General features: G+C 36.4%; 6 protein-coding genes across 15 annotated transcripts in view; 5 read left to right on the forward strand and 1 right to left on the reverse strand.

Annotated features, from left to right (window-relative positions):
• The first annotated feature begins 18,771 nt into the window (after positions 1 to 18,771).
• LOC120326339 (E3 SUMO-protein ligase ZBED1-like) lies at positions 18,772 to 20,501 on the forward strand. The gene is made up of 2 exons (XM_078113144.1): positions 18,772 to 19,634; positions 20,087 to 20,501. The coding sequence occupies exons 1-2, from the start codon at positions 18,772 to 18,774 to the stop codon at positions 20,499 to 20,501; spliced, it is 1,278 nt and encodes a 425-aa protein (XP_077969270.1).
• Positions 20,502 to 22,210: 1,709 nt separating this feature from the next.
• On the forward strand, positions 22,211 to 22,888 carry LOC144423001 (uncharacterized). Its single transcript, XM_078113145.1, has one exon. The coding sequence runs from the start codon at positions 22,211 to 22,213 to the stop codon at positions 22,886 to 22,888; it is 678 nt and encodes a 225-aa protein (XP_077969271.1).
• Positions 22,889 to 22,930: 42 nt separating this feature from the next.
• On the forward strand, positions 22,931 to 24,403 carry LOC144423002 (uncharacterized). The gene has a single exon (XM_078113146.1). It carries the CDS (start codon positions 22,931 to 22,933, stop codon positions 24,401 to 24,403), a length of 1,473 nt encoding a protein of 490 aa, XP_077969272.1.
• A 10,116-nt stretch (positions 24,404 to 34,519) lies between these two features.
• Positions 34,520 to 36,742, forward strand: LOC120344919 (protein S100-A7-like). Its single transcript, XM_039414246.2, has 3 exons — positions 34,520 to 34,659; positions 36,019 to 36,115; positions 36,561 to 36,742. The coding sequence occupies exons 1-3, from the start codon at positions 34,592 to 34,594 to the stop codon at positions 36,714 to 36,716; spliced, it is 321 nt and encodes a 106-aa protein (XP_039270180.1). The 5' UTR covers positions 34,520 to 34,591; the 3' UTR covers positions 36,717 to 36,742.
• A 940-nt stretch (positions 36,743 to 37,682) lies between these two features.
• On the reverse strand, positions 37,683 to 115,700 carry LOC120344922 (uncharacterized). 10 transcript variants are annotated; one of them, XM_039414252.2, is made up of 23 exons: positions 115,542 to 115,700; positions 115,401 to 115,462; positions 104,683 to 104,807; positions 96,250 to 96,358; positions 69,912 to 69,997; positions 56,567 to 56,667; positions 50,536 to 50,698; positions 50,035 to 50,133; positions 49,373 to 49,515; positions 48,774 to 48,944; positions 47,499 to 47,745; positions 46,861 to 47,002; positions 46,342 to 46,489; positions 45,823 to 46,059; positions 45,311 to 45,512; positions 44,937 to 45,115; positions 44,490 to 44,655; positions 43,701 to 44,079; positions 42,729 to 43,229; positions 41,940 to 42,460; positions 41,621 to 41,860; positions 41,009 to 41,241; positions 37,683 to 40,614 (listed from the first exon to the last, which is right to left on the reverse strand). In XM_039414252.2, exons 2-23 carry the CDS (start codon positions 115,429 to 115,431, stop codon positions 40,164 to 40,166), a joined length of 4,674 nt encoding a protein of 1,557 aa, XP_039270186.2. In that variant the 5' UTR covers positions 115,432 to 115,462; positions 115,542 to 115,700; the 3' UTR covers positions 37,683 to 40,163. The 10 variants fall into 10 exon arrangements, with proteins under 10 accessions (XP_039270186.2, XP_077969062.1, XP_039270184.2 ...); XM_078112936.1 differs by lacking the exons at positions 104,683 to 104,807; positions 115,401 to 115,462; positions 115,542 to 115,700 and adding an exon at positions 97,334 to 97,507; XM_039414250.2 differs by lacking the exons at positions 96,250 to 96,358; positions 104,683 to 104,807; positions 115,401 to 115,462; positions 115,542 to 115,700 and adding an exon at positions 89,533 to 90,007.
• Positions 115,701 to 142,653: 26,953 nt separating this feature from the next.
• The window catches only part of LOC144423003 (protein FAM200C-like), a 1,675-nt gene continuing 149 nt past the window's right edge, over positions 142,654 to 144,179 (forward strand). The window contains exon 1 of the mRNA XM_078113147.1: positions 142,654 to 142,979. Coding sequence (XP_077969273.1) covers positions 142,654 to 142,979 — 326 coding nt within the window. The remainder of the gene's footprint in view (positions 142,980 to 144,179) is intronic.

The raw sequence follows: 144,179 nt of genomic DNA on the forward strand, positions 1-144,179 counted from the left end.
GGTAATACCAAAAAGACAGCAGAAATTTATAATATCATTTGGCAAGGAATCCGATGCATCAACTGAAGCTAGTTTTGTTATATTATGGAGTATTGGTCGTGTTAAACACCAATAATCTGACTGTATTTTATGAAAAAAAAAGATGTTGTCGCAGTCAATAGCCCAAACGCCGGTTTCGCGTTTCCCAAATTAGTATCTGTGTATCAGTTACAATGCAAAAGATTTAATGAGCTCTAATATTAACAATTTTGAAAATTATATGGCTCTCACATATTTCTGGCTTATCCTATGCCAAAAAAATTTGCCCACCCCTGCTATAGATGATGACGGCTCATTCGCTTCGGTGAACTGCACAAGTTTATAAACGCCGTTTTAAGTTAGGAGGTATATATATATAATAAGTTTGTACTGCGTACTATCATTGCAATATTAAGACAAGTAGGCTACTTTGGCCTGGCCTCTAGGTTACGTGTAGTAACCAGGGTTGCCATATTGGCTTTTTTAACGCCAAATTTGCCATTTTTCAAACACGTTTGGCGTCATAATTTCCGTTTGGCTTTTTTAAAGTCTATTCTAGTGTCTAGTATTAAAATCATATGAAATACAATATTTAGTGAGTAACAATAACCTATATATTACCTAACTTCTTACAAATTTAACATTTGGATTTCCCCCAGCATCAATTTCCCTGTTTATCACCTTAACCGTAAATATATACTAGCCTTAACCATACCCAATAAGAAATATTTGCAGTTTCTGCAGCCTCTCAGACAGATGTTCAAGCAGATTTGTAAACATTGCCTCGTTTTTATAGTTTTGCGTGTTATTTGTCAGTTTTTAGTTCTATTTTCAAAAAATAGTTGTATAAATTAATTTTCATAATGCCTGGTGTTGAGCTTTAGTTTTCTTGCAGTAATCAAAATTTAGTCTCACGAACGATGTGATTAACTACGTTAAAATTACTGAATTACCTATCAGTAGTCTACCTGTAAGAGGCACGTGGTTAGATAATTTTTTGATTAAATTGATGGTTTTAAATAATAAAAAAAATCAATAGTAAATGAAGATATAGGGAGAATTTTTTGAGGTATATGATATATCACTAGTTTAAGTAGAAACATGTAGGTATACCACATACTGAAGCGGCTCCCTATATTGTATATATATATTGAATGGTAAAATAATGCTGTCCACTCGATGTTTCTTTTTTATTTGTTTATTCGATTTTTTTAAACTGTTGCATATAGAGGACTTGCACGGGTCACGTGACTTTGTTTACTGGACGGCAAAAAAAACAAAAACGTTCATTTGGCTCCTGTCAGTTGCAAGTCGGATTATACGTTTCCGTTCTGTTTGGCTATTGAAAATGTTTATTTCGTATTGTTCCGTTGGCTGTACGTATAGTATAGATAGACAACGAAATAAATCTTCAGTTAAATCCTACTGTTTTTAAAAGATCCGGAACGTTGCCGGCGGTCGTGTGAACCACCCTCAGTGGGAGGAGAGCTGCAATCCTCTCGCACATAACTACCCCTGCATGGGATTGGAACCTGTGAAACTACCAGGGTGATCAGAGATGCGGTGGCGAGGGTATTCCTAGATGGCGAATTCAATTGAATTCTGGTTATTTTTTGCATGACACTGGCGTTAAACTTTAGTTATCTATTCAACTTTTCACACTTACTAATAGATAACCTGCTAACTAAGGGAACAATATCTTATGGCAATTGATGATTAATTCCTTACACAAGTCAAGTCTGCAAGTAGGCCCACGCCTAGGCCTACCAATAACAGTAGTTTGTCATCTGCTTTCCATTGAAATGAGGGAGCTTATGAATATTTAAAGAAATTGATAACGGCACATTATCATTCACCATCAACGAAGTGCTGTCCGCAAACAGTGAACAAGCGAGATGACCAAGATGTCCTGCCAATAGATGATATCCACATTGCGCGACGTTACGGATCTTTTGAAAACAGTGGAATATAACTGAAGATCCATTTCGTACTTGTACTATACGTACAGCCAACAGAACAATACGAAATACCCATTTTCAACAGCCAAACAAAACGGAAACGTATAATCCGACTTGCAACTGACACGAGCCAAATGGACGTTTTTGTTTTTTTGCCGTCCAGTAAACAAAGTCACGTGACCCGTGCAAGTCCTCTATAGATGTCAGCTGGACTGTATCGTGTCGAATGTAGATTCTGGTGCTGTCATTCAATTAATCCTTTTTACTTTTAAACCTTTCATCCCACTGAAGTGGAAATCGCCATTGATAGCAATCGAAAATACAACTTTCAGTGGGAAAAGACAGTTGTGTGACTCACTAAATGAACTGATAGCTCTACATCAGCATTGTGCCAAAGGCTTGAAATCTGAAAAATCACGGGGCTTTTGTCCTTAGTAAAATTGTTGGCTTTTTATGTCTTGATTTGGCTTTTTTTGATAGCTGGGATCTGGCAACCCTGGTAGTAATCAATATGCTGCTGACCTTGCAGGCTATAAATTTGATGTCCGACGCTCGGAGTTACGCGGGATGTGAATTCGTTGTTGTGGATATCAATTTTTACCAAAACCGCAAATGTATTTTTCCACAATTATTTTTCTGTCACGGTCCCCTACCCGGCCTACAGGCACAGCCGAACTGTGTAATAACGGCACCCGTCGCCTAGCCTAGCCTAGCAGACAACAAAATTAAACATCTGACGCCGCCCGCCCTGGATTTGACTGAGTTGAAACATTGTTCTGTTTACTATCACAGCAGAGGTAAGACAGGAACTTTCATTTGACCTGGTGGCGCTCATGGTAGAAATATCTCTGTCTTGATTACTAGCAAGCAGCCCACAAGCTCACCTACCCGAAGCCGGTGGGCCAGCCTACTACCATGACTGCCACTTTTGTCTAAATAAAACCATCAAGATTAGGGGTGGGCAAGCTACGGCCGCGGGCCAAATCCGACCCGCTGGGTACTTCAACGTCCGATGCTGCCACAACCAAAGTAAAAACACATTTCGATGTTTCCGCTAAAAATTAGGTCAAGGAATTTGTTGAGATTGCAATTGAACTTATTTTTAGCGAGGTCTATTGTTTTCCACTGTTGCTTTTGTAACACTAGAAATATTGTTCATAAAATGCAACTTTTTATGTCACACTTAAATGGCCGGCCAGGCTGAGTGGGCAAAAATTTTGGCCCGCGGTGCAAAAACCTTGCCAAACACTGGTCTAGATTGACCTCAGAAAGTATCTAGATTGTATATATATACCTGAATATAAAGTCACTAAATTCAATAAAAAAAAGAGTACAAATAGTTCATTATATTACATCATAGTAGATTTCGAAGATCAGTCATCATACTATAGTAACATTGCTGGCTCACATTGCTGTTGCCGTGTTAGTGTTCCACTTTCTGTCTCTACAAGATTGAAGTTTTATAGACGACTTTCTGCCTTGCCGATAATGTTTTTAGGATAACTATGTTTTATGACAGTTGACAGAATGTATGTTGTTGACAGAAAACAAAGACACGCTTTTTAGGACAGTCAAATTTGCAGTAGTCTCTGTTTCAGCTGTTTGTGTGAGATACCGGTACTCACGTGATTTAGGTTTTATCAACCAATATCTAGATTTTAAAACTAACATCTAGACTGCAAATTTTACATCCTAGATCTTGAACAAAACATCTAGATTTAACTATAAGACATCTGAAGAGGCAGCCTCCCTACTACTAACGCAAGTATTGGCTTCCCTGAGTTTGGTCGGATGAAAAAACTTACTATCTCGGCGACATCGGACGAATCACCCCGACAGGCCGAAGTCGGAGCAGAAAATTTGTGTTTGAAAAGTTCCATAATCAAGATTGAGAAAAATCTTTTTTAGAATATATAGCTGCAAATGAAATATATGGAGTCACTGTGACTAACACATACAGAAATACCCATAATCTTTTTCACATGTTCAACTTTTAAAATTGAGTTGAAGGCTACACCAAAGTATCTGCATTACTCAGCTTCGATGAAGGCAGTTCCAGATATTACTACACTTTTCACTGGATTAGATCGCAATACCTACCATGATTCATCCCGTCTTTGGCATTCAATCCCAAACATAATTGCCCATTTTCTCATCTTCGATTGCACAACTTGTGATATTACAGAAGATTCTCCTTCTACACCATTTCCTTCTTCTAGATCTCTTGTTAGGTCTGACGTTTCCGCCTTTAGATTAAAATTATTTTTCAACACCAAGATATGATAATAATAACGTGATGAATTTCTCACCTTGGATCTGCATGCAATCTAAGGAAGAAGAGTACCTTTGTAGCCTCTTGGACACTGGTATACATTTTCTTTAATATCTTCCGTGTGTCGCATTGCTGTGGCGCATTGCTGTGGGTGTTATATGAGAAACTACCCCATCAACAACACGCTATGCCATCCACCAGCATGATCGAGTGATTGTTTTGTGCTTATGAAAAGAAACATGTTCAGATCATTTATGTCAGAATATCTTCGGATTTTGGGGTCTGCGAGGATATCCAATGCAGAATGGACGTCAGGTGCCACACAATTGGTGCCTTTCCCACTCTGGGACATTATTTTTATTTGTATTCAGAAGTTTTTTTTTTGATCAGAGCCAGTCACAACTTGAACCCTTTGAGAGTCGACCCATTTCTCTGTTTCAGCATCACACCAAACGGGCATACGAAGTCCACATGGCCCACTTCGTCTCCGAGTGTTAAAAAAAGTGGGTCTAAAAATGTTTCTGGACTAAACCAGCCACACTGATCACTCATTATTTGTTGTAATTTATCGACAGTGTAGATTCTTTTTTCATCACAGCATCTCTCTATTTTTGTAGCAGCAAATCCCCTGCATCACCAAATATGCTGGTCCATTTGAGTTCATACGTCAACAAACTTGTCGATTAAATTTGCGCTGGAATCATCATCACCAATTAAATAGTTTTCCTTGATGACATTTGCAAACAATTTTAGCAAATTTCCAACACTTACTTAGGACTAACATTGAGTGTTTCATCTTAATGGGTGGTGATTGTTTGTATAGCCTCTTCTAAGGCACGAAAATTCTGCCTACGAAACTCTCGGTAGAGTTTTATCCTTCGTGAAAAATAGAAAATGAAAGTACAGATTAGCAAGTGTACGCAATTTCATTATAACTGCCCTTCGAGATTTAGCCAGTTTGTCCTTTTTTCGCTTATGTTTGTGGAATTGGCTTATTCCGAACAGAACTTTCCCATTTTCTGGAAAAATTTACCAGTCTTATCACTATTGAACCTCGATAACAAGTCAGTGAATAGTGAATGTAAAACATTTTGCATCGATAACATGTTTTCTGCATCTGACTTATGGTTCCACACATATCTTTCAACCGAACCACCGTAGACTGGACCTTTACCGTGTGATATAGCAAAAAAAATTCAGGATATTGATGTATTATGCAAATTTTCCAATACCGACAAATACGCTAAAACATATTTGTTTTTAAATTGGGAGCTGGTACCATCTGACCAAATTTTGACAGATGTGACAAAACTAGGTAATAGTGGCAAAATTTTGCTCAGAAATGGAATCACTGCTTATTTTGAGTGACTAACATAATCTCATACCACTGCAGTTGAATGATTTGTCTCCCATGCCACACTGCAGATGTAAAATACTTATTTGCTGTTGCTGCAATGTGCACTCTGCACTTGGTTAACACAATGTAATTTTCAGTGAAATCATTTTGAATCAATGCTTCACTAATTTTGTACATAGCCGGATTTGATAAAGTATGATTTCGATCAATCTTGTATCGGCTGCCTAATATTGAAGTGTTCCAAAAACTGTGGTAACATTTGGTATACATGCTTCAGAAGATCATTTACATCCTCTTTTTACTAAACCCATTTCATGCATCTTTACATGCGGGAAGTCACCACAAAAATTTTGATATATTTCAGCGATGCTTGATGTTAAATGGCGTATTTGTAGCTTTTACTAAACTCATTTATATTATCGATTCAACATTCTTTTTAACAGGTGCGTGCCGGCTGATATCGCCACGACTATAAAAATCTGCAACAGCACAGTCTGTAGTTTCTGATATCCCACGTTTATTTCCAGTTGATGGATTGCCCTGCTGTCCTTTTTCAAGAATTTCGAACTACTGCCCTTTGTCTATTTGGTGTACTAGGCAATGCAGTGCGTATCATTCTGTCATTCGCTTTGCTCTTGCAGAAGCCTTCGCAAATGCCAAAGCTCTCTTGAACAGGGCATGGTTTTCTTTAAGCTGTGTTTGGCATCTTTACAGCATTTGTTCTCTTTTGCCTAATACAATTTTGCTCTTTCATAAATGACTTCTGCGTTAATTAATTCTTCCATATTTTGTTTCTCTATGAAACGCCTCCGTACTTAATGTCATTGAAATTGAAAAGTATCTGGCTGACAAGCCGAATTTTGGCTCTGGCCCCCGTGGCCCGTACAGTGTCCCTTTTTCTTTTTCAGACTTGAACGTATTTTGAATTAAGTTATAATCAGATAATGAGTTGATAGGTAATTTCAGTACTTCCGTTTATCCGAGTCCATGCTACAATCAGTCGATAGTTGCATATGATGCAATATCGCTTGTAGCATTAGTGTGTTCCTCCCAAATTGCCCCGACAATTTTTCCAGGGATTGGAAGATGGCTTGATCTCAAGTTAGTGTTAACCAATGTACAGAACATGATTCTCTTTCGGGTGATAAACAATAAATCATTTTTCTTTTCATTGGTACCCTTTTTCATTATTTTCGATACTGCACGCTCCAAATTCTTCATATAAAGCTGCAGTCCAACATCAGATAGGTGAAGACGGTCGCTCCAATATTCACAATCGCTACCGACGTCAAGATCCAAGAGCGGTACTGAAGCATCCGAGGCTATCCTTCCAAGGACAACGTTGGCCATGTGAACGAAAGTGTGACGTCCGGCCTGCACGCTCCACATTCTTCATATATAGCTGCAGTCCAACATCAGATAAGGTGAAGACGGTCGCTCCAATATTCACAATTGCTACCGACGTCAAGATCCAAGAGCGGTATTGAAGCATCCGACGCTATTCTTCCAAGGACAACGTTGGCCATGTGAACGAGAGTGTGACGTCCGGCCTGCACGCTCCAAATTCTTCATATAAAGCTGCAGTCCAACATCAGATAAGGTGAAGACGGTCGCTCCAATATTCACAATTGCTACCGACGTCAAGATCCAAGAGCGGTATTGAAGCATCCGACGCTATTCTTCCAAGGACAACGTTGGCCATGTGAACGAGAGTGTGACGTCCGGCCTGCACGCTCCAAATTCTTCATATAAACCTGCAGTCCAACATCAGATAGGTGAAGACGGTCGCTCCAATATTCACAATCGGTACCGACGTCGAGATCCAAGAGCGGTACTGAAGCATCCGACGCTATCCTTCCAAGGACAGCGTTGGCCATGTGAACGAGAGTGTGACGTCCGGCCTGCACGCTCCAAATTCTTCATATAAAGCTGCAGTCCAACATCAGATAGGTGAAGACGGTCGCTCCAATATTCACAATCGCTACCGACGTAAAGATCCAAGAGCGGTACTGAAGCATCCGACGCTATCCTTACAAGAACAACGTTGGCCATGTGAACGAGAGTGTGACGTCCGGCCTGCACGCTCCAAATTCTTCATATAAAGCTGCAGTCTAACATCAGATAGGTGAAGACGGTCGCTCTAATATTCAGAATCGCTACCGACGTCAAGATCCAAGAACGGTACTGAAGCATCCGACGCTATCCTTCCAAGGACAACGTTGGCCATGTGAACGAGAGTGTGACGTCCGGCCTGGGGCAAGATTTATACCAGCGATTCTCATTTTTTTCGTTCATGCGGCGTCAAATTATTAGAGAAAAAAATTTTGTGTATAAATAAAACTCAATTTTAGAATTGTTTATGTCTACTTGTGTGTATGCATTTTGAAGTCTGTCCATTTTTCGTGGCGCACTCAGCAAATCGCCACTTCCATTTGGAAACTGCTGGCGTATACTACAGAAATATCGATTGGCAACAATTGAATCTCAAACGAAAAAAGACATTGAGAAATAGCCTATATTAAAGACAAATGGGGCCTGATTTATGACAAAATCAAACGTCAACCAAGCATAACAAAATCTGACCCAAATTATCTAACAACAATCAATGAAACTCGACAACAAACTATGAACATATTCGGACTACAAACAGGCCATTGTAAATTGAATAAACATTTTTCAAAAATTAATCGAACAATTAAAGACAAATGTACTGGAAAAATAGAAGACTTAGAGCAGGGGTTCTCAACCTGGGGTTCGCGGATTTCCATGGGTACTTGGATGACAGTCGAGTTTTCGTGTGTTGCGTTTTTTTATATCCTTCAACAAAGAAAGTAACTACAAGAGGAAAATATGTGCCAATTGAAACTCAGCGTACATTTTCCCTGATCTTGCGTTGTTGTGATTGTGACGCAAAAATGTGAAATGTACGGCTTAGCAGTCGTTGCAGCAAATTGTAAGTCAATATATCACAATTTAGTTTGATGTATGATTACTGGGGGTTCGCGTTGACTGTTTCGTGACTTTGGGGGTTCGCGTTGATTTTTTCGTGACTCGGGGGGTACTTGACAGAGAAAAGGTTGGAAACCCCTGACTTAGAGCATCATCTCATACAATGCCCAAAATATGAAACTTATAGAAAATGTACTTGAAGTAACGCATGGAAACTGCATGTGACCTTCAATGCTTTTGCAATATTGGGAGAACACAAAATGAGGTACTTTACAAATATATTTATATTACAAACAAAGAAATGACTCTCAACAAACTTTTCTATATTAAATTGTATTTACTATTTTCCCCCTTCATTGATTTGTATTCCTTATTTATTACATTAGTCTATTACATTTCAGTCATTACACATGAATATTGTATTTAATTATCATTATTTATATTTGAATGAACACAAATATTAGCATAGTTGCCGTGATATGACAGGAACTGAGTCACCAGAGCCGCAGACATAGGTCTATCATCATGATCTACATACCTTCCATACAAAGGGCCGGTTGAAACGTTTTGATTCCACATTTTGCACTGTAAATTGTTCCATGTTCGATTGCTCCCATTATTGGCAGATTGATGTGTTGCCCACATCTACCTTGGGGACAGATATGACATTTTTATGATCATACCTGGAGACTTGAGAATTTCAATAACACTGCAACGAGTTAAGTCATTGCAACTGGAAATTGTAGAATGTAGATCTGGGGTACTCAACTTTCCAGGTAAAGGGGCCACATTTTGATCACAAAAGATGCGACGGGCCACAGAATATTATTAACTTGTATTTGTACTATTTAATTCATTTATTAGTCCGGTACTGATGTTTGATATGCTTTTTGTTTTCATTTTTATGCATTTGAAAACATAGTTAATGGATAGGCCTCGTAAGTTTGCAGTTGCAACTTCTCCCCTAACGAGAACTATGACAGAATTTTACAACATATGAAAAAATATAATTATACCTAACAGCAACAATGTTTTTCAATTACAAAAACGTTTTACAATTGTTTTATTCTCAATGAGAGTTCTGAGTCGTCATTCTGTTCACAAGTGCTTTAAAATCTTTTTCCTAAGATCGCAACCAGATGGATATGCCTTTATATTACGCCGCGGATATTATGATATATGTTTGGGTTCATCAAAGATCTTTGGGGGGCCGCAAAATATGCAGCATCGGCGGGCCGCATGCGGCCCGCTGGTTGAGAACTCCTGATGTAGATAATGATATCTGGGTGTCAACACCATGCAATCCTAGTTGCAACTCACCTGTAATAAAAATTGGATTAGACTGGCCGTCAAGAAGACAGTAACATAACACTTCTTTTGAAGTGTTATCTTTGACCCGTACAGGAATAATCATGGATTGATTGACACCATCATGTTGGTCAACTATTGAACATACTTCGGAACAGAAAGATTGATTACTTTCAGTTTGTTCTGGTTTATTGTCAACATGAAAACATATCAAATGACCTTTATTGCCCTTTGTGCAAGGAGCCACGTTGTTGCATGACTTTGCTGCATTATGACCCTTGATTATTTTCATTCTGCAAGAATAACATGAACAATAATCCCAAAACAGCTTCCTTTTTTTTGCCAAGAAAATCTTTAAGTATTCATCACAATCAACAATTTTGTGTGGCCCATTACAATGTTAGCAACTATCTTATTAAACATTAGTGATTAAAGAATTTTTAATCATTATTCATTCGTTGTCGAAAACTGTCATCTCAGGACAATGGACCAATGCAAGTTTTAGATTAATTTTTGCAAACTCCTCGAAAAGGGGTTATTTGGAGCAGTTTACCTCTAAGTTATCAGAGGTTTTTACATTGAGCTTACACTTCATATATTGACTCTTTCCACCTGTTAAACAATGAAGGAGGCAAAAGTCTTTCGATTAACACACATAGTTCTGCAGGAGAATCGAGAACTTTTAAATCCTTCGACTTCAACAATTTGGTGAAGGAAATCAGAAAATGCCAACATGCCTTTTACATCATTTGGCCTAATTTTAGATCATGATGACAGTTTTTTTCTTAAGGCCACACTAATGACACTGTCATCGCCATAGCGATCTTTTAAGCTTTTTCATACAAATTCGCAGATTGTAATAAAAACAAACCTTCAACCATATTTTTGGGTTCAGCAGTTAAGTGACGTTTAAGCAGATTCATTTTATCTGCATCATCAAGCAACCTTTGCTCAACTAGCTTTTTAATTGAGCTCTCCCATTGTGGATATTGCAATGAATCCCCATCAAACACCCTAACTTTGGCTACAGGGGCCCTTTGGACTGATAAAATACTACTCACTAAATTGGATATATCAGGGGAAAGATTGCAGATCTGTGGAGAAAGTGCAGCACTATTCACTGTGGGAACAGAGATATTATTAACATTCCAATGAGAAGGCAAGCTGCCTGAATTGACAGACACAGTAGTGTATTGTGTACGATAGGTAAAAGGAGCACTAGCAAAACTGGATACATTGAAAACAGTAGGCACTGATGGACATAAATTTACATTAGGGGCTGGCAAAGAATCACAAAAACAGCCAACATTTACAATACCAGTAGAAATGGCATCTTGGGAAGCACTTCACGAAAGGCTTTGGGTCACCATTTCTTATACCTTGGCCTTCGCATCTCCAATTGCACAACTTGTGATATTGCAGAAGATTTTTCTTCTACACTATTTCTTTTCTCTAGATCTCTTGTTAGTTCTGACTTTTCCGCCTTTGGATTAAAATTATTTATCGACACCAAGATATGATAACAATAACGTAATGGATTTTCCACCTTGGACTTGCCTGCCATCTAAGGAAGCAGAGTAGCTTCCCACCTTTGTAGCCTCTTGGATGCCGAGTGGGCACTGGTATACATTTTCTCTAATATCTTCTGTGTGTCCTATGTGCTTAAAAACACTATTCGTTGATTTTCCAGTATGTCCACGCTAGCATATAAAGTGGAGGCTTGCTGGCGTATTGCTGTGGGTGTGATATGAGAATCTACCCCATCCACAACCCGCTATGCCATTCACCAGCATGATCGAGTGAAAAGAAAAGAAACATGTTCAGATCATTTATGTCAGAATCTCCTCGAATGTTTGGGTCTGCGAAGATATTTAATGCAGAATTGCAGTCAGGTACCACACAATCGTTCCGACGTTGGTACAATATTTTGAAAGTATTCAGCAGTTTTTTCTAAGCGCCAGAGAGTCAACCCATTCCTCTGTTTCAGCATTTCACCAAACGCTTATACGAAGTCTACATGGCCCACTCCCTCTTCGAGCGTTAAAAAGAGTGAGTTTTAGAAGTTGTCAGATGTGAATGGATACAAATGTTTTTGGACAATACTCATAACTGCCCTTCAAGATTCAGACAGTTTTTTCGTTTATGTTCATTGAATTGGCTTCTTCCAATCAGTTTAACTATTCCATTCTCCGGGGAGAATTTGCCAGTCTTTTCACAATTGAACCTCGATAGAAACTCTGTGAATAGCTTATGTGAAAGATTTTGCATCGATAACATGATGCTTTTTGCATCGGTCTTGGTTACACACATAACTTTTAATCGAACCACCGATAACGTCGATGTTGCCGTCTGATGTAGCGAAAAAAAATTCCGGGATATTGATATATTATGCAAATTTTCCAATGAGGAGAAAGAAACTAAAACATATCTGTTCTTAAATTGGGAGCTGGTTCTATCTGACCAAATTTTGACAGAAGTGATAAAACAAGGTAATAGTGACAAAATTTTTTCTCAGAAATTGAGGCATAGACTGCTGCCTTCTAATGTTGAAATGTTCCAAAAACTGTGGTAACATTTGGTATACGTGCTTCAGAAGATCATTTACACCCCCCTCCTGAACCTTTCTCAATCTGGAAGTTCTGCAAACCTACGACGTCCTATCTTTACATGCGGGAAGTCACCACAAAAAATTTGATATATTTCTGCGATTCTGGATGTAAGTGGCGTATTTATAGCTTTTCATTAAACTCATCTTTTTTTCATCGATGTGCCAACCTTTTTACCAGGTGTTTGCAGGCTGGTATCGTCACGAATATGAAAATCTGCAACTGCACAGACTGTAGTTTCTGATATGCCCAGTTTATTTCCAGTTGATGGATTGCCCTGTTGTCCTTTAACAAGAATTTCGAACTACTGCCTTTTGTCTATTTGGTGTACTGGGCAATGTAGTGTGTATTATTCTGTCATTCGCTTTGCTCTTGCAGAATTCACAAATGTCATACTCTCTTGAATAGAGTATGGTTTACTTAACCTGTTTTTTATCAACCTGTGTTTGGTGTTACATCGAGAATCGCATTCACTTGATTTTTGTATTGACTTAAACATTGCGTCTGTTTAACTAGTGTAGTAATTTATTTGTTATTGTTGACGCTGTAATTTCCCTTGATTGACAGTGTGCTTCTACACACTTTGTTACGAAACAATTGAGAGAGTCTTCGTGGCAATTGCTTGCCCAGACATGTCTCGCTTAGACATGGATAGTTTCGGTAATTTGCTTTAGATAGCGCTTTACTTTTGCAATGAATGGCGCTCGTTTAGTTGTAATTTGTAAATAAGTTAAACTTGTTCAGCGACCTTGGCTTTCTGTTTTGACTGTAGGACGATTAAATAATGTAGATTATGGCTGCCCACATAGACCTATTTTAGGGATATTTTATGAGCATTAAATGGCCTTTTTGTGATTGTTTTTACAGTTATAGTTTATTTAATTGATTTGTTCGGATTTCATTGACGAATGATTTCATATTCAACTTATGATAATTTAAGCCTGGAATAGCAGACAAATTCGGTATGTTATAATTTGTAACTCTTTCTGATTTGAAGACTGCAAGTTATTCAATAGTAATTTGGTTCGACTTAATAATTAACTATGTTTGATAATTGTGTTCATAAATTTGAGTAGGCTTTCTAAAGGCCGAATTGTGTATGATTATTTATTTATTGCAAGTATTTTGTATTGATTTGTTTTTACGTTTGTATTAAGATAACCGTGTCAACTGTATACTTCGAGTTGTGTGATTTTCTGGATTGAGGATACAAACTTGGGGCTTGAAAGACCGCGTTATTGAACTGTTAATAAATATCTAGTGTGCAGTCGGTGTCGTCCAGGTCACAAAGAACGGCTGTTACATTAAAGTTATCGAATTTCCGCAAATAAAGTTATCAAATTTATGCAAATAAAGTCATCTGATTTGCATAACTAAAGTATCGTCGAATGCCGGCAGGAGTTCGGTAAATCGTCAAAATTGAAGAAATCATCCTAGTGTTGAACATTTAAACTTTTGTGTTTCATGTTTGATGAGCACTGTTATTGTACATTATGGATGCGCAATCTGTTTCGAAATCAAATTTAGAAGAGTTACGTGCTCGTATAAAGGAATTATATCAAGATGCTGAGAGACTTATGTCAGACTACAAAAATCGAGATTTGTTGAAATTGAAAAGTGCTGACATTGACAAACGGTTCACCGAGTATTCAAATGCTCATGAAATTCATGTGAGTACTTTACGTTCTGAAGAAGATCGAAGAAATGTCAGTGAATATTTCCAGTGTGAACTGCACGAGTTTCAAGAATTCAATGTGCACTTACGTGATTGGTTCAAAAAGAGTGACGCTGATGGTCATAAATCATCGACACATAGCCCTGAAGCACGCTCTGTAATTTCTGGAAAAAGTTCCCGTCGTTCATGTGCCAGTTCAAGTTCGAGTACTAAACGTACAGAAGCTATTGCCATTAGAGAACTTGCTCATGCTAGTGTTTGGCAGCAAGTAGATAAAGATGCCGCAAAAAAGCGAGAAATTGATGCGAAAATGGCAGCAGAGAAAATGAAATTGGATGCCCAAATTGAAGCTGAAAGGCTGGAACGTGAAGCTACAGAAAATGCTAAAAGGTTGGAACGTGAAGCTATGGAAAATGCTAGAAAGCAAGAGCAGGAAGCCCGAATGAAGGCTGAAAAGCTCAAACGTGACGCTGAAATAAGAGCTAGAGAAATCGAAGAGGATGCTCAAAGTGGAACAAAGCGTTTGGAATTGAAGCATGCATATGAATCAGCCTGTATAGCTGCCGATGTATGGGAAAATGCTTCGCAGGGAGGTGAAGGTATGTCATTATATGAAAATATGTCTCGTTCACATTCACCTAATCAAATCCAAGAGTCGAATGAAATAGTGGTTCCAGTATTAAAGCCTCCTGATGTGAGACCTAAATTGCCAGCATTAGATTTGTTATCACAATCTCGAGTCAGAATGGAAAATCCTGTACTAAATGTTAGAAGACCTGCTTCTACTGATAATGTGCGAGATGCTGTGAATGTGAATATTCCTGATCAGTATGAATCAGTGAACCGACCTCCGTACACAGAACCACACATCCCACAACAAAGAAACACGCATGATCAATCGGCACCAAATGTGGAAAGTTTATTGGGCAATATGGCATCTATGTTGCAAGACGGAATTGATAGACCTCGACCTGAGTTATTGCATTTTAGTGGAATAGAGACTGAATATGTCCGGTTTATCACTAACTTCAACCTAAATATTGATAGAAGAGTACATGATACAATTACAAAGTTGTCATATTTGGTACAATACTGCGAAGGTGATGCGAGGGAACTGATTATGCACTGTACAATGTTGCCACCCGACGAAGGTTATAAAGAGGCATGCGATTTGCTCAGAAAGACATACGGTCGACCAATGCTTGTGGCTAGGAAATATTCAGAAAAGTTGACTAAAGGACCATGGTTGAAACCTGGAGATAACGAAGGTTTGTTACGTCTTTCTCAAACATTAGAAGAATGTTTAGTCACTTTGACACATTTGAAATATTTTGGGGATTTGGATAATTTTGATACTATTTTGTCCATCGTATTACGACTTCCTCTCAAGTTGCAGAACAACTGGGAAGAATCAGTGGCAGAATTAGATGGACAAGATAGAGAAGTGAGATTTAAAGATCTTGTTCGATTTATGAAGAAAAAGGCTGCGGCTGCAAATACGCCTTATGGAAAAGCCTTGAGAGCTCGAAGGGAGCAAGAACAGCAATATCGTTTACGATTTCAATCATCGAATAGGCGAAAGATTCACGCTCATTCTACTGTTGTGACTTCAGCTGTTGACAGCAGTGTTACCAGTGCAAAACATATTGAAAAGGGAAGAGAGGTCTGTTCTGACTGTTTAAAGACGTCACACAAACTTGTTGACTGTTGCAAATTCCTGCAGAAGTCACACGGTGACCGCTTGAAGATTGTTAGAAAGGCAAGATTGTGCGATAATTGTTTTGTATATGGTCATATGTCGAGAAATTGTCGTAAACCACCTGCTTGTACTGTTGACGGGTGTAGATTGAAACATAATACGTTATTGCACAGAAGAGAAAAAGAGACATGTACCCAGACAGAAATTGCTGCTGGTACGCATGAGTCAAAAGTTGAAGCATATGCGACTTTAAAAAGCTCAGCAGGATGTTTTTTGAATATTGTACCTGTCAAGATCTGTGCCAACAGAAGAGAAATAGAAACGTATGCATTTCTAGATGAAGGTTCTACTGCCTGCTTGTGTGATAAGCGACTTCTTGATCTATTGAAGTTGAGAGGCAAGAAAATGCAGTTTTCGTTGACAACTGTGTAGGGCTGGGCATTTCGAATCGAATATTCGAATCGAATAGTAAATTATTCGAATCGGTTCAGACGGGAATTTCGAATCGCCGCCATCTTGTTTTTTTTTCTGTCCACCAATGGTCGAGGCGATTTAACGATTTTTTTTTTGTGGAGCCATCTCTCGGCGGGACATTTCGATCGCTGTTTTTTTTTTTTTATTTCTCTCACATCTGTAGGCGGCGTTTGAACATGTCCAGACTTGCACCTCTCCAAAGCCCTCTCTCAGCTGTGAGCAGGACAAACGGCCGAGCTTCTCTCTCATATTATCTCTCGCACGTGCTACGCCGGCGTGATTTTGTCACGCACGCTTTTATGGCGCGTAATTTGTTCAGAATGCGGGAAGATCGGTTGCGCCGTCAGTTAGGATAGGCAGTTGTAGGACAGGCAGTTTTACACTTGCGTATGTTTTTGTGATTGCCGACATTGCAAGTGAGAAGGTATAGAACAGGGGTCACCAAACTTTTTTGACCGCGGGCCGGGTGTGACTCAAATTGTGTTGAAACGGGCCGGATGAATATTTTTGTCAATGCAATACAATAAATTCACAAAAGTTGGTAATATCGCAGAATATAGATCGAGAACATCCTAGGAAAAAAAATTAACAACATTTCTATATCTAGACAACTATCCTGAGTTTAGCTGTTATCAAAACGTTGCTGTCATGAATTAGAAATGTTACAAAATCCGCGGCAAAAAATGTACGCATCACGTCTGCTAAGTACCGTTACGCCGTGTTGAAATACCGCTCATAAAAACGACTGCCTGCTGTAGCTTGGAATTCTATGAAATTTTGACATAATTTAGATAAAATAAACAACTATTATTTGGAATTTGAATTATTTCATTAGCGCATAAATTTCCCAACATTCGACGCTTTTAAAAATTATGCCCCAGTTATACGTAGTGCAAATTATTGATATTGTCTATGGACACCAATAAAATTTATATGGACGTGTGTATTTCTTGTCTAACTTGATACTTACCAATTTTTATGAAGTTCGTACAATCAGAACATCGTTAATTATTACCCACAATGAACCACTGTCAAACTATCATGCACAACTTCAGCGTTTATTTGCGACGATCTTTCGGCGGTGTCAATGACCGTTGCCAGAATAAAATCCTGAAATTATCTCAATATACCATAGATGTGACGCACATCGAAAGATTAGTGATTGATATGTGTTATTTTTCCATATTTAGTACAGTTCTTATCAAAAAAGTAATACAATCATTATGGAAAAAATTGGCTGTCGGGCGGTACTAAAATTCCGATATCTCCGTTATTTCTCGACCGTTTATTCCAAACTTGGTATTGTTTTCTATTTTTACTCAGATCTTTCCACTGGAGCAGTTTTTATTTAAATCGGATAAACTTCAATTTTTTTGTAACATACCTACATGAATATCCGCATTAAAGCAGTACAAAAGTTAGTGTGGCTTTTGAAATTGGAGCAGTACGCGAGGGATTACAGTACTGTTAGCACAAAATGCACATTCGACGTTTATTTTAGCACGAAAAACAAACAGTTTCGTCGAAAGCAAGCGCCACGAGTGTACAAGTGTATCGCAGAAAACGTTACGTACTGGTAGCATTCAAAGTCGCAAAAACGAAGTTTTGTTTACAACCACGACTGAAAATCTGTCAGGGTGACAAAAGTGTTATTACGTCACTTTTCTGCATCTTGCCGATTGGCCAATGTTACGAAATAAACAAGGACGACGATGCTCGTGAAAATCTTCCTTGGAAAAAAATTTAGCCATTTTTGCGTGTTATTGCGGACCGGATAAATGACGCCGCGGGCCGGATAAAATGACGCCGCGGGCCGTAGTTTGGTGACCCCTGGTATAGAAGACTAATTTGCGTGCTTTTTTTGCAGAATTATTGTGTATTTTTAAAGGGGTTTCTAGAATATTGTATACCGGTACTCGGCAACAGTACGGTATGATGAATAGGAAATCTCCCGTTTGGCGCCACTTTACTCCCCCAGCCAAAGACGATGACGAACGCCAGTACGTCGTGTGCAAGAGATGCGGAGACAAACTTAGTTACCATGCTACCACTAGTAATCTATTAGCCCATATTAAAAGAAGGCATGTAACTATTTGTTTGAACCCTGATAATCGAAGTGATTTGGACGAGTCCTCCAGTAAACAGTCCAAATTGGAACTTATTCGTCCCATCCTCCCTGCTCAGCAAGAAAAGATTACTTCTCTAGTTGTGGATTTTATTGTAAAGGATATGCGCCCGCTCAGCACAATAGAAGGAACACATTTCAAGCGCTTAATGGGACATGTTGCACCAAATTATTCACTGCCATCCAGGAGGAGTCGGAGGACCATAACACGACGTGTAGCTGTGTAGAGGAAGAATATTCTGAAAAAAAGATGGAGCTTAAGAGAGTTCTTGAAAACATTAAGCATATGAGCTTGACTTTCGATGCTTGGACTAGTGCAGTAGTGTGAAAATGGAAGCATATTTGGGCATTACAGCCCATTATGTTGATGTCAAATTTAATCTGTGTTCATGTGTGTTAAGTGTGAAACCTTTGGATGATAGACATACTGCAAAAAATATTTGTGAGTGGGTAGAAGAAGTTCTCAATGACTTTGGTGTTAGTCCTCACGCTGTCTGTGCAGCAGTAAGCGATAATGGATCTAATATGAAGGCAGCCAAAGATATTTTTCATGAAAAATTTGGTTGGGCTAGTGTTGCTTGTGCAGCGCACACTCTCCAACTTTGTTTAAACAAAGGATTGGGAATAAACGGCATAGAAAAACCTCTTGCAGCAGCTCGACGACTAGTGCAACATTTTAAGAGAAGTGAATTGGCGACCAGTGCACTGGGGAAAAAGTGTGAGGAAATGAAGCTTACCTCCAAAAGACTCATAATGGATGTATCCACAAGGTGGAACAGTACTTACAACATGCTTGTAAGGTTGCAGGAATTGCAATGGCCAATTTTGGCTATACTTGGAAATAAAAATATCACAAATGCCACCAAAGCCTCCGCTCTTACAATCAAGCCTGGGGACTGGGAGATTTTCAAGCAGTTGATTCCAGTACTTGAACCTTTTGCAGAGGCTACTGATCTTTTAGGAGGCGAAAAATATGTCTCGATATCGATAAAGAATCCATACATCAAGGGATTGAAAAAACATCTGTCACGCGAGAAAGATGATGAACTTTTGGTAATTCGGCAGTTCAGACAAAAAGTAAAAGGCGAAATGGAGGAGCGATTTCCTATTGATCTTAATGATATCAGCTCGAAGGCAAGGCTCTGGATCCCAGATATAAACTGCGGGGACTTCGTACTGTGGAGTCACTTCAGGTAACTTGTTATTTCTTCCTGAATAAGATTTTTATCTTGCCAACAAAATTGCCCTACATGACAAACAACATAGCATGTTATTTTGGTTGGAATGAGGTCAAATTGAATTTTCGTGTATCTTCATGTTTCAAATGCATTGACAGGATTAGATATTCATGACATATCTGCATCGACCATATCTAAAGATATAGAGTTGACTTTTTCCCCACTGTATAATAAACATTAGTGAACAATGACTTGTTTGATGTCAATTGTGGTTCCTAATTCGCAGATTTCCATAAGAAAACTAATCTAAAATATTCCTGTATTCAAAGCTTGTCATTTATTGAATGCATAAAATTTCAAATTTATCCAAATGTTGCTTGTTTTGGCCATACTTAATAAGGATTCCTAGTTGATCTGGCTAAAGTTTGTTTTCTTTTTTGACATGCTTATTTTTTCCGGCTCAAAAGTGCAATCGAATTGGAACTCACAGTCTTATTTGAACAAACAGTTGTTGAAAAAGCTGAACCTTCATCTTCTTCAGTTCAGCAATCGACAACCATCATAAGCCTTGCCTTCGAATCATCAGAGTCCGATTACAGTGCAGATACTGAGGTCCCAGTGGTTGCCAATGAAGTGAACAAATTTTTTAGTTCCAAAGTACTTTCTGAATGTTCAAACCCCCTCACTTGGTGGAAAGAGCAAAACGCTGATTATCCAAACTTGAGCAAGCTTGTTGGCAAATATATGTGTGTAACAGCAACATCAACCCCAAGTGAGCGATTATTTTCTGCAGCTGGAAACACTGCCACTGAGCTCAGATCAAGCCTCACCGGATCACATGTGGAAGCTCTTGTATTTTTAAAATGCAATTCTGACATATGACTTTTTCCTTCCCATTGACTTATTGATGAAGCATGTTTCTTATCATATGTGACAACTTAGCAAATGACTGAGTGATAGATTTTGTGTTTTTGGGATTTCATGTATCTGAAGGACCCATTGCAATAAAAAAAAGTCACATGTAATTTTGTAGTTGCTAATTTGGTAAAATTTTTATAAGTATTCGAGATTCGATTCGATTCGAAAAAAATATTCGATTCGATTCTGAAATCATCAGGTATTCGAAAATGCCCAGCCCTACAACTGTGAATGCGGTACCAACATCACAAGATGGTTATGCGGTTGATTTTACTGTAAAATCACTTGATGGTAGAGAAAGTGTTGATTTATCTCATGTGCTAACTGTTGATAGACTGCCTGTTAAAGCTAATGAAGCACAATTTGATGTACAAAGTTTTGCACATTTGAAGGGATTGAAGATTCCTACTCTGCCGTGTAAAGACGTGATGTTGATGATTGGGGTAAATGTCCCTAAAGCGTTTTGAACAATGGATGAGAGACGAGGGAAACACAATGAACCTTCGGCGAAGAAATCCATTTTAGGATGGTCATTGGTTGGACCAGCTTTATCTCACGAGAGAAACAGTGATGTTCACATTCATTGCGTTCAAGTGCAAGAGGAAGACTTGCTGAGTCAGCAAATCAAATGTTTGTGGGAAAGTGATTTTAAAGACGCTTCACTGTCGCCTATTCCATCAATGTCTAAGGAAGACAAATACGCATCGTGGACGGACATTATCAGTTACCATTGCCATGGAAGCCAGGATGTCCTGATTTGCCAGACAATCGAAGTGTTGCGATGAAACGCTTAAAGTACATTGAACGAAAATTGAAGAGTGATCCTGTTTTGAAAAAGAAGTACTGTGATACTATGGAGAAATATATTAGTCTTGGATTTGCAAAACGTATCCCGAATGAATATAAAGTTGGCCGTAAAGGTGCAGTTTGGTACTTGCCTCATCACCCTGTGTTTTCTGAACAAAAGCCAGGCAAGGTACGCGTTGTCTTTGACGCTGCATCACGTTGCATGAATACTTCCTTGAATGACCAACTATTGAGAGGCCCGGATTCGGCAAATTCTCTACTTGGAACTCTTCTCCGCTTTAGACAACCAGAAATAGCTATTGTGGCTGACATCGAAGCAATGTTCCATCAGGTGAAAGTGCACCCAAAGGATTGGAATGTATTGCGATTTATGTGGTGGCCTGGAGGTGATTTGTCACAAGATCCATCAGAATATTTTATGGTCAGGCACATATTTGGTAGCGTCTCATCTCCATTTTGTGCTAATTGGAGTTTGAAAAAGACGGCTCAAGATCACCAAGATGAATTTGACGAAAAAGTTGTCAAAGGAGTTGAGCGAAATTTTTATGTTGATGATTACCTGAATGGCTCATCTACTGTAGACCAGGGAATTCATATTGTTCGAGAAACGAATAAATTGCTGGAGAAAAAAAGGATTTCATCTAGCAAAGTGGAAAAGTTCCAATCCTGAAGTTCTGTCAGAGATTCCTGCTAAAGACAGAGCAGACACTGCGTCAAGTGTAAACTTAATACCTGAAAAGATCGATCGAGTACTCGGAATAAAGTGGAATATCCAAGAAGATTGTTTTGGATTTGATGTTAATGTGAAATCAAAACCCGCAACAAAACGAGGGATTTTGTCTGTACTCAGTTCGATATTTGACCCGATGGGAATAGTGGCACCTGTAATACTTAAAGCGAGGATTTTGATGCAGCAATTATGTCGAAATAATTATGGATGGGACGATGAAATATTGAATAGTGAAAATTTATTGTGGAACAGATGGCTCGAAGATATTCCTGAACTTGAGAATATATTCATGCAAAGATGTTTTGCGCCTTCTGGTTTTGGCAATATTGTGACTCGTCAAATACACCATTTTGCAGATGGCTCTGCAGTTGCCTATGGAACTGTATCGTATTTGCGACTAATCAATGAAGATGGGAAGATTCATGTTGCGTTTCTTTTAGGAAAAGCTCGACTTGCACCCATTAAAACTGTTTCAATACCACGACTGGAGTTGACTGCTGCCGCTCTTGCAGTCAAATTAGATTTATTCCTGAGACGTGAATTGGACTTCGAAGAAATAGAGTCGATGTTTTGGACAGACTCAACTTCCGTGCTTTTGAGTATTAATAATACATCACGAAGATTTCCAACATTTGTGGCAAATCGACTTGCAAAGATTGAAGAGGGATCGAATGCTTTACAGTGGAGATATGTACCTACAGATTTGAATCCCGCAGATGATGCATCCAGAGGGTTGTCGGTACAATCGTTGATGAATGAACGATGGCTGAAGGGACCCATCATTTCTCCAAGAGCAAGAGGAACATTGGCCTAAACCGCCAGTGCAGCTACCTGAGCTTCCTGATGGATTTGTAAGATGCAAGCCACGAGTTGTTCAAATTATATTTCTGATTCCGCTTTGAAGCCAATTGATAAATTCATTTCATATTTCTCAACATGGTATAAGTTGAAAAAAGCAAGTGCATGGATGATTCGATTCAAAGACTACCTTCATGAGAAGAAGAAGAATTATAAGTGCAATGAGAAACTTGAAGTTGAAGAATTGCGAGTTGCTGGAGACGACATTTTGAAATACATACAGAGACAAGAATTTGGCGAAGTTATTGATGCATTGCAGAAAGCCAATCATAGAAGTACATCTGGGAAACAAGTACTGAAGAGATTGAAGATTGCAAATTTCCTGCATAAACCCAATCCGATTATGAAAGATGGCTTCATCAGAGTTGGTGGGAGATTGAGAAATGCACCGGTTGATTTTGATGTTAAACATCCGATTATACTTCCACATAAACATCATGTAACTGAGATGATTATAAGAGAACATCATGTATCTACACATCATTCTGGTATGGAGAGTACATGGACTTCTCTGAGACAACGATTTTGGATCGTTAAAGGAGGCGCTATGGTGAAATCTGTTATCAGAAGAAGAAGTTCACCTGTGAGTAAACAGATCATGGCCGATCTTCCGAAAGAAAGAGTCACACCAGGTGAAAGACCATTTGCCTATGTTGGAGTGGACTACTTCGGACATTTTCTTGTAAAGCAAGGACGAAGTACTGTCAAGAGGTGGGGCTGTATATTTACATGCATGACAACTCGTGCCGTACACTTGGAAGTTGCATACTCGATGGATGCAGATTCATTCATAAATGCGTTAAGAAGATTTATTGCACGTAGAAGTAGACCAATCAAGTTCATCTGTGACAACGGTAGTAACTTCGTTGCAGCAAATAAAATCCTACGTAAAGAAATAGAAGTTTGGAATTCAAGCAAAGTTGGACAATTTTTGCTTCAGGAGAATATTAAATTCCAATTCAATCCACCTACTGCTTCTAATTTTGGAGGATGTTACGAAAGATTAATTCGATCAGTTCGAAAGATTTTGGTTGCTCTCTTACACGATCAGTTGGTGTCAGATGAAGCTTTGGCTACTATTTTTTGTGAAGTGGAATCACAATTGAATTCCAGACCCATCACTCCAATAAGTTTCGATCCGAAAGATGATGAGCCACTCACTCCAAATCACTTGCTGTTACTGAATCCTACAAGTAATTTACCTCCTGGCATATTCGACAAAAAGGACTGTTACACTCGACGAAGATGGCGACAAATTCAGTATTTAGCTGATCAGTTTTGGATCAGATGGACCAAAGAATACTTACCCACACTTCAGACACGACAGAAATGGACCTCTAAAGAACGTAATATGGAAGTTGGTGATATTGTGCTACTTGTAGACAATACTATATCCAGGGGGAAGTGGCAGACTGGACGTGTTATGGAAACTACACCTGATAAACTTGGAGCTGTGCGTCAAGTTCTGTGAAGACGTCCAGGGGTGTATTGAGAAGGCCAATTGCAAAGTTGTGCTTGATTCATAGAGTTAATGAGTAAAATGTTTTCAAGTGTGTGATATCCTCGATGTAAGAAATTTGTGAGTAAGATGTTTTCACTGGGTTCCAACATCTGGCTGGGGGAATGTTACATCGAGAATCGCATTCACTTGATTTTTGTATTGACTTAAACATTGCGTCTGTTTAACTTGTGTAGTAATTTATTTGTTATTGTTGACGCCGTAATTTCCCTTGATTGACAGTGTGCTTCTACACACTTTGTTACGAAACAATTGAGAGAGAGTTCGTGGCAATTGCTTGCCCAGACATGTCTCGCTTAGACATGGATAGTTTCGGTAATTTGCTTTAGATAGCGCTTTACTTTTGCAGTGAATTGCGCTCGTTTAGTTGTAATTTGTAAATAAGTTTAACTTGTTCAGCGACCTTGGCTTTCTGTTTTGACTGTAGGATGATTAAATAATGTAGATTATGGCTTCCCACATAGACCTATTTTAGGGATATTTTATGAGCATTAAATGGCCTTTTTGTGATTGTTTTTACAGTTATAGTTTATTTAATTGATTTGTTCGGATTTCATTGACGAATGATTTCATGTTCAACTTATGATAATTTAAGCCTGGAATAGCAGACAAATTCGGTATGTTATAACTTGTAACTCTTTCTGATTTGAAGAGTGCAAGTTATTCAATAGTAATTTGGTTCGACTTAATAATTAACTATGTTTGATAATTGTGTTCATAAATTTGAGTAGGCTTTCTAAAGGCCGAATTGTGTATGATTATTTATTTATTGCAAGTATTTTGTATTGATTTGTTTTTACGTTTGTATTAAGATAACCGTGTCAACTGTATACTTCGAGTTGTGTGATTTTCTGGATTGAGGATACAAACTTGGGGCTTGAAAGACCGCGTTATTGAGCTGTTAATAAATATCTAGTGTGCAGTCGGTGTCGTCCAGGTCACAAAGAACGGCTGTTACATTTGGCAACCCGCATCTTTACAGCATTTCTTCTCCTTTGCCTGTTCAAATTTTGCTCTTTTATAGATCAAATATCTCCTTTGTTTCGAGACTTTTCTCTACTTCTGCGTACATATTCTTCCTGTTTTATAATTAATTCTTCTATTTTTTGTTTCTCTATGAACCGGCTCTGTACTCAATGTTATTGAAAAGTATCTAGCCGACAAGCAGAATTTTGGCTCTGGCCCTCGTACAGTGTCCATAATCAGCATATAATCAATATTCAACTTACAAGCCGTTTTTTCTTTTTCAGACGTATTTTGAATGAAGTTATAATCAGATAATGAATTGATAGGTAATTTCATTAGTTTCGGTATATCCGAGTCCATGCTGCAATCAGTCGATAGTTGCATATGCTGCAATATCGCTTGTATCATTAGTGTGTTCCTCCCAAATTGCCCCGACAATTTTCTCAGGGATTGGAAGATGGCTTGATCTCAAGTTAGTGTTAACCAATGTACAGAACATGATTATCTTTCGGGTGATAAACAAGAAATCCTTTTTCTTTTCATTGGAACCATTTTCCATTATTTTCGATACTGCACGCTTCAAATTTTTCATATAAAGCTGATGTCCAACATCAGATAGGTGAAGACGGTCGCTCCCATATTCACAATCGCTACCGACGTCGAGATCCAAGAGCGGTACTGAAGCATCCGACGCTATCCTTCCAAGGACAGCGTTGGCCATGTGAACGAGAGTGTGACGTCCGGCCTGCACGCTCCAAGTTCTTCATATAAAGCTGCAGTCCAACATCAGATAGGTGAAGACGGTCGCTCCAATATTCACAATCGCTACCGACGTCAAGGTCCAAGAGCGGTACTGAAGCATCCGACGCTATCCTCCCAAGGACAACGTTGGCCATGTGAACGAGAGTGTGACGTCCGGCATGGGGCAAGATTTATACTAGCGGTTCCCAATTTTTTCGTTCATGCGACGTCAAATTATTAGAAAAAAAATTCACGCCGCTTTCACACAAAAAAAAATTCGGTGTATAAATAAAACTCAATTTTAGAATTGTTTATGTGTACTTGTGTGTATGCATTTTGAAGTCTGTCCATTTTTCGGGGCGCACTTAGCAAATCGCAACTTACCCTTTGGGAACTGCTGGCGTATACTACAGGAATATCGATTGGCAACAATTGAATTTTAAACGAAAAAAGACATTGAGAAATATATGGAAAACAAATGGAGCCTGATTTATGAAAAAATCAAACGGCAACCAAGCATAAAAAATCTGACCCAAATTATCTAACAACAATCAATGAAACTCGACAACAAACTATGAACATATTCATACTACAAACAGGTCATAAATTGAACAAACATTTTTCAAAAATTAATCGAACAATTAAAGACAAATGTACTGGCAAAATAGAAGAATTAGAGCATTATCTCATTCAATGTCTAAAATATAAAACCTATTCTATATAAAATATATAGAAAATTCACTCGAAGTAACGCATGGAAACTGGATGTGACCTTCAGTGCTTTTGCAATATTGGGAGAACACAAAATGAGGCACTCTATAAATATATTTATATTACAATAAAAAGAAAAGACTCTGAACAAACTTTTCTATATTAAATTGTATTTACTATTTTACTCCTTCATTGATTCGTATTCCTTATTTATTACATTTCAGTCACTACACATAAATATTGTATTTATGATATGATGTAAATTGTTACTTATTGTATTCAATTATCATTATTTATATTTGAATGAGCACAAATATTAGCATAGTTGCCTTGATATCATGAACTATATACCCTCCATGCAAGGGGCCGGTTGAAACGTTTCGATTCCACATTTTGTATTGTGAATTGTTCCATGTTCGACTGCTCCCATTATTGGCAGATTGGTGTGTTGCCCACATCTACCTTGGGAACAAATATGACATTTTCATGATCATAACCGGAGACTTGAACATTTCAATAACACTGCAACGAATTAAGTCATTGCAACTGGACATTGTAGATAATGATATCTGGGTGTTAATACCTTGCAATCCGAGTTGCAACTCGCCTGTAATAAAACTTGTATTGGACTTGCCGTCAAGATGACAGTAACATAACATAATAGTTTTTTTGAAGTGTTGCCTTTGACCTATACAGGAATGATCATGGATTGATCGACACCATCATGTTGGTCAACTATCGAACATACTTCGGAACAGAAAGATTGATTGCTTTCAGTTCGTTCTGGTTTATTGTCAACATGGAAACATGTCAAATGACCTTCTGCAAGAAGCCACGTTTTTGCATGACTTTGCATTATGACCCTTGAACATTTTCATTCCACAAGAATAACATAAACAATTATCCCAGAACAGTTTTCTTCTTTTTGCCAAGGAAATCTTTAAGAATTCTTCACAATCAACAATTTTGAGTAGCCCATTACAACGTAAACAACTATCTTGTGACTGTGACACACCAGTGCTAAAGGATTTTTTATTCATTCGATTACTATATCTCGAATGGCCAGACCTATTATTTTGTTCAATATTATACTTGGCCGAGTCAAAATTCTCATCGAAAACTGTCAGCTCAAGACAATGCACCACCGAGGCATGTTTTAGAATAAATTTTGTAAACTCCTCGAAATGGGGATATTTGGAGCAGTTTACCTCCAAGTTATCAGAGGTTTTTACTAGGGCCCGACCGATATATCGGAAAGCAGTTTTGTCGCTTGTTTAATTAAGAGCGGTTCTTATCAAAAAGCTTGACTGTGGGTCTCTTATCCAAAACGGGCGTATGGCACGGGATTTAACACTTTGTAATCGAGTTTGCGAGCGTGGTAGCTTGCAAACTGAAGCGAGAGAAACGCGTGAACCTCTTATTTGTGTCAAATAATATACGTCAATTAATAAAGAATTTTTTTGACTGTGTTTCTCTTATCCAAAACGGACGTACGTCACAGGATTTAACACTTCGTGAGCGAGTTTGCGAGCGTGGTGGCTTGCAAATTGAAGCGAGAGAAACGCGTGAGCCACTTTTTTGTGTCAAAAATAATTTACGTTGATAAATAAAAAATTCTTTTGACTATGTTTCTCTTATCAAGAACGGACGTATGGCACGGGATTTAACTCTTTGTAAGCGAGTTTGCCTGCGTGGTGGCCTTGCAAATTGAAGCGAGAGAAACATGTGAATGACTTTTTTTGTCAAATAATGTACAGTTGATTAATAAAGAATTCTCGCCGTTCCACTTTCAACAACGTTGGATTTCCCTTGCGCTTTCGTCGTTTCGTCGCCGCGATTTAACTTCTTTTATTGATGTGTTATAGATGACTGGTTCTAGCGGTAAGAGCAAAGTATGGAAATACTTTGTGTGCCATAATGATGGCGTAATTTGTAAAATATGCTTATCATTATTAGGTCAAAAGGTTCCGCCGATTTAAAAAAAAAAGATGAGTATAATTTGTAGAGCCATCTCAAAGCAAAACACAAAGGCAAGTATGATTGAAGCCAATCCATAAAAGGATTGGAGCCAATGCAGAAAAACTCTACTCAACTACATCTGAGACTGTTGAGCTGGAGCTATTGAGATTCATAAGCTTCCTGCTCTTACAATAAGTGTTCTTTCTTGACACGCACACAATTGCATGAGTTCAACATTTCATTTCTTTTGCAAGAAAAACACAATAATCTCAGAGTGTCGCTTGTTACTTGTAGCCATATTTGTAGGAGAGGAAACATCGGTATCGGCTTATCGGCCTACTTTTAGAAAACTATCGGTATCGGTTCAAAAAGGCAGTATCGGTCGGGCCCTAGTTTTTACATTGAGCTCACACTTCCATTCATAAATTGACTCTTTCCACCTGTTAAACAATGAAGGGGGCAAAACTCTTTTGATAGCGCATAGCTCTGAAGAAAAATCGGGAATTTTTAAATCATCTACGTCTACAACCATTTTGACTTCAACATTTGCTGAAGGAAATCAGAGAATGCCAACATGCCTTCACATCATTTGGCCCAATTTTAGGCCACGATGCCAGTTTTGTTCTAAAAGCCACACCGATGACACTGTCATTGCCATAGCGATCTTTTAAGGCCTTTTTAGCTCTTTTATACGAATTCTCAAATTGTAATATAAAACAAACCTTCAACCAGATTCATTTTATCTGCATCATCGAGCAACCTTTGCTCAACTAGCTTTTTAAATGAGCTCTCCCATCGTGGATATCGCAATGAATCCCCATCAAACACCCTAACTTTGGCTCTTTGGACTGATAAAATACTACTCACTAAATTGGATATATCAAGGAAAAGATTGCGGATCTGTGAAGGAAGAGCAGCACTTTTCACAGTGGGAACGGATATATTATCAATATTACAATGAGAAGACAAGCTGCCTGAATTGGCAGACACAGTGGTGGTTTGTGTACAACAGTTAAAAGGGGCACTAGCAAAAGTGGATGCATCAAAAAAATTTTATGATACATTAGAGACAGTATGCATTGATGGACATAAATTTACATTAGGGTCTGGCAAAGAAAAGATGCCAACATTTGGGAAGCACTTTATGAAAGGCTGATTTCAATGACTCACCATTTCTTATTCCCTGGCCTGGTTACACACAAGAGCTATTTTCACTGCTAGTGATGCCAGCAGTCATGTAGGCAGACTTGTCAGCAGCAGAATATACTTTGATGGGTTTGCTTTTTAATGTTTCACACGGTGACGAGAAATCCAAATCATCTTTTAGATTAGCAATATGACATTTTTCAGATTTTGTTGATGGTGGGTATTTAGTGTAGCTGATTGGTCTTCTCAGCAGCACAACTTATTTCGTTATACAACGCTCACGACACTTTGGTGCAACACTTGCAAATCTGACAATACAATGTCCTCCCACGAGTTGATGTTGTATTTTACTATAACAGCTCAGCACCATACAATGGTGATAGTGGCGATTGGAATAGATAGATTGCACAGACACTTTATTCTTGATGAGGGGTTCTGTCTGATGTGGTTCTTCCAAAGTTCGGAACGATTGTCCAAAGGTGTTTATTGTTGAATACTTTGTGGATTAAAACTAAGCCTAATTAATAATACTAACCCGTCCGATTGGTTAAGATACAAATTTACACGTCCTACCTCCAAGCGGCTCACGCCGAAAGAGACGACGCCAAAATGGTCAAGGTTCAATGCCCAAAGTTACAGTTGCCAGTTTAGTTACTATTAGAGCGGTCAGTCGGTCACTGTTTAGAATCATGGCGCTACAGCGATGTCTTTTGCTGATTCAGATTGCTTTAAAAATCTTTGTTGTTTTAAATAAAAAGTGCTTGAAATTACAATATTTGACCTCTACCAAAATTGTGGACTGGTTAGGCCTTTGAACGCTTCTGCCAACAATAAGAATCAACCAATCGAAATTATTGTTTAACGGCGTGGTACTCAGGCAGTTTTTCTGATTCTAATTATTTCCTAGTTAAGATGATATAAAGAACATAAACCAGCATCTAATTTTTTAAGGTAGATCCACAGATACTTGCATTTTAACATCTACATGTCTGCAGGCGTGGCCTGCAGGTGTTATTTCTACCGAAAAAAAGACAGAAGCACGCTTATTTGTACCAAGGTAATTCACCTTTGATTCGATAAACCGAACCCTGCTTATAGTCGTTTCCGAATCCCGATAGAGCCTACACTCATTTGTGACGTCATAATATGATAACTGATTCGACTCCGGACATTTTATCCGGTGAAATATATAACACAACATCAGTGTCCCAAGTTTTCAGTGAATTATTGGAATAAAATACCATAGCAAAAAGAAATTTCATGCTCATCCTCCAATGCTGCAATGGTTAGAAACTGGCGTCTTTCGACCCTACAATTAGATTATAGTGTACTCATATATATAGGCTATATGTAATATGTTATTCCAGCGATATTAATCAATATCTTGGTCTATTCTGCCAAAATAATCCACTGTTTTATATATTTCATGTCTTATCATTTATCATTCTGCAAACAACATTTCTAATCATTTTCTGATATCCCACATATACACAACATTAGGTCTGGTACTATGCCATCCTAGTAGACCAAAACTGCTCGGCTAGATGAATCTTTAAATTCATATGATGTTCCTTGATATAATATATATAATTACATTTTTAATTACCGTTAAGTGGTTGTTATGGATCATTTAATTAACTGTGAGTTTGATTAATATTTATCGATATGCAATAAATTGATAGATTTGTCCATTTTTGATACTCCTACCACCAAAGTTTACGCTTGGGGTAGACTATAAATTATTGCGAGAATAAAAATGGTTTCTGGATTATTGTAATTGTCTCATCTTTGTCAAAAGTTCTTTAATAAATCATATCTGCCCTAATTCGCATATGTCTATTTCTGTACTATTGTAGTATTATTTGTACTGATTGATTCTCATTTAAAGGCCCAATCAGAATTAAGTATCTATTTCCGAAAGACACTCCACTTTTTCTACCATTAAATTAATTTAAAAAAGAAACTGAATTATGTTACTGTTATAAATATGTCATTTTTAGAATAAATTCCCAACCCTGATCAGACTGATCCAAAATGTATCCTTGTCTAATCAGATTACGTTTTGTAAATAGTGTAAATAGTTTTCTATAAACTAAGAGTTCAATAAAAAAGAAACTGTGTCAATTTATGTATTTATTCATGGATTGTATGGGATGGTAACTGACTCAGATGACGGTAAATGGTCGTAATGTTACCTCCCAGTCATGCTGAAAACTTTTGTTTCACTTATTTTGTTATCATTATATTTTATATTATGTGTTTTCTGGTTGACGAAATAATAAATTCTCTCTCTCTGCTCAAAGAATTACCGAGTTAGAAAAGAGAAAATCATGATATATATTTGTCGCCACAATGTAGCAAAAATAACTACATCAAAGATAGCTATGCCCAGGTACTGTCGGCAAAAACTGCCCCTTTTATGTATTTTATATTAAACATTACGTGGTGATTCTTGGAAGAAACGCTGGAATCCAAAAAAGTTTCGGACTGTTTGCTTTCGTGATTCATGAAGAAATAAAGATCAAAATATTTGGGCGACAGCAATCATTTTGAAATGCCATGTGGAGTTTCTGGATTGGACATCTATATATAACAGTGGTTCTTAAACTTTTTCGAGCGCGACCCAAATCTGAGTTTTATGAATACTCGCGACCCAATCCTAAATAACGCAAAATGTGTTAGTGCAGTTTGACTCAAATACAGACAACTATTTATTAGAAACAGTCCATTGACTCAGTGAGATTGATGAAACTGAAATTTCCTTTTCATTATATCTTCAATACACAGCTCTATTTTACTTAACGCAATACGCAAGTTGTCACGGGTATCGAGGCGATTGCGAGCTTAGTTTTGTTAACCGTCAGTGCCAAATATCCTCGCTCGCACAAGTGCCTTGTCGCGAATTGTAGCAGAAAAGGCGCCCGCTGTCCGTCGCAAACACGACATCCTAGCTGGCCTTCGGTATCTCTCGCAATATACAACTTTTTACTCATCAAATGTGCACGCACTGCTTCGTTCGCGGTAAATGGTGCCTCGAGATGAAGTCACATTTTCTCTAGATATTGAATAATCTAATGTCGAGAAGCGAGCTTTTTTTCATTGCGTCGTCTATTACAATTTACATTACCAAAAAGACACCCATTTTTGGTTATTTTAATCCACTAAGACGACATTCCACGCGGTCAACACAACGACAAGCGACGTGCATGGTTATTGGTTACCGATACCATAAAAATAATACACGTGACTGGCATATCAGATTGTGATGTAACAATGAGCTCAAGACAGTTCTTTCCGTGAATGAAATTTTATATTTCATTATTTTTTAATACCAGAGTTTAGAAGCTGAATTGAAACATTGGGAAAGCTGAAAATTCGTCCTTCTCCTCTTAGATTGCCCTTGCATTGACGACCATGTCGCGACCCATTTTTAAACCTTCCGCGACCCATGTTTGGGTCGCGACCCATACTTTAAGAACCACTGATATATAATTTGTAGTATTTTGTTGGTTCGCGATACTTGGTGGCGATAACCTTTGCGTTAAGTGAAACTGCCGGCACGACATTTGCAGCTTTTTCAAAACACGGCGAGCGTATTATACGCTTTATGAATAACATTTAATCCTACGGGATCTTGGGTCACGGTTGGGATTAATATTTTACTCCATGACAACGACAAGTTATAAAAAGAAGGTCTTTGTCACTATGAATTTCGTATTTGTTCCCATGGCGGCTTGTGGTTGAAAATTCATGTTCGCTTCTATAGACTGACTTTCCAGATAAATATCCAACGTCTAACAATAAGTTCGTAACTATAGCTAAAAAGTTATTTGTCGTTTTTACATCTAAGAACAGGAAGATAACTTAGTTTTGACCGCTCATAGCAGTGGGAAGTTCATCGAATGTTCTTCTAACAAATGTTCGTAGGTTCAGGATAAGATCAATATATCACCAAAATATCACAGAATTAATATCACAATAAATAACATTACACGGAAATGACATAAAATTCACCATAGTTTTCAAGTATAAATACCACCCTTTAATTGTCAGTGATTATCACCTACCAAGCATGGACTACGGCAAAAATGGGCATATGTATCAAAATTAGGAGTTACAAAGAATTTTAATAATTTCTTATATAAAATAGAAAACGACATTTTCTCGTCCGTTGCTATGCCCTCGTTGCCATTAATTTTTGATGAGTTTGGCATTGTTCAACTTAATTAAGTGAGGTCTACGTGGCATAAAGTGGTTCCATCTCGAAGTTATATAAATGTTTTGCACTATTTGCAACCTATACATTGTTATTCGGATCGATGTAGGACAATATGTTGGTTATCGTGGAGATGCTAAGTGTTCCAAAACGCAGAATCTGTGATTGGTTTGAAGAAACAAAGTTTGAGTAGTTTCAGTACACCTGATAGGGTTATTTGAATCGAATGTTTTTGAAATTCTGTTGTGTTTAAAATTGGTTGATATGTGTATATATAAAATATAGAACAGTGAGTAGTCATAAAAAATTTACATTCGAGCTTTTACTTTCATGCCAGCATAAAAATCAAATAGTACATTGTGAAATAGTAACAAATCGGATAAATAAACGAAAGAAGAAAAATGTCGTCAACAGAGAAACGAACTGAATTTGAGGAAGGATTTGACAAAATTTTTCAGACGTTCAAAAAGTAAGTTATGAAATAATAGTACTTGCATTTAGGCTATAACTTGTATATATACTTTTATTTATGAGTTTCATCCCATTGACTGGAAAATATTTTTCCAAAAGATAAATAAGTTGACTCGTTTTATGATCAACCTTATTTGCAATTTCGTTTTTTAAACCATATTTTCACATTTTATATTTCTTTAAAAAATATAAAGTCATTCATATCTATCTACAAATTTGAGTCTTTCCAAAATGCATTATTTCTGGATTGTGTGGAATCGGTACCTTTAGGTTAGTCGAACCTTATAAAATAATAATATCAATAATACCACTCAAATTCGAATAATAACGCTTTCTATCAATAACAGTAGCTTAAATAAAGAAGTAAAAATAATCCCCTATGGTAATTGTTCCGTTTATGGCTCAACAACTTTTGAAAGGCCGATTGCTAATTTATTTCAAACAAAATAGGTTTCTATATATTGTGTTGGTCGTAATTTTTACCGAAAGGATGTGGCCAGTGCGGTAATTTTAAAGCCCTCAAAGAAATGCCCTAAGAATCTTCTAAATTATTCATACGATGAATTGTTTCTTTTATTAATGTTGCTTTCAAAAAATATATCCGCTATTGCTGACAGATAACAGATAGCTGAAGATAAAGAGTACTTAGGTTGAGGGAGGTCAAAAGATCCATAAACACATTTTCCATGAATAATTCTGGGAAGGTATCGATGGATATGTTGAAAATGATATTTTATGTCACAATCAGATGGATAGGTTGTGAAACGTCTATGAGAAAGCTGACAATGAAATATGATGCAAATATAATATGCTATGTCACAATAATATATTACATAAGAACATTTACATCCCGTCGGTTGTTGCACAATTATAGAATAATTACTTTTTATAATGAACTGTTTAATTTTACAAAATTTTTTCATCGCCAATTTATTTGTCAACATTAATATTGTAAAGATTCGCGTTGCGCAAGCAGACTCGGTTATATTGATTTTCAACAATTCGGTGATCACCAGACATGTATGAACATGAATGAACGTTGCACTTGATGCTGTTAAATTCGATGAGTTTAAAATCCGTTCACGTTGACAAAATTGTATTTCTCATATGACAATGCATAATTAATATGACATCTTTTGTTACGATAGGACGGCAGATTATCGATAATCACGACGGCCAAATAGACGAATATGGTGTTCATGTAACTTATAGAATCGCAAAACATTAACCGATTCACAAAATTTCTACTGAAACATTTTATTACATATATTGTGATGGCAAAAACAAGATATCCTCGGTCTTCTTCATTTTGCAGTTGTACTCGAAATTCATAACGCGTTTTTTTTTTGGGATTCAGATATGCAAGGGGCGGGGTTGAAGGTGGAAGTGATGACAAACTCGAGAAAGACGAAATGAGGAGATTGGTTAAGGAAGAGTTCAAAGGATATTTGGGGGTAAGACAAAGAGTTCGTGAAATTAAGTGACGAAGATCATACATGTATTTATAAAGACTTTCTGTCAGCCACGTGCGATTGGTTATTGTTTTTTCCGACATTTCTAGAGAGTACATAGGTGGTTTTTGTTCATAAAGGGATCATCGAAGTGGAAATTGTTTCAAAACCAGAAAAATCGCATGCAAAATCGAATTAGCATCATAATACATTTAGGAGTCATGTGTGAGGCGTGACCCAAGCAACGCTAATGAGAACGTTGTTGGCATAGGTATATACGTTGCGATGGGAGATTTCAAAACAAGTCGAACAGTGGTCGATAGTTAGCATTCTGAACGCACTACTTTTAAATAGTTGAGTGCAACCAGTTAGTTATCACTGAATGATCGTGCAGTATTAGCTACTTAGTTGAATAACTTTAAATAAATAAAATAACTTTATATTTCAGATTTGTGACGACTTATCAGTTGATAAAATCTTCGAGGAGTTCGATGAAGATAAATCAGATTCTGTCGATTTCGTTGAGTTTTTGAAAATTGTGGCTAAACTTGCTCAAAATGCTAAAATTGTAGATCGTCTCGCCGAAGACAACAGGAAAAAATGATTCACCAATGACGAAATCACCTGCCATTAACATTATATGATATGAGGGATAAGCGGGTCTCGGTAACTACTAAAAAGAGCAACAGAAAACTGTACGGGTGAGAAGAGGTGAAGAAAACTTCGGAAGATTTTGCTTAGACCAGGGGTGTGTAACCTTTAATACAAGGGGGTCTGATACAAATACCTGGGTGAAACCGAGGGCCGCACCCTTATTTAACATAGGCTTTCTAGTAGTTGCAAGCACGAAAATTTTGGTTATTGATCTTATGACATTCCCTGTTTGCTTCGCACAAGCTAACCGTTATGGTATTGTGACGTCATAGGGACAGGCAATAAGTTGAATTAGGGCTTCGCAACTCACAGGGATTGAAATTACTCGCATGTACCAGACTAAACTAAATTAAGAATTCGTTTCGCGGGCCGCACACCATTGAAAATTGGCACTTCTCTGCGAGCCACAGGTTGCACACCCCTGGCCTAGACCACTGATACCCAAATATGCTCCATTGTAGCCAATCGAAAGAAGCCTAATTTGTATCAACTTATGCTACGTGTTGATAGGAAGTTTTTCAATACCAGAGGCGAACCTACCAAACTTGCGCGTCTAATTCATTCACCTCTTTTTTCCCGCACTTTCTCTGTTCACTCTTTTCAGTAATTACCGACTTTGCTTCGAATATTTAATGGGATTTCTAGTCGTTGTATTGTAGTAGTATTGTGATTGTAGCAAATGTATAAGTTCTCCAATAAAGCAGTGATGTGATAATAAAATTGCACTAAATGTATTGTATTTTCACGGCGTTGTCCTGAAAAGTAGCCCAAAACCTAAGATGAACCAAAGACTTCAATTTCAAAAACGCATATTCGCGAAGACATTGTTTCTTCCACTCGTAGAGACATGGCTACAAAAGATTTTGACGCGCATACTCGGAATCAACTGGTTGAATGTCAAATTGATAGTGGCTACCACGGTTTAAAATGTCTTTATTCACTACAAACTTAGCCGATGTTATTATTCTTCAAGCATATATACAATATGTAATACAATACATATATACAATAAGTAGAATACCGTAAATGAAATGACACAGCGTGATTCATACGATGGCTCTTTTATTGCAGTCTTTGGGAAAAACTTAAAACGTATACGACGTCATATAATAATGACAATATTAATAAGAATAGGAGAGAAAGAATCACGAAACAACAATAATAAGATACAAACGAAAAAGTCAATAATAAAGAAAAAAAGCATAAAATGGGTCAGATTCATTTAATATAGGAAAGTATGATTTCGGGAAATTTATTGTGCGCAATGCAAGAAACATGCTTAAGCCCTGAAGGGGGTGTTTAATTTTGAAACAACTTACGATTAAGAGTTAACTTTTGGGTGGACATATTTTACCAATGTTTCTAAATTTATGAAAATTAATAAAATCATACCTACAGAACCGTGAGATGTTTATCTCAAGGCCAAAATTGAACAAACATGATCGCATGGTAGTTTCAAAAATCAACTTGAAATTATATATATAAGCAAAAGTATAGGCTACAAGAAAGGAATCATGAAATTAAAAAAATGGAATTCTAGCCTAGCAGTACGAATAGAAAGCATAATAATTAGGATAAGTTTGAGAAACAAAGTAAAGGAACAGTAGGATACGGGCGATGCTTGTGAACAACAAAACCATAGCGTGGAAACCAGTTCCAACCGCCATAAACCGGAATATCAGATGAATAAATTATACGTTGTCCACCTCGGTAAAAAAAATTCGCATTCGCAAAGTACATTTTAGATTGATATAAAGCGACATATATTATTAAATAACAGATAAATCCTGTGCCCACCATAAAGATTCCTGGTTCAACTCAGGTAATATAATCATATGTACGTCCGATAATTATTTTTATACCAGTCGTAATCCTTTTAAATAGCTGGTAATATATTTATGTAATACGATTTAGAAATACAACAATAAAATATCAGAATTATTCCGAGTAGTACAAATTAATTTAAGCGGTGCAAAAATCACGATCATGTTTATTTATTTTTTCAAAAAATAAAAATCGAAAAAAAATGATGAGAACAGAAACTATGCGCATGAAATCACATAGGAAAATACGGTTAAGCGAAATTAAACAACGCCCGATAAATTTTCCTATTCCATAGGAAGATATTCGAACAGGCAACCATGAATAGGGAAGAAACCTTCAATGCTAACGATGTTTAACAACTATTTATCTTGAGAGGGTAAATTAATCATGCAATATAAATTGATGCTGAGTATAAAATACTGTCTAGAGAAATTACGGTGCAAACAAGCAGAATGAGGCAAGCTGGCAGATTGTAAGCCAGCTAGAGTACTTATCATTTACAATATTTTCGCCACAAGGTGACGATAATGAGCTGACAATAGATGTTGCTTAAAGCCCAATTTTACCGAAGGGAGAATGAATCTATTTTCAGTCAGTAACGCGGTATAACCTAATCGTATTTAACTATCTTAGTCTTTTAGTTTTGTTTTAGGTTACAGGACTTACATATCGACAATTGGTCATGGATAATCACATACGTGATCGACTAGATATTTCAAGACAATTATGGGTAGTATAGCTGCATCAGACAGACACACACAGTGACAGAAAAACTTATTGCATTTGCAAGTAACAACAAAAAAGGCTTTGAATTATCTAGACTATGTCTGGTGTTGATGGTAATCGCAATTAGAAACGAATTAGGTCTATAATGATTATTGCGTGAGCAAGCATCTCAAAGATGACTTTTAGGTAGTTGACTGGCAACGTGGAACATTATGAAGATAGTTCGTGCCATAGATTTACCAAAATACCTTGAATTTCGGGAAATGAAATCAAAGCGATTATTAGCAGCATAAAAGGACCAGTCGAAGTGGATCTTATGAAATATGGAAATCTTGCTTGACTATACCATGAACGGACTGAGAAAAAGTCGCACGCTGGCTTCAGCGCTGATTTCCAATAACAAATTACACTAGATCTGTGGTTTGGGGTACTTTTATACATCACCACATTGAAATGATATTTTCGTTTAATACCCTTTCGTTGTGAGATGTAGTATTCATTATTTTTGAAGTTTCAAACTTACTGGTTAATTTTTAATATTATGAAGTTATGATTGACGTGAAACAAATTTGTATATTTTAGTTTGTCCATATACGGTATTATATCGCTTTTGTATTTGAAACCTTTCAGTTTAAAGGGATGACGACGATAATCGCCAAGCGCGAGTAATCAACGAAATTGGAATAAATATTTCACTAAATATAGCAGTAACAAAATAATCAGGAACATTAATTTCGCGACATATATAGTTTGCATGCTCAAAAGTATTGTCCAATGGTGTGCACATGGATGAAGCATATCTCTACCAAGTTTTGAGGATTTTACTCTATGGGAACACCACTGTAGTCTAAACGCTAGAAGACGAGCTTCCGGCAGACGACAAACCTTCGATGCGGTATTCCCCGTTTACAAATGACGTTGTAGGCGAACCATTATCCATGGCTTCATAGTTTGTATTGTGTGTTTGGCCACTAGGTCGGCGTTGAAACTGATTCGATGAATTTTGCTGTTGATTTTGAGCCCTGTGGTTTCTCGTTACCGGAACGTCGTATTGTGCTGCATCTCCCTGGCAAAACGAACCTTGTCGCCTGGCACTGCAATCAGAAGATTTACTGTGAAGGCTACTCGACGAATTGGATCTTTCTTTTAATTCGTTTACGGCCCGTAAGAGACGGGCGTTCGATTCTTCCAGAGAATTAATACGCTTTCTTTGCGTTGATACGATAATGTCTTTTTCGTCAATAATTCCCTGCAGTTCCTCGCGCTCTCGTTTTTGCTCTTCTTCAACTTTTGAAATTCTACAAAAAAAAAAGATTTGAAATATTATGCAAAAAATTCAAACAATAGAAGGCCAGCCAGAGCACGGCAAGTCATAAGGCTGCACTAGTACTACAGATAAAACGGCGCATTTGTGACAAAAAAAAACGTTGAAAAATGCGGTTTTACATTTGACAAAAATGGCAGTCTGCTGCTGATATTCCGAAAACAAAAATTTAGAGGGACGATCCAGTTTGTGGCCAATAATTCACATCAGAAACATCACTGTATTGGTCATTTTCAATTACATGCACGGACAAATTTTGACATAATGATGGATGCTGCAGCTATAAAATTAAAAAAAAATTCATTTAGTTTGTTATAGGTGCGCGGGATATCAGTATCGTTAATTTTCGACCTTCTATCTGTACTAACCTCTGTATCAATTCCGAAGTTTTTTCGTCCTTTTCCATCATCTGACGTTGCAATTTCTCTTCCATAATCCGTAATTTTTCATGCAATCTCGCTTCTCTGCGATCGCTTGCTTTCACTTGATCCATGAGAGAATCTTCTCTTTGTTTCATAGATCGATTCGCGTCGTCAGTTTCTGTCAAAAGTTTTCGAAGAGCATCGTTGTCTCCTTTCAGACGACTCAACAAGTCATCATGCTGAAAATATAAATAATGAAATCACAATTTGGATGACAACTGACACATAATATTGCATATCTCAATTACAACCTTATTGGAACAAAGCCCAACATAAACGAATCTAAAAATGAGTAGGCTATATCGAACAAGAATTATTTCAGCCACAATGGTCTTTCTTAGCCAGGGAAGTTTCCAGTCTCTAAAATGGCTTCGTGTACAGAGATCCTTATTTGTGAAAATGATTTGAAATGATTATCCAGCTTTTACACTGAAAATTGACCAAATTCGAAACTTCTCAAAGAACTATTATTGCAATGAATGTGGCTAAACAAAACAATGGATTTATGTATCGCAATTATATACTTAGGAATTACGACCAGAAAAATATTCAGCTTACATCTTTGGTGGAAGATCTCGAAGACTTAGATTGGGAATATCCTGCAGTTTGTGGAACGTTGGGTCCTTGTATACCGGCGTCTTTTGTCACGGAAGCTACACTGCTGAGAATCCACTGAGCAGTTCTTTCTTCTGGTGACAATGGTCCTTCTGGTGTAGTGGGAGGAAATGCGGCAGATTCGGGAGGTGGATGATTCGGAAACTGTCCAGTAGTACGTTGATTGCTACTTCGCCTACCACCCTGTCGTAGAAATAGTTGTTTAAAGTGCTATCATTTCAGCTAACTTATATCAATCAATCAAGAAAAAACAAAAACTTACATAATATCTTTCACCCGCCGAGTTGGTTTTTATCAATGGTTGATGGAATGATTGTTGCCCGCTAGATGACGTTGTGCCACCCGGTCGAGTTTTTCGTGCCATTCGAACGCGAGTCGCACTGGCAGCGTTTAGAGCTATGGCAGTAACCGGCTTCCCAGAGACCAACAAGTCGTCGACTTCGCGTACAGAAGGCAATTCCTCGTTAAGTCCCGGAATTGGTTCTTGATCTAATTGAGTCATATGATTCAAATTCGGAAACTTGTGTGAAACTTTCGCTCGACCGTTTTTGGTGACAACGGCAGATGAAGAACGGGTGACTCGGCTGGATGACCTTGAGGGATCATTCGAGGTCGATGACGATTTTCTGGGATTGGAACCTTCAGCAGCGGCCGTGGAGGTTAAAATCGCTTTCGAAGGCGATGTGTTTTGTTTCTGAAGGCCTGTGCGATGTCTGGCACTCAAAACGGGTATACACGTGGAAGTGGCTGTCACTTTACCGTCTGTATTCTCGTTTTTTGAACCTGCAAAGAGAATTTTATAAGTTTCATAAAAAAATTGTCGGATAACTGTCGGACAGGTGGGGATTCTTCATTAATGCAAGATAATTAAAACCCCAATGGAATCGCCCAGTAACAGTCGGGTGGACGACGACATGGCATCGAAGTTTGGTGTAGCAACGTTTTCATATATCTTTACAATTGGTATCCTTAACCTGGCAGGTTATGGTATTTAGTGGGGAAGAGTCAAATCCCTAGGCCGAAAGGATTTCGTGCAAAATTATATAATTACCTTGACTTTTTCCTTGATGACTGTTGCCGTGGCGAGAAGGTCTATGCTTTGGTTTCGGCAAACGACTCATGTCGTTTTGGTCGATGTGATTGCTTACACTTCCGCTGTTCGCTGTACTTCCGGTTGTTGTTGATGACGGTCTTGAAGACAATGTATCGTTGCTATGGAAACTGTCATTCGCACTTTCCGGTTCGCTGCTTCCGTGATCAAGATTGTCAGCATCTCGAATCGCTTTCAAGGGGTTTGCAGAGTCAGATTTGCTGATTAGATATTGTTCTTGTTGCGTTTTTGTTCCAGAGGATTGTGGCAACGATACAGAGGCGTATGGAACTTTGTTTAAATAGCTCACCGTCTCTGAGGCAAAAACAGTCTCGATCTGGGAGTTTGATCGCAAAGAGGCGACCGGTATCGGGTTCGGACTACGACGTCTCGTTTCCGAACTTGTGGATGTTTGAAGTACTTGCAGGGGATTTGCGAATGACAGTGGTTGAGTTTGTTGGCCTGAAAATACAAGATGACGAATTATAGATCGCAAATTATAGCACGAGTTTCTATAAATTAAAACTATACTGCAGTCAAAATAATATTGGCGGTATTAAAGAAACTTCAGTGAGTATTTCATTCTATCAATATTCCTAAAGAAAGGCGACTGTAAATTTGATAGATTAATGAAGCAAGGCCGCTTAAAGTAAGGCAATCTGTTAAGAATTATTCAAGTTGTTGAAGATGATAGCCATAAATTGAGACAGTTTAGGTTGCAATGAAGATATCTCGCAACACTAGTATGGCATAATATGAAATTGTTGAAATGTTATAATAATTGCGGAAAATTTATTTTTATCAAAAATTAACTGGGGGCCCATAGGGGGACGAAGTTTTTGCTAAAATGCAAAGATGTTATGATGAATAGCGAAATTCAAATTATTTTGTATTTTAATATTTCAGTTCATCTGGGATAAAAATTTCACTCACCCTTATAAGTTGAAACGTTGCGTTTATTTGAGTTGACAGTGGTGGTTGTGTGCGTAGTCGTGTTCGAAAAGTTGTGAGAAGTCTGTGGAGTGTGTACGCCGTTAACGTAACCCGAATTCATTCCTTTTTGAGGGAAAGAAAACTTATCAGATGGCTGTTGATCCAACGAAGAGAGAGCTGCCGGAGAACTAAGCCCTCTCTGTAAGTAGGCAGGGTTACTAAACGACAGTGGCGGCTTGGTGGAACGAGATGCGCAACGCGGGGCTTGGTAGGATGCTTGCTGCTGTGCGTTTGCATTGATTGTCTGAAACTCAACGTTTTCCATCGAGGCTAACGATGGACGATGACTGTTGTTACTATTGTTGAAGCTTCCATTAGCCTGTGAAAAATTGTTAAATACATTAATTCAAACGATGTTGTTTGAAACAGTATCATTGAAATGTAAATATTGTCGAGTGTCGTCTTGAACGACAGCAATAATCGTGAACAACCAGTAGAATGGATACATAGTCATAATCAGTAAGACTTTTTAGAGTCTATCCAGTTCACCATTTCGAAGGAACGATTTACGGCTTACAATTAAAGAAAAAAAAATTTCGAATACATAATAAAAGTAATAAACTCTTTCCAAACTGTATGTAAGATTACTGCATTCCTTGGAAGCATAAATGATTGTGTCACCCATCCCAGTATAATGCAAATATCTAGCAGAAAAGTTAATCTTAATTACTAATCAAATCCATAGTAAACTATATTTTGTATATTGATATCACAAATAAAGACACTCACCGGAATGGATGTTTGACTACCATTGTCTGATAGATTAGTAGTTGTAGTAAGAGTAGGATATCCATCCATATCTAACAAAGATGAAACATCTTGTGGTATTATGTTACGTCGTCCAGTATTAGGCGTACTAGTCGAATCAGGAGGCATCAATATGTTATCATTAGCACTGAAATAGATTTGTAAGTAATATTTAAATAACTGAGACTAACAGTAAATGATAGACAATGGCGGAGGTTCATTTTTCTTGAAAACAAATAAGGTATGTAAGAATAGCGATAAAGTCAAATTAGACGTCTCATTTCAAAAACAAATATGATAAAAAATGGGCAATTTTTAATCAAAACCGAAATTTTTATTATTTCGAAGTACAAGAAATTTTTTGCATTTGCTTCAAATTTTTTAAAAATGTTATTAAGATTTATGATATACAAATATATCAGTCCTTACTTTGATAGCTGAGCATCTTCGGATATTTTATCTAAGGCAGATAATTGCGATGTACTTTTTGATACAACACGATGCTGATAAATATGAGATCCATTCTGTGGTGAAGGTGGTGGATGATTGATGAGATCTGTTATTTTTCCTAAAACTTTTGGTAAATTTCCAAGATCATTGACAATGTTCTAAAAAAATTTAGAGAATTATGATAAGATGAATTATATATAAATGGTTCCAAAATTATAACTCAAGAAAAAATCAACCAAATGACATTTTTATTGAAAAAAAAAAAATGAGACGAATGTAACAATACCTAGTTTTAACCTATGCTCATTCAAAATCGAGTAAGTCCTGTTCATAAACCATACAATTCTTCTCACCTGATCCATTTCAGGCAAGGTCTCTGTGAAAAAAGCGTGAAGTTTCGCCAATTCTCTTCCAAGGTCAATAAAACCCTCAAATCCATTCAAAGACGAAGTTTTACTTGCGTCTGTGACGTCGTCCAAAAACCCGCCCATTTGATCCCATTGTTCTCGTACGAATCCATTCATGAACTTCATGTATTCTTCTTTGTCGCCAAATCTAGAAAATAAGGAATGTTTTTGAATGTTCTCATCATCAGAGTAAAACACAATACACTCAATAGGGCACATGTTGCTATTCAGAGATCTATAATCCTTAAATTTTTTATTAAAAAAAAAACATGTTTTTCAAATTATTCACACCTATAAAAGAAATGCAAGATTGCTACAAGATCAATATATTAATGATTCCAATACATAAGACGCTTGAAATAAATTTCTGGCTAACAAAATTCAGAATTTTAAACCGATTTTTAGATTTATCGAAAAATAAGATGCTTTCCTCCTACATAAACACACAAAAAAATTACCGTGAACGATTGGCTAGGTTCTGAATGACTTTTGCCACTAGTGTCAATGTTCTTGCCGCATTAGGACGAGGCAGCTCATTAGCAAGAGCAAAAAGTGAAGGATTTAATATGGCTGGACACAGCAGTCGTAAGAACAATGATGCTGTTATTAATTTTGATGCGATACGTGGTCGATTCATTGTTTCACATTTTGCTCTCCATGTACTGAATACTTCTCTCAATTCGTTGGGAAATATTCTGTTAAAAAATAGTAAACATAACAGTATAGATAATGTTAGTTTTCACAATTTAGTTGTTGTTGCAGCATAAGCTAAACGAGATGATATCCTTTTTACGCAATGTAATTTACCAAGCCATAAAAGCACTCTGCTAAGTATTCCCATGCCAGACATGGACTGGTGATTAGAAAGAGAGTCTGCAGTTTGCCATATGATTAAGCCATCTCATTGTTATTCCTCTCCCTGGGATTAATATGAAAATTCTCATTTTAGTGTGAGAGAAAACAAAATTAAGACTCACTTGATTGAATTCATAATCTTGCACATAGCGATCTCACAACACATCTGTAAATTTTTCTGATTGTGTTCAAGTATAGCATTAGCAGGCAATCGATTTCCATCTACTTCACAGTCTTCATCACTTTCATACAAGGCAGTTACAAAATCACCTAAAATGTGGAAAAGTATAAACTAGACTGCCAAGTGTCAATGCATAACAAATTCACAAAGACTGAACGCATGACATACAGTGATGACTGATGACATTTCCATACATCATGATGCTACCGGCTTTGTTGGTTAATATTGTATTAGTACGACTATAGAAAGAAAGAGGGACAAATGAATTACATAATATCAATTGTGCAAGCATTCAGATAATTTAGTTAATTAAACTAATTCCGAGCATCTGAACTGATTAAGTATTTAGAAATTGTATGTCCTGAAGTGATAACATGTGCTTTGCATATGACTATATAGAGCATGGAAACTAGGAAAAATATATATTAGAATTATCATCGAACTTTTCTAAGCAACATACCTAAAGCTTCATGCAAGTATCCCATTCCCACTAGACGAAGAAAATGTTCAACAGACTTAGTGGCGATTGTATTTTCACGAAATATTAAACTTTCTTCTTCAATATTTCTCACATCGTTCATAACTACTTCTGTCATGTATTCCTGTTAATTATAAAAAAGTTTCAATATAAAACAGAATATTTACAGAATATTTTGTGGTTTTTAATATCATACTCTGGCTTGGGAACACTTGCAGCAAACTAAGCTTTATCATTCCGTTGAGCAAATATTCAGAAAAATAAAACAAATCAGAAAAGTCATACAATCTGTTTGTAAGTAACTAATCATCATGTTTTATGTGTGTATATTGCAGGCCCAATCATCCTTTTCCAGACTTTTCACATCATGAATATTTTAACTAGGGAGAAAGTAGCGTATCACACAATTTCATTAAACACATTTTTGGTAATTGTTTCAATATTGCCAATAAGTTATATTGTGCATCATCGAAATGCATAATCTTGTATTTGTGAGTGTTTGGAAAACAATTTTCATCCTTTATAATAAACACCGTTTTTCAGTAAAGTAGTTAGATCAAAGGCTTTTCTCTTATCTAAAAGATATCCACAAGACTAGGTTGAACAAACAAAATATTTACCTTTATGGTTCCAGTTGCATGCATTATGCTGACTAAACTCTTCGACAATTCATCTTTCTTTGAAACAGATAGGTTCCCACGCATGGTTTTACATAGCGTCATATAATCTTTAGAAATAAGTTCTGCAAACTCTTTATATTGCTCCATAGGTAGCACAGATACCGATTGGAATCTTGCTTTTATGCGAATTGCCATTGTTTCACCTGATTTGTTTTTATTGTTTCCGCTTGGCGTTGATAATGTATACCTATAAAGGTGAATTAGTCATTAGAATAACAAGGTTAGAATGAATGAAAATGAGTTTCCCTCACGCAGGGATGACTAAAAACGAATAATCCACAATTCTGAATACATTCTAATACAATTTTTCAAATATGTTATATGAAATACATTCTGTGAAGAATAGGAGGCAATGCATATTTCATTTTTTGGAATTTGAAGAAAATCCGGTTTCAGACATAAAATAAAGGCTTTATGGTCATACTGTGAAACTTCAATTTCACAAAAAGATAATTATTATGAAAATCGAGAATTTCAAATATCGAATATGATTATTTTTGAACAGATTCGAATTTCGAACATTCGATTCGCTTTGAACATCCCTAGACATACACAACAATAAACAGTCACCAGAATAGCTATAAAGGGGAATAAAAAATACAATTCTCTTGTATGTCATTTGAAAATATCTGGTGTCGTGTCATTACAATGACAAGGCATTTGTCTGAGTCAGATTGAAATTCTTCCAGACAAAATTACTGTATCAAAAATAGGAAATGGGATGCAACATCTGCCAAAACGTGACAAGCGAAATTAAGGCTCTAGGTCAAATGTATTCCAAAACAAAATCAATCAAGTCAATACAATTAGTGTGGCCTCAAGGACTTTATTGTGAAATAATACAAAGTTCTAAACAACAAGTTATAGGTACAATTTTTAAAAGTTTAAAATGCCATCTTATCCCACAATTATTGTATACATGATTACCCAAAGGCTAATGGTCATATGACATTCAAAATGGAAAAATATTGGGATTTAATGTAGGCTGAGAGGTGCTACTAGACCCTACAGTCAAATTATAATTCAGAATGTATCTATTTTACTGTATAATAGATGGATTTATAGAGAATAAATAGGCAAATATAATGTGTAAAGGGGTGTACAAGCTAAGTTCAATTAACAGATAAGTTATGATGTATAAGCTTATAACTTTTGAAGCAGTGAAAACTGAACAGAGCAATAATATATCAAGATAACCTCACTATAAGTACTTACCATTTTTCTATAGTTTGTCTGTTTGAAAGCATTTGAACTGAAATATTGACAAGACCAACATAATCTTTGTCCTTTTTCTTCTTTTTATCAGAATCTTTGTACAAATGAACTGTGATGTCTTCTATATCAGGAATTGAAGTAAAATCAAAATGTTCTCCCCAGAATGTTGTGCTGTTGAATAAAAAAATAAGATAAGCTTTGTTCGGAATACTTAAAAAGTGTCATAGTAACACATACCTCAATGGAAGTCAAAGAATTTAAAATAAACCATAATTTGGCCATGAAAAAATAATAGTTTCTATATTCAAATCCCCAAAACACAACATTCTTAAAATAAGGAAATGATTTTTTTTCATTGGTCTAATCAAATTGTACACTCAGCCATGGCAAGCAAAAAATATCAATGGATGATGAAGCAAACCCCAAGAGGTAGATATCATTTAACTTGATTGCAGGTCTCCTAAATCCTGGAAATCAACTAGCCCACAACTTCATCCATAATACAAACATTTTTCCACCCTCTGCCCTTGGAAGAAGCTGTTAATTTACAGAGATTAAAATCATTTCACCAACTATTTAGATTAAAAAATTGTTCATACTTGTCATCTTTTAACTTTGAAGTAGTCCTTGCGTAAAGTTGTCTGTCGAGACAAATTTCACAAAAATATTTTTTCTTGATGGGAATTCCTTTTGCTTCTTGCACCCACAAACTGAGCTGATGTTCTGTTCTTCTTATGTTATCCTAAAAATATTGTTTCTGGTTAAAATCGAATGTTTTATCAGGCGGAGCTTGAAATAATTAATGAAATTTCCCCACCCCCTATTTTGTCATTAAGTGTGACTAATAAATATCATATTCTTAAATAAGTGTCTCAAATCACACAAAATACTGTGGGATGAAATATCCATAATACTGCACGTACTCCTATTAAAATCATTGCAAAAGAGTTGCCAAAAAAACCTAAAAATAATTTAGTAACGCAAAGTATCTATGTGCAAAATGATTCATAATATGACACACCCAATATGATACAATGATGTCATCGTATGAGCAGAATAAACCTCGTAAATATGCAAATTGTAAAAATATTCGCAAAGCATATTAAAAGTTAAGAAACTACAAAAATAGACAGTGTCAATTGAGTATCATTACAATACTTGTAGAAGCCATATTCTAGCATATCATGTGTAGGAAATTTTATTCAACACCACCTGACTACGTAATCGACTGAATGATCAGTGAGTGGTTCATGGTACTTACCAGATGTGGGTTTAATGTTCTTTTAATTTTTTCGATCCATGCCTCACGTTCTCCAGCAGATTTGCAACAAAAACATCGACTTCCATTCACAGTGATCACCTGTGTTAAATAAACGATTTTAATTCTCTCGCCTTGAAAAATTTATTGTGAATTATAATGTTTGAAACCACATTTTCATTTTTCCTAAATCATGAAAGTACATTCAAAATTATAGTTGACTATGTGACACATTCCTTTATCAGATACTATTTTCCATTGTGAATATTTTCAGTAGTTATCTAAGTTTGCCATGCATGTTTAATAATTAGGGCATGATATACCTACCCATCGGATAAACATAGAATTTAGAAATTTCAAGTAGGCCGTGTTGAACTATAAAAATTTTGTTTCTCTTTTTAAACTATAGTATAGTTTTCTACATAACAGTAGTGGTTTCTATTATAAAGGTATAGAACACCTCAAAAATGGCCTATTAAAGAATATGATAAGAAAGGTACCTACCTCAAAACAGTGTTCTTTTCCAAGTATGCTGTGATGTAGTGGTCTAACAATAGCATCTTCTTCCCCTGTTAAATCTAACATATCTGGTGTTTCAATAGTAGGTGCAAAGAAAGTTGTACCAATGTCAGATTCTGGTTGTTTTCCACCCTGACCTACAAGTGATCTGAACAAAGAGTACTTTCATTAAAATTATGCTCATTTATACTAGTCTATGACAAAGACGTTTTGGTTTGTGGAATATTTTCAAAATCATGGTCACAAAAATTAAACCAGATAATAATAGTGCTACAATGTTGCATTATGAAGTATAGCTTAGCAATTAAACTATACCAAATCAAAATGAAAGATCAAAAGTTTCTTTGAATACATGATTATTATTGATAAACTATGTTTAGGCAAATGTAAAATAGTTAATGTTTTTAATTAAATCATAACAGTGGTAATAAACACAATTAAAGAAGCTATTGAGAATTGAGGTGAAATAACAATTAATTTTGTGATCTATTACCCAGACAGTTATTTTATCATAAAAATTTAATTTGTCTCCCTGATTAAAAAAGGGAAATTAATTAGAAAATATTATTTTAAAATGTACATTGCTAATAAATGAATTATGTTACAATAGCGATTTATTTGCATTAATTCAATTCAGGTCAGATTATATCTCCACAATAATTATTTCTTGTCATGAATTGCCATTTTTAAAAAACTAAATAATATTACAACATAAAAAAACCCTCAGCATTAGATTTTAAAACAAAATCAAAAGTATTTGTTCCGAGGCAATTGTCAGAAAAACTAGTTAGTACGTGACAGGTATTATGTAAATCAGATTGGTGGATTCCAATTTTAATTTCCTTGTAGGTATGCATGTAATGTCATCAACGTGTCTTTTGGAAATCACGCCAACATTGGAATAATTACATCATTAGTAACTCATGTACAACATAATAAACAATTAAGAAAAAATTCTATTTTTAAGTTATTTAAATTAAAATTTAACTAGTGTGACTAGTTTGATGATCGCCTGGGCATATTTGAAAAGGGGTGGATTCCAGGGGAATGGTTAGCCAAACTTAACTAATCAGGTGGCAAAAAGTGTGCATTAAGAAAGTCAGCTACGAATATTTTTATTTTTAACAAAACCATAAAATATACCAATAGCTTTATAAAACCCAAACCCAAGCAGCGAGGCCTGGGCAAATAGGCATTGCAAGTTACTAAACCTTTTGAAAACAGGTTATCCTAGACTCGTACTAATGAACATTACTCTTACTCAAAATATATCAAATAAAAACACTAATCATTTCTATAATGATACTTTCACAATAATCACTTTGTCAATAACAATATTGATTCCACAAATGACCAAAAAAGAGTAATATAAAACTAAAATTAGTATGCATGCATAAAAAAAACAAATGAGCGTTCAAATCTGCAAATTTGACAAAGATGGAATATACAGTGTTGTTCAGATCTTGGCATTAAGCCCGAATTTAAATTATATTCAATGGAATACTTGTAGTACAACAATCATTCAGTGGGGTTAGTTCCTAAAGCCGGAGTTGATTTGTTTTTTTTAACTGTAACATTATTGCAACACTTAGAATTAGGTCTTCATCAAATAAATAAACTCTGATGTTATTTTCATATTTATAATAAGTCTTATTTGTTTTCACCATCCTAATATTTTATTATTATCAAAAAAAAAAGTACATAGCAGATGATTTAAGCCCAACAATCAATATCATTCAAATCTCTGCTGATGTTTGTTTCCAATCTCACGTAAAGGGCCTGTACAATGGGAGATAGCTGATTATAAATGAATAATTGTAATAATATAAATGAACAACCTCCCCTAAACAGATGCTAATGTCACCGACCTTCACTGCCTGAAAAGCTACATTTCCAATTTTTATTGAGTTATTTAATTCAGCTCTTCACTACTATCAAATCTGGCATCAGTATATCCACAAAATCTTACAATTCAAATAGGTTTCCTCATAATCACTCAGTTTTTGATACTTCCACTGAGCTCACTACCAGTAAAATACTTCAGTTTTACTTAGGCACCTGATTTTGAGTTTTCAAAAGTAATTATTAGAATGCTACTTCCTGAAACTGTATCGCTGACTCACTACTACAATCAAACCTGAGAAATCTAGTGTAGTAATCACAATAATACTTGTGAAATCCATCACAATCAAGTCTTTGCCAAAGATAAAACGTAATTCATCGATTGTCCATACCCATACCCAGTACAGTAGTGATTACTAGCAATATAGCTTGCCAACAGCATAATTCTATGAGAGTCCATAACAAAGGTAGCTATAATCATCAATTCGATTCAATTGAAACTATAGAAACAATAATTTCCAAAACTGGCAACTTTTGTTTATATATGGTTTATGAACTTAGTTACTGAGTAAAAGGGTTGCCAGTACTCTTACCCATAGGCCATAAATACACATATCTAATAAATCAAATTGAGCTAAACCAATTGAATAAAGCAAGGAATCTTTCAAGCGAGTTATACTGAATAAAAATATGAAAATTGATGAAAACAATTACACCCAACTTAAATAATCATCATGGACAAAAAAAACTTTCAAATGAAAATAACCAAAATAGATTTAGTTAATACACGACTTAATCCGTGTTTTGCAAAACTAAAAACTCATTGGTGTAAAAATTCACCTCAAAACTGACATATTGAGCATACTCAAGTTCTTACCTAAAACAAGGAAACACAGCGCAGCATAACATGGAACCATTGTCCCAAGAAGACGCAGATCGTAATTGCAGCATAATAATATACAGACAGTGATATATTACATAAAGTCAAACTAATATATCATAAAATACATCAAATTCATTTTTAAATATTAAATGTGTCTTCTAAGTATGAATCAAATTTGAACCATATCCATTTGAATTGATTTACAGAGTTGAGGTGCAATTGTTTTGAAATGATGAATGTATCTTGACACATAACATACAAATGGAATATCAATATTGTATAGTGATTTTAAAGTCATTTTCAAGTTGATATATAGAAGTATAATCATTATCAACATATTTTCTCTGAAGGATATTTTTCAATCATCTTTGATTCCAATTTTGTATAACTAAACTATATGTTGACACATCACCATACAAATTTAAACGCTTTCCAGACTATGAGGCTGGGAATATTGAATACCAGCAGCATGATAGACGATCTTCATTCTAATGATACTGACATGACCAATAGCCTACTGCTTACGATGCAACAATGCAAAACCATGGAAAAAAACTGTAAAAAACAGTATTTTAAACTAAATCAATATGAATTAGAGCCCTGATTCGATCTCACTAAGTAACTAACTAATATGTCATATTAAATCCACTTATACCTTTCAATAAAGTTATTTAACATCCTGTCGTACACTCTGTACCTATTATTACATAGCAGTACCCATATCAGATCACGAACCTGCGAAATATTGAAAATCACCATATTATCCAGTTAAGCTGTCTCGCAACCTGTAACATTATACTCGACTAACTGTGATCTATAGATAAATTCATTTTATCATGTTCAATCTAAACATGATCTTGCATTGAATCATACAACATTAAACAGAGGAAAACAAGAGTGAGTCAACGCTTTCCTGTGACAGTTCAGTGCTTTGAATACATAGTCACAAATATTTCTTTACTTCTTATAACCATGTATGATCAATGATATGCCTCATCAGAGGCCCATACATGGCCCCAGATAATAGATAATCATATTATTTACTGAATATTACTATTATGGTTGGCCAAATATTGGCTGTGATTTACAAGCATGTAATAACATTTGTGTCTATTTTCTTACGAAAGTTCCAATGATATTTAAAGGTACCCACCATCTTGCTACTTAGAAGACTATAATCTTACTGATTAACATGTTTCTATCTTTTTTCATTCTTTCAACTCTTCGCTTTCTATATTCCATAGCGTCAACTAACTATTTATCAAGGGTTGTGAAAATAACTTCTGTTTAAATGCTAATGCTATTGTAAAATATTGTTTAATTTAGAATGCATATATGTGCTTCATCAATGGTATTGTCATTCTGGAATTAATATAAGCTCAATTAGACTGAACACTAATGAACATGGTACTACGAAACTACCAATTTTCAATTACTGAAATTTCAGGCACCAAATCCATGTCATCTCCACTAACTCAGATTATCCTGTCTTTCTAACAGATAGTTGTGTCTATCATTTCAATGTGTGACATTGCACAGCCACACACCATCATTTCCTATTCACTAGATTAATACACCTATGCATGAAGTTTTTGATTTTCAATGAAATTCATAGGCAGGTAGGTATGGAGTAACACAATGGAATGACGAACTACATTAACACTGTTGTAAATAGGAAAAGAACTTACTATGAAATAGTTGTTAATTTCAGTTGGGTATCAGATTGTGATTAACTGATTACATGAGGTGTTTTGAATTATATGTTGATGGAAGTAAATTTACGAGTTCTTTCACAGGCAAGTAATATTTTACTATTATACTTAAAACAATAATAAGGAAGTTATGAATTGTTAGGTATAGGTACAAGCATACGCAAGCAATCACATGCATAAAAAAGACCTGACGTAAATTGAACCTGACTGACGTAAGTTTACTAATGATAACAGTATTACAGCAAAACATGGGATTTTATTTATGTAAGTCACATGAATGACAGGTATGAAAGACTCAATTAACATAAGTATGATGTAATGAATACATCATAAAAGTAAAATGAGTTATGGAAAACTATGAGTTAAGGAAATGTCCCAGAAACAAATGAACTCTAATTTACATATTTATAAAACCATAAATAAGATAAGACACTCATAATATAAAATTATCTTAGAAAAAGATAGGCATAACAACGGTTGCAACTAAATGTCCCTTAAAAATTGAACGGAACTTTGACGCCAATCAATAGTGAATATGTAATTCTTTTAAAATACCTTTCCTAAATTCATTTCTAACAGTAGAATTTTATAACAATGATAATACACAGAGAAAAAGGCATGGGAATATTCAAAATTAAAATCGAAATTTGTCACAAACGTAATATGATGTTAAAAAATAATTTTAATTACTGTAAAATCCATACATACCCATTGATATTTTTTACACAGTGAATTCAAACAAATATCCTCATATCCACACAGCAAAATTAAACCAATATTTTACTACACCACTTAATTTTTCACTGATATTAATCTAACTGGCTAAAACTTCGTTTTGAAAGTATTCAATTAAAGCTTCACGACTGTGGTAATTTAATCTAAATGAACATTACATGAATGACGACTAAATGGAAAATATTGATCAATCAACAAAATCTGTGACTTCATCCAACAAATTATAGATCGCTGGAAATTTAGTTTACAGTCCGACACGACGCGGTTTCGAAATACATGCCCGAGTTAAAATGGCCGTATATAACCCTGTATGGAAATTATTCATTCCTTTTCAATTGTACAACCATAGTTGGAAGATATACATCGCCATAACAAAATGAGAAAGTTATACATCCCTAGGAAATGGCCGAAAATACATCGTGAATAAATCATGCTTGAAACAGTCCTTTTCGAAGTTTTGCCTGGGTTTTATTAACGTCTATAATCGCAAAAAACAAAAACTCAGCCTTTTTTCTTGTGAATAAATTTTACATCGGGATTAACCATACTTAGACAAAGATATTCACAGATTTTTTCATGCCTCATGATTGATAATTTAACTTATTAAGCAAGGGAACAAGGTATATATATATATGTATCACTGTTTTGACAGAAGCCACCAATGTGCGTTACCATACACGCGCTATGAAAGGCGGGTCAAGACTTAGTTTTTCCTCGGTGGTGACGGCATAACAGAGTCCAGTAGGAATAATATATATATAGTATAAAACTTGTCAAACTTCATTTTACAGGATGTTAATTTTTTATTTTTTTTTTGTAAAAACACAAACGTTTCTAGACTTACGTCATGTCCAGATAGGGTCTGTTCTCTTTTCCCGGCATCATCACGGGTTTATTGCCTCTTGGTCTTCGAATAGCAGGCGTGATCTTCTTTTGCAGAAAACTCTAAAAAAAAAAAAAATCAATCAATCATTCAGAGAAAGATCGTGTTTGAAATCAATCCGAGCGGTCGTAGTAGACTGTTCGGATATTTAAAAGAAGAAAATGTAGATTGAATATTAATAGCACATTACACGCGCGCCGGGTTTTGCCCGATATTTCTTCAAAATTTAAATACCGAAAGTGCAAGTTTTAACCAAGTCAATTCAAGCAAAAAGTGGCGCGTCGGGTTCACAGAAACGCGTCTTGACATCAGAACTGACATTTACCCAAAACGACCAGACAAAATTTTGAATTAAATACAGTGCCATAAAAAAAAACAATATTGGCCGACTGAATATTGTAATTGAGTCGTGTTCTGTATTCAATTAAAGCGTTAAAAAGAACACGTGACAATCGGTCGCCGAGCAATTCCGAGGCCCGATCACGAAGGGTAATCGAGAGAAATGCTCGCGCAATGACCACTGTACCCTTTCAGGGGATAGATTTTGGGGAGAGAGTAATAAAAACTGGTCCTGTTGATTTTACTCTGATAAAATATTTTAAAAAACCGCTGGAATCAAACGAAAAGTTGCGAACAAGATAGGCTTTACCACAGGGTTTCGATAAAGAGAGTCGACACTTCACCCAAAGAATATATAATATATACTGGACTGATCGCTGCTGATATCACAAAGAGCAAGGATACGCCTATAATAATACCGCTGATGTTTTTTTAACAGTAATCATGGTATATACGAGGGGAGATTAATTTAAGGGGAGTTTGTCCCACGCGTGACAGATACTATTTCCTGAGATAGCTTCTTAAGTTCAAAACAACTTCAATCGGAGCAAACATACAGGGCGTTGATTACTAATCACACTAGTGAGGCCAATAGAACGAGCCTCCAAACAAAATAAAAAATTTCAGTAAAAGTAAAATGCATTACCAGGTAAACTCAATCAGAAGACAGGAGAAACATAAAAACAATACGGCGATTGCTACGATAGGCTCGTAGGAAAGGCGTATGAACATGTCGAAGTAAGAAATCAGCTGTATATATGGGATAATGTATCTAATGCTAAATATAATAAATATGCGCACTATGTAACACGAAAGACAGAAGACGCTGGCAGATCTTATAGCGTTGAAAACATCCTGGAGTATCCTTGTATACTATATACACATTATATCTAGCACTCATTGCACTCTGCGTGCAACATAATTAATTCTACACAAATTGCCAAGTTCGTTTACTAAACCTTATCACTTCTGCAGCGCATTTGCACAAAGACAAACTCAATAAAAGACAACGTTGTAGCCATATTAGCATTGCAATAAATTGGCAAGGTTATAAAGCTATCAACTGCTACGACAAGTCCCTTTTTGTTATAAATCACGAATTAATTATAAAGCAAAGAAAGCGAAAATGACGGCGCGATCGTAAATAAATAGGATAATTATAAACTTACAGTCAAATCCTATCTTTGATAGCATATTTAAAAGGTGCTCTGCCACAGATCAACTGACTGATGAGACGATATAAAACACTATTTTTTGCGCCATGCAAACCATTCTAATACCTAAGACAACTAAGATTTCAGCAATGAACATCAAAAAATTTTCTTTGAATAATTTTTGAGGACAATTATACTTTTTCGCGCTGTCAGGCATTTGCATTGAGAAAAATTTGAAACTTGAAAATTATACGTTTTTTCAATAATAGTTGAAATACAACGAAGCAGACTCTCAACCTAAAAAGTAATACGTTCTACTTAATTTTTCTTCCAGCCCACGGCAGCTTCACCACAACACATATCTTTTGATCGGTAATTGACACTCAAGCGCATACTTAATGCATACAATTCGTCATAATGCAGTCACATCCTCCCATAAAATCACCGTTATAATGCAATCCAAGCGTAGATTAATAAAAATCAAGCTGTCATACGCAAAATATCGTGCGTTAAAGACAAAGTAACAACAAGTAAACCTATTTCACCTGCTCAAGCGAATGCTGCACCATTTCGATTGTTGTCGTCTTCAAAAAACAGTAGAGAAACAATATAACAGCACAAACGAGACGAGGTTTCCTAGTTGCTTGTGCGTCGAACTCAAAAACTAAACGATGCGAGAACGATTGGAAACTTTCAATCTTAACGACCAATTTTCAGGTATTTTATTTAAAAAAAGAATTCCATTTTTTCCTCACATTACGGTCTATCACGACGCGTCAAACGGTGGTATTCCATTTCATTCTTGGACTAACATTGCCTAGTAGTCGCACGCCGGTTCACCAGAATCAAGGGCGGTTAAGATATTGATTACAGTGTGCCCATAGTGAAAATAGTGATCATATTTGGGGAACACTGATGCTATGAAACTTTCTATTATTATCCGAATGTCAATTACGCCCTGCAATGCCAAAGTGACGCAGTATTACAGGAAAAATCAATTGAAAATAGATAATTGCTTGATTCAATGAAAACAAAGGTTGAATTTCGAAATTCCGATTAAATACTTATAAATAACGTTTTTCGTACGATCGAGTTCGTTTTTAACAAAATGACAATCGTTACGAAACATCCAGCGATCGGCTCCGAATTCAAAGAAATAAACCAACCATCACACACAAAAGAGGGTTAATTACTGAATTTTATTGGCAGTATCAACAAAGAACTAAAAATAAAACACACGTATACCTGTAATGCATATTTTGTTTCGATACCGAGATTCTACCCGGTAAAGTTAACACCAAACCATAGCGCACCTGTCAAATTACTTAATGTGGTACTCGGTATAGTTCACAATGGGTTTAAAATGTTAAGTACTGCACTAAAACGCAGCTGTGAAGTTATTGGCTCATTGCCTTGGTAAGAATATTAAAAAAGGAGTAAAAATGTACCAGAAGCAACATTTTGGAGATTTTAAATTAGATTTTAAATTGATAGAATCGTATGGTATCCAAATGTAATCGTGGATACAAAATTTCATTCATTCTCTTTTTAGTGATTGATTGTGTGGCTGCAGAATCATAAAGTTTTCCGGGAGATAATCATAATTTAGATTGATTTTTTTTATAAACAGTTGTATAATTATGCCATAATGAGGATAAATTCAGGCTTGTCCACTTTAGGAAAATTCAGTATGCTAATACCATACTTTACTTAATTTCAGACATTCAAGAAGCAGAATTACAAGTCCACTGGGATTCAGAAATTAATTTTAATAAATGTTGTAGCCCAAATGTCAAATGAGCAACTAATCATCTCTTTCTGGTCATTGCTGACCACCCGTGGCACTTTTTACAAATCGACGCCATTGGTCGCGGTTCTGCGACATTTGTCCTGGTAGGACATAAAGCTGCATCCAGCTCCGTCAACAGCAGGACGGAGGCAGATACGGGCGGCAAACAACCTCACAGTGGTTGAATTTGACGACTTGTTTCACGTGTTCAGGCGGATGACCGTAAAACGGCGGCTGATCACGACCCTCTCGGAAGGTAGCGAAGGTATAGTTACATTTTAAGTAGTTTGTGCAACTGATCTTAGCTACAATTTTACTGATTCTCGCTGTTGACAGAAATCTCTGCCGAGAACTCTGCCTCTTAACACCCTACTTGGCCCAGAAGGTTGTTGACATTTCTCTTCCAGTTACTTCCGTATTCCTGAAACCAGTCTAAAAAAGTACCATCACATCAAACAATTTATCTCACCTGTGTTTAAGTCCTAAATATTCTTGTATTTATGTCCTCTATAAAGGCTCTGAATCCGTATTCTACATTTGAATCAATTTCCTTACCAACCATTTTACACTATAGGCACGTTCCCAATAAGGGGTTGATAATTATCTCAAAATCTCAATAGACAATTTGTGCCCACTGGAATGCTTTTGGCACAAAGTCACATTCTATAGAAGAACAAGTTTGCTGCTTGAAAAACTTGAAAAGGCTAAACAACAAAATCGATTAGACCCTTAGACCAGGAAACGAACCATGGCTCAACTAATGGAAATAACTTTGGGGTCACGGTAATGCGTGACCTCTAGACTTGAACCATATCTATCATGGATCGACGGTAAATCGGGAATTGGAGCATGCTTTCCTTGCTTGATTGAGTGTAACAAACCCGTATTGAGATAATCCATCTAACTCAATAACGACACGACACGGTCGATTGAAAAGCATAACAAGCGACGGAAAAGCAAGGCTCGAGCAGTACTTGAAATTTTATCAATTCCAAGTTACGTCCTAACTTATTGTAACGATAGTAGGTCCTTAAAGTTGAGGGCGAAATCATAAAGAATCATCACAGACTTTTCGTCTGCAAAAAGACCATAAAAGTTACACTCCATAACCCTCAGAAGTGGTGAAGCAAAACAATAAAATCATGGAAAGAGTCGGATGGTAAAAAATTAAAATTCCCACGATGAGAGAAAACAATTGACATTGCACGCTGCGGTTGCGTCCCGCAAAAAGAGCAATATAAACCTCGTTTGGGTAACACAAAAGTACAATGAAATAACCCAAAACAAAGAGGTGTAGCGTGGGTGGGGCCGATTAACTTCGAAGCGTCGACAAAAAGGCAAAAATGCCCAAGATACCTCGATCATGGTGCAGTCTTCACGTGAACACTGGAGGTCGCCAGAGTGCAAATCAGCCTTGCTATGATTTGTATGATTATTACAGATATTGGTTCGATCAATGTTGAAGGCGTACGGTAAGTAAATGACGGCAGCGGGCAACATAGGCGAATTTATACAAAACAAGTAGTATCTTATAACCACCCACCAGAAATAGACCCAGTCGTAATGGCGTATGTTTGATTACTGATTTACTTAGAAAGTCGAAGAGAGAAGTCAGTAACCATCCAACAATCGTTCGTTAGTTAATCACCCATAGTATTATAATAATTCTTGGTGGTCAACAAAGCATATATATGTACGACCAAGTCTTCAGATGCCTTACCTTCAAGGAATGGTTCCTTTTCACTTCAACGTACGGGTATCTGTTGGGATGTATGAATCCCGAGTCAGAATTCGCTCGAGGTAGAGACCGGTTTTTACGCATACCGTACCGGTCTTGCCTGCTGACCATGAGTCCATCAGATCGACTGAATCTGTCATCAAAAGATGATGGCGAATTGGATGGACTTCCATCCGGAATAACAGGAAGCACCGACGTCCGGTTGAAACGACTTGGGTGTAAATTCATTCTACGAAATCTAGCACCAATCTCCATCATGCCGTCTTCAGCTTCGAAGCTCTTTCGTCGTCCACCAAGCATCGATCCGGGACCGTAAGCCACAGAAGACGCCATTTTTACTAAGATTGCGGTTTTGCTTGCGCTGTTGTCAATTATGACGCCATTTTTTATTGATTTAACAACCGACAATGAATTTATATTTAAATAAAGGTAGTACTACTACCTGTAGAAAACGTAATTGTAATTAATTAGATAACATAGGAAGCAACTTGGTCTGCATTTCCCTAATGGTTAAAATTTGCGCACAACAATATTATGATAAGAAAACTAACTTTCTTCAATCACAAAATCTGCCTTATAAAATCCAAGAGACAATTATGCATTATATAGGATTCCAGGCATTTTCTAAAAAATAGACGCGCTACGTTCAAACATCGTGTTTGAATACGCCGATAACATTGCATAACGTTAGGTCGGTTAGATTTAGAACACTATTTGAATAGCCGTGGCCGAGAATATAATAATTTGATTGATTCTCATCATTTTTGAAACACTCGTAATTTGAATAGAATACCTTTGATGTATACGACTGAAGAATACACAACATGCACTCAAAATAGTTTGGGATACTAATACATTATGGAATTTTCGCATTCCTGGTCTGATCATAAAATCTAATCAGCCATATGAAACATATCTCCCATCTCGCTCGTAATTACTTACTAATTGCAACAACATTCAAAGCTACACGGCAATTTCTATGCTTACAAGTATAAACCAGTAACTCATCTATAAGACTGAGCGACGGCATATGACTAACAAAACGAAGTCGTGCTGATATTCAACTGAAATTGAAAACATGACTCTTTTACTAACATCCTAAAACGCAAATGTAACCAAAATAAATTCGATTTCTCATAATTTCATAACTTTAACAATTGCATATTGCCAGCGGAAGAATAGTCTATATTTAACAAATTTACGTGTTGAAATAGGCCAAGCTTGAATTCAGGAATGTATATTTTATGTGATTTGCTTTAAATTTATTTACCAATGTAATTTTTTATAACAGCTGACATAAGCCTGGTCGGGTCGGAACTGCAAACATGTGGTGAAATTACTTCTAGTTCAGCCAAGGGACGCCATGATACTATATCAGAAACTTACTTCCGACAGGAGCGACCCAACTTAAAAGACCACAAAACGTTCACGTAGCCTTTTCAATACTACTTACTTTTGTTCCACTGAATGCCTAAAACTGTGCAAAATATCCAAAATCTGAATCTGAGTAAAATTTCTAATGATCCAGCCAACATGAAAACAAAATTGATCATGTTCTGTTGGCTTGTAAGTAACAGATCCAGGTATATCGCAAATGTATATACCGTTATTGATCAACCTAACTTATGGGGCAAATTTGTTCTAATCTCATCTTACGTGATTACTTAACGACAAATTAAGTGCTATGCGTAACACTTGGTATTTGCGAGAGCCTGACGTCGGCCTGCGTATTTTATTCACATTTTCTGGCAAACAATGCATTTTTCTCGGTGGTTTCACGCTGCTCTTCATTTTGAACAAGTTCAGGCGACCTTGCTCTGAGCAGACATTTATACATCGTACAATTATTGTGTAAAACCACCTTTATATTCCTGGTTTGTGGTCCTTATAGTATTCAGTTTTTCTCTATACAGAGTGCCGGCTAACAATCGGTTGTATGCGACTGAATGAGTATTTTTTCAATGGGGTAGGTATGAATGAATATTACACCAGGCCTGTAAGTGCAGATCACCAATTGTACAAATTTGATGTTTTCATGAGTTATACACAAATGAGATGACGAATTTCCGTGTTGCGTTGACAGCGAGAACCGAGTACTGCTTGGAACAACGTAAACCGTAACATTGCGCCATGTCAGCGACACGTACGCAACGCAATGACTTTCGTCATCTAATAATTGCACGTGAAAGTGAAGTAGTTGAAAAATGTAGGCGAAATGCATGAATCAAAATTAAACGGCCTAAAGAGCTGCGTTGGGGCACTATAGACACGTTAATTTACATCTCGACAGAGAGCAGGACAAATATATGAATATTCTTTGAAACCCATCCGATCATTGAAAAAATGGTTGAAAAATTAGCTGTGCAGATTTTCAAAAATCAACATCTATTTGTCGGGAGGAGTTGCGGAACTATCATTATCATTACAGAAAAACATGGTAGAGCGCCATTGTTTAGTCCAATCCCGTTTTTTTACATCGCTAAAGCAAGACTTTGTGTTGAATACGTCGGTGACGCCTGTGGTTAAAGTGACAAATTTTAGAATGATTCCTTTTCGACTCACCTACCATTCATAACTTAGACAAATATTTGCACTGGACGAAAATATTGAATATTAGAGATTCTCTGAGTCGGAATAATACTTCTGCACTTGAATTTAGCAAAAAGGAAAACCAGGAATTACATTACAAATATTTAATCAAATGAGACTTCAAACGGATCGTCCATTTAATTTTATTGACATAAAATTTTGTCGTCGCGGGGTGAATTTATATACACATCCCCATGTATTCAATTTATACTTATTTTAGAACGACACAATGCAATTACTAATCAAACAGGGCAGCTATTATGACGACGCAAATGACACAAACAATGAAGAAAACCATTACAATGTATGGTATGACACCTCATACGCGATTTAACATCTACCCTACATCAAAATGTAACAGCGTTTTTGTTTTGGAAACTCTCATCGAAGTAACAATTGTGAAAGAAACACTTTAGTGCCATTATAGTCAGAATATCTATTATCCCATATTCTCATCCGCCCTTCAAAATATAAAAACACTCTTAATCACACGTCACATAACAAAGAAAACTTCGATAAATGGGGATTCAGTTCACACTCGTTAACCGGCCGCCTTGCCATAATACACATTAAACGATAATGACGACATGGAAGGATCTTGGATTTACGTACAAACATGCATCTTCCAACCATTATTTTGACACTCATTGGCTCACGGAGTGAACAAGCTTGTAACACCCGTGACAAGATTTTGTAGGGACGTGCATTGAACTATCGACTCAAAAAGAAAAAGTACCTTTCAGCAATAAAAAAAGCGTTTTCGCAGACGATTTTAATTCAATTCCATTATTCTTGTTGTTTATGGTGTGATTAACAACCAGGTATTAATCATACCAGATCACACATAACTAATATATGGCTCACATTTGAATTAAGTTGCTACTTTCTAACAAGACAGGTTTCCTGTAATATATTGTATTACACTAAAAAGTTGATTTTCAATGGCTATATACCTCAGACATAATTATAACTCAGTTTACCGCCTATTCGACAGACGACAATATACAATCGAAGTTGAACGAAATTTTTTGGTTTGATTTAATCCTAAAGAAGTACTGGTAAACTGCCAAACTTCGCTTCATCTCTACATCAAAAAATCATTTCTTGGTCCATTTTAAAAAAGGAAATACCTTAACTATCACTATACCCGAGGCTAACATTAATAATCTTTAAGGTGCTTTGCATATGCGCTATTAACTTCATTCGAACAGCCTATCAAGAATGTTATACAAGGAAGTATATATGAAATCATAATTCTCCGTTCCTACATACTATTCCGTCCATAAAAAGAAATCATAACTTTCAAAATATCTGAATTTAGGCTTTAAGTTGATGGCAAATAGTTGACCCGCTTGTCGACAAGTCATATAAAATCGAGCAGAAGGATTCATCAAATATAATTTCCTGTTTAAATGTCAGACGCAGACCAATAATATCATCACAATATCGCATCGTACAAATGCGCAGCGCAATTCAATAAAAAGCAGCCATTTCCAATTTCATGAATATGCTATATATGTTATATACATATGCAATCATTACAATCATTACCACAAAAAGATTAAACCAAAATTTTTTTGACTTGATAAAATCGGCGAAGTTTTCCAATATATCAATTTAATGATATAGAACTAACTAAACAGCTAAATTAATACAATTTTAAAAGAATAAATTCTCTGTTCGCCTTGTCTTGTATAACAACTACAGCTTTAAAAACCATAGGACGCCAACAAAGCCGACCGACGAACATCGCCAATTTAATGTTATGCTTTCCCATCGACAGGATAAGTGGGAATAATCAAAACAAAGAAAAGGCGAGATATATATGAAGTAGGCTTAACTTATGAATTGTGAGGACCAACGCGAACAATTGTTTAAGTATAGGTGTGGATATTTCTAACATCTACCTTCCCCCGACGAAAGTGCCGTGATTTTTAGAATGGGGTCGTCACGAAAGGATACCTAGCCCATATGTCGTTTCAATACCACTTAAATGGTCATCAAGTGCGATTTATCAATGATTTGAGCTTGCAGAATGAATGGACTGTATATTTACGTTCATACAAGCTATAAAAATTATCTGTGCTCGCTTGAGTTGCTCGAGTATTAATAAAGTAATATTGTTTTGCAGTGAAAATTTATGTCAACAACGAAACCTGAATGGTTCTCACAAGTACGCCCTAATTTTGCATATACAGAAAATCTTGCTCGAAAATGCCGTGATATTGGTTATTCCCAGTTACTTTTCTCATTATAGTATTCGTCTATCTCTGCATCAAAGGTTGCGTCTGCAAACGAGATCACAAAACTTTCAAACTCCGACTCAATAGGGAAACATCTAATATGAGTTAACACATACGGATTGAAAGCTGGGAAAGCGAATTCATGATTGCGTAGCAAATTAACTTGTATTTATCAATGACTCGAGTTTGTTCGAATATATTACGGTGATTAACGGTCGTGTCTGATGATTATGAATTGACGGAAATAACTCATGCAACCTGAGACAGCGACGCAGTGCAGTTGCATTCGTACCCTTTCAATATTTTGTCGCCGACAGAATATCAATATCCATTGATAAACGGCCTAACATTGGCCTTCAATGAAAAAGCTATACTAAAAAAACGGCCCACATTTGATTTGACAAAAGATAGTTTCTAACATGGATATACTTTGCAAAACGAGACATGTCGATCAAATTTAGCAAAAAGCCACAAACTTCTACGAAATTTATGGTTCGAAATTTGCTAATTAAATTTATGTTGATTCAGATTTCTGTGTATTTTGGAATAATTTAATCGTTTAAATAAGACTGACGTTCATGGTATGACTGGAAATGAGTCTTGCAAATCACTTAATTCATACGAGCATTTCAATCCCTGACGCTTACTCAAACCTTATGAATATGGCGCGCTTAACAACTAGAATAGACTTGCTATCTTTTATCCAACGAACTCTAAACCTCGTTTATGTGAGTCATATACATCCTTCCAGTCATGAATAAGATCCTAAAACAAAATGAGCAGCCAGCATATCAATGAAAATTGTCACGTTGTCTCAACATTTACCAATATGGAGAAATATCATTGTTAGCAAGAAAATTTACAAAAATGAACAGAGAAGTTTGCAAAAGTCAAGACCATCATTCTGTTGGTCATGAGAAGAATAAAATAACTGAAGGGTGACTTCCGAGTGAAATTTAATATAGATTCATGAATGGCTGTTATCGTTGTAATAATAACGTCAGTTATTCACACCAGTTGGCGCTTATGTGCGATATCTATTAAATAAAAACTTATTTTCCCTCAAATTCGCGAGCTGAATTGTATTCGCTTTTTCAGCTATTTGCTAATATGCTACACTCTTTCCTGATAACTACCTACATATTCTACCATGTCTAGTGGCATGTGAAATGATTTTTCAACCTCAATCGATATCGTACACCGTGGTGATATCGAACAATAGAGTTTTCACGACACCATGGGTCCGAGGCTCAGCAACAAAAGGGTCGGCATCAGGCAGATCTCCTTACATAAACATTGTACTGTATTGTAGCTCACAACGAAACGTGGAGGTGAATGGAATAAATATGAAGCCAGGGTAACGAAAATAGTAAACCATTTACAGAAGCAAACGCGTTAAAATGATACTGGAAGCGTGCACTCGTTGATGGCTTAGCGGGGGCCTTGGAGGGCATCCTACTTGAGAGGGAACCAAGCAACCAGCAAACCAAGAGTAGCGCATATAGCACAACATCTGACTAAATCTTAGCATAAATACTTCTTCACACAGAACGCTCACGACCAATGATACGATGTATGAAATGGTTAGAATGTTATATAATAGTGTAGTTTTGAAATGTAGAATGGTTTATGCGTGCCACATACGAATGGTGATGTATTAACGTCACGGCCATACTCGGGTGTATATTAGGAAATAAAGTTTGGGAATGACTCATTGTGTATTTGACTTCGGGACACCGAAAACATCATTACCAGACATCGTATACCAAGAAAGTAATTACATTAGCCATTCTTACGTTTAAAAGTTTTGAGAAAATAACCTCATACAAAGGCGTCGTCAAAACATAATATTTTGCTTATATCGGTTCAAGTTCCTAACTAAGTTATAAAACAATCATCAAGTATGAGTCAAGAATAATGAACCAGCTTCATCTATGGCCAATCTCGATGGAGCGTGTGTGAAAAAGATTCAATGGATTTTCGATGTACACGGTAGAGAATGAAAACAGGAAACACATTCCGGTTTCTGAAGTTCAGTAAAACATTTTTAGTAACGTAAATTGGCGATTTCAATATCATTCCAAGCTAGACGTAAGCAAGTAATGCGAGAAAAACAATATGCTTGAAATATTCTTTCACATTCTAAGTCAATGGCAAACATGGTATTCAAAAACATATAATGGCAATATTTACGTTACAATTTCATTTTGTAAGAGTTCGTAATTCTGCACACAAGTTTAGTTGAACTGATTCAACACTAATGGCTCTTAGTTGGGATTCTGCCAAAATCCTAGAATATGAGTTAAATTTCCTTGAACTAAATCATTGATGTAAAACAGCCAAACTGTTGAATTCTCGGCACCAAATTCTAATTAAAAATTCTGTCTGTTGAATACGGTCCACACACACTCACAAGTACAATTTCTAATCCATTTGTAAGCTTAAAATAAACACACAACCTAGCATATAGCTCAATACATAAGAATATCAACTTTCAATAGAACTTCCTTGTGTACAACTAGTATCCAAAGTTCGATATGCCTAATTCGTCTCTAAAACTACATGGTGAAACTACTCGCTACTGGGGCCTAGGACGGATTTACACGTAATATCCGCCGTCCTGAACTTGCGTACGGCTGTAAATATACCGCAACAGGATTCGTCGTACGATAATACATTCATCACAATCATCCATACAATATCATAATCAGGAAGGACGTGACGTAATAGGTAGCGTATTAACTTCAATAAAATGAAGAAACACGGGCCGTGAGTGTGTCGGATTTAAACCATCCGGCCAGGACCGATCGAGATTGTAAAGGATTTTTTCGCAACTAGAGAAACTTTTCCATTCAAAATGACTGATCATCAACCGTAGATTCAAGCTTGATCGTCATATATACATATTTTTTCAGAAGTAGGGGATAACCAAAACAAACGCTCTATCAAAAATCTAGACTAGAAACAAGACGCCGAACGTTTCTTAACACACAATAAAATACAGTAAAACTAATTGATTGAATTACCATTACATGGTCAGGTATAGACGATTTTACAAAGACGGCCTACAAAACATTTGGAGATTTATACACGTACCCACCCAATTGAAACAATCATAATATTGACGTAGCTCCTGTCCTAATATATGTAACTAACTAAGCCAATTTTGAAACAGCCTCTGAACACCACTCTGTTAACGAGATGCTATTGAAACTGAAAGACAATTTGATATATCCCGATCTCATAAAGTAGATCAGTGACTTCTTCGAACACGAATTATTTACGTAAACAATATTTGCGGTGAAATATGACGCACGTGATAACACACTATAGCGACTCCATGCGGTTACGTGTTTCGCGGAAGAAAATAGATTTCACATTCCTGCGTCCTCGAACAAAACAAAATCATTCTGCGGGAATTAGATAGTCAACAAATAAAAAATAAATCACGTACTTTGTTGATGAGTGAATCTGGAACGTCTGGGCTTTTTAATCCATCATCAGGAGGGGGTCTTCGTCTTCTTCCATCGTTTGTTGATTCTAAAATAAATAAGATGAAGAACGATAAAAAAACAAGGTCGGCAACTCAAAAAGAGCTTAAAAGCTTGATTTGATACACTTGTGGTCCGCAATGCCCGCCAGGCGTGTTTATAATAGCTAGGTAACTGAGCCCTAACCCTTGGGGATAACCCGCAAATCAGTAATGCTAACCAACAAGGCAAGGCAGATCAACAATGCTGACCAAAAAGGCAAGGCAGATCAACAATGCTAACCAACAAGGCAAGATTTCTCCACGCAAACATGTAAAATAAAACACCATAATAAATCAACAGTTCTTGGGGCTATTTTTACTCTGATATCAAAAAGCCATGAAAAATCGAATACAATTTGCAAGCATTTCCAAAGCGATATATTTATTTACCAGCTTAGTTCCAGGAATTAGGGTAATTTCAAAATAAATACATATCACTTAATGTACTTAATAGAAAAAAAGAAGTTTTGAGAATTGAAAAATTCTGGCATGTGTCCAAAAATGATCGCCAGAACGTTTATTTGGCGCAAAGACAAAAAATTTATTCTCAGAGCAGATGAATAGATGGCCTACTTGCACTCGGTAACTGATGTGCGTAATGTACTGCAGCCTGCATAATCCCGAAGGACAGTAACGGTAATGTCGCAATTATGGTATTTAACCGCAAAGCGTAATAGACAAGTAGACCACATGCAAGTGACAGCCACAACCATTCAAACGGCTGACGACAATTGCCGTTAGTTCAAGTTATATTACGGCCATTCTCGTGTTTGACAAGATAAACATGTTTTGTAATGTATTATAATATCGCTCTCAAGTAGAAAACGTACCGAATGAACTCCTGGAAAGCGAAGTGCGAGATTTCTTATATCTTGGTAATGTCAGGCCAAGATGCATTGTTAGCTTGCTATGCCCATGATTAAAACAACCGTTGTATTCTTCAGAATCGCTCAATGTACCTTCCATGTTTAACCTTATATATATTTGACGGCACACACGACACAACCACCATAAGATTCTAGTTAAGTAAAATGATAATTCGAAATGTAGGAATTCATAGAAAATATTCACTCAAAACCTTGATCAGACCATAAATAGCCGCGACTCAAAAAGATTTCATATTAAGAATTGAAGTAAACTCAAAACTGTTAAAAGTTGAAATATATCTGCATCTGAACAATTAAATGCTGCAATCGTGACTGGAAGCGCATGGTTCGAGTTTTTTTTTAAATGTTTTTGATTGTCCAATTCAAACTCAAAGACGAAATCAGCCAACAACTCTGCCTTGAAAATTCCGGTGGCAAACAACTAAACTTTCAATAACACTGTATTAATTGCGAAATATATTCCGTCACAACAGGGCCCTTTGTCATGGGTCTCGAACTACTGTTGGTTGAAGACATCTGTAACCCAAAGGTGCTTCTTGCTAACGGTATTGCTTGACGATATAGATACTTTGCACATTAAACGCCGATTCTGACGATACCCAGTTCACCAATCAAATCGGTTATCAAATTATGTACATTAATGCTTTCCAGAATAAAAACTGCTCTATGGCGTCTCAATTAAAATTATATTATTCAGAGTACTGGGGTATACTGTATCAGGCTCAAAGCTGTCGATGCCAATTTAGTTTATAAAACCATTCTCAAAGTACACAAAGCACTGAGCATACAAAAGGTACTTGAAATCTTCTAAGCTTGCCAGACTGGCCCGATATCTAAAATAGTACACTAGCTTGCCAGAGTCGAGAGCAGTTTGTGGTACCCTTCCCTTTTTCGTAATCGAGAATCGATAGGTTGACGACGTCATCGACTGGCTTACCCTTGCGTGATTAGATTAAAACTTTTGCGGCGAACGGCAGCTTATCGCGCTTGGCCAAGAATCCGGAACAAATACCCACACTTGACCAACCTGCCACAAAGCAGTTATTTAATATATGGCCCTCCGACGACAAAGGGCAATTTAAAATTGGTTACTTTGAGCGAAAGAACGGTCACGAGAGTACAAAACGGATAATGATACGGCAAATTATCCGCCAGTTCATATGCAGATGACAACATTAAAAAGCGAACTCTCGCGAATGGGCGACAAAGATTATGACGCCATAATCCCAAATGCAAATCCCTGCAGCAGGTTTTCGGGTATATAATATGTCACGTGACTTCTTTTATCAATGTTGTTTATTTTTCAAAGTACTATGATTATAACAAGTAGGGATATCATTAGGTGTTACAAAGATTTAAATCGACGTGCAGGTGACGCTCGAGCAGAGAAGGTAATCTAAATCTGTGGGCTTAACATTGCTTCCCATGGAATCTTATTCGAAGCACTATTCAAATAATACTACGCCAACGTACTGCAAAACTACGAGGTAAGCGATGACGATAATGATAACAAAATAAAAAAAATCCTGGAAAATTGCCAAATTGAAACTTGAAATGGTACTGTTGTAAAATATAGAGCATTCGTTTTCCGGGCTGAGAAGTGACGACACAATCGGTACTTCCGGTTTTCCATCCACTCATCACACTTGAAAATTTCTGCACTAACTAGCACTTGACTCTCGCTAAGCGACAGTCACAATTGAAAACTTGCCCATTAAAACCTTGAAATCGATAATAGAGAAAAGGGGTCTTCCTCTTCAGGCATAGCTGTAAGTGACAATCTAACAAAAAACGAGAGTGACGTTTCGGCGTTCGTCAAACTAAGTCGTCGTCTTTACTGGAGAAAAAATATAACACAAAGGCGAAGTGCGGTCAATTACTTTCATTAGTGCAGCAGCGAGGACAAAAAGAAATGATATCCTCTTTTGGCTTCATCTTACTACGGTGGTATATTCAAACAATCGTGAACCAGAGCAAAACTAAGTAAAAAGACTCGTTTTATGTCCAATTCACGATAGATCGAACAAAATAAAGTTGAAAGTAAAATTGAGTGCTGATATTACAAATAGTTATCTTTGAGTGAGACCTTTTAACACAAAATTGAACCGCTGGAAATTTTGATTGAGTAAACGGCAACAGATATTTAGTATCAATATCGCTAAAATGTCTGTCTAGGAGTTTTCACAGTAATTTGTAAAATGAGTTCATTACAAAATATTATGTTGAGAGAAAGGGTCCAAATAGGCGATTGGTGTGAAAACATAATTGAAACGCAAGATGAATTTATAGTACCCAAGATAAAAATAAACACAGCCGAGTAGATATAACAACAAGAAGGAATATTTGTTATCAACATTGTGACATGGTAATTTATATTGATAAAACGCAGGCCACCGTAAAAGTCAAGTTAGCAAAGAAGGGAAAAATCCAAAATAAAATGTTATGTTTTCCCTTCACAAATAAGATATAAATCATGACGTACAAGGTGCTTTTGGTTAATTTTTTCCTCCCTTTTTACTGAATTTAATATGATAGTTATATTTAATCGCAACGACACCTTTACCTTGTAAATAAGAAGTGTCGCCGTATTCTGTTTCCGATGTTATTAAAATGAATTAAAGTAGAAACGTTATGCTAGATATGATTAGATGAAGGACTATTTCAAAATATTCATCGATTATAGTCTTTTTGGCAGAGTGAGTCCAAGTTTTCAGTACGATACGCGTACTTCCTTACAAGTGTGAAACAGAGGATAGGAGCGGTTAAAACACCGTTCAAGTCGACATGATGTTTTTCATGGATTCAATGCTTTATTCCGTGCTTACAATGTAAGGGTGAACCTGTTACACTTTGGACCGATACCAGGACCTTGGCAAATCACAATTGCCACGAGGTTTATGCACGTGTCTCTTAATCATGGTATTTTGGAATCTTTCAGCGACGAAATGGGGAACTTGAATTGCAGTAATATTGAAATTATTCCAATGTGAAATTATCAGACAGGGTCAATATAAATTCAAGAATATTCAAAAGTGACCATTATACTGTAATTCTGGCACTCAGCATAGAAAATATAGAAAACAAAATCAGCCATTAGGGTATCTGACATCCATCAATGCATTCGACACGACCATTCGGGTGTCATCTATGCACATTTGATATATCACACGCAACTCATCATACAGAAAGTCGTGTTTCAATCTACTTAGTACTGATCAGACGTTAAAAATATTAAACAAAAGATGACAGGTGCACCATTAATATGAAATTATTCAAATTATCGCCACTATATCATGAACCTTTATCACCAACCGTAGGTTAAAAATAAAGTTCCTTGTAGTGCATATATTTCAATCACGATTGTATTTTACCACAACGATACATCGAAGGGATTTTTTCTACTGTTTTCCCCAAGACAACATTCCTAGAATGTGGTAGATTGCCAAACATTTAAATCAAGCCTGGTTCGGTTCATATTCCAAACAATACTAAAAATAGACCATACCACAACTGGAATCAACTGCCTGATAAACCTATTTTTATAATATTCTGGTTAGATTATATATATATACCAGAAAACGGTTAAAAAAATACAAAATTACAGGTAACTTTGTATACAGGTATATTTGTATATAGTTCTAATGAGATTGTTCTTAACAAAGAAGTTGAAATATTCTTAAAAAATAAACAAAGGTAAAGCCACCTTCATTTGGTGATATAACAGACGGAGCTCGTCGAATCGAGTTTGTTCGACGTCTGCTCGAACTTCTGTTTCTGGAATTTCGTCTCGAATTCGAACGTCTAATTCCCATTCTTGTAGACACGAACGTAAATCTTTTTGTTTTCGTTTTTCGGCCACTAGAGGCAACAGAACGCGGGGAACGTATCGTTCCACCGTCCGTACTGCTCGGCGGCCGAGGCATCTTCGATTTACAGAAATATTGTAAAAATTCTTATGTGAAATATTTTTTTCTATAATATAAATAAATGAAAACACTGAATCAGAATTGTTGTCAGTAATCTAATCAATGCTCTCCTAACACTGATTTTGGATTAAGCCTCAAAACATAATTACGACCTCTGTTGGGCAAATGAGGCCTAGAAAGAATATAATCCTTATAATTATACGGAACACTGCAATTAGGGAAGTTCATATCCGAATAGTAAGTAAACTATTCAACACTTTTTATTGGCATTCATGTCCAATATTCTAAATTGTTTAGAATTTTGACACATTCAAGGATTTTATAAAGAAATGTCAAATTCGACTGAAAACACTGTAATTTCGATAAACTGCGGTCCAAAAATATTATTATTTATTTCATTTCAACTAAATTCTATGATGAATATCTATATATCATATCGAAATAAAATCCAGCACAAGCATCATATTCTACCGGTAACAGGCAACTAATTTTCCCTATAAAACGAATAGCTATCACTGAATAAAGAAGCCTACCTATTAAAACGTATTGACTGTCACTTTATTTGTTATATAAAGCTATGAGACATTTTTCTAAAATTATCTTCCACCCACATAAGCAGGCACCAAGTATTTGATACGTAGTTCAATTATCATAATAAAATTCTGAGAAGTCAACACCGTCTCGTCTAATCAAATCAAAAACTATTTACTGATCTGCATTGAAATCAAACAATTTGTTATCTAAATGCTACCTTACGTAGGCTATTGAGTCACATAAAAACACAGTAAAAAATCAATGAAATTCGTCAGAAATTTATCACCATTCTCACAAATTATAACCTATGGTATTCACTAGTTTAAAAGTGTCTGAATTTCAAGTAATAGCTACAAATTTTTGCGAATCTAATGATTTGTTCATTTTAAATATAACCTAAATCAGGCCTGCGGGCATAATTCAAGGTGCAATAAAGTTAAAGAACGAGCGCAATTGACAACGCAGTTTCAATTAAATGTTGAATTATTAAATGTTAAATAAAAGTGAATCAAAACATTTAAAGGAAGGCAATAAAAAGACAAAATGAAGCATTAAAACGAGTTTTTCAAGTGAAGTAATTCACGCTGAACCCTGACAGCACGGGGTGCCCAGTCTCAGTAACATAAATAAGTCCCATTAACGCATCTGGTAAACAGATAAAAGAGTTAACTTAATCAAACTTAACCCATTTTTGGAATGAGAATATAAGCAGCGTTGAATATTTGGAGAAAACCTTTAATTCGTGATACAGACGAATTTTCTTACTTATTACATTTAACATCATGCGTAATTTCATAATTAGACGCAGGAAAAAATAGGCGAAATTGGATTAACCCGTACTATTAATTTGAACATATTGAAGATAATCATTCATTATAGTATATGTAATAACCCGGTAAATCTCATTGCCCACTATTAATAAAATATCTGAAACCCTTTTTTTATACGCTCATCTGCCAATGAACTCGTACAACAATCACTATCATTTTCGGGAAAAGTTACCAATATGCTCAGATAATCCTTTTCGTACAAAGGTTCAACTCCACTGTATTCATGTACCACAATAAACGCCTTTCTTTGATAAATCTTTGCCGGTATAAGCCTAGTTTGAATTTTAGCTACTGAGTCTTATCGAAGACAAATCGATAAAAAGCCGCAAATGGCAAGAAGACACTGATTGATAATTCTGTATAGCACATTCAAACAGTTTAGTTTTCATGCCCTTTGTCTCACTGAGCATGCAAAATTATATACGTACATGTACCACGCATGGATGGTGAGTAAACTGTACTACCAATGGGACCACATGCTTGATCATGATTGTTTTCGAAAAAAAAGTTTGCTTCGTGTAATTTAACGTGACTTTTTCACACTTGAGCAACCGTTGTAACGCAAAATCTGACGTGACCAATATTGCGTCATCGGCAGCCGCAATTCGCAGTTCATTTAGATTGATGAACCTATCAGGTGAGTATGAAAAATTTGGCGCATTTCGGGCGTAAGCAAAAAAAAGATGAATGTATTCATATTCTCCTAACCTTACTTTAGCGATGCATCATACCATCCTCAACTTCTGACCGTCTCAGTGTCTCAATTTTGCAACGTGATCTGAAAACGACTGTCTGAAAATACTGCGCCATAGCCTGACCTTGATCAAAGTACCTGATAAATTGATGAATAATATTTCAACTAGATGGTCATTCCACATGTTAAAATGCTGTGATATATATCTAATTTGCCTTTCTAAATTCGTACGTTGATAACCCATATGTCCAGTCCTGCCTACTGTATCGTTCGAAACTGTATAAATCTAGAATCTAATGCTATAATTCAATTCTTCACTTAATCAAGTACAAAATAAGTTACTAAATAATAACTTAGCTGGGTTGCCTTTCCGATACAAAAAAATGTAATATATTTAATATACATCATTGGTTCTGTTCATTATTAGCGTTGACTGACTACAGTTTTCGTGTCCTGCTTACTATACTGCTTGAAACTGTAGTAGTTTATAGTCTTTGTCCCCCTGGCCTTTGCGATATTGTTCGTATGAAAACTGCTAAAATGACAAACTTCCTTCAACACGGGTATTGTTATATGATTCAAATGAAATTTACAACACGTCATGGTCACGCTGGTGACGGAACCCCAGATCTTGAGTAATATTGACTATTTTTAGCTTTTGATGACGAAGGAAAGGACCCATTTTAGACCAGCATATTTACTTATGACGAACGAACGCTTGTTCTAATTGAACTGGAACGATAGATAAATTTTACGCCAGTCCATAAAAGGACGATTGGTCAACAGACAAGAAATAGGCTACAAATAAAAAATGAATGATCGTAAAAACGATAGCCAAGCGACTGGAAGACGACCTGTGGCCATTGGCGAATTGTTTTTCTTTTTGTTGGTATTGATATATCTAACATACCATAATAACAGAGTTAAAATTTCCGGAAAATTACACATCAGGTGCGGATATAAAGCCGTGCATGACCTCGATAATTGGCCAATATCCTACAATAGGTTCTATACGAGGGCAAGCTTCCCCTAACACTGTAAGAAGAAGGTCTAACACCCAACCCGTATATAATAAAGGTTATACCATTAAAGAATATTTATATATATATACGATATGATATGACTTAGAACTCTTGTTGATCAGTGAAAACAATGAACTAAATCTGGGCATCCTAGTTGAAATATACGTCACCACGATGGCAGGCGATTGTGAATCATAAATATTTTTAAACATCCAAATTAGAGAAAACTGGAAAACAAGTCAATTAACGCAAATCGGAGGTTCGCCATAGAAGAGGATAAATAGAACTAAAAAAATATATAATACACTGTACACTTTCAAAACCAATTATTGGGTCAGGTCAGACAACTGCAAGTATTTTACTATTTTTCACCTAACTAAAACCAAGTACTGCCTTTTCAAATGATTTGGTCGCCTGTCATCTAGTTCAAACCACGACACCTTACTTAGCCTATAAATACTCTTGCTATCTCTACCTGTTGATCCCATCAAAAAGACTGAGAGGCCAGGGTAGCAGCTAACGTAACCTAACACCTATAACTGAAAATCAATAATTTCGATTTACAAATGAAAATAAACTTCATCACCTTCATTTGAATACTCATTTGCCTAAGTTATCAGAAACGAATGAAATTACCCTTTCGAATCTAAAGTTCAACATGTAACAATAATATAATCACTTCAGCCTCACTAGTTCTTCACTGACCATTGTAAAAATTGAAAATTGCAATCCAATTTCGTCTCTTTGTCCACGAGGCAACCAACCAGACGTCTCTGTGAGCGATATATACAAACGTTCGTGATATTATTAAAATTACCTACGAACTGAGCGTACGATTGAAATTCACTTGGGAAATTTTCGCTCGAAAAACTTATCGTTCTCGTAGATCAAAAGAGATGACACATCTTTCACAGTTGTGTGTTTTGACGCGTAGCGAAGAGGATCGGCCACGGCCGGAAGATAAATTTATACTCATTTTTACATGATCACGCCTGAATAATTTATAAAATAACGGATACGGAAAAGTTTTCTGCCTTAGCTTATAGTCAACAACACGCTCTATTGACAACGATACCACAATATGATGACGCTGTTTAGCCTAGAGCGCGCGCAATTTTGCGAAATTTCATATACTGTTGAAAAAATCGTTGTGTTTATGTTAATTCTTACAAATTTGTCATTAAACTATATGGCAATAAGGGGCCTGTAATAGTTTCGATTTTCAAATTCACTTGTCATTTACGTTAATCGTAGATAAAATCGCCATCCGCGTACCATTAAAATAATAAAGTACCTGAAAATTCAATTGAGTTAGCCGATTTTTCGGCAGTATATGAAAAGGCTTCCCTCAAATAGCCATCGATGTTCGTAAATTATTTAGAAAATAAACGACGATAGATGACGACGACAATCGACGCAATGTAAACACTCTGCGACGCAAAATCGATACGTCCGGAATGTCAATAAGATACCTATCCTTGTTAAGTTTTCGCTTCAACATAAGTCGATTTCGGATAATGCGAATACTATATATATACTTTTAAAATCCCTATATACTTATAAAATATTCTTTTCGTTAAATAGATAATATAACCTACTGGTAGAATGAACAAAACTATGCCCTGATTAGGCCTGAGAAAGAACCTGATTACAATAACGATGAGGAACCTTACACTAAACTGCCCTGCATAATCCATAGACTAAATTTCGTCTTTGAATCAAAACCTCAAAGCCATTATACCAATACTTAAGAAAATTTCCATTCGTGTCCATGACTGAAACTGGCCATGTCGAAAATAATTGATGACTATTATTATCTAGGATGATAACTTTGAAGTTTTTTAAGCTCTGATGAAGAAAATGCTAATTCAAATTTGGCAAAGTTTGCAAGTTTTATTAACTTTAAAGTGGAACTTATTGATATAATGTTTTACGCGATGGCGGTTCTCGAGAAAGAAAATGTTTTAGGTGGATAGAAATTGCTAAAACTGAAACGAGAGAGGATATCGAACTACAGATTTGGAATAAATATCCAGTGAAGTGGCGAATGGTAATACTCAGCCGTCCTAAAAATTTGAGCTGATACCTGGTGTACGAAAAAGCGAGTGGAGCATGGTCGAAGCTTGACCGAATTTTGGAGTGATAACATGCTTGTCTCGGAAATTTCATTGAAATAATTCCGAAACCAATTGAATGCCGTAGTAAAGCGATAATTAACCAACTTCTTTCCTGATCTCATGATATTTGTCATAGGTAGATAGCTGTGTATTGAAATAAATTGAAGCGGAGTGTATTTAATTGAATACCGAATACAACATTCCAGTTTTTTGTTGTAAGGTAATTAAAAATCGATTTTAATCTTTCGTGCGTTTCAAATTTGGCGCATGAAAGTACTGGCGCAGTTGAAAGACAGGTTCAGATTGATGGAAGTTTAATTACAATTCCGTACATCTGATAAAAATCCCCGCATGTCCTTCGAGGTCACCGAGCAAGGTCGCACATTCATAACTGCCTATAATATCAATATTATTACGAATTGAAAACGTAATATACCGAGCATCAGAGGGTGGGTCTTTTACTCTTGACTCTAATAGAGGTAGCCATATTCAAGCATTGGTATTCTATAAGTGCGTTTTTAATTATGAATAAGCTGGAACTATTTTGCATAAAAATCATGAATTATGCTAAATTTTGATCTGTTAAATTGAGAACACGCGAATTTACGAAAAAGTGAATTTCGATAATCCTACCACTACTCAAAATACTTTCGAATTTCAATTATTGGAAGTGAAGTTTTAAGCGTTATAGATCGGTCTAACGGTTGATAACATATACTTAAAATGAGAATTTCCGCGAATGAGCAGCATCATTAAAAATTGATAGGTTAAACCTAACAGGTATAAGTAGCAAGTTCCTCTTAATTCAAATATAACTGTCAGTAGAACTTGATTTTTCGACTGGAGAAACAAAGACCGAAGCCTCTATACATAAACTCTGTTAATCAAATTTACAACAAAGAAATTATTCTTTGTTCAAATTAATAATCCCCGATTTCACGCAACGATGCAATTGCGCGACTACGACACCTATTCGGCGTCACCGAAGCATGATGTCATACAGACGTCTGTATTATATCAATAAATATGAAGCGTAACTAAAGGGCGCATATATTTGATAGACTATTAGAGCACATTTGAGTCCTTATAAGGACAAGATGTAAGCGAATACGGATTAAGTTGCGGCAGGATGGGGTTAACATCTGGAAATGAGTGGTTGGCGGGTTTGATTTTTAGACAATAAACCCAACCACGCATAGATGGACTTAAAATAAAATTTGAACTAAATCTACAAAATTTTCCATATTACTTTCAATAAGCGAATCTTGCAAATATTATAATTATAATTAATACACATACAACAATACATCGCTGTCAGGTAGCGTAAAATGTCATTGCGGAAGGCCTTTTACGGCATATTCAAAACAATTCATTGAAAAATGGAATTCTGCAATAAGCCGCATATTGTATGCATGCATGTTCAATTCGAAATTGTACACCGGTCATTAAAGCTGCCTAGTTTCATGGCCAGATTTTAAAGCGAAAGGTTTTTGTATGGTATCCTTTCATATCGCCATCTCCCCAGAGGTAGCCGTACGTTTAATTGCATGCAATGTCAAACTGAAAGTGAGCGATTGTCGGTGGAAATTATGGACTCATTTATCCAGTGACTCCATACTAACGGATCCGTGGGCCTTTGAGCAGTTGGAGGTAGAAGTAATGAGGCTGCTTGCAACTACAGTGAACAGTTTAATCTATATCCGAAAAGCCTGCCCTACGAAATTTTACATATTATACAACAAACGTCCATACGGCACCTTATTCTACGTACGTTCTAAAAATAAGCTGTATCGCTTTTAATTTACCATGCAATCTGTCTGCTGATATAGTTTTGATAAATGGTTACCGACTGAGACATGTCATAAATATATTTATCTTACATTACATATTAATCATTTATATTAGGTTGGCATGACGTAATCTAATAATTGAAGATTTACAGTCTATGTAACGCAAAGGGATTATCTCCATAAATACGTTTCCACCAAATTGCCTTCCAAATCGAATCTTATTTAATTTTACCAAATAGATATATGTCTTAAACGAATGCATATCAAATCTATTGATTTATTTGTGCTTGGGATAATTACTATGCAAATAATGCAATCAAAAATCGATCTTGAATCACCGACAACTAAAAATACCCAAATGGAACTGGTGAATGGCATACCCTGTCACTGTCATATCCAGTATTTCACTATATGTTGGTACAAAATTTAACTACGTATTTAAACGCCAACTGCTCTGCTCAGCACGAGTGTATTTCTTATATCTCAGTCCATTTTTATTTTAGAAATACTATGAATATTCTGACGCTTGAATTTTTTTTGGAACCATAAACTGTATTAATTGCTACAATACAACTAAGCGCGCCCAATTCTTAGCTTCCAATAAAATCCATACAAAATGCGGTCATCAAACGATACATTTCCATAGGACGCTAACGGGAGACGAACACACTAGCTTGTATTGTGCGACTGACTGTTTACTATCATAGCCCGCTCGAGATTTTGGATAAAATACATTGCCCAGAGATAAATCGTGCCCCACGTGCGAACTTTATATCTCAGCCACGCTTGCTTGAATACGATTCATTTATCACTTTTAATTGGAAACGAAACACAAAATTTTTAGCTAAATATTAACTAGATCCAAATTGGAATCCAAGTATGCGATTGAGCTTAATTAAACAAACTTGTCGCACGATAGATTCGACGATTAATTGAAATATCGACTTGCACGGACAACATTTTGATCTTTAGATGAAGAAGTATTTCACGTTCATAACAATAACTCTTCTTAAAAATAATATTATGAAGTGTGGTTCAATGGAAACATCACAGGGTTAAACTACACAGGTCTCGATCTAGTTCATTGCTCTACACAGCTGAAATCTGAAGTATCATTTTGTTTAGCAGAACAACAACACTTGTAATTTCCTAGTTATTGGGAAAAAATAAAACGCGGAACCCGGGAGCAATCATAATCAACTAAACACTAAACAACAAATTACGTTAAAATATCAAGTATACTTTAAAAATACTGGCACAAGATGGGTCGGTGAAAGAAACAACCGCAGTACAATCACACTTCCATGCGAGTGGTTACAAACAGAATTGTTCATGTAAGTAAACAGCATAACTGGAAGTAAGCATCCATAATTGACAAAACCTATTTTCCTGATTCTTAGACCATGTTCTGTTGCCAAGGCAACGAAACCTGAGTCTAAATATATTATGTTCTTCCTCCAGCCTATCCAATGGAAATTGTGTCTCACCACTATCGTCAGGTCGACGACCGCACAACAATACAAAAAGCTGCCTGGGTGGTCAACATTAAAAACGTGAATCCTAACATAAATCGTATAGTCTAAAACTATTTACGTAACCTAATACTGTAATTGGACGTGATGGGAGGTTGTTATTTACCACTGACCCTAATGTAAACGTAAGTGAGGCGTACAAATTACAAAATTACGACCTATCAAAATACTCAACTTTAAGGTCACGACCTGTTTTCTTGTGGTTTCCGGGTAAAATTAGGGATACAAAGAAGGGTGCCATTTTCATTTGAACTCTTAGTGACAAATACAACGCAGTTTACACTATGGGTTCAATTTTAACCCCAATCCAAATTTTGAGTCCAAGCACCAGATGAAATCGAAAGTTAACTTGTTTCTTTGAAAGTTAGCTCATGTGTTTAAAACATATGTCAAAGCAACTGTTTTCAGAGTTCTGGTTTCCAGCCATAAAGCTTTTTTCATTACTCAGGTTGCCTTACGAATAATGATTATGAAATGCATATTACAAATTACAATGTATGTAAAGTAACAACAGGAAATCTCATGCGAAATTCTGGAGTACAAAAATATTCGTATATAAATACCTACATCATATGCATGATTGTTCCAAGTGAAGTCGCACGAAATTCTATCACAATTACCAATGAATTGAAGCACAAAAATTCAGACATCGCCCTAAGCTCTAACTAAACAATCCGTAAGGTACATAGCATTGGGTACTTTGAATAAAATGGTACACAAATCGCTACTGTAGCAGCCAACATTAAGAGGCATCTCTTGAAGCTGGTTCCAAATAATTCAAGCACTTTAGCCTCGCCACCCGGCTTTTGCAATTTATCAACGTCTCCATGATAATGAGTTAGTCGATAAGTTGATTTGTTCCAGAACTATACGTAGGTACATAATTGCTAACGAGGCCTCGTTGAAAGGAAGGCTACATTCATCACGCTAACCACATTTGATAACTATAGAAAACGTTAAACTGTAAACATATAACCGCGAATTCGCTAGCATTTTTGAGTTATTAAATAAACGGGACTCGGTAAAATAAAATTAGAACGCAAAAATCTAATCCACGTGTGACTAGCAATATATCAAATAACAAGAATTTATACAATGCGTGACAGAATCCATACATACTACAAAATAAATTCTCATTTTACTAGTCGTTGAGGCCGAGGGATTAATAACTAATTTATCCTAAAGAGAATGGCTTCGGATTTGGAGTGGGAATCAAGAAGTAAAATACGAGTCGAGAAGCACGTCCTCAACAGGACGTTCCAAATTACGATCGATAAATTAAGTATTACCGCAATAATTACGCCATCTCGAGGATGTGGCAAGATGACTCCAGGCCTCCGAAGACTTCAAAATATAGCGCAATAGGCCAATGCCCAAAACTGTTCTGAAATCCAAACTTGAGCAAATACCATTACGAACAACCGGTTCTGGAGGCTTTGTACCAGTATTGGTAGGATGGACCCACCGTTTCTCCAGAAAACGATCGACCCGAGTCACTAATCGTCAGTGAAACTTAGTGACTGACTAGAATTCGGAGTCGGGACTCGACTTGAGTTGCGGGTGACTATTGACTCCACTTGACCAGAGACTCGGGGTTAGGGACTTCTAAATCAAAACTGCTCTTGAGAGGTCATGTGAAATGACATGTCCGCTATTGCATCATGGTGCTGCAAGAACTTATCTTGCTCAGATCATTTCATGATCAGTTTAAAATAATTTATTCTACGGCTTTTTAAACATTTGTTCAATCAATTTGATCAATAAAGTAATCTCCATCACCAAAAGATTTACCGTACTTACCATCTTCAGTCTCTGGGTAGACAACGAGATCGCGAAAATCAGCAATAGACATTATTCTTCTTATCCGAGCTACTGCTCTGGCGCCTATAGTTCCAGTACGAACACGACCGGGAGAAAGTCCCGAATTTTCTGTTGGTGGCGATCTGATAGGAGATCTTTCTGGAGTTACGGAACGCAGCCTAGCTGGAGATCTATCCGGAGTTTTCACTCTTAGGCTGACAGAAGATTTTTCTGGCGTGCTGAACGCCATGGTAATGTGTACTTTAATCCAGAATTCGCTAGGTAGAATGAAATCAGACTTCAGTCGAGTTTATTCTGGCTTCCGTCCGCACCGATACCAGCAATATAGGCGGACACCAGGAAACTACATTAAACTAAACCAACTTTGCTGTACAAAGTGCTTAAAAATCCATCCCACTAAAAAGCATATTATCTCTCAGGTATCATTGTTTTTAGCCTACGGATGTGACCACATACGCATCGGTATGGCGTGGATGACATCTCAACATACAATTAAAAAAGATGTTAGATTTACAAGATTTTATCCGTTTTTAAATCTGAATCGCCACCATAATCTATACCAACCAAGCATGCGATGATGATAATCGGCCTCAAAATACTTAATAACTTATAATAATAATAATAATAGGTTAAAATACTAAAATAGCTAGAATCGATTTACTGTGCCTCTAATGATAATTTGTGTATATCATAGAAATTTACAGAAACAAAACCACCAACCTACGACTTCCTTTGATTATGAAAACGAGGTCGTGGGCGATGCGTGTAGTGTTATAAGTACTAGGTATTCAATACGATGATAAATCAATTATAAATTGCTGCATGAGAGACGAGCGCGTTTTAGAAGATAAACTAACCATTAAACATGTAGCGGTAATATAAAGGAAGTAGAACTAAATATTCATACATATACAACACCATGATTGCGATTAGTGACAAATAGCAACTAACAACGTTCGTAATAGTTTAATTAAAACTATTTCAGATATCATGACAGCATAGCAGGTCGAACGAGGTGAATTTGACAATTGTTAAAACGTCGAATACCACTTTTAACCGAATTTATCTTCCGTATTTGTGTATTTCACTATTTAGGATATAGCGTTGGATATTGGTGCCACTGCTGTAGAAGCCTAGTTATTATATAGTTACAAAATTGCTTGACTATATATAAAATAACTTCATTTGAAACTTGTATCTTCACTTTGCAATTTTACATCGCTTACAATTTATTTGTAGCTAAGTTTATATATACCTCTTGTGAATGAAATTTATAATCAAAACAATTTCCTAAGCCTGCTAACCCTGAATTTTTCACTTCTACTGAGTGATTTCTCATTCCTATTAAATTTCATTTTATTTATATTTGCGTCGACAACACAATACAAGCAATGATGCTACATTATATTGCCAGAAGCATAAAAAAAAATTCAAAATCTCGCGCCAGAATCAATCCTATTTCATTAATCAAAACGCGGATGAGTATATCTCCATATGGAGGACAAGTACGCATTGATATTACGGCTATTTATAACGCATTAAAGTGCATATGCTTCAATTTAATTAATATTATCTTCCTTACCTTTAGACATGCAAGATGACGTCAAATTGGTTAGAGATCCCCGCCATGTTTTTCGTCTTGGAAATGAATAAGACGACTGCTCTGTAATTCCAAATGAGAGCTGAGCGGATCTACATCTTTTTAATAACGGTTTTACGGAAAACATACTATAGATATGATATAAATTTTCTAAATCGAAATGAAGCAATGACAAACGACCACAAAATTATTTAATTATTTCACCATAATGCAAATGGCCCACGAAGTATTGTTCCAAATTTAGAATATATGTAAAAAAGCATGATGGGAAATTTTAATGAGCCCCTTTACTCCTATTCTTAGTTAATCATATCAGTTTACTTCAATTCACATCGGGTAATAGGTACAATTTTGTTAATTAAGTGAAACTAAGAGTGATATTGCTTTACTGAGGGTCAGTTCATAACGCTATGATTTCGGAAATTATGGTCCAATATCAAACTACTTACAAAGAAGGGACAATCCCAAACTGATAATCACTCTCCTGGATATTGGAAGACTTTATGAACGGTATTATTTTCAAGAAAAGATAGGAACTTTACCAAACCATGGAAATGTGGCAAGTCATAACAAAAACCCACCCTGCGAAGATCTTACCTACTGAGAGAGTAATAAATAATTTGAAGAGATTAGCTTAGACAAGCACATTCGTTGTTCAAGCCGTATTGGAACAGACAATATATGAGATTTAAAATCAATAAGTCAAAATGTTTTTTTCAAACGCGAAAACCTCCTGGATACGTCACGAAAAATTTGACATAATTTATGGAAAACAGTATTCTATTTTAAACCAAAATTCAAAGTTAAAAACTACTTTATAATAAAATTTTAGACTATAACATCTCACTGTATTACCGTATTTGAAACCTTTTATCGAAAGAAATAAGCGCGGCTACCTAATCACAAGTTAATCTTACTAAATTGGCGAAACAGTCCAATAACTTCACTTCATTCCGAAATAGTTATTTCCAGAAAACTGGTTTTATAATATTTATCATATCTCGAAATTCACGCCAGCAATTATCGCATGAGTGTCAAATCGGTTACCAAGTCAAATATTCGGTCGTGTGACCCCGAAATTTATATATTATAAGGCCAAAACAAGCTTTGAAATTCAACAGAAGACGTGAGAAAGACAAACTTGCCAGCTGCCTACCGAAATGAACTGACAATTACGATTTCCATCAGGTCGAAATGGTCAATTTTCGCGCACAATAACTGTAAGTCGACAAAATTAGGATATACCAATATATCCATCGCCAAGATTTGGCCGTTGGAAGATCCAGAACTAAATGTATCTTTTATCAAGTGCCCATGTTCGATAGACCAGAAAAATACAAGTTGCGATTTCCTTTAATTACTGGTATGGAAATGATGCTATATTACAGCAATTACGTAAACTACGTATTAACAGTTACATCGCGCATTTTGTAAGCGTCTCATCACTTGTTTTTTGTGATAATTTTCAGAATACCCAACACTATTTTGTGATACATTATACCAGGCATGGAAGTTTGGAAGATAGCACCATCGAGGTTTAAATTTTGCTGCTATTTCGCAATGGGGGGAGGTTGTTAAGACTGCTAGGAAGGAATACTTAACGACTCAAGTATATTTTTCGCTTTTTATACAAGGGCTTGGGGGAATAGTTGTAAGTTATAATACGGCAACAATAATCGAAGAACATAATTATAATTATAGGTTTCAAATCTAATTATAGGTCTTACACAAGATGCACAATCCATCTTTGGCCCTTGTGTGACAATGCCCTTCTTTTGGGAATTGGAAAAAATTTATAAAGGTTGAATACACCTCGAAAATATTGATGTTGAAAATAATGATGTTGAGGCTGGTACAAATGGAGGCAAAAGAACAATCTACTCTGATATTTTAAACGTTAGTTGAACCTCTAACTTACTACTTTGGTATTGGTCTATAGCTAAACTGCAGCGAAAAGGATCTCAACTGAATTCAACATAAATTTCAATTCCAGCCATCTATTATTCTATTTGTAACTCGATATTAAAAAATATAGTTTTAAACTACTAACAAGTTATAAAGCTTCTAAATATGAATCAATTTAACAAATCATATTTACTCTAATACAACCACAATGCAAGTTAACACAACTAGATTTTCTTACCGTACGGCAACTCAAGATAAAAGAAATTCAGTGTCCAGTCAATGTCTTAAAATAGCGCATAAACGAGATGATATATTTTGTACCCAGTCGGGCGTGTAAATGGCCAACTCCCCTACCTTTGATTGTCGGTATATCAAAGAATGATGCGACACAAAGAAAACGAAGACGATTTTGGCGATCAAGCTTATTTTGTATACATCCCAAGCGGAGGCGTGTCCAAGAGAAAACTCCCCTCACGCTTTGTGAAAGACAATTTCAAAAAACAACTCGATTTGCCAAAAAAAGGAAAACTGTAGGGTCCATCATCATTGTCTACGAATACTACGTTGATTTTTTAATATTCAAACAGAAGCTCATCGATTCTAATGCGAGTAATAGTATATAGAATTTACTGTGGCTGAATACACAACTGGTAAACACACACTTCTATGAAAATAAATGAATATAATCGATGGGTAATAGCCAAATCAGAATTCTAGTTGAACTCAGTTTTCCAATTCAAAGTTCAGCTCGAACCCGAAAAACAATTCTCATTTACAAGTTGTGGACTGAACTAGGCATTTTGTGTGTAGCTTAAGTTTACTTAAATAGCAACCTTTTTAGAATAAAATCCCAAGACAAGACACAAAGAAATATATCGCACATACCACTGCTCATGATTGATGAAATTTCATCGTCATTCATGGACATTCTTCTCGATTTCTTTTGTCCAAATCCACATAGAAGACAAGTGCTTCTTTTTCTTCGTCTAAATTCCCTCAATTTTACGGCTTTGATTTGAAATCTTGTTTCGACATCCAGGGTACCGCGGAAATTATACAACTCAGTAAGTCCACTTTTTGTTTTGGGCTCATAAAACAGTTCATTTTTTCCTTCAGCAAATTCCGCTTCAAATTCATAGTCATATTCATCACGAGGAGGCGGTGGTATAACTAAATCCGGAAGACGGGAAAGATCTCCTTCGTCACTTTTACGGGATAACACCATGATGTATTCTCAAAGTCCAACTTTTAGTGGTAAAAGCAGTTTTAAAGGCAGATTTCGGTCTGAGTTTGAAACCTGTGTATTTTCGTCTACGAAGAAGTATAACTATACCTCATCTATATTTTATACCTCTATTGGCTGCTAGGCGTCGTCATCGCCAAAATAAGATGAAAAAACAAGTCAGATAGATACCATGCGATGACGAATAATCAGCGGCAAAAACACAGACAAAAAATAAATCTAAGAGCGTTCGACATGGGCAGGGCAGTAACTAAAATCAGTCCCGAACGAAAACTTCCCCTACAACGCTGGATCAAAGAGTTAACGCTCACTTTGATCTCTTAGAAGTACGAAATGAAATTCTTCAAAACTAGACTGAAACGTGCCTAAGTTATTCAAAATAGCAAAGACTGTCCTGATGCTGAAATTACAATTAAGACAAAAAAGAAGTTGAGATGTGCACAATTCATAATATTAATATGTAATAGACATACGAGTTATTCATTTTATCACAGATAGGGCTACTATTTGAAATGCCACTCACCAGATTTTTTGGCCGTCACCAAGTACCCTAGGAGATTAAGAGTTTTGGGAAATTGAAGAATTGTAATCTGGATAATACTCAATTAGCACTACAATATACTCAGATTACTTGTTAAATTTGAATGAACTACCAATATCTCAATTTATAGAAAATTGAAACCAAACGATTTTCTACCTCAACTTGTCTCTTCATAAGTGTTTTCTCATTTTCTGTACACGACATATTTATCTGGTAAGTTTCGCGCCAAACAATATACTGCAATGCAACGCATTTACTGATTTAGTATGCTGCAGAATAATTCATGCATTTGTGCAATATAACTTTTAGTCGGCCTTTAACTTGAGTTTGATTTGGGTTAGTTACTCTGAATTTTATTCTCATGGGATACAAATTGTTTTGAATTACTTTTCGTTGAAAGCGCATTACTCTTTCCAAGTTTGAGAAACAACGACCACATCAGACATTAATCCAAACTGAAATTCTGTTGCTGAATAGACGTGAAAATCATTAACAATTTATGATTCTTTTTGAAATCATGCGTCATTTTATCTAAGAAGAAGACTATTCAAATTAGCGAATAACTCTCTTCAATACTTAACAGCAAATTAACACGACCGAACATTATAAGTCGGATTCGCGGTAATTAAAACCAGTAAATACTCACTAATTAATATTAATACGAGTTACAAGCAACATGAGTAACAGACGATATAATTAATATAGTGTTAAGTACCACATCAATTTAATGGCGTATTAAATCATACTAAAGAACGCTAATTTTCGCTTGCATTTCGAATTATAGCTGACTGTATACTACGGTGCAATTCAAGTTCATTTTACGAACTTTTCTTCGAAAAACGCAATTGGAAACATATCGTTGAATGTGGGTGGTCTTTGTATTATAACTCCAATCTATGTCACAATAAAACGATAAAATTCGATATCCAATATCAAGGATTTAAATTTATACAAAGATTACAGTAATTACTAAGCCAATTGCAAATCCTCATTTTCAAGTAAAATAACAAAATACATAAATCTCAATAGATATCCAAATCGAATTTGAAACAATTCATGTGATAAATGACCATGTGTCCTCTATAGCAGACGTTAGCAAATTATACAAACCATCTAATCTCGCCCAGAGCAAATATACCGTAAGTCATTAGACAGCATAAAACTAGTTGTTAGGAAAAATTCTAACATTGAATTTCGTTGTTGCTAGATAAAGTGAGATATTACGAAGTTTTTGACCAACAAATTTTTTGGACAGATTTCAATTCGATTTTTGTGGTTCTTGTAGCTTTTGAGTTCGCAAAACCATACCTTTGTAATTCTTTTTGCTAAATTTGAAAGATGGCAACACCAAAATAGCACCAAAGTACCATCAACGTATACAAATACAACATATGACAAACTATATCCAAACTGGCAATCGTCCAACGAGTTGTCCCAGCCTCCTCGTGAACCTACTCGGACGTCAATCTTTTACATTTCCTTACATATCTGGGTCTAAGCTAATAGGTCACAACGCAGCGTGAATGCGGTTATCAAAACTGCTGACGAAATCAAATTAAAGTCATTTCTGTCTCCTTTTATTTCGTTAAATACAATCTATTCATTAGAAATTCCTCTCAGATAACCTCAAGCATATATGGACCGGACATAAATATCATACCATGAATACTTTACCAAGTGTGGTCATGATGTTATATTTATTTTCATGGACGACTTTATGTCTAAGGTTTAAAGACTAGAAATAGGCCCCGAAATACTGAATAGACATTCGATATCCACCCCGTGAAAGTCTATCCTGTACTGCGATAAATAAACACCATCGTACATTGCGATCATTAGTTATTCCAAATGATGTTAGAAAAATTCATTTAATTGACTAGCATTTGTCGATAATATAATAATTCATTGTGTGCGCCACAAATTCATCTTAGTATAAGCCATATCAAATATTAGCTAGGCGATGCCGGGAAAATTCGTGACATTTCATAATAGCCTTATAAAGTAAGAATTTAATTTGTTCATTGCTAAATCGAGGGAAACCAAATTTCAGTCCAGCAATTCAGCTCTCGAGAGGTGTTTTGCCCATCATTGCGTCGTATTGTATACAGATTACGTAATCGTTCGTTGACACACTCGAAAAGTGGAGGGTAGTTTTATTAAAAACAATAATAAAATCAAAACAGTATACTTCGATCAACAACCTGATGAATATTTGTTGCTGTCAGCTGTCATACATGATTGACTAGGGTCACGTGAAACTAAACTTGAATAGAAAAGGCAGTTTCTCTATGATAAATGGCAGGTGTATATTCCTAATATTACTATATTTCATAAATAAAAACACTCAAGAAATACGCAGACCTATAGAGTATAGAACTACTAAGCGCCGGTGTCCAATTAGACGTGAAATATTTCTTTTTTATTACTTTGAACTTTATTTTTTTACCAAGTGTATAACTGAGAGTAGAAAGTACAGTAATCGTTAAATGAAAACCAGGCACGGCAGGCAGCGTACTATGGCAGATCCTTCCAATATCTTAGCCAATATACAGGAGCCTTTTAAATTCCTTTTACAATACCAAAAATTCATCATTTGTAAAGACTATGACTATGAAGACTTCATGAACACCCGGTATATTTAATATATCTTGTCCTTCATATTCGCCTTCATACAGATACCTGTATTATCAGATCAAATTAACTATGGTACAGGATTTCCTAGTTTATCCTCACTCTCGTTCAAATCTATACAGTCATTTAACGTGAAGCTATATACTCGTAACCTCAACGCCCTCAATTTTAAAGTCTCATTTCTAACTATTTCTATCTATTATGTTAAACGTGAACGCCATTCAAAAATCACCCATTAAGTCGTCTGTCGTCTGTCGACTGTTAATAACGTGAGTAAATCAAGAAAGCCCAACACATAATACAAGTACATCATTATTAATCAATAACTAAAGGTTCGAAAACTAACCAAACTCAGGCCAGACTTTACCTTGTAATAAGAAAACCGATAGGGTATGACGTCAAATTTAACACGCAAAATCAGATATGACCGACGATGGTAAACCCCTGCGCCCGACACCTTGTTTAAAGTCGAGCTTCGTTCAAATTCCGTCACCTCTTAAAGTCAGACGTGAACGTCGTCAAACATTAGCAATACGAATACGAATTGTGAGCAAACAAGAGATTGGACCTCTATTATAAGTACCCTTCAATAAGCAAAACAGAGTCTGAATCGGTCGATTTACCCGTCGCTGTTCATTTTGGTAAATACGAGCAAGATAAAGCAAAGCAGCTTGAATACGCTTCCACGGAACGCTCATTTTAAACTAGGAATGGGTAATTCTAGAACTAGATTGTTTGCCTATACAGTCTCATTGAAAGTATAAATAGCTGCAGTTTTGATATTCAGATAAAATATTCAACAAAATTGGTTTACCTTGCTCTAATCTCAACCCTGTTGGATTTATATGAAAATTTGTCGGATTTTTGAAACTTACAATAGTCTGGCCTTATTAACAGGACTGAGTTGGTATACTAAACCGAAAATAAAACCCTACCGTCTAACCTAATTATAAAGCGTATTTGTCGATTCCCGTTATTTAGCTCATTCTGTAAAAATTGTAATTGAAATTGTACAGCGAACAGAAAAATGACTGTGGCAAGCAAAAACATGAAACAAAAATGCAAAAAGACATCAATCATCGATTGTTACGTTATTTTTTAAGCCTAAAAATTAAAAATTTCATTTCGAAAATGGTAACCACCGCGTGACCGATGACCAATGACCATCCGTGTACAAATATGACTGACAGGTCTCAAAATTTCCCAAAAAATAAAAATAAATATATTTAACACGTAGTGAAGATGACGACTACGGTTTTAGAAATATTTCTTGTTAAACACATTAAATAGCATCACATAATAATGATGACAATTAGTTAGAAAGGATTGAAGCAAAGAGTAGATAGGTATATTCCAAGATGCCAGTACCGCCCACTCGTAACCCAGTCGTGTGATGCAATTTTTTGGGAGGATTAGTATAACGCCACACATGCCTGCATCCAATATCAATTAAACCTTATGTTAAAATAGCAAACTGATTGCAATTAGAGATTTTTCTTTTATTAACCAAGTTAGCGAAGTTAATTATTTTTCTTTATCAAGATGTCACGTCAGAAGACCTAGTTTACCACCTATCCCCCACCTCATCCATATTCGAACAAACACAGCAACAGGCGATAAAGCACGAATTTTCTTATAAAATACTTTCGATAACACAAGCAATATCAACAGAGTAGATTGGGAATGTTGACAAATAGCAAGCATAGTCAATAGATACAAATATACCTGTTTTCTGAACTTACATTGGGCAAGCACGAACAGGGCACGCCGCCATTTCGTTCGCCAAAACAAACCTAACGCTAGTCATCACTGAAGTGGAAAAAGCGTGCTTTTCTCGACAGTTGCGAATTGTAAGCAAACAATACGTAGCGTACTCTGACACCTATCACAATATTGAGAAGCCAAGTAAACGAAATTTTAATGAGGCAGCATACTGTAGTCGTAAATACCATTTATGGCTTATCAATACCAAAAGCACAATAATAATATTGCGAATTTAAAGCAAGGTTTCGGTCGTAACGTAACCATTCCTATTTCGGGTTGTGAAATAAATGACTGACAGGTCGATGACGTCATCCTTTTTCGAGGCTGAATCCAGCAAACGAAGAGAATGCTATGTATAAACTAATATTGGACAAGTATAAACTGCTAATAGGTAATGCTCGTCACTCGGCCCACACAAGATAGAATATTAATTGTCCGTTTTTATTAGAAATTTCGTCGACCGAAAATACAGTAACAGGTTTTGAAACATCAAAACCGAATTCTTTTAATTGTGACGCTAACTATCATACAATTATCAAATGTATTTTTATACTTTCATTTCACTATAAATTAGTCTGCGTCTAACGTATGTTTCTATTGATATTTCAGTTTTCGTTAACGATCATCGTCAATATTTTTATTGAAACATATATGTACATTGTAATTTGTACATGAAGAACATGTATGATGAACAATCTGTTATATGCACAGTGGACCATGAGTTGAGATGGCAACAGTCGCAATATAACTTGCTCCATATCCAAGAAAAATTCTGAATGATTCTGACATACAGAAGTATAGTATAGATATATGAAAATTATATCGTCGGAGTTTGACCAGTAACCAAGTGGACGAAACTCGCATCATTCACCATTCTTCAATGATTAAAAACAAATACACCTTGAATTATTCCCGTGAGGTGTATATCGATTGGTGACAAAGTTCTTTAAAGCGTTAGGCATACCTTTCAACGATGTGCATCATTACAGCAGATAAAACCAAACAGCACGTTAAAATATTCAGAATTTCCTTCACCCTTTTCTAATTGTAAAACTTTCTTTCTGGATAATAATCTTACTATACTATCATTGGTCTACCGACTTTACCATACTCATGTATTGTGGCGCAATCTGTCAATCCTGCTCGACAAGGAATTGAATGGTAAACGTAATACTACGAAAATAGGTACATAATAAACCAACAAGTGAACAGATGCAAATTAAAATTTACAATGACCTTGACATTTTAAAAATGCAACCTAACCCTAGAATGTTTACTTTGACGTAGTCACCTTTGGGCCAAAGTTGTACCTGTCATCGTATATAGCGAAATGTGCGACCATCGTCAGAAAAAATATGACCATCAGCAGTAGACTGGTTAATATCTCGTCTGGTGGATTAGTAATCAAGTAAAAAATTTTTACCTTCAAAATATTCTCCTTTTATACTCGCCGAGAAAACTTCTTCATTCACGCTGGAGCAACTTTCTGTTTCACATAAGACGTTGTTCTGGTTATCGCCTTCACTGAAGAACTGAAAATGAAGGAAAAGTAATCTATTTGAACATCTGAATTTTATGTTTGAGATTACACCCTTTATTGAATAATGAGATATTATATAAGGACTACAAGCGTACATGATTGACGTGAGGTAATAGTGGCAAATTTTTACCGGCACCATAACTTTTTCATTTTCTCTCATACAAACCCCCAAAAGAACCACGTGACAAGGAACATAACCTAATAGGCTTAGTGCGCTACTCCGTTCAATTCTGACATCTGGATGCTGGATACGCTTTTTCGATAGAATTTCTTTTATAATCAGCACAATATAAATATACTGAATTACTTCAAAACGTAACTAAAATATGTTCGAAATTAGTAACATCAAACGTTACTCTATATCGCCATCGTGCGAGAGACGCTGCAACCCGGAAGAGCACTGCAAAAGTTGCAAATCATGCACATCGCACGTATCGAACGGGGAATTTCAATATTTCACCGGGCATAGATACCTATTCTTCAATTTAATAATGCACACCGTTCATGTTTACTAAACGCTGGTCACATCCAGCCAATCAGCCATCGAGGTCGAGGACATTTTCGAAGTAATTAGCATCGAAATATATGAATAGAATTTGTCTTCTGGCACATTAAAATAAACTTATTTTTTAAATACCGGTTGCTGCTTCTAACGCATACAGACAACAGTGAGGCGTGTCCCGAATTGCAATGCTAGTCACGTAAACGACGGTGAGGTTTATATATGACATTATACAATGCCCAACCCTTCAGCAAATAGATGGACAGTGAGACATTCTAACATTAAAAACACTCGAGTTTTCATCATTGTGCCTACAATAACATAAATGGCATTTCCGTAAATATATCATCCATGTTGAAATTTATGTAATACTGGAATATCGGGAAAGTATTCAGATAGACATAATAGCGATGATTTTCTAATAACGTAAGCAAAACCGTGTTTCTCATGAAAAAGTCTAGTGACCTTCTTTATTCGACTTCTAATTTTCCTCAGACCCTCAGGATGAGACATAGATCTTCCATATGTGTGGTTAGTTTTGCTTGTAGAAGAATGATGCCTACGATATGAGAAAGTAAAGCCGGCATCTTTCTCCGGAAGTGAAGACAATCGACGTCGAAACATTATGACTAAATAACTAGACCACTACGATATTATGAAGATTCATTAATATAGTGCATATGTACGTCTCTATAAAGAAAGTGTAGATTTTTCGATCACGAAACGGTGTACATAAGGTATACAGTATTCTTTCTTGGATGCATTTTAGAAGATATCATCATGTAAAAGAAAAAAAGGCGAGAGTGCCTCACTGCCTCATAGTACTATCATAGGAATCACCAAAATCGAAATAAAATTTAGTAAAAACAACGAAACCTCATACGAAAATAGTTTTCGCGAAATAATGGTACCTTGTGTCCTGTCTCCTGCCCACTAATCTCAACTAAAATATTACATTGATTTACACTTCCCTTTACGGGACTTCCGTCGAAAGTGAAAACGCATACATTAAAACTGCTGTATAGCGATATGACTTCGTTCATGTAATTTGCTTAAGAGTAAAACCCAAAATTTTGAGTCACAACATTCAAAGCCAATACATGACCAAGTATTGTATCACTTTATGGCGATAAATTTCAAAAAGAGCAGTGTAACAACTAGTGTATAACAAACAGACCAGTGAAAAATTTCTCCAAAATCGCCGGCAATCCCCATCAAACAATCTTAATCATTTCGTTTGGTCATCTATTTTCTAGTATATTGAAAGTATACTGCATCAAATGTTTTGCAAGACTTCATTTTCATTGTCAAGGACGGACAATATTTCTGAATTCGTATAACAATGGTGCAGAAAGTCCCTAACCGGTTTGACGAAGCACCAAAGTATAAACTAATACAAAGAAAAGTGGTATTGCTCATACCTATTGTAACAATATAATAACTATATACAACATTAAAAATAAAGTGGAATAAATTGCTGAATCTGGAATGTGGAGTCTTATATTATCATATTATAAGGACTGCATCTTAATCTTATACGTTGTGTAGATTCTGTCCATCTCTCTGAATACAATTTGGCAGATCTTATCTATAGACTGCATTTAGTCTTATACTTAACATCGATTCCGTTCCGTCCCTCCAGCCTTTGCTTTTTTGTTTATAATAAAACCACCTTCCACGACGTTCGGCCTATTATATCGTAATTCGATTCCTCGGAAGTCTAAATTATACCGGTTCGCTTTGTTTGGCAATTTCAAAAGAATACTGCAATGTGGAAAACCGATAATCTCTTTCTCATTACGTTGGTGTTTACCTATAACCTCTGTAGAAGGCCGTACAATAAAAAATTATGAATGAAAATTATTTATAATTGGCTGGCGTTTGATGGGACAAAACTAGGTGATAATGTCGGTCCAAAAATATTCTTTACTATGGAAATCTAGTTATCGGTGTTCATTTCGTGTATACCATCTTTGCCTCTCATATTGGAGCGTTAACTTGGCCAAAAGCCATTACTCATAGTCATATGCCTAAATCACTGCTTACCGGTGCTTTCTTCACGGACGATGTTAAACTTTTATTCTATACTAGCTATCATATCGTATTGCAAACTTCATTATTATACAACTTGCATCCACTGTTAGAGTAGGAGCTGCTGTATTTTGGGAGGATCATAATCTTTCAAGTTCGCCATTGCCTCCCAATTTATAGATTTGAGAACAGATTTGGACCTTGGTCTTAACTTGACTACAGAATCTACATCTTTTCCGATTACAATTTCCAATCAACTGGCCTCATCGCCCTCGCATGTTGATTATAAACAAATCTAAACTATTCCTTAAGACAGCGGATGGGTTCCTAGAATGATACTAAACCGGTCTCAGCAGAAACTATAATATTTAGACAAACAAAATCAAAATCAATCAATATCTTTACGTATAAAGATAGGCAGACGACTCACGTGTCACAAACAAGACGTTACCTACGTTCGATGATATAAGCATAAGCAAGAACGTTTATTCATAAATCATGCGATGATATGTTTTTCAAATGTTTATACAACGCGCCTGACAAATTTCACAATTTTTACTCCACATGACAATCTACTTTGCTTCTTTGGCCTATGATTGGTCAAAACTTTATATGATAACTCTTGTCTTCCAGTGCTTCAAGCTCGTCATATACCGGTATAATGTTAAACTTGGAAATTCATTTAAATTTTAAGTTTGATTGATTCATGCATGAATGACTCGAAACAAAAACGGAAGAATGCCGTCATCATGCAAAGCGACCATTTAAACATCCGAAGAGTTGAACCAAGAAGGAAGTATGAATATAGTCATTGACTGCATTGGACGGGAAACACAAATATTTGGTTGTCGTTGTTAATTCTTTTGGGGCCCAAGAGTAAAATGCTGACAACACATAGTCCAGCAAGTAAATTAACCTACATAAATATTTTTTAATTCTTTGTTCAAAAGCCAATCGGACTGGTCCCAGAAGCATAAACATGAAATAATTTATGCTATCGATTGAGTTTCTGTGCTTTTATGCCGGTGGATCCGCATGAATATAATGCATGGATGCTGTAGCAAGAGTGACGATTACTTTTCTAAGTGATTCAAGAGTCTTGCTAGTTGCTACACACCAACACAAACACGAAATATATTTCAGCCAGGATAATTGTGCAAGTGTGCAACAAGACTCCTGAACATTGCCGTGTGCGACCAATGGTAATGTTATTCAACTTTTTATCGGGCGTACAATGGCTGGGCTTCGAACAAAGCCTCGGACAAGCAGCCTCTGATATGTATTGTGCTTATGAAATAACTGAAAAATGTTCCGTTCTGTGTTGGTTGAACTTGAACCTGATATATATATACAGCCCTGGACAACAATATAACCACCAAATCGCAGCCATCACAAATATTATAATATCGCCAACATGCGCAAACACGAAGGATAAGCTATTGTCAAAAGACGTACTGTAATCTATGGTATAATCAACCTTTCTAAATGATGCATAATATAAACTATTATTACATGCCAATCGATATTTTAAATCACAGTAGAAAATCTTATTTTGAATGTGGAAGAACAGATATGACGATGGAAGAATTCGCCTATGAAGGTCTATAACTCGACACTAACTAACTTGATGTAACAAGGGAGTTCCAGTTAACTAAACAATGGAAAACAGTGGGCATTGAAATTTGCACACTATTTCTAGGTTCTATGTTTCCCGCTTCCCGTGACTTATCGCAAAAACAAACGCAACACTGCATTTGGAAGGCTCTATCAGCACGTAGGCTTATTTACGCAGCACGTAGGCCTAAATTGAATTAACAATACTGCAAAGTTTGCCGCTTCTATTGTTTTGAATAAAAAAACACGCCATAAACGTTGAATAAATTATCAGTTTGTCATGTGGAAACTAATTCCAAGACTGGTCTCAAAACATAGAACCTTGTTTAGTTTAGGGCTCACTTTGCACACTATTCAATTTGAAGATAAAATAGAAAATCGGTTTGGAAATCGGATAAAACTACAGTTGCTGAGTAAAAGGTCCGAAAAAGATGAAAATAATCGGAATCACAATTTTGTCTAGGAAAAGATGCACACAGAGTGCAACACAATCTGAGAGATCGTTACTTATCGATCTTTATCGGTAAGTATGTTGATAGGTATTTGTCTGTTTGTTTGTCTGTTAGATACGCGCGATATCTCACGAAAGCGGGTGAAAACTGCGCCAAATTTTGCATGTACATTCATCATATCTTGGATCAGAAGCCTATTGATTATGTCGTATAATTAGCGAGTTATTAACTAATTAGTGATGAGACACGTGGTGTCACTGTGGAGTATTGGGATCCCCTAACTTTCGATCGATAAGTCTTCGGTCTCCGACCCATATTCTGGTTTGTAATATTATCCTAATCATACTACAAAATAATACATGAAATATACAAATGAAGATATTTTTTTATATCCTAATCGTAATACAAAATAATACATGAAACATACAAATGAAGATATTTTTTTTATATCCTAATCGTAATACAAAATAATACATGAAACATACAAATGAAGATATATTTTTAAAACCCGTCATTTTGCAAAATCATATTCACATCACGTGATTACGTTCCGCTAGAACGCGATAGGAAGTTTCTTGTTATTCATCTTCCGTTTCGGTAATTTCCTACTACGGGTGAAATTCAAATTGCTGATGCGCAATACGGTACTTTAAAAACAATAGTGCACGGTAAATTTACGAGCATTTTGAAGTTATTGAAATGTGTAGTAACGCGCAATACAAATTGCGCGAGCATAAGACGGAGTTCTCCTACCTATTCCACGGGAGAGGAAAGCCGACAAAACCACTTGATCATATCGCGTGTAGTAAAATTAGATATGGTGTTTACAAGGGCCCATGATAACTAGTGATAATGATAACTAGTTTTCTTACACGTTGGCATGATGAAATAAAAATACTATATCACGCTCTCGCAGGAGATGACGTGCATGACTGAAGAAAAAAACATTTGCTCGTGATACAGTAACGTAAAAACTGCATTTGGTGTTGAAAAACTGTTTGTTGTTTCCGGATGTACGTGCACATATCGTAAACTTAGATGGCGTCGTGAAGGGTAACTTGACCAGTATTCTAATAGGGAGGGATAAATGGTTCCTGTTCCATTTGAATGGTGTTCTGTGTAGAGAGGTCTTGGTTCTATAGTTAAAATACAACTACAGCTAGTGTCAATATATAAGGATATCCTAAACTTATAGCCAAATTACACATGAATTTACATATCCCCATATAATTTTTAATGTAAGATCTGATGCCGAAATGCCACCATCAAAATATATACACCGAGTCAAAATTTATGTAGTTTCGTTCTAGTAATGACGGGTCGTGTCCGGGATATCTTATCCAGTTTATTGGCTGCAACACGTGGTGAATTTCTAATTATTACTTATCGATCTCGATCGGTAAGTATGTTGATAGGTAGGCCTACTTGTCTGTTAGACACTTTCGTATGTTACGCGATATCTCACGTAAGCGAGGTTGAATCTGCTCCAAATTTTGCATGTGCATTCATCATATCTCGGACTAGAAGCCTATTGATTTTGGAGGATGTCGTAAAATTAGCGAGTTATCAACTAATTAGTGATGGGACACGCGGTGTCGCTACTGAGTCAGAGCGGAGGAATCGAAACCGCAGATCGATAAGTCGGCGTTCTCCACTCGCTATCTAGTTTAAAATTTAGTATTTCGTGTGGCATAAAAAGGGCGATTCATAGTGAACCCAGACGGTGTCAATCCTACGGAAGGACGTTTACTCTAACCTTAAGCACAGGAATGGAATACATCACTGAAATTTAAACGAGCACAGCGCGACAAGGTCGATGAGACGACGAATAAGATCTAGAAATAAATCTCTTGTGCGTGACTGATAACAACTAAAACCACACCGGGCTGTTTGCATATAAAAGCCTATACATAGCGACTCGAGTACGCCACCATGTGTAAAAGTACGCGAAATTTGACCTCCGATAGGGCACATTATTATAGTACATCAAATGACATAAAAAACGAGTGAATTCACAAATTTTTGTTTGTAGCTTACGCTCAAACGAATCCCACTTTAGCAATTAGGAATGTTTGTAATAATTTAAATCGATAGCGTAATTGAATTGACCGTCACATGAATTTACCCTAAGCCGGTGTTGACAAATAAGGTACAAATGAAATCGGAGAAATGAAATTGCAGAATACACTTCGGCCGTCAATCGCGACACTTGGACAGGACGCATAACGTAAAAATCGATGGTGAAGAAAATATTGAATAATGGGCATTTTTTATATTAATAATTTAACATGTCAAAAGCGGACACAACTTCACATCCGGTTATATGCCATGGAGAAAGGCAATTAAAATGTTTTTTTTTTATATACGAGGTGCGGCTAAAAAGAAACGAGACTGACGTCACAGATTGCGCAACACGATTAACCATTGGTAATCAACACTTTTACAGTGTGGTGTAATATGTGTTCTTTGTTCAACAGCTTTTTTGACACAATATCGCAATTATTTTTGCTCTTTAGGAGCCATAGGTGAATGTGATTAATTGCTTGTTGAAAAAAAATTGCCGTGCGAGATCTGATTGAGTTTTTTGGCGATAGGGGGTTCAATTGCAGAATGACGATTGAGCAATGAATTAACATTAAATTTTGTGTCAAACTTGGAAAAATGCATGTCAACTGGGCAACATTTAATCGTTGAGCTTTCTGCTCCTCAGTCAACAGCCTTGGCACCATTTTGGCACTCACCTTTCACAAGCCAAAAGTGTCAACCAAACTGGTGCGAACCGTTTTTTTTTGTCTTTTCCAACTTCGCAATGACGCGAATTGTTGAGCGACGGTCGCTGCGAATCAACTGCCTTTCACAACTGAACTCACAACTGATACCTTTTCGATGTTGGTATCAGTTGTGGAAGTGCAAGGCCTTCCTGACTTCGAATCATCCTCCACATCCTCCCTGCATCCCACAAATCGCTTGTGCCATTCAAAAACTCTTGTTCTGGACATGGAAGAATCTCCATAAACATCACACAATTTCTTCAAAGTCGCAGTCGCCGTTTTTCCAAGTTTGACACAAAATTTAATGTTAATTCATTGCTCAATCGTCATTCTGCAATTGAACCCCCTATCGCCAAAAAACTCAATCAGATCTCGCACGGCAATTTTTTTTTCAACAAGCAATTAATCACATTCACCTATGGCTCCTAAAGAGCAAAAATAATTGCGATATTGTGTCAAAAAAGCTGTTGAACAAAGAACACATATTACACCACACTGTAAAAGTGTTGATTACCAATGGTTAATCGTGTTGCGCAATCTGTGACGTCAGTCTCGTTTCTTTTTAGCCGCACCTCGTAGGTCAAATAAAACAAAATAATTTAATACCACCGGAGCTACAGGACTAGGCGGAATAATTAAATATCAAATAAATAAATGGACTAGAATTTCATTTATCTTCATTCTTGCAACGGTAATCTGATTGGTAGACCCATGGGAGTACCCAGGGAGGAGGGGGTGAGGGCAGAAAAGGCATTTTTTGTATCAAGACTCTCGGAAACCGACTTTTTCCGGCCTCGGCCGGACCCGTTCTAACTTGGCAATTAGAAATTTCACTGAGTAGCATATTATTGTTACAGTTGTTGAGACCCTATATGAAAACATGGTGTGAATATGCAAAAATAGTCTGAATTTGACCAGGTTGAAATAACAGTTTTCCTTCATTTACCTTGTCGAGCAGCTCTGGTTCAAGCATCCATAATCTTCCACTGAACAAGGCGCAATATTTTTCGTTCCATACGGTAGGAGCAGCTTGACCACACGACAGCTGGTGAGCGGGAATTCCTCGAATATCTAGAAAGGAAAAAAAACTTATGGTAAAAAATCATTCGATTTTAACCTCAAAATCCATCGCATTTTATGTTCTATCAAGAACATATTTGTATGTGATCATTCTTGATCAACAATAAAAATATGACGAACCCACATCAAAGACTTCGTCTGCACTGTACAGACAAGCGGAAATAATCTTCATTTGAAAATTCGATTTATGGTCAGCTCGAGAAAATCTATAAAATGCGCTTAATAATTTTTTAGGAAATCGATAAACAAAATAAAATACAGAATATTTACACTGGATTTTATATGACACGCCCGACAACGTCCAGATAAGATCGGACATCGAAAGTGAAATCTATCGTTTACACAGATAAAAGATCTTCATCGTTTGTTTACAAACAATACGACTTCATGCTACATCCATATTAATCAGTCCATTTCTATAATATGACCTAATTCAGTTGAGGAATTTTACTTTGAATGTACTTTGATATAGAAATATCACATTATATCATTATATACTCAAAATTTGAAGAGGGTACCGATACATCTGCGCAACAATAACGTGAAATGATTTAAGACACAGGTTTAACAGTTATGAAAGCTTCCTATTTTAGATTATGGCGCTTTAACGATACAGAATTCGCTTTTGGTAATGAAATTGACAGACGAAGATAAACAATGTTACTGTATTCTCACGTCTGCGAATTTGGATGAGCTGAATGGTTCCATTACATTTGAACCCACGTACATTTGAACCCATGACAATTGCACCTGCATACTATTGCACCTATGGAAATTTTTTTGTTGTACGGATAGTTGAACCCATACTAACCCTAACCCATGGGTTTCAGCACCCGCATATTGATTGAACCCGCGGATATAGACATGGGTTCAAATGTACGTGGGTTCAAATGTACGGTCACCGAGCTGAATTATTAAAAAAAAAGGTATTTTATGTGCGGCGCTTCAAAGATATCGTGTCTCCCTTTGCCCACACCTGTCCCATTTTTCCACACTTGCCCCATTGTTCTGAGTTTGAGTACATATATATTGTGGGGCAAATGGGCAAAATAAGCATATGAAGTGGGGTTCACGCAATGTTCGATATTAGCATAAATATATTACCTTGTTAGAAGGTTATAATATTCACATGAAATGAGATTCACACAAATGAGATAAGTGGGATACGGCATTTATGAGATACATCTCAATGCCAAGTCGGTGTTCTCCTTAGTTTGCAAAAGGTAGGCGCGCGAAATCCGAAATGAATCGTTAGTAGGACCACCGTTTCGAAAAGAGAAACACGTCAATTCATTTTCTCAATACCATCCCATCAATAAAACAACAAAATCGCGATCTAATCAAGAAAGGAGTACAAGATAGAAGCAGATGGTTCCGTGTTAATTTGTTAAACCTCGCTTCTCTGTATTTTGATAATCAATTATTCAAGTGAATTGTGGTGCTACCGTTAGTTACTGAGAGACAATTGGCGATAAGAATGCAATTAGTAGTTCTATGATGAAATTTAAATGCCAAATTAACATATAGTACACATGAAAACATTACCACCAGCGTAGAAGACTGCCATGGTTAATTGTAGATTCATTCAAGCTCTATTTGATTCGTGAGACCAGAGTTCTCCCCTGATGGTTTGCAAAATTGAAATTCAGAAAACTTAAATTAAACGAATGTATCGCACAATGAGACTCTAATTTTGATAACAATCTATGATGACGACTTTTTTTAAATAAAATTTATCCTTCGCAACAAACATTCTCAGTTTATAAACAAGCGTACTTTTAAACCTACGCCTATGATCGATTATGATTGAATAAGACGATTTACCTATTGTTCAGTTCTTCAACAACATATGATTCACACTTCTTGCAAACATACTCTGGCGAATCGATATTTTAAAAACGATTATAAATAGAAAGGTAATTTCAAATGTCAGAGTATATTATTTAAAACGTATTTCATATCACTGATATGAACGATACTATCATTTATTAATAACGTAAAATGCAAGTTAACTTTACCGCTTCCAAAATACGGAATGAAATAAATATACCTTGGTTAGTCAAGCACGAAATATGGGAGTGTATAGTATGGCGCCAGACAAGATAAATAGAATTATTATATGGTAATGAACGTTTATCTCACCCAAACCACCATAAAAAATTACTCAATGTAAACACATTACATCTACTTAGCAGTTCTTGACCCAAGATGAAGAGAATGTAAAGATAAATTATATAATAATAATTGAATTTTTATATTTGATGAAGACACCCAGATACTCACATGAGATAACATGAATTACGCTGAAGAGAACTACCAAAACAGTATGAGAGTATGAAAAATTCAGTCAAATTTCCGCCTTTTAACTAGTGGAATACGATAGGCCCTTTCTCCTTTGTCCCCGCGTTTAACCAAATTAGTGTATCATGTTAGAGTAATCTTGAGAAATTCAATTGTCTTTCAAGGTCCGATGCAGAAAATTTTACTCAATTTGCAAGTAATATACAAAATTGGCTCCGAGATTGAGGAAACTATGACTGAAATTAGTATTTCTTGGAAATTATATATGTATATAGTTCACTCGACTTTGAAATGTATTTAGGCATTATGAGTTATGACCATTCGCCACATCGTAAGATAAATGAGCGTTTGTATCCACATATCCTATTTCTAAATGCCTGTGGAGACGAGGTTGTTGTTATTTCCTATTCATATAAATTTTATTATTGTCTAGAAAATTTACTTGGCATTAAAATGGGTGCTAGTTCATGACATTGAACTGAAAGCCATATCATACCAGTGATAATAAAAAGCATGGATGTGAAGTTTCCATGTTGTTTATAGTTTGATTCACCATCACACCCAATACGCCAATAGGTATGTTAGTCGTAAGCCTCTTTGTGTAATTTCAATTCGCTTGTACCACAGCCTTCATCACTACGTCAGGTTGAACATTAGCGATGTAAGTGTTTGCTTTACCACCCCCAGCATAACAAATCAAATATCGATATGAGCGAACAAAAAACATTGTCGTCGGCTGGTTAACTGACTTTATCGAGACGGCGACACAAAAATGAGTGAAATAAAAATTTAATTTGATACTTTTATGCATGAGGAAAATAGTTCATCATCACGCCTAATAGGTATGTTAGTGGTAAGCTTCTCTTTTTGAACGTTTTTGCGAGGTTTTTGATGTTATTTTTACGTTTTTTCACTGTTTAGTATGTTCCTGATGCTTGAAAGAGGTGTTCATAACAAGTTTTTATCAATTCATTGCTGATTAGACAGTCAGTCATATGCTTTTATGGGTAGGGAATCTGAAAACAACCCAAAGTAACGTAAGAAGAAGGATGGTCAATATCTAAAAAATGCTCCATTCGATCAAGCAAAACTTCGAATTTCAAAATCACTGGTTTTATTACTGGAAAACCCGTTCTGTCGATGACAGGTTCTCAGCTGTCGATTATTGTAGGTTTAAAACAAAGAGAGGCGTGAACAACAAAAAGTTCGGCAACGGGACATAGCCATGTGCGTAAATAATGTTTAACACAAAATAAACAACAAGGTGGATTATTATAACACCGGGAGTAACTTACATGATTAACATGCGTCAATAACAACCTTGAGAAAACTATTCTCAAACCCTGTTTAATAATCAGAAGATTAATCAACGCGATCTTTGTAGGCGCGCTTTCAGTCAAAATTGATGGATTGGCCTGTTGAAGCAGTGCCAGCGATATTTGGATACTATTCCAAAATCGCCTATAAAATTATGTAGTCTCCTTGTAAAATTATTAGCTAAGCAGAGATGGTTAGGCCTAAATTTGTTCTGTTAAAGTTTGACAGCCTAAATAACCACAATCCGGAATGCAATCCCCAGAGATATAGCGAGTTTGAAAACAACACCTTATTTTGTGACCATTTGTACAGTTCACACGCATAATATCGTATCATATTATGTTCGACGCTAGACAAACGCTCAGAACAGATTGTGTTTGAGATAGCTGGGATGTATATCGATCATAAAAAATGTAAAAACATATGGGATAATGCCAGAAGAGCCATTTATTTTGTTTCCCATACGCTTTTTTTGGCGTTCATAACGCTAACTACATTCGAAAATTAACAACCTATGACATTGTGAGACTAATCGTAATGTCCTCGCGTGAATTCAGTTTTCAGTGGCGCCATTCTCAATAATATTCAATGTCGTCATTTGCAAGGAATATTTGATAAGATATCAAGAACTTTTAGCGGTCTCACGAACCAATGAGAAAAGTGCTTTAAAGAATCGGTAAAATTTCTGATATTTTTGTCAAATAAAATCTTTCAGCGAGTCAGCGACGATAGACGATTGAAAGCAGTAGATAGAACTCACCTACTCGCAACTACCATATAAAAATGTTGAATGGCAAAATCGTTCATTTTCCTTACTATTAAATATCACTTATTTTGATGTGGATTTACTATGGCGTGAGGAGTGAAGATAACTAGATGTTTCGAGCACATAACATCCTTCCTAGCTCCTAGTATTGGTCTATAAAATTTGATAATGAAACACTACAAATTTAGGCCCAAGTCTTGTTGAAGGGCAGCCATATTACTCTATCTTACAGTCACGGTATTTTACAGACAATGTCTTGTTACTGATTAGAATGGTTCCCGTGATAATCTTGGCACTCCCTAATATGACTATGAGTGGTGAAGTAACATACACGGACAGTGCTAATTGTCTTGACTGAAATAAAAGTTTCCATCGCTATATTGAAAGAATGAAATGATTCAAACGTAGGTCGTAAGGTTATCGAATTGACCTTGGTAAAAAAGGTGATATATCAATATATATAAAAACAGATAAGGCGCATAAACCTTTTTGATGACTCTGAATTTCGAGTAATATATTATCGAATTTAAGGCAAAACTATTGAAGTGAGATCAAAAAACACAGAAAAATATGTTGTACAATGTACATAAGTTAATACAATTTCAGAAAAAGCGACTAATAAAACGGATTCCGTTTGAATTATCGAAATATATGAATATACTGATTCTCACAAAATTACGAACTACGAATTTGGTGAAATTCTATTCACTGAACGTCCTTGCATGAATGCGCCTTTCACTTCTAAAATAGTACCGAGTTCAAGTTTTAAACGAACTACATTTAAACTTTCGACCTAATTGTATTAAAACCTACGATAAGCCAAGAGATTTTCAGCCAAAAACAAGTGGAGGGATTAACCTTAGCGCATTAACTTATCGAAATATATATGCACATGTTTATACCCAACCTTGACTACGATGGCCAAAGTTATAGTAAGCACGGATTGGTACCAGGGAAGAACCAAATTTGTGCTGATGCGATAAAAACAAGACAAAACGACGATGTGTCTCGACATTCAGTAATTTAATAGGTAGAGATTAGAGAAAAATTCTGTCGTAAACATGTCTCGATAAGATTAAACTAAGTAATCGTGTAACATGTTACAAGAGGCCACCAAAGATACTAATTGAAATTTGAGTTGGCATGCAATACAAAAGAGGAATTTTTGTTCATTACTCATTTGGAAATTGCCTATTACCCAGTCCCATTTATTGTAGAGGAAAATCGGTCGAACAATAACACTAAACCTATTTCAGAAAACTCTATAGGATTAATCAAAAGCAAGTTGGATAGTAATACAGGTACGGTAGTTCAAAAAATGTTCAAGTTTATCTCGTACTGTCGGCCGAGGCCGTGCCCTGGACTCAAACAACCATCAATTTTAATCTCAGAATCAGGACTGATATCTGGATAGTGGGAATCAATTAAAAAGGTGTTTATCATCATAGGTGGCGCTAATGAATGAAAATAGATTGAGCGTCTCATCTTGAAAAAAAATATTTGGTTGATGATTTTATCAAATTCACAATCATAAACTGAAGTTATTTCGATTTTACTCCTAACATATCGACCTTACTAACGCTAATACAAGCGATTCCTCCTAAAGTCTCCGGAAAACAAGCAAAATATATGAAAATTTTCGAGGGCACCACTAATCGACAGCTTAGGGCCAATAAAAGAGGCTTAAACCAACATACAGCAATGATCCAATTCAAACGACAATCGAATAATAAAAGAGCAGAATTACCCCGCTTTTGGCAGACTAATCTAGGCCTTGGTGGACAAAGGACGACCCACGCGCAACTTTCGAGAACGTAAATAAATGACGACAATCATTCCTAGCAGGAATACATCTGGATAAACAAATCGTTTCGAATTCATGACGTCGCCAACACAACACGAATACATTAGGGCAACAATTTTAAAACATTGTGTAAATCAGGAGATTCACGCAGAATATAAAGTCGGTAACAAACTCTGACAATTTGAGTTTCAGCGAAGAAATAATGAATGAGCATTCATATGAAACGCTTCATTCCATTACGTAATGCCTTAGCCCCACCCACATTTATTGATTACGCCCATACTGAGATTCACCGATGATCAATTTTCGGAAGAGCAGTTTCAAGTATTTTGTGGCGTCTGAAGCTGCCGCAAAACCATGGCGGGATTTTCAAACCATGGCCGCTATTGGCAAAACACGGCGACTGACTTTTTGGCTGCAACAAACCATTAGCGAGATGCCGGTACCACGGCAGCAATTTGAAAACCAATGGCGGGTAAAATTTTGCTGCCGTAACCAAGGCTGCCCCTGGTGGTGACTTAATGGTAAATGTTGGGTAAGTAAGTTGGAACAGTTTTCCTATGGATACAGTTTTGATGGATTTGGGGTCTTGCATGATAAACTAAAATCTGGTACATGACTTTGTGAATATACCGGTAATACTGATTACTGAATAGCGTCATAAAACCATGGCAAGAGACGCCGCGGTTCGTTCGTGGCAGGAGTGGTAAAAACTGCGACTCAATTTTCACTAGTTCACGCTTACGTTTACGGTGGACATTCTGTCCATGATCTGTTAATTGGGGTCCCACTATCTTGCGTTCGACACAAAATTTATTTAAATTTGCATTCGAAAGAATGAAATACGAATTTTTTTGATGCAAACAATTTACTTTATATTGTATCATTTTGGAGGTCACTCAAACGCGAATTCAGTCAGTGAGACAAAAAAATAACAACTATACAAAGCGTTAATTACATAGAATGTGACTCTCTCTTTTTGTTGCTATTAACTTTTGACTCCAGCTCATCCAGAAACTTTTGCGGCCAATTTTCACGTACCATATTCATTCATACTCACAAAAAGCACGAAAACGATAAGCCCAAGAAGACAAAGTTGCAGATAAACAATTTTTCTAGAGAAAAGATTATGATTCACTTTATATGAATTGGATGAATTACGACGAACAGATAATGCATTCATCGTAACCACACAAAGTTCAATACCGTATTGCTAATCAACAACGTCTGTGACCTTTATAGCTACAACACGTACAACTTTGTGTCGCGGTCTGCGCGGTGATTGTACTTGTCGTCAATGTATTATTGGCCGAACATGATAAATTATTGGTACGTGCCATTTAGATTGGGTTCACACATAATACACAGATAACTTCAAAACCACAAAAACTTGGCAAAGTTCATGAGGATAAAATATCTTCTCAAAGCCAGGTTCAGTGTTAAATGTTAGGCGTTGGATGTGTTGACAGTAACGATATATCTGACAGTTAATTCTGATTGATTGAATTTTTCTAGTACTAGCTACACTTTAAGCCTGTTTATAGTAAATACGACTTAAATGGGGGTCCTGAGTCCTGACATTGCATTTGAATATTAGAAAAACATGAAGAAAAAAAAGGCGTTGAAATCTGTTCATGACCATAAATATTCTCGTCTTCCATCAATGAGAAATCTCGAAACTTGTCAAATTGTAATAAAAAATAATATAGCGTACTTGACTAAACTACGTTATTTTGTAGCGCTTTAATAAAGTGAACCTGATTCCAATTTACTGTCCCATTTGTATAATAAGTGTATGGTTATAGACTCTTTTTGGCACTTCGAGAGTATGCGTACCAATATGGAGGTAACTAATTTTGTTCGTCTACTTCACATCAAGTTGTGTAAAGGGACGGAAGACTATGGGCATTCACTTGGCTAACACAAACAGTCCCCCGAACTCGTAGTTATAATAGAACTAAAATAAGAAAAAACGGGGAATGAAATTAGGGCCTAACCCTAACCGGTACACATACTCTACGGGAGTACTCTATTTTTTCGTAATAATATATTTCAACATTTTTGTCTCCCCAAAATATGTATTTCCAGCCCCGTTCCTGTCGCAGGCTGTTTGTTCTATGTGGGGCGCGTTTGGTTGGTACATGATACATCTGTTACAAAACATCCGAAGTAATGTACAAATCTTACAAGCACCTAAGTAAATATTAAGGTTATTCAAATAGGGGTCATAGATCGAGATAACCTGTAAGTCGAAAGGTGCGTATTACTTATTAAACCAAAGAAAATAACAAGCCACACGGACACCACCCAATTCGAAGTCTAGGGTAATTTTCTGCCATTATTATTACACGTCTGGACAAGTAAATTGTTTGATCAGACACATGGTACATGAAACCAGATAACGAAGTAATCATAAATGATACTTCTTGAATAAACACCATTAAAGCAATAAGCGTTAATTCGATTTCAATATGAAACACAAAATGTACTTATTATCAGACCAACGAGTTAATGTAAATGACGGCAAACCACTTGAACTTCGCTAATTGGAAGCTCGAAAATGTAGATTGGCTAATAATATCAAAACCTCGCGATTATCGATTTATATGACACTGCCAGCTGCGGACAAGTTGGTTAAAATGGCAAATATTGACGTCGCTCTCACATTGTTTGGGTACTTTTAGTTCCATTTGCCATATACTGTATTCTTGGAGATGAAACTTTTCAATTTGGGGCAATAAATAATTGAATACTGGCATTGCGTTTTTCCTCGTCTCTTATCGCGTATTTCGCCGTTTTCCATTTAACGATCTTTATCTGACGTGAATAGTCATTGTATTACGATATGCAGTAGTGAAATGAATTGTAATATTGCTATTTTGGATAATTCTATATGTCCCAGATGCCATACTTGTATATAAACGTATTTGCCACCTCATCGGAAATCCGAATGGTTTCCTTTGGCGTGTTAAATTCAAAGTGGGATTAGTCGATATTCAAAATGAAGCGCCTTGATGCGAGTTCAAAAAGTGAGGAGACAGTGAGTCCATGCTTCCGAAAACAAACAATACAGTAAATCTAATCCCATACCCGACTTGGAATGGTAACCGGACGAGAGGCCGTGGTTCGCCATATGGATAAGCCGTCTTATCGGCTTTCCTCTCCCCCGGGATAAATATGTAAATCCTATCCTATCCTATCCTAGACACTCATTTCTCAATTATTTCTGATTTCAGAATATGTCATGAAGCAAATGTTTTTACTTGGTCTCAATTAATATTTCCGAGAAGTTCACTATTCTTGGTATCTTGATCAAAAGTTATCTATTGAAAGCTACCCTGCATAAGAGAAGCAGAACTAAAGAAAATGATAACTCCTTGATACTATCAAAACTGCGATTAGCGACAGACAGATTGATATTAGACAAAACACAGAGCACTACTTATCATTGTCATATGTCCCTTTTGCATATGGCTATAAATCGCTGTTTTTCAGAAAACAGCATCAGCAATCAGCATGCCATAATATAGTGATTATGGCTCTATACATGCATGTTGTCACTGAGAGCAAAGCTAGAATATAATCGATTTGCTCAGTTTACAAAGTCCACTAACGGTCCTAATACCAGCATGATTTGCAACATATAAACCAGGCAATGGACGACATTTGTTGAAAGTATTAGATATTTGTGTCAACATACACATACAATTTTTTAATCAATGCGTACCCTAAATTAGATTATTGAACACTGACAGAGAAATTTTGAAATAATGAAGAAAACATCTCAATGTAAAACTAAATTCACTGGTGTGAAGGATGGAACCCTAATTGTCAACTATTATTAGGCCGAATCTAGATAGGGATTTCCATGGCGACCATATACCTGGAAAAAAGCCTCAAAATAACTGAAATCTTTCCGCTCGGCCAAAGTTTACCCACCCTGTGTGGGGCTGCGCTCGACTAATGCGGGTTCAGATCAACATACTGGCTAGATTCCTTGCCAAAATATAATAAATTAAGAAGGGCAATTTAGAACTGACTGAATTCATCCATGCAGCCAAATTCTGGAGAGAAGTATAAGGGAGATTGGAGTGGAATCCTTAGCATCCAAATAAACATGAGGTATATATTATAAATGTCTATGTCTATGGTTGGCACCCAAAGTATAAGCAGTCAGGTAATAAGCTATGAAACGAACCAGAATGGTTTCCCTCACTAATTCCCTTATCAGAAGCGTCATATGACCTTTCGATACAGTCACAGACCATTGCCAAACCTTATAAATATTAAGAATAAAAAGCTCTCTAACGACCATGTTGTAATTTCCAGGAAGTGTTTGTCACATACTACTTATTTACATTGGGTCCACAGTTCAATTATTAAAACTTGATCTCACCACAGACATTGATCCAGCCTTGTATCTCCATCAGTAGTCAAATTGTATTGTAGCACATAATACTGAAAAACAGTTAATATATATTTAACATACTAAAAAATAGCCAGATGTTTCCTATACTGAAAACTCAATAAAACTCACCTAAATGAAGAAATTTCTGATGCAAAATTCCGTTTAAAATCCCTCTTTTGTTGCAGTAAAGCTGAAATCAAACAGCATATCTTTATCTTATTTACAAATCAACTCTAGAAGATGACGAGTGAGGATGATTCGAGTAAATCTATGATAATACTTTATATATACTGAATATAAACAGAAATAGCATCATGAATTTGTCTTCTTACTGAATTAAAATACCTAAAGTAAAGTAATCTTACTAAAATCTACAGACGAAGACCTTGTAGGCCTACTTTTACTGATTACACAGGCCATAGAATACAGTCAGACAGTGCAGTTTGAGGTTTAGAAGCCGGATGTTCAAAACAAGATAATTCATTAATCCCATTACAAATTCAGCACATTGTAAACTTGTATTCTAACCTTTGCTTCAAAGAAAGCTGAGTGAATTCCAAAACAAAATTATTACCAACTTATTAAAAGAACTGTATCTGATTATTCAATATAATTTGAACATTCACTTTCAAAACACTTATTATGTTGGTCAGTTTAATGGTCAAGCTTGTGGCATTAAATAAGGGACATAGTATGCATACTATGACTCACAATACAACAGAACAATATAACAGTATATAGCCTATACAACTAATTTTAAACCCAGAATACTTGAGGAATACAATAAAAGAAAATTCTAAAATCAACAACCAGACTTCAATAAAACTTGAATAAAAATGATGCCAAAATAAGTTGATTAGATGCTACGTTTTCCTTCAAGTTTCAAAAATCTTTGCAAATTTTGAATATGACTATACAATTACCAATGAAACAAGTCTAGGGAGAAGACGTTATATATTTTCTTCAATTTTAAAAATCTCTCTTGATATGCAACACGGTTCCACACATGACTATGAAGCATAGGCGAATAAAACATGTATGAGCTCATAATTAGGAATGCTATTTTGACATCTGGCTAATTTCAAGATAGCTTTGCAAAACATGACCGTATCAGTGCATCTGCATGAATACCGAATTTAAAGTTCAGCTTCATCATGAACAAGGAAGACTTAAAATATTCAGCATGGAGCCTCTACAAAAGGCCAAAAATATGAACAATGGACTACCAGTAAATGCTGAAAATGAGGTGAGAGAAACCATAGCTGAACGAAAAGCGATAGCTGGGGCTTAGGAACCAGATGCTTTTACCATTAGAATCAAAGTCTAATGAATTCACAAACAAAACAGCAACGAATGTTTGTGCTTCACTAGGATTAAGTTATGTTTCTTGCTTTGTTCAATATTTATCATGATTGTACATGCCTTGCATTCAAGATGAAAAAAGACATAAAGCAAAATATAGCACTGTATAGATGAAAAATCTGAAACGAAAACATAGCCAAGATGTATGAAAGACAGCGAAGGTATGCCTTAAATAACTACAAATCTGGTAAATAATCTATCCAATGCATGTAAAGTTTGCAGATGTGGAAATACAGAAATATATATCTGTATTTTGATGCATCTATGAAAAATAGAGATAGGCTACATTCCTATAACTATGAGCTACATTTCTGAAACCGTAAAGCCAAATGATATAAATCACTGGAAAATCGATAATTAGGGCAGTAGGTAGGGTACCGGTACCGTACCGTATACATTTTTAGAATGACTTACACATAAGCCTGAAGCCATCAGGCTTATGCTGTCTTATTTTTATGACTTGTGATACAATCTGTATGTTACAACAATACCCAGGTATTACGGCACGAGACCTTTATATGAGACGAAGTTGTATCGTGCCGGGTCTAGTATAGTTTAGTACCACAGATACTGCCAGTGGGTGTAGCATAACGAATTTTGCATATGTTATTTCTAACCCTCACCTGTCTATGCCATCCAAAAATTACACCAGTACGACGTCACCATCACGTCATAGGGCTTGCCAAAGTATAATTACGATCGCCCGAGATGGCATCTGCGCCGCCGATAACGAACTCGCTAAGGCCGGCGATCTCTCTCTTATCGTGATCGTTGTGACGAGAAAACGAGAGAAATAGCTTGCTCGATTTCGGGTGATCGTCTGCGCGTTTTGGCCGATCATTCGCATACTTTGGTGGACCTTATTACACCACAGTGACGTTGAAATGACGTTATTTTGGGGTGAATCACTCAGGTGAGGGTTAGGATTGACATATGCAAAAATTGTTTAGCCAGGTCAACTAGAAGTACATGTGGTACTAAACTATACCAGACCCCGTGCCGGTACCGTAGCGGTACCTATGGCACTTGTGCCCTGCACCAATCTAAACTAGGTACTGAACTAGTCCTAAGCCTCGACTAAGTTATAGGACTGTGCTCTAAAGCAATAACAAAACTCACTTCTTCGCGTTTAAAAGGACTGTGGAATACATCAAAGTCTTAACGTCTTATTGGTCCGTCACTAACTAACAACTACAGCCAAAAGTGACAAATAAATAAAAAAAACTCCCGTCTAAAGTTTACAAAGGCGATTGTTGTTTTTAAAACACCCGGTGAGGACAGAAAAGCACCAATTTTCCCTACACATCGTGCTACTGCCATCTAGCGGGCACTAGCCTTACGCTATAAATCCGCAGTGTGGGGGTATACATACAATCTGTTAAAATTTAATACTGCAATTAAATTCCAAAATTAAATCTTTTAATATCCCTTGTGTGGAATGGAATAAGTATTTCACAAACTCATATTTATCAACTATTAAAACAAAACTTAGATCTTTAAAAATTAATTTTTTGTTATAAAGCTATTGTTCTGAATAATGTTTTATATGGATTCAGACTAGTGGAAACAAACCTCTTTGAATTTTGTAAATTACATATTGAAACCAGTGATGAGCTGGAAAAATCGTAACAACCGGAACGCACCTAATTCGCAAAAATATAATATATTTAAGTGTACTTATGAAACAAAATGACGCGGGCGTTTACAGAAATTTGTGTCTGTCTCAAGTCTGCGATGAAATATGAAGAAATGATCTGAAATATGTCCGTGTAAAATTACAAGAATATTCATAGCAATTCAATACGAATGTTATTAATAGAAAGGTGAAGGATGGATTTTCATGGTGTCATAATTCAAGGAAACATCTATTACAAGTTACTTCTGTACTAATTATTTGCGTTATGTGATGTGAATAGAATTGAGAATTATGCTGTAACAAAACATAAATTATTAACTAACTTTACAAGAGAAACTAGACTATTTAGAATAATTTGATTTCAACAACAGGAACGCAAATGCAATAAATGTCCAACAACCGGAACGCCGTTTCGGTGCGTTCCGGCTGCAGCTCACCACTGGTTATGGGTATAGTTTGTGCTTGTTCTAAAGGTTTAGAGTTTTTTGTGGATGTAGGACCTCTCATTTTGAATGGGCTTACAATATTATAACATTCATGTTGATTTTATAAATTTTGCCTTACTTTAAAACAAAGAAAAATTCTACTGAGCCTGTGAAATTAAAATAAGTTTATACTTAATTGCTGCCATATTACCACTCCAACAAAAACAAAATATTTACAAAACAGAAAAGATGTACAAAGATCTGTGAACTAAAGAGGCCAGCAGTATTTCTCAAATGTCAAACAAATGTACTATTTCATCAGTTTTGACAAACAAACAATTTTTAGATAATACATAAAATGACGACTACGCCTGAAGAGCGTTTCAATTCTGAAGAGAGAGTGAAAGATATTAATCTAATATACACTAGTGACTAAACAGAGGGCATATAGGAATGGAGACGACGTGAATAATGGCGATATTATTATCAAAACATCGGGAGTGGCTTGCACAGAGTTTGAAGAAATGAGACATGACCCAGAAAATTTGTCAAATCCATCGCAGAATTGTAGCGCTACCAAAGTTGCAAATATAAATCAAAGCGAAACTGATGGAAGTTCAGAAAGTAAAATTTAACTGAAATTTTAATTTGTCTGAGACATGTTGTTTAGGAGGATATCGCCTTAATTAACGTGGTTGCACATTCCCTCAAATCAAGCATGTATTATTTATATTTGACAACAGTGATTACACTGTACTTATAGGACTATACACCCCTAAATACAAATTTTGGCACAACTAAATTTTACGGGGAAGGATTGGTTTGAATGCCACAAAATATTCCTAAAAATCATGTATACTTGTATATAATATCGGGAGGGCAATCCGCGAGAACAGTTTTACATCGGAAGATTAAAGGCCGGTTACCAATTTAAAGCTCAAATAATCGTCAATCGCATTTGGTCGCCGCCTAATCGACCTCATGTAGACGAACCTATATTGTTTTTGTGTCACAGAATTTGAATGCAGATGTTTAAATTTAGCAGTCTCCTGGGCTCTATTTTGTACCTCAACTAGAGGGTATTTCGGACAAACCGAAAGTAACATATTGATCATTGTATTTTAGCTTGTTACTCACGGTTTAAAATCGGAGCTTTCGGCAGGATCAAAAATGGCTGTACTGATCGGATTTGCCTTATTGTCAGGCCTTGTTTTTGCTGGGCTCATAACATCAATAGTCTTCATGAATAACTTGAAAACTTCAAGACAAACTCAAGACAGAGGTGATTTTTACATTCGTTCAGCCTTTGCGACTTGCTATGATTAATCATAGATTTTGTAAAGCTTGCTCAAATAATACGGCGGTAACAAAATGACTCGCAACAGTTAGTAAAATTTTGGGCAACTAGTACTGAAAGCCACAAAATTAATTTCTCGGTAGGAAGTTAACGGTGCCACATTTACATTAATTTCTGGATTCATTTCTGCTCAAAATATGGACACGAATAAGTACCGTGCGCCAAAGAGCCTAACTTAGAATGAAATTACCCTAATTTCAACGCCGTATTTTAGAAGCTCGCTCGTTTGCAGAAAAAATATTTATATATACTGCTTGTTTAATGTATATACTATCGTGTAACGAAAAAGCGTGCAGTGAGACATTTATCTGTCCACGCAACGTCATTCAGACATTATATGGTACTTACCTTTTTTTTAAATATATTTGTCACATTTAAGACAAGAAAATTTTTTTTTTTTATCTGATGTTAGGAAGTTTGTCGAAACCGCCTTCCTTCTTTATTGTCATATTCGTGATTCCCAACGTGTATTTTATTCCGTTGCTATGTTTAAATTCTATAAAGTTTGAAAAATGAGGCTGACGGATTAATAGTCCACCTTGAATAAAATTTCACAGATGATTTCTGCGAATACAGATCTAATCGGAAGTTATGTTACTCCGTGTTTATACATCCCACTCTGAATGTAAACTACACGAGCGCAGAAGAAATATGCAAAGTCCGTGACTCAAAACTTGGAATAATATTCAACGAGAAGATATATTTTGGAGTAATCAATATGCTGCGACCTAAAATTCCGCCTGGGAAAAGTTTGGTATATGCATGGATTGAAATGAAAATTACTTCAAGAGTATGCTTTTTTCATGATACCTTATCGACGCTCAAGAGATCACCGAGCAGCATTTACAGAAGACGGGTCTAAAACTGGAAACCTTTTACATCAAGCAAAAATATTAGCATGAGAATTTTCTTAAAGCAATGTCGCGCACACTCAGAAGTTGAGGTGACTCACCTCTGCGAAGTTTCTATGATACTTTCTCCTATAAGCAATTTACTTTATTTTGTTTAAAACGATATATGTCGTTCGCATTTAGACTGGTGAAGTCGTTTTCCCAGAAACAAATGTTTTCGTCGAATGGAAAGGAACATCGCCAAGCATGGGAGACCATGTTTCTACCTTCTCTAGCATTTATCTTACTGTGGTTAGAAACGTTTCTTATGCCCAAGATGGAATGGTGAATGGTCCTCCAAGATACAAGTGGAATGGCGTTGCTTGTCGAAGGAAAAATGAAGACATCACTTAGAAATTTAGTTTCGAAATATGTTAAATAGATGTTATCGAAGTAACAAGAACAGCGAATTGATTTACTATGTCGATATGGGGCTATGAATAGGATTACGACACAGTAAAATGGATCCCTTCGTTCCTTGAACATAAACTATATTTTGGTTATACATATGTAGCTTACCCGAGCCACTTATTCTATCTTGTATCATTTGCACAGCAACACCTTTGCATTGTGACGCAATTGTCACGTGTTTTAACATGGGCGCCCACAATTCTTCATCGGTAAAATCTACAGCGCAATATATATATGGCTCATTTGAACGGACAAGTTATTATCCAGTTACCGACCGGAAGAGTTGGGTTCATTGACTTGCGTGTGACGTGGACTTCATCGTAAAAACAACGCCCCTTTATACGGACTGCGTCTCTACTAAGAGGCAAAATTCTCTTTCTATGACGTTCGTACAAAAAACGATTTGCATATATTTATGTTTTTTGGTTTTCAGGTTGAAACTCTTTATATCACTCTCCTCATCCTAGCTAGAAATACTATGTCGCTTATAAAAATATTATGTAACTTCTTAAAAGGCTATTCCGTACCGTTATCTTATACATAAAATACCCTGGAACATGAGGCTTTTCGGACATGACAAGAAGAACGACAAATAACCCAAGCGTGCCAAGACCATCGTCTTGCCTTGCACGGAAATACAGGCGACATTGAATGAGTTTATGAAGAGGAACTCAGATATGTCGATATCGAATGACCTGTTAAAATTTTAAAAACAGTGACTCCAAACCCGATGCTATCAGTAGCCTAATTAGTAGCACATTTTAAGCCACTAATTATGGTTATTGATAACCAAATGAGATTCCAGCCTACATTTACGAATGCCGTCAATCATGTTTTGTCGACGTACAATTGAATCATCTCAATGGCATTTTCGACCAGTATAACACATGGAAGTTAGTCGCAAGGTGGTAAAGTTTATTTTGACGATCGAGTCGTGATTATAGCGCCGTTAGGTTAGGTACTGAGTGGTATAGCGCGTGGGTTGAAGGTGAGTAAGTTGAGGGAGGTCGGACAATGGGTTGAGGGTGGGAAGTTTGAGGCAGATAGTGCATTGGAACGAGGATAGAGAAGTTGAAGGAGATAGGGCAAAGAGTCGAGGATAAAAAGGTTGAAGGGGATAGGAAGGTTGGGAGAAATAGGACAGTGAGTCGAGGATAGGAATGTTGAGGGAGATCGGACGGTGGAACGAGGATAGGGAGGTGAAGCAGATGGGCGAGGGAGACAGATTAGCGGATCGAGAATAGGAAAGTGGAGGGAGTGGAAATCGTATTTTTGAGTTGCTCTTCCAGCACCTAGGATTATCGCAGAGTTTCGTTGTTAAAAGGAGAGTTTGCAGTTATGATGTCAATTATATTTGATACTTGATATATTTGATCGAATTCAGTCTATGCATGAATGTATCAGTGATTTCTAGATGCAGTAATGGGACAAATATCGGCCGACACAGTAAAATGATCAAACTTTCATTGAAGGGTTTAGATCAGGCAGTGGGTAGAGGATTTGAATTGGGATGATTGTATAACTTCACTGACTCTAAAGTCTAAACCAGAAGTCGGCAAACTTTTGTCGTTCGCGGGCCAAAATTAAAGGTTGCAAGCTATTGGCGGGCCGCACGTATTTTTAGAAAGTTTAAAACCAAAGGAATGGCCAATGAATCAAATTTTTTCACCAAGATTTCAGTTAAATTTCAACCAGTGCGCGAAGACTGATCATTTAAATATTTTCAGCGTCATTGAACCATTTGCGCTCAGCATCAACTTTTTTACGTTCTTTTGCCATTTCTCTAATTATATTCAATTATGGGCTCATTAAACGAGTGATTGTGAATTATATACTTGTTAGGTTATAATATAATTTAGTTTCTCGAAACGAATTCTGTCACGTAAAGAATATAATCGTCAATAAAGCTGTTTTGTAAATATAATTCAGTGAAGCGTCGCGGGCCGGATCCGACCCGCGGGCCGTAGTGTGCCGAACCCTGATCTAAACCCTTCAATGAAAGTTTGATCATTTGACTGTGTCGGCCGATATTTGTCCCATTACTGCATCTAGAAATCACTGATCCATTCATGCATAGACTGAATTCGATCAAATATACCAAGGTATCAAATATATTTGGCTTCATAACTGCAAACTCTCCCTTTAACAACGAAACACTGCGACAATCCTAGGTGCTGGAAGAGCAACTCAAAAATACGATTTCAATCCATTCATTGCTAGTAGACGGTTTAACAAGTATTTCATGGTTGCCGTAGTATATTAGTCAACTCAAAGACGAGCAACGATGAACACAATTGAATTGATATGAAAAGACATTTTAAATTCTCGGGTCGGCCATGAATCGAATATTTTATGCAACAGAAATCTCGTTATCCGATGAAAAAGACGTTTTTTATAAAGTGGTCTAATCGCGATGTGTTGTTCGGGAATTTTCTATTCTGAACCCTCTCCCTTTTAGAAAACCATGGCTGCTGCGCCCTTGGTTATAGATAATGTTATATTTGAATCACTACCACATTTCGACACCACCGTCGTAAAACTTTATTATTGACGTTAATGCTTCTTCACAGATACAAAATTAACCAAGTCAGTTTTTTGTGAACGAATAGCTCGCGGAGCCCTGAGGCTCCGTACGGAGCACTTATAGCAGTGGGGATCAACGCCCGACAAAAGACTCATCTTTTCACCCTCATCAGATAGAAAAACATCACTCAATCCATACATATAAGCGGAATAACAGCGAACTAATGTATAAAGATTGGTTTCACGTTTATTCTTATAAATGATGATTCACGTCCTCAATGTGTTGTTTGTTCCAACGAACAAACGTTTCTCACGTTCTTACTAACAATAGCTTGAAAGCAGCGATCTTGAAACGCAAAGCATCCAAAATTAATTAAAAAACCAATACATTTTTTTCCGCCAATCAGCGTTTTCATACATAAAATACAATTACAGATCAAGGCTAGAGGTAGAAAAATATCTTCGTGCTGCCGTCTGCCAAATTAAACCTCGATAAGATATGTTGTGTATTATGCACAAAGCTTATAATTTGCATTCGTCATAATAAACGCTATTATTCACAATTTTAGGTGCTAAGTACCATATAATTTTGTGCAAGAAAAATGCTAGCGTCGACAATAGTCTTAAAATCAATAACTAATTACATGTTTACCAAATGCTTGGGTCGCAAGAAGTTAAAAAAAAAACATTTTGGGTCGCGCTTAAAAGCAGTTGCGGACCCCTGGTCTATACTGTGACAGATTGCATACCAGTACTAATTCGTTTTCGCCTATATATATTTGGTTATCGCTCACTTGTTTACATTTATTATTGGAGAGCGATCGGTCTGCATTCCGACGCTCTGCATTAGTACATTTTTAATCATATTTTACACTACAGGCTAGGTGACATTCTATGCCAGGGGTGGGCAATTTATGGTCTGCGGGTCGGATCCTGCCCACTGGAATGTTTCATCCCGCCCACTTGTTCCGGCTAGAATTATGACTATAGTTTTTGTGGATATAAATTTCCGTTGAAAATATCGAAAAAATAACAAATCGTATACCGTAATTCCCCTCGTATTATCAGCACCTGAATATAATGTGCAAAATCATCCATCCGAATTATTTATGTCATCCAAAAACCCTAGGGTCTGATATATCAGCGTTTAAACCTCCCAATTTTTTTATTATTTCCGCAACACATGTTCTTTACTTTTACCCGGTACATCAATTTCAGTACTTTAATCCAATTATTCTGCCTCCCATCACTTGCTAATCTTTCAATGTTATTACTGCACCCCCTGCTGCAAATACATACCTATTGCAGGGTGGTCCAAGGTTATCGGCCTCGAAGGCCACACTATTATTTTTGTATTATTCGCGGGCCACAATATTGCCAAGAATAGGTAAACTGTGCGATACAAAACAAACACACAGCAGTTAATAATTTAGACTAGCCAAGCACATTGTTCAACTACGTTAGTCTCAGCTAGCTATAAAATTAGTCAGTTCAGTGATGTAGCAATATGTCAAAAGATTTTTCTGGCTATTTTTATGACGAAACGACACCAAATGAGATTTTTTTGTTTACCCTGCCGGAAATGCGACGCGGAACACAGATAATGAAGCGACTGGGTCTGGACCACCCTGACCTATTGCTTTACATCAGTGAGCTTGAATTTATCAAAAAACGTCTTAATGACTCTTGTTGTTACATTGTACTGCACTCACTTTTGCTTAATGGTTAAATCGGCGCTGACTACAGCATCCTTGATTTATTATACGCCTGCAACTAAATAGAGTTAGTCACTGTATTAACCCAAACTGATGCTTTCAGTAAAATCGGGTATTAATGGTATTGAAGTTACGGTGAAATGCTATTTAAACCTTTTAGGACTGGCGATTTTTAACAGTATCACTGTTAAAAATGGCCAGTCATTAAATATTTTAACTAGTATTTCACCGTAACTTCAAAGAGTAACGGATAAATGCCAATTGATTGTTGAACGACTGTTTTTTTTAACAGTATTACTGTTAAAAACGGTCAGTCATCACTTATTTTACATATCATTTCACCGTAACTTCAAAGAGTAACGGTGAAATGCCATTTAAACGTTGAACAGCTGGCTTTTTTTTAACAGCATTACTGTTCAAAATGGTCAGTCGTTTAACGGTTAAATGGCATTTTTCTGTAAGTTTAATACTTGAAAAACGTCAGTTGTCAGTAATTCGGAGATTTGTTTTTTTATACATACCAGTATTTAAAATTGTAGTAGTGCACCGTTACTTTAATATTCCTAATGGCTAAATGCCTGAATACCGATTCCGGGATATCGGTACGGTAGTTGCACCACACTCAGCCACTCTAAGCAGAACAGTGTTAATTAAGCTTCTTACTAACACACCGACTGTACTTAAGTCTCTTCTATGTTTCACGTCATAATGTTATGAACTTACTAGTATTCTGAAGCAGCGGAAATGAAGGTTCCTATAATTCAAAAGTTCAGTATAACCTGTCCAGGGCCGGATCATGCCTTTTCCAGTTTTAGAGGTCGAGCTGGGAAACTCGTAACAACCGGAACGCAGCTAATTTGTGAAAGTGTAATATATATTTACAACATGACGCGGACGCTACCACAAATTTTTGTCTGTCCTGAGATAGAGCCGAAGGACTGCAATGAAATATGAAGAAATTATCTGGTATATGTCTGTTCAAAATTACAAGAATATGTATACCAATTCAATACGAATGTGTTTATTAGAAAGGTATAGGATGAAATTTCACGGGGTCAGAGGTCGGCGAAACATCCATTACACGTTATTGCTGTGCACTAAATATTTTTCTGCTGTAATGTAAAAAAAAGTTATGGCGTAACAAGACGTAAGTTAATAAGTAAGTTTACAAGATGTACTAGAACTACACTTTCTATGACATAATTTTATTTCATCAACCGGAACGCAAATGCAATTAAAAATCCAACAACCGGAACGCCGTTCCGGCTACAGCTCATCACTGCCTATGTGTTTACACAATAGAAGTGCTAGTTTTGTATTGCACTGTTCACCTATTCTTGATACTATTGTGGCCCGCGACCAATGCCAAAATAATTCTGTGGCCCGCGGAGCCCACAACCTTGGACCACCCTGACGTAGATGTTTGCATTGTTAATTGGTATTATCCTACTATACGTAGGTAGACAATTGTATTGTTTCGTAGCAATGCGAGGTTAGCAGTAGTCGTGTGGAATTGCTTGATAAAGACAGATGATGAGATTTGTCCATTCTAAATTAAATAGTTGGGATGCTGTTACATTTGTTATTGTAAGATATTCTTGGTTAAACTCAAAATTTAGCGGAGGTAAAAATTTTAAAGGTAGTTTTAGTCACAAATAATGTTGACAAACTGAAGAATACTCGAAAAAAGCCGCGAGCGGAAGATACGAAGGAGAAATTAGGTGAGAACAAAACACCGCATGCACCTTCAGACATCTTTGCGCCTTCAATCAGTGGGGATCAACGCCCGACAAAAGACTCATCTCCTCACCCTCATCGGATAGAAATACATCACTCAAACCATCCTTATAAGCGGAAGTACAGCAAAACAATTATAAAGCTTGGTTTCAGGAAAGGAATTGTTAGACGAAAAGAAAACAATGACAAAGTATCTCACAATCTTAGAAAAATCTTAAAAGGCATTGTATGAAGTGGCATATTTAATCGCAAAAGATAAAAAACCACACACCATCGGAGAAACACTAATCAAAACTATTGCAATTAGTCAAATTATGAATGGAGACAAGGTAACTAAGGAAATGAAAGAAAAATCAATGTCTGTATTTACCATTCGCCGACGTATCAGCGAAATGGGTCAAGATATTAGGTGCCAACTGATTGATAGAATCAAAGGAGGAAAATACGCTATGCAATTGGATGAATCCACGGATACGTCTGGTTTGGCGCAGTTGATTGTGTTCGTTAGGTATATAAGTTACTCAATTGTGACAATATGATGCTGATCCGAAATAAGCAATAGTGCTCTGGTACGAATAACGTATTTTTCTTCAACATTTTATTGTAAAAGTGATGCCAAAGATTACGTACGAACTGCGTCCTTTGCTGCATCTTCATTAAGTTGCAGATAAGATAAGTTCAATTTTGGGAGTATACGCTGAATTAAAGGGCAGTTGGCAACGCTACATTTCAAGGCTTAAAAATAGTTTGGAAGGGATTACACTCACTGGGCGACTTATATTTTTGACTTTTCAGCCTTCTCAGCCACGCAAAAGAAACTTGTATATACACCTATCTGAGTTAGATTAAAAAATGCAGGATATGGCAGAACATTCGTTGAAAAAGACCAAGCGTGCCAAGACCATCGTTTTGCCCTGCACGGAAATACAGGCGACATTGAATGAGTTTATAAAAAGGAACTCAGATATGTCGATATCGAATGACCTGTTGAAATTTTAAAAACAGTGACTCCAAACCCGATGCTATCAGTAGCCTAATTAGTAGCACATTTTAAGCCACTAATTATGGTTATTGATAACCAAATGAGATTCCAGCTTACATTTACGAATGCCGTCAATCATGTTTTGTCTACGTACGATTGAATCATCTCAATGGCATTCTCGACCAGTATAACACATGGAAGTTAGTCGCAAGGTGGTAAAGTTTATTTTGACGATCGAGTCGTGATTATAGCGCTGTTAGGTTAGGTACTGAGTGGTATAGCGCCGTGGGTTGAAGGTGAGTAAGTTGAGGGAGGTCGGACAATGGGTTGAGGGTGGGAAGTTTGAGGCAGATAGTGCATTGGATCGAGGATAGAAAAGTTGAAGGAGATAGGGTAATTAGTCGAGGATAAAAAGGTTGAAGGGGATAGGAAGGTTGGGAGAAATAGGACAGTGAGTCGAGGATAGGAATGTTGAGGGAGATCGGACGGTGGAACGAGGATAGGGAGGTGAAGCAGATGGGCGAGGGAGACAGATTAGCGGATCAAGAATAGGAAAGTGGAGGGAGCTGAAATCGTATTTTTGAGTTGCTCTTCCAGCACCTAGGATTATCGCAGTGTTTCGTTGTTAAAGGGAGAGTTTGCAGTTATGATGCCACTTATATTTGATACCTTGATATATTTGATCGAATTCAGTCTATGCATGAATGGATCGTGATTTCTAGATGCAGTAATGGGACAAATATCGGCCGACACAGTAAAATGATCAAATTTTCATGTTTGTTTGTCCTTCAAATGTTCATACATCAAATACAATTACAGATCAAGGCTAGAGGTAGAAAAATATCTTCGTGCTGCCGTCTGCCAAATTAAACCTCGATAAGATATGTTGTGTATTATGCACAAAGCTTATAATTTGCATTTGTCATAATAAACGCTATTATTCACAATTTTATGTGCTAAGTACCATATAATTTTGTGCAAGAAAAATGCTAGCGTCGACAATAGTCTTAAAATCAATAACTAATTACATGTTTACTAAATGCTTGGGTCGCAAGAATTTAAAAAAAATATTTTGGGTCGCACTAAAAAGCAGTTGCGGACCCCTGGTCTATACTGTGACAGATTGCATACCAGTACTAATTCGTTTTCACCTATATATATTTGATTATCGCTCACTTGTTTACATTTATTATTGGAGAGCGATCGGTCTGCATTCCGACGCTCTGCATTAGTACATTTTAATCATATTTTACACTACAGGTTAGGTGACATTCTATGCCAGGGGTGGGCAATTTATGGTCCGCGGGTCGGATCCTGCCCATTGGAATGTTTCATCCCGCCCACTTGTTCCGGCTAGAATTATGACTATAGTTTTTGTGGATATAAATTTCCGTTGAAAATATCGAAAAAATAACAAATCGTATACCGTAATTCCCCTCGTATTATCAGCACCTGAATATAATGTACAAAATCATCCATCCGAATTATTTATGTCATCCAAAAACCCTAGGGTCTGATATATCAGCGTTTAAACCTGCCAATTTTTTTAATATTTCCGCAACACATGTTTTTTACTTTTACCCGGTACATCAATTTCAGTAATTTAATCCAATTATTCTGCCTCCCATCACTTGCTAATCTTTCAATGTTATTACTGCACCCCCTGCTGCAAATACATACCTATTGCAGGGTGGTCCAAGGTTATCGGCCTCGAGGGCCACACTATTATTTTTGTATTATTCGCGGGCCACAATATTGCCAAGAATAGGTAAACAGTGCAATACAAAACAAACACACAGCAGTTAATAATTTAGACTAGCCAAGCACATTGTTAAACTACGCTAGTCTCAGCTAGCTATAAAGCTAGTCAATTCAGTGATGTAGCAATATGTCAAAAGATTTTTCTGGCTATTTTTATGACGAAACGACACCAAATGAGATTTTTTTGTTTACCCTGCCGGAAATGCGACGCGGAACACAGATAATGAAGCGACTGGGTCTGGACCACCCTGACCTATTGCTTTACATCAGTGAACTTGAATTTATCAAAAAACGTCTTAATGACTCTTGTTGTTACATTGTACTGCACTCACTTTTGCCTAATGGTTAAATCGGCGCTGACTACAGCATCCTTGATTTATTATACGCCTGCAACTAAATAGAGTTAGTCACTGTATTAACCCAAACTGATGCTTTCAGTAAAATCGGGTATTAATGGTATTGAAGTTACGGTGAAATGCTATTTAAACGTTTTAGGACTGGCGATTTTTAACAGTATCACTGTTAAAAATGGCCAGTCATTAAATATTTTAACTAGTATTTCACTGTAACTTCAAAGAGTAACGGATAAATGCCATCTAATTGTTGAACGACTGGTTTTTTTAACAGTATTACTGTTAAAAACGGTCAGGCATCACTTATTTTACATAGCATTTCACCGTAACTTCAAAGAGTAACGGTGAAATGCCATTTAAACGTTGAACAGCTGGCTTTTTTTAACAGCATTACTGTTCAAAATGGTCAGTCGTTTAACGGTTTTCTGTAAGTTTAATACTTGAAAAACGTCAGTTGTCAGTAATTCAGAGATTTGTTTTTTTATACATACCAGTATTTAAAATTGTAGTAGTGCACCGTTACTTTAATATTCCTAATGGCTAAATGCCTGAATACCGATTCCGGGATATCGGTACGGTAGTTGCACCACACTCAGCCACTCTAAGCAGAACAGTGTTAATTAAGCTTCTTACTAACACACCGACTGTACTTAGGTCTCTTATATGTTTTCACGTCATATTGTTATGAACTTACTAGTATTCTGAAGCAGCGGCAATGAAGGTTCCTATAATTCAAAAGTTCAGTATAACCTGTCCAGGGCCGGATCATGCCTTTTCCAGTTTTAGAGGTCGAGCTGGGAAACTCGTAACAACCGGAACGCAGCTAATTTGTGAAAGTGTAATATATATTTACAACATGACGCGGACGCTACCACAAATTTTTGTCTGTCCTGAGATAGAGCCGAAGGACTGCAATGAAATATGAAGAAATTATCTGGTATATGTCTGTTCAAAATTACAAGAATATGTATACCAATTCAATACGAATGTGTTTATTAAAAAGGTATAGGATGAAACTTCACGGGGTCAGAGGTCGGCGAAACATCCATTACACGTTATTGCTGTGCACTAAATATTTTTCTGCTGTAATGTAAAAAAAAAAATGGCGTAACAAGACGTAAGTTAATAAGTAAGTTTACAAGATGTACTAGAACTACACTTTCTATGACATAATTTTATTTCATCAACCGGAACGCAAATGCAATTAAAAATCCAACAACCGGAACGCCGTTCCGGTGCGTTCCGGCTACAGCTCATCACTGCCTATGTGTTTACACAATAGAAGTGCTAGTTTTGTATTGCACTGTTCACCTATTCTTGATACTATTGTGGCCCGCGACCAATGCCAAAATAATTCTGTGGCCCGCGGAGCCCACAACCTTGGACCACCCTGACGTAGATGTTTGCATTGTTAATTGGTATTATCCTACTATACGTAGGTAGACAATTGTATTGTTTCGTAGCAATGCGAGGTTAGCAGTAGTCGTGTGGAATTGCTTGATAAAAAAGATGATGAGATTTGTCCATTCTAAATTAAATAGTTGGGATGCTGTTACATTTGTTATTGTAAGATATTCTTGGTTAAACTCAAAATTTAGCGGAGGTAAAAATTTTAAAGGTAGTTTTAGTCACAAATAATGTTGACAAACTGAAGAATACTCGAAAAAAGCCGCGAGCGGAAGATACGAAGGAGAAATTAGGTGAGAACAGAACACCGCATGCACCTTCAGACATCTTTGCGCCTTCAATCAGTGGGGATCAACGCCCGACAAAAGACTCATCTCCTCACCCTCATCGGATAGAAATACATCACTCAAACCATCCTTATAAGCGGAAGTACAGCAAAACAATTATAAAGCTTGGTTTCAGGAAAGGAATTGTTAGACGAAAAGAAAACAATGACAAAGTATCTCACAATCTTAGAAGAATCTCAAAAGGCATTGTATGAAGTGGCATATTTAATCGCAAAAGATAAAAAACCACACACCATCGGAGAAACACTAATCAAAACTATTGCAATTAGTCAAATTATGAATGGAGACAAGGTAACTAAGGAAATGAAAGAAATATCAATGTCTGTATTTACCATTCGCCGACGTATCAGCGAAATGGGTCAAGATATTAGGTGCCAACTGATTGATAGAATCAAAGGAGGAAAATACGCTATGCAATTGGATGAATCCACGGATACGTCTGGTTTGGCGCAGTTGATTGTGTACGTTAGGTATATAAGTTACTCAATTGTGACAATATGATGCTGATCCGAAATAAGCAATAGTGCTCTGGTACGTATAACGTATTTTTCTTCAACATTTTATTGTAAAAGTGATGCCAAAGATTACGTACGAACTGCGTCCTTTGCTGCATCTTCATTAAGTTGCAGATAAGATAAGTTCAATTTTGGGAGTATACGCTGAATTAAAGGGCAGTTGGCAACGCTACATTTCAAGGCTTAAAAATAGTTTGGAAGGGATTACACTCACTGGGCGACTTATATTTTTGACTTTTCAGCCTTCTCAGCCACGCAAAAGAAACTTGTATATACACCTATCTGAGTTAGATTAAAAAATGCAGGATATGGCAGAACATTCGTTGAAAAAGACCAAGCGTGCCAAGACCATCGTTTTGCCTTGCACGGAAATACAGGCGACATTGAATGAGTTTATGAAAAGGAACTCAGATATGTCGATATCGAATGACCTGTTGAAATTTTAAAAACAGTGACTGCAAACCCGATGCTATCAGTAGCCTAATTAGTAGCACATTTTAAGCCACTAATTATGGTTATTGATAACCAAATGAGATTCCAGCTTACATTTACGAATGCCGTCAATCATGTTTTGTCTACGTACGATTGAATCATCTCAATGGCATTCTCGACCAGTATAACACATGGAAGTTAGTCGCAAGGTGGTAAAGTTTATTTTGACGATCGAGTCCTGATTATAGCGCTGTTAGGTTAGAGTGGTATAGCGCCGTGGGTTGAAGGTGAGTAAGTTGAGGGAGGTCGGACGATGGGTTGAGGGTGGGAAGTTTGAGGCAGATAGTGCATTGGATCGAGGATAGAAAAGTTGAAGGAGATAGGGTAATTAGTCGAGGATAAAAAGGCTGAAGGGGATAGGAAGGTTGGGAGAAATAGGACAGTGAGTCGAGGATAGGAATGTTGAGGGAGATCGGACGGTGGAACGAGGATAGGGAGGTGAAGCAGATGGGCGAGGGAGACAGATTAGCGGATCGAGAATAGGAAAGTGGAGGGAGTGGAAATCGTATTTTTGAGTTGCTCTTCCAGCACCTAGGATTATCGCAGAGTTTCGTTGTTAAAAGGAGAGTTTGCAGTTATGATGTCAATTATATTTGATACTTGATATATTTGATCGAATTCAGTCTATGCATGAATGTATCAGTGATTTCTAGATGCAGTAATGGGACAAATATCGGCCGACACAGTAAAATGATCAAACTTTCATTGAAGGGTTTAGATCAGGCAGTGGGTAGAGGATTTGAATTGGGATGATTGTATAACTTCACTGACTCTAAAGTCTAAACCAGAAGTCGGCAAACTTTTGTCGTTCGCGGGCCAAAATTAAAGGTTGCGCCCTTGGTTATAGATAATGTTATATTTGAATCACTACCACATTTCGACACCACCGTCGTAAAACTTTATTATTGACGTTAATGCTTCTTCACAGATACAAAATTAACCAAGTCAGTTTTTTGTGAACGAATAGCTCGCGGAGCCCTGAGGCTCCGTACGGAGCACTTATAGCAGTGGGGATCAACGCCCGACAAAAGACTCATCTTTTCACCCTCATCAGATAGAAAAACATCACTCAATCCATACATATAAGCGGAATAACAGCGAACTAATGTATAAAGATTGGTTTCACGTTTATTCTTATAAATGATGATTCACGTCCTCAATGTGTTGTTTGTTCCAACGAGCAAACGTTTCTCACGTTCTTACTAACAATAGCTTGAAAGCAGCGATCTTGAAACGCAAAGCATCCAAAATTAATTAAAAAACCAATACATTTTTTTCCGCCAATCAGCGTTTTCATACATAAAATACAATTACAGATCAAGGCTAGAGGTAGAAAAATATCTTCGTGCTGCCGTCTGCCAAATTAAACCTCGATAAGATATGTTGTGTATTATGCACAAAGCTTATAATTTGCATTCGTCATAATAAACGCTATTATTCACAATTTTAGGTGCTAAGTACCATATAATTTTGTGCAAGAAAAATGCTAGCGTCGACAATAGTCTTAAAATCAATAACTAATTACATGTTTACCAAATGCTTGGGTCGCAAGAAGTTAAAAAAAAAACATTTTGGGTCGCGCTTAAAAGCAGTTGCGGACCCCTGGTCTATACTGTGACAGATTGCATACCAGTACTAATTCGTTTTCGCCTCTATATATTTGGTTATCGCTCACTTGTTTACATTTATTATTGGAGAGCGATCGGTCTGCATTCCGACGCTCTGCATTAGTACATTTTTAATCATATTTTACACTACAGGCTAGGTGACATTCTATGCCAGGGGTGGGCAATTTATGGTCTGCGGGTCGGATCCTGCCCACTGGAATGTTTCATCCCGCCCACTTGTTCCGGCTAGAATTATGACTATAGTTTTTGTGGATATAAATTTCCGTTGAAAATATCGAAAAAATAACAAATCGTATACCGTAATTCCCCTCGTATTATCAGCACCTGAATATAATGTGCAAAATCATCCATCCGAATTATTTATGTCATCCAAAAACCCTAGGGTCTGATATATCAGCGTTTAAACCTCCCAATTTTTTTATTATTTCCGCAACACATGTTCTTTACTTTTACCCGGTACATCAATTTCAGTACTTTAATCCAATTATTCTGCCTCCCATCACTTGCTAATCTTTCAATGTTATTACTGCACCCCCTGCTGCAAATACATACCTATTGCAGGGTGGTCCAAGGTTATCGGCCTCGAAGGCCACACTATTATTTTTGTATTATTCGCGGGCCACAATATTGCCAAGAATAGGTAAACTGTGCGATACAAAACAAACACACAGCAGTTAATAATTTAGACTAGCCAAGCACATTGTTCAACTACGTTAGTCTCAGCTAGCTATAAAATTAGTCAGTTCAGTGATGTAGCAATATGTCAAAAGATTTTTCTGGCTATTTTTATGACGAAACGACACCAAATGAGATTTTTTTGTTTACCCTGCCGGAAATGCGACGCGGAACACAGATAATGAAGCGACTGGGTCTGGACCACCCTGACCTATTGCTTTACATCAGTGAGCTTGAATTTATCAAAAAACGTCTTAATGACTCTTGTTGTTACATTGTACTGCACTCACTTTTGCTTAATGGTTAAATCGGCGCTGACTACAGCATCCTTGATTTATTATACGCCTGCAACTAAATAGAGTTAGTCACTGTATTAACCCAAACTGATGCTTTCAGTAAAATCGGGTATTAATGGTATTGAAGTTACGGTGAAATGCTATTTGAACCTTTTAGGACTGGCGATTTTTAACAGTATCACTGTTAAAAATGGCCAGTCATTAAATATTTTAACTAGTATTTCACCGTAACTTCAAAGAGTAACGGATAAATGCCATTTGATTGTTGAACGACTGTTTTTTTTTAACAGTATTACTGTTAAAAACGGTCAGTCATCACTTATTTTACATATCATTTCACCGTAACTTCAAAGAGTAACGGTGAAATGCCATTTAAACGTTGAACAGCTGGCTTTTTTTTAACAGCATTACTGTTCAAAATGGTCAGTCGTTTAACGGTTAAATGGCATTTTTCTGTAAGTTTAATACTTGAAAAACGTCAGTTGTCAGTAATTCGGAGATTTGTTTTTTTATACATACCAGTATTTAAAATTGTAGTAGTGCACCGTTACTTTAATATTCCTAATGGCTAAATGCCTGAATACCGATTCCGGGATATCGGTACGGTAGTTGCACCACACTCAGCCACTCTAAGCAGAACAGTGTTAATTAAGCTTCTTACTAACACACCGACTGTACTTAAGTCTCTTCTATGTTTCACGTCATAATGTTATGAACTTACTAGTATTCTGAAGCAGCGGAAATGAAGGTTCCTATAATTCAAAAGTTCAGTATAACCTGTCCAGGGCCGGATCATGCCTTTTCCAGTTTTAGAGGTCGAGCTGGGAAACTCGTAACAACCGGAACGCAGCTAATTTGTGAAAGTGTAATATATATTTACAACATGACGCGGACGCTACCACAAATTTTTGTCTGTCCTGAGATAGAGCCGAAGGACTGCAATGAAATATGAAGAAATTATCTGGTATATGTCTGTTCAAAATTACAAGAATATGTATACCAATTCAATACGAATGTGTTTATTAGAAAGGTATAGGATGAAATTTCACGGGGTCAGAGGTCGGCGAAACATCCATTACACGTTATTGCTGTGCACTAAATATTTTTCTGCTGTAATGTAAAAAAAAGTTATGGCGTAACAAGACGTAAGTTAATAAGTAAGTTTACAAGATGTACTAGAACTACACTTTCTATGACATAATTTTATTTCATCAACCGGAACGCAAATGCAATTAAAAATCCAACAACCGGAACGCCGTTCCGGCTACAGCTCATCACTGCCTATGTGTTTACACAATAGAAGTGCTAGTTTTGTATTGCACTGTTCACCTATTCTTGATACTATTGTGGCCCGCGACCAATGCCAAAATAATTCTGTGGCCCGCGGAGCCCACAACCTTGGACCACCCTGACGTAGATGTTTGCATTGTTAATTGGTATTATCCTACTATACGTAGGTAGACAATTGTATTGTTTCGTAGCAATGCGAGGTTAGCAGTAGTCGTGTGGAATTGCTTGATAAAGACAGATGATGAGATTTGTCCATTCTAAATTAAATAGTTGGGATGCTGTTACATTTGTTATTGTAAGATATTCTTGGTTAAACTCAAAATTTAGCGGAGGTAAAAATTTTAAAGGTAGTTTTAGTCACAAATAATGTTGACAAACTGAAGAATACTCGAAAAAAGCCGCGAGCGGAAGATACGAAGGAGAAATTAGGTGAGAACAAAACACCGCATGCACCTTCAGACATCTTTGCGCCTTCAATCAGTGGGGATCAACGCCCGACAAAAGACTCATCTCCTCACCCTCATCGGATAGAAATACATCACTCAAACCATCCTTATAAGCGGAAGTACAGCAAAACAATTATAAAGCTTGGTTTCAGGAAAGGAATTGTTAGACGAAAAGAAAACAATGACAAAGTATCTCACAATCTTAGAAGAATCTTAAAAGGCATTGTATGAAGTGGCATATTTAATCGCAAAAGATAAAAAACCACACACCATCGGAGAAACACTAATCAAAACTATTGCAATTAGTCAAATTATGAATGGAGACAAGGTAACTAAGGAAATGAAAGAAAAATCAATGTCTGTATTTACCATTCGCCGACGTATCAGCGAAATGGGTCAAGATATTAGGTGCCAACTGATTGATAGAATCAAAGGAGGAAAATACGCTATGCAATTGGATGAATCCACGGATACGTCTGGTTTGGCGCAGTTGATTGTGTTCGTTAGGTATATAAGTTACTCAATTGTGACAATATGATGCTGATCCGAAATAAGCAATAGTGCTCTGGTACGAATAACGTATTTTTCTTCAACATTTTATTGTAAAAGTGATGCCAAAGATTACGTACGAACTGCGTCCTTTGCTGCATCTTCATTAAGTTGCAGATAAGATAAGTTCAATTTTGGGAGTATACGCTGAATTAAAGGGCAGTTGGCAACGCTACATTTCAAGGCTTAAAAATAGTTTGGAAGGGATTACACTCACTGGGCGACTTATATTTTTGACTTTTCAGCCTTCTCAGCCACGCAAAAGAAACTTGTATATACACCTATCTGAGTTAGATTAAAAAATGCAGGATATGGCAGAACATTCGTTGAAAAAGACCAAGCGTGCCAAGACCATCGTTTTGCCCTGCACGGAAATACAGGCGACATTGAATGAGTTTATAAAAAGGAACTCAGATATGTCGATATCGAATGACCTGTTGAAATTTTAAAAACAGTGACTCCAAACCCGATGCTATCAGTAGCCTAATTAGTAGCACATTTTAAGCCACTAATTATGGTTATTGATAACCAAATGAGATTCCAGCTTACATTTACGAATGCCGTCAATCATGTTTTGTCTACGTACGATTGAATCATCTCAATGGCATTCTCGACCAGTATAACACATGGAAGTTAGTCGCAAGGTGGTAAAGTTTATTTTGACGATCGAGTCGTGATTATAGCGCTGTTAGGTTAGGTACTGAGTGGTATAGCGCCGTGGGTTGAAGGTGAGTAAGTTGAGGGAGGTCGGACAATGGGTTGAGGGTGGGAAGTTTGAGGCAGATAGTGCATTGGATCGAGGATAGAAAAGTTGAAGGAGATAGGGTAATTAGTCGAGGATAAAAAGGTTGAAGGGGATAGGAAGGTTGGGAGAAATAGGACAGTGAGTCGAGGATAGGAATGTTGAGGGAGATCGGACGGTGGAACGAGGATAGGGAGGTGAAGCAGATGGGCGAGGGAGACAGATTAGCGGATCGAGAATAGGAAAGTGGAGGGAGCTGAAATCGTATTTTTGAGTTGCTCTTCCAGCACCTAGGATTATCGCAGTGTTTCGTTGTTAAAGGGAGAGTTTGCAGTTATGATGCCACTTATATTTGATACCTTGATATATTTGATCGAATTCAGTCTATGCATGAATGGATCGTGATTTCTAGATGCAGTAATGGGACAAATATCGGCCGACACAGTAAAATGATCAAACTTTCATGTTTGTTTGTCCTTCAAATGTTCATACATCAAATACAATTACAGATCAAGGCTAGAGGTAGAAAAATATCTTCGTGCTGCCGTCTGCCAAATTAAACCTCGATAAGATATGTTGTGTATTATGCACAAAGCTTATAATTTGCATTTGTCATAATAAACGCTATTATTCACAATTTTATGTGCTAAGTACCATATAATTTTGTGCAAGAAAAATGCTAGCGTCGACAATAGTCTTAAAATCAATAACTAATTACATGTTTACTAAATGCTTGGGTCGCAAGAATTTAAAAAAAATATTTTGGGTCGCACTAAAAAGCAGTTGCGGACCCCTGGTCTATACTGTGACAGATTGCATACCAGTACTAATTCGTTTTCACCTATATATATTTGATTATCGCTCACTTGTTTACATTTATTATTGGAGAGCGATCGGTCTGCATTCCGACGCTCTGCATTAGTACATTTTAATCATATTTTACACTACAGGTTAGGTGACATTCTATGCCAGGGGTGGGCAATTTATGGTCCGCGGGTCGGATCCTGCCCATTGGAATGTTTCATCCCGCTCACTTGTTCCGGCTAGAATTATGACTATAGTTTTTGTGGATATAAATTTCCGTTGAAAATATCGAAAAAATAACAAATCGTATACCGTAATTCCCCTCGTATTATCAGCACCTGAATATAATGTACAAAATCATCCATCCGAATTATTTATGTCATCCAAAAACCCTAGGGTCTGATATATCAGCGTTTAAACCTGCCAATTTTTTTAATATTTCCGCAACACATGTTTTTTACTTTTACCCGGTACATCAATTTCAGTAATTTAATCCAATTATTCTGCCTCCCATCACTTGCTAATCTTTCAATGTTATTACTGCACCCCCTGCTGCAAATACATACCTATTGCAGGGTGGTCCAAGGTTATCGGCCTCGAGGGCCACACTATTATTTTTGTATTATTCGCGGGCCACAATATTGCCAAGAATAGGTAAACAGTGCAATACAAAACAAACACACAGCAGTTAATAATTTAGACTAGCCAAGCACATTGTTAAACTACGCTAGTCTCAGCTAGCTATAAAGCTAGTCAATTCAGTGATGTAGCAATATGTCAAAAGATTTTTCTGGCTATTTTTATGACGAAACGACACCAAATGAGATTTTTTTGTTTACCCTGCCGGAAATGCGACGCGGAACACAGATAATGAAGCGACTGGGTCTGGACCACCCTGACCTATTGCTTTACATCAGTGAACTTGAATTTATCAAAAAACGTCTTAATGACTCTTGTTGTTACATTGTACTGCACTCACTTTTGCCTAATGGTTAAATCGGCGCTGACTACAGCATCCTTGATTTATTATACGCCTGCAACTAAATAGAGTTAGTCACTGTATTAACCCAAACTGATGCTTTCAGTAAAATCGGGTATTAATGGTATTGAAGTTACGGTGAAATGCTATTTAAACGTTTTAGGACTGGCGATTTTTAACAGTATCACTGTTAAAAATGGCCAGTCATTAAATATTTTAACTAGTATTTCACTGTAACTTCAAAGAGTAACGGATAAATGCCATCTAATTGTTGAACGACTGTTTTTTTTAACAGTATTACTGTTAAAAACGGTCAGGCATCACTTATTTTACATAGCATTTCACCGTAACTTCAAAGAGTAACGGTGAAATGCCATTTAAACGTTGAACAGCTGGCTTTTTTTAACAGCATTACTGTTCAAAATGGTCAGTCGTTTAACGGTTTTCTGTAAGTTTAATACTTGAAAAACGTCAGTTGTCAGTAATTCAGAGATTTGTTTTTTTATACATACCAGTATTTAAAATTGTAGTAGTGCACCGTTACTTTAATATTCCTAATGGCTAAATGCCTGAATACCGATTCCGGGATATCGGTACGGTAGTTGCACCACACTCAGCCACTCTAAGCAGAACAGTGTTAATTAAGCTTCTTACTAACACACCGACTGTACTTAGGTCTCTTCTATGTTTTCACGTCATATTGTTATGAACTTACTAGTATTCTGAAGCAGCGGCAATGAAGGTTCCTATAATTCAAAAGTTCAGTATAACCTGTCCAGGGCCGGATCATGCCTTTTCCAGTTTTAGAGGTCGAGCTGGGAAACTCGTAACAACCGGAACGCAGCTAATTTGTGAAAGTGTAATATATATTTACAACATGACGCGGACGCTACCACAAATTTTTGTCTGTCCTGAGATAGAGCCGAAGGACTGCAATGAAATATGAAGAAATTATCTGGTATATGTCTGTTCAAAATTACAAGAATATGTATACCAATTCAATACGAATGTGTTTATTAAAAAGGTATAGGATGAAACTTCACGGGGTCAGAGGTCGGCGAAACATCCATTACACGTTATTGCTGTGCACTAAATATTTTTCTGCTGTAATGTAAAAAAAAAAATGGCGTAACAAGACGTAAGTTAATAAGTAAGTTTACAAGATGTACTAGAACTACACTTTCTATGACATAATTTTATTTCATCAACCGGAACGCAAATGCAATTAAAAATCCAACAACCGGAACGCCGTTCCGGTGCGTTCCGGCTACAGCTCATCACTGCCTATGTGTTTACACAATAGAAGTGCTAGTTTTGTATTGCACTGTTCACCTATTCTTGATACTATTGTGGCCCGCGACCAATGCCAAAATAATTCTGTGGCCCGCGGAGCCCACAACCTTGGACCACCCTGACGTAGATGTTTGCATTGTTAATTGGTATTATCCTACTATACGTAGGTAGACAATTGTATTGTTTCGTAGCAATGCGAGGTTAGCAGTAGTCGTGTGGAATTGCTTGATAAAAAAGATGATGAGATTTGTCCATTCTAAATTAAATAGTTGGGATGCTGTTACATTTGTTATTGTAAGATATTCTTGGTTAAACTCAAAATTTAGCGGAGGTAAAAATTTTAAAGGTAGTTTTAGTCACAAATAATGTTGACAAACTGAAGAATACTCGAAAAAAGCCGCGAGCGGAAGATACGAAGGAGAAATTAGGTGAGAACAGAACACCGCATGCACCTTCAGACATCTTTGCGCCTTCAATCAGTGGGGATCAACGCCCGACAAAAGACTCATCTCCTCACCCTCATCGGATAGAAATACATCACTCAAACCATCCTTATAAGCGGAAGTACAGCAAAACAATTATAAAGCTTGGTTTCAGGAAAGGAATTGTTAGACGAAAAGAAAACAATGACAAAGTATCTCACAATCTTAGAAGAATCTCAAAAGGCATTGTATGAAGTGGCATATTTAATCGCAAAAGATAAAAAACCACACACCATCGGAGAAACACTAATCAAAACTATTGCAATTAGTCAAATTATGAATGGAGACAAGGTAACTAAGGAAATGAAAGAAATATCAATGTCTGTATTTACCATTCGCCGACGTATCAGCGAAATGGGTCAAGATATTAGGTGCCAACTGATTGATAGAATCAAAGGAGGAAAATACGCTATGCAATTGGATGAATCCACGGATACGTCTGGTTTGGCGCAGTTGATTGTGTACGTTAGGTATATAAGTTACTCAATTGTGACAATATGATGCTGATCCGAAATAAGCAATAGTGCTCTGGTACGTATAACGTATTTTTCTTCAACATTTTATTGTAAAAGTGATGCCAAAGATTACGTACGAACTGCGTCCTTTGCTGCATCTTCATTAAGTTGCAGATAAGATAAGTTCAATTTTGGGAGTATACGCTGAATTAAAGGGCAGTTGGCAACGCTACATTTCAAGGCTTAAAAATAGTTTGGAAGGGATTACACTCACTGGGCGACTTATATTTTTGACTTTTCAGCCTTCTCAGCCACGCAAAAGAAACTTGTATATACACCTATCTGAGTTAGATTAAAAAATGCAGGATATGGCAGAACATTCGTTGAAAAAGACCAAGCGTGCCAAGACCATCGTTTTGCCTTGCACGGAAATACAGGCGACATTGAATGAGTTTATGAAAAGGAACTCAGATATGTCGATATCGAATGACCTGTTGAAATTTTAAAAACAGTGACTGCAAACCCGATGCTATCAGTAGCCTAATTAGTAGCACATTTTAAGCCACTAATTATGGTTATTGATAACCAAATGAGATTCCAGCTTACATTTACGAATGCCGTCAATCATGTTTTGTCTACGTACGATTGAATCATCTCAATGGCATTCTCGACCAGTATAACACATGGAAGTTAGTCGCAAGGTGGTAAAGTTTATTTTGACGATCGAGTCCTGATTATAGCGCTGTTAGGTTAGAGTGGTATAGCGCCGTGGGTTGAAGGTGAGTAAGTTGAGGGAGGTCGGACGATGGGTTGAGGGTGGGAAGTTTGAGGCAGATAGTGCATTGGATCGAGGATAGAAAAGTTGAAGGAGATAGGGTAATTAGTCGAGGATAAAAAGGCTGAAGGGGATAGGAAGGTTGGGAGAAATAGGACAGTGAGTCGAGGATAGGAATGTTGAGGGAGATCGGACGGTGGAACGAGGATAGGGAGGTGAAGCAGATGGGCGAGGGAGACAGATTAGCGGATCGAGAATAGGAAAGTGGAGGGAGTGGAAATCGTATTTTTGAGTTGCTCTTCCAGCACCTAGGATTATCGCAGTGTTTCGTTGTTAAAGGGAGAGTTTGCAGTTATGATGCCAATTATATTTGATACCTTGATATATTTGATCGAATTCAGTCTATGCATGAATGGATCAGTGATTTCTAGATGCAGTAA

This window comes from Styela clava, chromosome 5 (genome assembly GCF_964204865.1).
Source record: "Styela clava chromosome 5, kaStyClav1.hap1.2, whole genome shotgun sequence".
Classification (NCBI taxonomy): Eukaryota; Metazoa; Chordata; class Ascidiacea; order Stolidobranchia; family Styelidae; genus Styela; species Styela clava.

Coding starts and splice junctions, on each gene's coding strand:
- LOC120344922 (XM_039414250.2), bottom strand. CDS start 89,872: ATGGTGTTATCCCGTAAAAGTGACGAAGGAGATCTTTCCCGTCTTCCG. Junction 44,656..44,936: donor GAAGATGCTCAGCTATCAAA/GTAAGGACTGAT, acceptor AATCTATTTCAG/TGCTAATGATAACATATTGA. Junction 40,615..41,008: donor ACTTCGGAATTGATACAGAG/GTTAGTACAGAT, acceptor TTTTTTTTGTAG/AATTTCAAAAGTTGAAGAAG.
- LOC120344919 (XM_039414246.2), top strand. CDS start 34,592: ATGTCGTCAACAGAGAAACGAACTGAATTTGAGGAAGGATTTGACAAA. Junction 34,660..36,018: donor ATTTTTCAGACGTTCAAAAA/GTAAGTTATGAA, acceptor TTTGGGATTCAG/ATATGCAAGGGGCGGGGTTG. Junction 36,116..36,560: donor AGTTCAAAGGATATTTGGGG/GTAAGACAAAGA, acceptor TTTATATTTCAG/ATTTGTGACGACTTATCAGT.
- LOC144423002 (XM_078113146.1), top strand. CDS start 22,931: ATGCAAGCCACGAGTTGTTCAAATTATATTTCTGATTCCGCTTTGAAG.
- LOC120326339 (XM_078113144.1), top strand. CDS start 18,772: ATGGAAGCATATTTGGGCATTACAGCCCATTATGTTGATGTCAAATTT. Junction 19,635..20,086: donor GTACTGTGGAGTCACTTCAG/GTAACTTGTTAT, acceptor CCGGCTCAAAAG/TGCAATCGAATTGGAACTCA.
- LOC144423001 (XM_078113145.1), top strand. CDS start 22,211: ATGGGAATAGTGGCACCTGTAATACTTAAAGCGAGGATTTTGATGCAG.